The sequence below is a fragment of the Cynocephalus volans genome, chromosome 3 (assembly GCF_027409185.1).
Source record: "Cynocephalus volans isolate mCynVol1 chromosome 3, mCynVol1.pri, whole genome shotgun sequence".
Taxonomy (NCBI): Eukaryota; Metazoa; Chordata; class Mammalia; order Dermoptera; family Cynocephalidae; genus Cynocephalus; species Cynocephalus volans.
In genome coordinates, this window is record NC_084462.1 from 181,380,808 (window position 1) to 181,523,480 (window position 142,673).

A 142,673-nucleotide genomic window follows, 5' to 3' on the forward strand; every position below is an offset into this window, starting at 1 on the left:
GCACCTTGAAAGAAGGTCCCCTCACCCTTCAGTCCTGGCACAGCCTCTCCAGCTTCTGGGAAAAAGTCCTTAGAGAGCCCAGCACCCGGTGCTGACCATTCTTCTTATATATTAAGTACAGCAAACATCTTTAGAAAACTGAAAAGCAAGCATGTTTGATCAATTCATGAATCCTTGTAAGCTGATTGTTCAGGTTCCGCCAATTTCCTTCCCCTTAGGAATAATGAACACTTTTAATTCTGAGCCTATCATCCAGGGCTGCAAATCCAGAACCTGCTGTCTGTTCCTTGGCTTTGGGCCAGGTTGCAGAAGTTTGAGTCCCTTGGATGCCTGAGTGACTGCGTCTCCCAGGGTGGTGCTGACTCACGATGCAGCCAGCATGCCGTCTCTCTATCTGCCAGGTCCCTGTGGGTTTCTGAGTCTCAGATGGTGCATGGCCAATTCAGAGATCACTGACCTGCACCAAATAGATTTTTCTTTCGTTCCTTCTTCTACCTCTAAAAGATATATGAAGGGAAACCCTTAGCGTGGTGCCTAACATGAAGTGAGCACCCAGTGTTAGCTGTTGGTGGTGTGTTATTATTATTCATTGTTATTATGATTATAGCACAAATTCATCACAGTTGCTTTATTACTATTTGTTTTTTTTCTGGACATTATTTAGAACTGCCTGGGCATATCACACAAGGGTAGACTGATGGAGGGCAAGAGGATGGGGTGTTAGTCTGTCACTTCCTACATAAGCTCCTTAAAGACAAAAATTATCTGATTAGTCTCTGTGTTCCAGCAGCCCCTGGGGCATGGCACTGGGTAAATGATCAAGGAATAAGCACAGTGTATGTTTCATAGTTTTCCAGAGATGATGTGGGAGAATCAAATCATACCATCATCATTCCACCAATCAGGACTCAGCTCTGTGACTGTGCACTTTCATATTAAACAATGTCTTTGGCTCCTCTCCCTTTGCCCAGTTTAAGAAGCAAGTTCCAAGCGAACTTTCAAAGGGCAGTTAATACCCGTTAGAAGAAACTACCATCTCTTAACTGGGAACGTGGGCAGCCTGGATTCTGGCCCTTATGTCGTCTTGGTGTAGGGAGGAGGTCATGGTGGATCAGAACTAGGGGAAACCTTAGTGGCTGGCATCCCAGCCCCTGCCTTGTACGGACCCAGATGCTGACGCCCACAGAATGACAGTGCCAGTTCTGGGCTGCTAGGGGAGCATCACTGTTGTAGGGAGATGCGCTCATGTGGGCGCTCACAGCATCCTTGGGGGGAATGGTTCCGCCATTAGGAGCCAGCTCCCATCAGAGTTTGGCTTTACCTACCTTTCAGGCGTCATTCCTGGATTTACCTTACACTGCCCCTGCAGCCGGTGCTCCAGCCACAACCATCAGGCCCCTCTGCCTTTGTAAAGGCTGGTTCCTCTGCTGGGAACGTCCCCTCCAACCTCTCCGTTTCCAGCCTAGCAGTGGGACATCTGGGCACGTCCCTCATCTCCACCGCTTTGAAAAATGTTCTCAGTCCCCCTGTGTATATCTAATAACACATCTATGGTGCCTATATTTTGGCACTGAATAAATAACCATTCACTCAATGAGAGAACACAGGTTAAGTGCTTGGAACAATGCCGGGAATAAGCTAAGAGTTTAATAAATAGCCCTCGTCATTAACATCATTCGTTCACTAGATTTGGAGTTTCTCAGGCTCTGTACGGTTCTCTCCGTCCACAGCAGCGAACACGGCAGACGCAGCCCCGACCAAGTCCCCCATCTTTAGGGCTTACGGTGAGGAGACAGCCCGGCCCCGCCCCGCGCTGGGACTACAAGTCCCAGAAGGCCGCGCGGCACCGGCCCCGCCCACACGCATGCGCGACGTCTTGCGCCGGGGGCCGCGAACGGGCGCCGGTGGCTGCGGCGGCTGCGGCCGGCAGCGGGGCGGGGCCGGCGGACGGCTGCTGCCTTTAGGGCGGGGCCGGCTCCCGCTCACTTCAGTCGGCCGTGGGCTAGCGGACGGCTAGGCTTCCGGCGCCCGTTTCTCTCGCTCGCTAGCTGTCTCGCGCGCCGAGTCGCGGCCGCCTTCTCTGCGCTCCCTGCGGGTCCCGAGCGCGGCGCCATGTCGGAGCCCGGGGGCGGCGGCGGCGGCGAGGACGGCTCGGCGGGCCTGGAGGTGTCGGCCGTGCAGAACGTGGCCGACGTGTCGGTGCTGCAGAAGCACCTGCGCAAGCTGGTGCCGCTGCTGCTGGAGGATGGCGGCGAGGCGCCGGCCGCGCTCGAGGCGGCGCTGGAGGAGAAGAGCGCCCTGGAGCAGATGCGCAAGTTCCTCTCGGACCCGCAGGTCCACACGGTGCTGGTGGAGCGCTCCACCCTCAAAGGTGCGGGGCCGGGGGCGGCCTCTGGGCTCGCACACGCCCCGCGGGCAGGTTCCGTGCGGAGGGCAGGCTCGGCAGGGTCCCCGCGGGCCTGACCCCGCCGGAAGAGCCCCCGTGGCTGCAGAGGCCGGGCCGCGCCCGGGGCCTCGCTCTCGCCACACCCCCTGCCAGGGCCCCGGGGGTGCCCCCTCCCTGGTCGCGGGAAGGCAGGAGAGTGCTCCTGTCCTGCCGGCACCCTAAACAATGGGGTCGCTTTGTCTGCTCGGGCCTCTCAAGATGGCCGAGTTGGGTGGAGACAGCGTCTCCCTGGGCTGAGGCGGGCGGAGGCCGCATCCCTGTCTCCAATGTCACATGGGCTTTTCGGTTTCGATTTGTGTCCGGGCCGAGCCGGCTCCGGGAGGAATGTATCCGGGGGAGACCCTTGGAGCCGTGGGCAGCCTGGATTCTGGCCCTTAGACCGTGGCGGGTCGGAAGGGAACCTTGGCGGGCAGGCGCCACAGCCCCTGCCTTTGAGGACCCAGGGGCGGAGGCCCACAGAACAGAATGACAGGGCCAGCCCGGGCCGCCTGCCGGGCATCCCTCTAGTACGGAGATGCTCTGACGTAGGTTTCCCTCTTGGTCCTCGGAGCATCCTTGCTGAATGGGTGTATCTCTCCGTTTTACACGTGAGGAAACTGAGGCTCAGGTTAAGCGTAGACTAGACTCAACATCTCCGTTTCCAGTCTGTTGCTTGTTTTCGCTGATCAGACCTTCTGTGTATTTGTGTAATGCTTAGATAATCCTGATAACCCTGTAGTATTTGAGTCTGATTTTGTAGATTAAAAGAATAAATAAATAAGACTCAGTTTAAGCACCTAGTGTGGGGAGGAGGCAAAAGGTTTGCATATTCCAGCTGTCTCCTCAAATAGTGACCTTCCAAAAGCAAGGCTAGATTAATCCTGAGAGTCTGGAGTTTGCCTGAGGGTTTCTGGTTGATTCTTTAAAGCCACTTTGTAGTTGATGGTGAGCAAATTCGAGGACCCCATGTAGGGTGTAGTCCATTTGGGAGGATATCCAAGTAAATCTTAAAGGTAGTATACCTAGGGATTGGGGATTGTCTGAAATGTTTGCCAGCAAGTTTGTTATAATTTCAAAAAATTGTGTGGTTCTCTTGTCAGTAGGAGAACCTGTATACAATCTGCCTCACCCCCAACACATACTTGTGTTTCTGATAGTTTGTTTCGTTCAAAGGTTATTCTGACTCAAAAGACGCTTCACTGTAGCCTTGGTTTCTACCAGAGGTTGGGAGAGTGTGAAGGAATACTTTTCTTAGATCCACATGGAATATTCAAAGCAAATAAGCCATTTGAGCATATTTAGAGTATTAACGTTGTTTAAGGTTGCTCACCGTTATGTTTGGGGTTATGTATTTCTTTACAGAAATCACTAGTGTTTTTAAAAAATAAAATTTAACTCATCTACTCTTCTTTCAAAAACATACATAGTCATCGTAGAAAATTTAAAGTATACAGATAAAATTAAAATCACCTAGAATCCTTTAACCCAGATATAACCACCGTCAGCATTTTGGCATATGTCTTTCTGGACATTTTTCAATGGATACACATTGTTTTATTAAAATAAATTTTAGTCTGCATTTTTAAAGTTATTGGATTTTGAGTAGTTTGACTATTGATAATTCTGATCATATTTTTATTGTATAGTTGCATATTGAAATCAGTGATTTTTTAACCTTGGGTCACAATTCCTTTTTATGAAAAAAATTTGTAAGTTTTGTTCTTTGCTTCTAGAGTGATCATCAGTAATTCACTTTTCTCAGACATCCTAGGATTGAATTTTGCTAAAATTAAAGGGGGCACAGGGGAGGGGGGGACTGTATTTTTGTGTATGCTTCACAGTGCAAATCATCTCTGTTTTCTTTATGCGTGAATTTTCTTCCTTTCAGCAAAACGAATATCCAGACATCCAAATCTTGGCTTCGTAATGACTTGCACTTTTGAAAGTTGACTAAGAAATGAGACTTATTTAAAATTGAAATCCTACCTCATTCTTATATTTATAAAAATCACTGAGGTATTTCTAGCAATTCAACCTGTCTATAATTTATTTTTCACTTACAAAAATCTAAGATTTTAAAATTAATTCATTTATGCTATATAGTCCCGTTGGTCTTATTAGCATGCTGGCTACAGTAGGAAAATAAGTACAGACCCATGACCCTTGGTAGGAGGGCTTTCTCCTGGGTGGTTTTTATGAATTAGCATTGACATTTGTACATTTAATCGAATATGTGCATCCAGTAGTTGATGAAAGTGAAAAGGTGGACTTACATTAATAGAGAAAACAGATCTGAATTGTTTAAACTGAATAAAGACCCTCCAAAACAATGAAGTCATATAATTTATTTAATGAGTGGGGAAATTACTTTTATTTATTTTATTCCCTTCTCTTCTTTTTATGGAAAGAAGTCTCCAAACACTTGTAATTGAATATAGAAGCAATTTTATATGAAGCCATATGTATTCCTTTTCTTTTTTTTTTAAGCTGCCCCATAAAACTTTTCTTGTTGTTAAAGTACAGCATTCCTCAAAGTATAGAATAAAGGTTGTAAATTTAACAGCTCATTTTGACAGTGAAGAAGTGGAGAGTCTGTGGAAGAGGGAATGTTGTTACAGTTTTTTTTTTTTTTTTAAAGATGACCGGTAAGGGGATCTTAACCCTGGCCTTTGTGCTGTCAGCACCACGCTCTCCCAAGTGAGCTAACAGGCCATCCCTATATAGGATCCGAACCCAGGGCCTTGGTGTTCTCAGCACCACACTCCTGAGTGAGCCATGGGCTGGCCCTGCAGTTCCTCATTTTAAAAAGAGAAATATTATTTCTGTAATTCCTGGCCTATAAGAAATAACTTTCTTTGTAGTATACTTAGAAAATTGTGACCAAATAGGTGCTCATTACATCATTAAGCATTTCACAATGTTAATAATGTTTTTGTAGTGCTTTTTACTTGAAGTGCAGTTTTTGTTGTGTTCTACTCCCATGGGAGTTTGGGTGGTGTAGGTAGGGACATAATAGTTATGCTTCAGTTTGCAGCTGGTGGAACTGATGGTTCTGCGACTTGCCTGTGCTCTCTAGCTTGTTAGTGACCAGACTGCTGGGATCTGGTGCTGGGAGAGCATTGTGTGTTTAACACTCAAGTGTATAAGGCTTGGACCTTAGTCTTTATGACCAAAAATAGTGGCAGCCCTTCGGTGAATACTTACTTAGGTTCAGAATTACAGTTTTTCCTCAGGCAGGTCATTTGGGGGTTTCACCTCCTTGTTGGTGCAGAGATGGCTAGGGATGGAATATGAAAGAAAACAGCTTTTTACAGTATTCAACTTCATAGAGATATAGCAGTGTGGAAAGGCTTATGGGAAATATTTTTGTGAGTTTTTAAAAATTGGTTTTCTGAGGATTTAATTTTCTTAAAGTATGAAGAAATGTAGTAGATTGATGACTCAGAAGTATAGTCTTAATTTCTGACCTTTGCTTAGCCTCCCCATATGATTTGTAAAATGGTTAATATATTAACAAGAAGAGTTTTCTATAAAACCATCTGGCCTCGCAGCACCGGAGGAGACCATCAGCCTGGGTTCTTAGTGTTCCAAGCTGTCACACTGTACAGGCCCTAACCCTTTATAGGACAAACCAGTCTGCAGCAAAGTACATTTGAATGTGTAGCATAGCATAGTGAATGAAATTTATGTACAGCAGAGGCAAAACAGTAATCACTTCTTTTTAAAAAGTAAGGACGGATGGAATTGTTGATCAGCATCGTAGAGTATCAGGTTGGAAATAGCAGGAGGGATTTAGTCCAGCCCTTGTCTTTCATGAATGAGAAAACTAAAACCCCAGGATTTTAAGACCCAGTTGGGAAAAGGATGTTTTAAGGAGGATTCTGAAACCTAAAAACTAATCTCTCTGCAATTTCTTGGTATCCATAAAAATGGGAGTGTTTGTTTTAATCTATTTTATGTCAATTATTTCTTTAGAATTAGTACTAACTTAAAAAGTACTAAGTTTTAAGTTTCTTAGGCATTAATAACTTTTTTTTTAATCCCTTATTTCTCTTTTTTTCTGGAAAATACAAAATGAATTTCAGTTTTACGTTATGTACAAATATTATTGGGGTTTAATGTTCCCTTCATACTTCTAAAAGTGTTACAATGGAAATCTTCAGGTTGGGAAGAAAACTCAGACTTTCTCACCATGTTCTTAGCAGGGAGTGGTTGTGGCAAAGAAGTCACAGCTCCCCAGAAGGAGGACGAAAGAGTAGACATCCAGGTGACAAGAGGAAGCACCAGAGATGGGCAAGGGGAAGAACTAACAACCACATGGGGAAAAAAGGGAAGGACATGTATGGTAGTGATCAACCAAAGTAATATGGTATTATTATGTTTTGGATTTTAAAGGGGGAAGAAGATGAAAGATAAAGAGAACCAGAGATGTGTAACAAGCAGTTTGGTAGTGCATGTGGGCCAGAAGAGATGAATGGCTTCATCCGCTAGACTGAGAAGAGACTTGCTCTGCAGCTGGGAGAAGGTTGGGAGGGAAGAGGAAATGAAGGAATGACCCAGGGTCTGGTACTTTACCAGTGTGTTTTATCCCTTTTCCAACTGCCCGTTCACCAGCCTTTGTGAAAACATGTCCTGTCTACTCAGGAGAGGGCAGTATAATTCTTAAAGCAATTGAACTTGCATCTTTTTAGTATTTCATTAAACAAGACATATGCTCACCTAATTCACAATGTAATGATACAGATCACTAGTAGTTTGAAATACATTAAACTAGTCTTTCAATAGAAGTATACACAGATTAGTGCTAAATGCTATTTTGAACATCTCTAGAAATTCAGTGAACTCAGAAAACCGGAGAAGTGTCCACAAGTCATTGTAACGTGTATTAGTTGCTTGTAGCACAAGAACTCATGAGGCAGGCGCAGTACTTTCTCTACTGGTACTTTGATTCTTTGACTGTATTAACAGGCAGTACAATATTGGCCCATTATTTACAAGAGTACTTCAAAAAGTTTGTGGAAAAATAGAATTAAAAGATAATACGAATCTTTCCATGGGAAAGATTTCCAGGACCCCTCATATCAACCAGTAACTTTATCAAGTATCAGGAAACTGATTCAAACTTTACCAGAAGTGGTATTACTGGATAAAACATGCAGATTGTGTTTGTTGTATGCTTCTGAATGAAACAGGACTGATAGCCTCTTTGTTAAGAATTAATAATCAAGTGTCTTTCCTCTGAACAATTTTTTTAAAACATTTCTACAAAACTAAAATGTCAAATTATTATTTGGAAGATGTAATAATTTTTAGAGATGTAATAATTTACAAAGAGGCAAAAAGGTTAAATTATTTGATGGCAATTCATAACGCCATAAATTCTGTAACTATAAATGAAAGTCTTACATGCTCAGACTTGATTTGATCTCTGTATTTATAAGGAACATGCATAAAAAGACCAATCTAAGATATATTCTATGACTGATTAATGATGACTTCTATAAGTTATTTTGTTATCAAGAGCAGTTAGAATTTAACAAAGCAGTAGGGAATATTTAGTTGCACTCTCATCTTTTGAAGATTATGTCATTGGGTGTGCCTTCCTGAGCCGAAGCAGCATTCTACTGCATTGCAGTATTCCTAGTGCAGAACTGGAGCGTTCGCCACCCAGCCGTGACTCATCGATTGGAATGGTGCCTAGTTCCCCTAACCCCGTTTGCATTAGGAAGTGCAGACAACGTGCTTGGAGGCTGTGTCTGGACTGTATACTTTCTACGTGATTTTATTTGTATAGGTGATGTCTTTATATAGAACTCCCAGATACCAGTTAACATTTGCCACTTTTATATTGCCTTTTTTTTTTTTTTTAAACAGATGACCGGTAAGGGGATCTTAATCCTTGACTTGGTGTTATCAGCACCACACTCCCAAGTGAGCCACGGTCTGGCCCTTATATTGCCATTTTTTTCCCTGAATCATTTGACAATTGGTTATAGACATGCCCCTTTATCCCTATTTCCTGGGAAGGAAGGAGTGATTCAAATTTAATATACCATTTAGTTGTGTCAGTAATTTCCTTTGGTGATTATAAAATGTTGTTGTTATTTTCTGTATATTATTTGGGTGTTATTTTTATGACATTTTATGTAAATCATAGAACAGTATTATGGAAAATTCCGAAAATTCAAGGAAGAGATGGCCAGTTAGCTCAGTTAGTTAGAGTGGGTGCCGATAACACCAGTGTCCAGAATTTCATCCCTGTACCGGCCAGCTGCCAAAAAAAAAAAAAGAAAAAATTGAGGGAGAACTGTTTCATAATTCCACCACCTTGATGACTGTTTCAGTTTGGGGGTATTGGTATTTTTTTATATTCTTTGTGTCTATGCTTTTTGTAGATTGAAGTTTTATAGATTGCAGTTATAATGTGTGGCTGGTTTCAGGCAGTATGATTTATCTTGTAGTTTAGCCACATGTGAGCGGTTAGAAAAATCGGTTGATTTGTTTAGTTTTGTTTTTATTAGTCATTTTTAAAAAATATCTAGGAAGTACCTGTCATACTAGAATGTTCTGCCAACTACTTTTTACTTCCCTTCCTAAAATTAAACCAAAAACAATAGTTTGAAGGACTTATTGTCTTCTTGATGGATATGCTAATATTTATGCTCCTTATTGTGAATTTTGTCTCGTAAAACTAACAAAGCAAATAGCTTTTGCTCAGACCCTGTACACCCAGATTTCATAGTTTTTAGCATTTAAAGAAACTTCATTGATCACCTAATACAGTATCCATCCCCTCCTCCACCACCCATTTTACATCTCACAAATTTGAAGCCCAGAATAAAATGACAGGACTTGGTCCTAGATCTTCTGACTGTTAAGTCGGTAGCCTTTTCTGTTACATCAAGACTTAAAAGTGAAGGTGAACCATATGTTAAATAATCATGTTGAAGTAATCCGTAGATTGTAATTTTTGCTAACACAGATATTTTATACAGTATGTCATTGCAAAGATAATTTGACTAGAACATTTAGGCATGAGGTGGATTAGTGCTAGATGTAGAGGTTTGGATTATTTTCCATTTTTACAAATTTTTTGATTTTTTAATTTTGATTTTTAATTATTTAGAAATTTGGTTCACATGCATCTTGAGGCTATCTTACTATTAAATTCCAGTAAACTTTTTTAAATGCCTAAAAAGTGTCGTGCTGTGTGGAATCTAGCATGGTCCCTGTCTTCCAAGAGCTCACAGTTGGGAAGGAAGATGGCATTCATAAACTGAACCTGGAGCAGACTCTGATAAGAGCTGTGATGGAGCAGAGGGAAGTCTAGGTGAATGCCTCCCAGTGGTCCTGGGGGTGTTTCTTGACAGCAGTTTTCTCATTTAGGGTTTGCATTGGGCCTGGCCTTGGTGAATATGAGTCATGCTGTGTACTGGTGAGGAGACTGGACTGTGGAATCACAGACTTCTGAAAGAATTTTTGCTTTGTTGCTTTCCAACCAAGTGTCTGTGGGCAATTTACTTATATTATTTACCTGGAAAACAAGGACAATAATAGCCATGTCAATCCCAAGGGTTAAGTGTATGATGTATGTAAAGTGCTTAGTAAAATAGCCTGTCACATGTTAAGTGCTGAGTAAACAACTGGGCAGAATATACTTGGGGGTGGTGGTGGAAAGTGACTTCTGTGTTTGGAGCACAGGGGGATGAGACTGTGGGGATGGGGTGGCAAGAACTTGGTAATAGCCAACACCAGCCAGCACTACCACAGGCCAGGCCCTGCTCTGGTGTTTCACATGTGTCAACTTGGTTAATCTTTCCAACAACCCAGGCATGCCAGAACCACCCCATTTTACAGACAAAGAAATGGAGGTGCAGAGAAGTTAACCACTATGCCCACGATCACACAGCAAATAAGTGACCAAGTCAGTAGTCAGAAAAAATGGGTTGGAAGGGAAAAATAAGTAGCACCAAGTCAGGTTGGGGTGGGGTGAGGATAATCCTTCTCTAAGCAGTTGATAAATAAGAAATTGGAAACATTTATAAGAATTTGATTCAATGTTTATTATGATTTGTAGAGGATGTTGGTGATGAAGGAGAAGAAGAAAAAGAATTCATTTCCTATAACATCAACATAGACATTCATTATGGGGTTAAGTCCAACAGGTGAGTAGTAAGAATATGTTATTATCTCAGATTTAAATTTGTGAAAGCTAATGTAAATCTTAATTGACTCAGATGAGCACATTAAGAAAACACTCAAAAGTTTTTTGTTGTTTAAATTCTGTATCTTGTCTTTGGTTTCATGTCTTCAAATTAAGAGGATTTCCAAGTCAATAGAAATTCTAAACTATTTTTATTTTAATTGTCATAATATTCATCTTAAGTTTGAGCTATAATGTACTTAGAAGGTCTAATAATACTCTCAGATTACAGTTGGTTCTCCACATCTTCAGGTTCTGCGTTGGTGGATTCAACCAACCATGGATCCAAAATATTTTTCAAAAAATAAAAAATAACAATTCAACAATAAAAAATAATACAAATAAAAACCATATAGTATAACCCCTATTTACATGGTATTTGCATTATATTAGGTATTATAAGTAATCTAGAGATGATTTAAAGTATACAGAACAATGTTGTATAAGTTATATGCAAATACCACACCATTTTATATAAAGATCTTGAACATTTATGGCTTGGTCCTGGAACCAAGCCCTGGCAGACAATGAGGGACAACTGCATATCTGATTTTTCATTATTCCCAGTAATTAGTAAACATTCTTTTGTAAAGGTCTGATTCTTTTTAGGATAAATCCTGAAGATATCATTACTAGTTTAGATGCAAAGTATCATTAAAGTTTTTAATTGCATGTTACCAGATTTCCCACCTTCCAGAAAGGTTGTACCAATCTATACTCAAATAGACATATCCACATTTAAATATGTAAATGTTATAATTGATTCTGCATTGGTTTTTAAAAAAAATTATTTTGAGTAATTTCAGGGTTACAGCCAAGCCACATGAATAGTATGTAGACCTCCCAGATATCAGTTGTTAACATTTGCCACTTTTATATTGCCATTTTTTCTCCCGAATCATTTGACAATCGATTATAGACGACATGCTCCTTTATCCCTATTTTTTGGGAACAAGAACATTCTCGTTCATAGCCTCAGTACAATTACCAAATTCTGGAAATGTGGTATTGCTACAATATTATTCTCTAATTGCAGTAATTGTTCAGATTGTCTCAGTAATGCCCCTTATAGTAATTCTCCCCTGATCCAGAATCCAATCCAGGATCACACTTTACCTTTAGTGTCCTGTATTTCTAATCTCCTTTCGTCTGTAGCAGTACCTTAGCCTTTCTGTGTCTTTCATTACACTGACATTTTTGACAAGTACAAACCAGTGGTTTTATGGAACCTCCCTCAGTTGGGTTTGTCTGGTGTTTCTCTGTGATTAGATTCAGGTTATACATTTTTAGCAGGAATAGTATAGTGACTTTGTTCCTTCTAAATGTGTTACAACAGGAAACTTTTTAGACTAATATGAAGTATTTTGTATAACGTATTAACCTGGGAACTAGAAAATTCAAATATTATTATTTATCTTTGAGCCGTTAATTCATCCAACTTTGAGCACAGTATGGCAGTAGTTATAGAATGGTACACAAAGAAATAAAACCTGGTTCCTATTCCCAAGAAGCTTTTGTGGTCTTTGGGGAAAAGTTTGGCAGGTACACAACCAACCATGACACTTGGAAAAATACCACGGAAACATGGGGATTGGAGAGATTGCTCTGAGTAGGGAAAGCCCCGTGAAAGAGGTCATGCTGGAATTGAATTTTTAGTATTACCTCGAATTTCAGCAGATGAATATAGATTTCTTAAGCAAAAACACAAAGCACATGATATGTTTAGGGAATGGAACGTCTAGTTTAAATGGTGTCTTAGGGTGGAAGAGGGCGTGTAGCAGGAGGTGAAACTGGAAGAGTTGGTTAGGGCCAGGCTAAGGGGAGCCTGAAATACCGTCTTGTCACTTCAGCCTGTGAGTGACTTTTGTTTATTGAAGCTGACAGGTGACTTAGTGCAATAAATGAATGATACAAATTAGTATAAGATCAGATTTAAGTACATCTTGGCTTGTAACTTGCAGTTGCTAAGACAGGTTATTTTTAGGTCAAGATTATGAATTCAACCCGTATATGAGACGGGTTAACTTTGCCTGGTATCATGGTCACATGCTATAACCATAACCTTGATTCAGTAGTTCTCACATAATAAGAAAGACAAGCAACACATTTCACTATTAGGAAAGCAACAGTTTAGTCTATTCTTAATATGATTTTTAAATTAAACATTCAAATGAAATTTTTATTAGTATGCAACACAAAGAAGGCTACAGTTATTACGACTGATTAAGAATAAGACTGTCTAATTTCTTCTTTTGCTTTCTTTTTAGCTTGGCATTCATTAAACGTACTCCTGTAATTGATGCAGATAAACCAGTATCTTCTCAACTCCGAGTCCTCACACTCAGTGAAGACTCACCATATGAAACGTTGCATTCTTTCATTAGCAATGCGGTCGCTCCTTTTTTTAAATCCTATATCAGAGAGTCTGGCAAGGCAGACAGGTAAAAACCATTTTCCTTCTGTGGTTTGAATGTTGTATTTCACTTAGTGTTCACAAGATGGTGTGGAAGATGATGTAAAACTCAGGAATTAGGAGGGTAAAGCTTTCTTGGCAAATCAAAAGGATATAAATCCTTTGCATTAATAATTATGTATATTATTAATATTTGGCAGATCTGAAATAATAGAATCTCTTTGGAGACCAATAACACTGAATTTGGAGGTGTTTGTATTGTTTTAGGGATGGTGATAAAATGGCCCCTTCAGTTGAAAAAAAGATTGCAGAACTTGAAATGGGACTCCTTCACTTGCAGCAAAATATTGAAATTCCAGAGATCAGCCTGCCAATTCATCCAATTATTACAAATGTTGCAAAACAGTGCTATGAACGTGGAGAAAAGCCAAAAGTTACAGACTTTGGTGATAAGGTTGAAGACCCAACTTTTCTCAATCAATTACAATCTGGAGTTAACCGCTGGATTCGAGAAATTCAAAAAGTAAGAGCACAGTATTGAAAGTTACCATGTAAAATACATCAGTCTTTGATATATGTGGGAAAACAGATACGAGTTTTTGTCGGTGGGGTAAATTCTGTGATTTTTCTAGTGATACTTCGTCTTGGTCCTGGGAATGCTCAATGCAGGACCAGTGTTGGTCTGGGTAGAGTGGTCAGGGTACAATTTGAGATTGTTTAAATAGTAACCCTGCGAAAACATTAATCTCAGAAGTCTCATACCTTTGATTTCAAATCAAACCACTTTTAATTTACAGAGAAAGAAATCTACGTGAAATTTAAAAATTAAGTGTAATGCATGTGTTTTGTTTGGTTGGTTGGTTTTTGATGGCTGGCTGGTACAGAGATCCAAATCCTTGACCTTGATGTTTATCAACACCATCCTCTAACCAACTGAGCTAACCAGCCAGTCTGTAATGCATGTGTTTTGTTCATGATACTTTTTCTGCCTTTGTTTAAATAGTGAATACCCTTGAATGTTATTTATCTTCAAAGGTAACCAAACTTGATCGAGATCCTGCATCAGGAACTGCCTTACAGGAAATTAGCTTTTGGCTAAACTTGGAGCGTGCATTATACCGCATCCAAGAGAAACGAGAGAGTCCAGAAGTACTACTGACTCTGGACATCTTGAAACACGGCAAGCGTTTCCATGCCACCGTCAGTTTCGACACTGATACAGGTAACAACTAGAACTAATCATCTGATCAGTAAGTTATTAACCTGGCTTTTGTGAGATCTTATTCAGTAATTTAGATGAACACTAATAGATGTGTTATCTTTAACTATTTTATCTCTTGTATCTTGTCTCATCTTTCCCTCTATTCTAGGTAATGAAAATTATTTTTCACATGCATATCTTTACCTTCAGGGGTTTTGAGAACATGAGACAGTTTCTGGGCCTGTGTATAGTGAGCCCTGGGAGTTTCCCTCCTGTTTGGTTCCTTGAGTAGGCTGTACTTTTTGGTATAATATATAGTCAAGTGTGCTTTTGACAGTCCAAGCAGGAAGATGATTTAAGTTAAGCAGAAGTTATTTGCCCAAGGGGCTGTGGAAGGAGAGCTGGTCCGCACTGCTTTCTCCTCTTCTTTTTTCACCTGCGCCTTTCTCTTTTGCTCTGCCTTCCTGCCTATTCTCATAACTGGTCAAAATAAATTTAGTTTTCTGTGTGCAGAGCAGGGTGAGTGATTAGCATGTACTAGGCACACAAATGTTTGAAGGACCAGGCATTGTTAGCTGTTTCTGTACAACTCTGTGCCCACAGAGACATGTCAGAACAAGTAATTAAGGCAGCAGCAGTTGTCGTGTTCTTCTCCCTGCTCCCCAAAGAAGGTGTGGTACCAGCATTTTAAATGTTGGAGGAAATTCCAAGTAGAAACCTTCCAGTTTCTTTGATCACATTGCACACGTTACCTGGGCATTTACTAATGCTGAAATGTACACCTTGTATACCTTGTCATCATCTTTTTTTTTTTTTTTCCAAACACCTCTGTACCCTTTATTTCTTTCCTAATACTTTTTTCTATCTTACGCCAGACGAAGTCAAGAAATAGATGAGGACATGGGTGCTTCTGTGATTCCATGTCCATAATAACTCACTGACCTAACTCGAGCTGTGGGTATAAGGTTTAAATTTTAGTGTTCTCAAAGGTGATAAAATTTTAGTTTTTCTAAATTTAATTGTTGTTGTTAGAACATTTAGAGAAGGAAAGCGAGAAAAGATAAAATCTATGAGACTACCACCCACAACCTTTAGAATGTGTATGAGTTGACCCATAGTCTTAAAAAAGCAAAAATGGGACCACACTAGAACCACACTAGAATTATCCTGTTAATAACATGTTCTTTTTTCAAATATCACAGATAGTTTACATGTCACTAAATCTTTTACAACATCAAAATGTTCCACTTGTATCTTACTTTAATTGTTTTATTACTTTACATGAAAATCGTTATTTGTTTCTCTGTTAATCCAGGTCTAAAACAGGCTTTGGAAACTGTGAATGACTACAATCCTCTGATGAAAGATTTCCCGCTGAATGATTTGCTGTCTGCCACTGAGCTAGACAAAATACGGCAGGCGCTTGTGGCAATTTTTACCCATTTGAGAAAGATTCGAAACACAAAATATCCCATCCAGAGGGCACTGCGTTTGGTGGAAGCAATTTCAAGAGACTTGAGTTCTCAATTACTCAAAGTATTGGGCACTAGAAAATTGATGCATGTTGCTTATGAAGAATTTGAAAAAGTAAGTTTTAATATATTAGAAAACCCAACCTCAGGGCTTTGAGATGAAAATATGCTTTAGTAATAAGCTTGCTTTCTAAATTATATCCTAGGTTATGGTAGCATGCTTTGAAGTTTTTCAGACTTGGGATGATGAATATGAGAAACTTCAGGTGTTGTTAAGAGACATTGTCAAAAGAAAAAGGGAAGAAAATCTGAAGATGGTGTGGCGTATCAATCCTGCTCATAGGAAGCTTCAGGCTCGCCTTGATCAGATGAGAAAGTTTAGACGCCAGCACGAACAGCTGAGAGCTGTCATCGTCAGGGTCCTAAGGCCACAGGTATGATTTGCATTCTAAACATTTGTACATGCATTGTTTCAATGCTTTTTTTAAAAGAATTAACTACTTCTATTTTACCCTGAGTACTTTAGCTCCATTTTTGTCTTGGCACTATCATCTTTAAGATCTAGTGATCCTGTATTACATCGTTTCAATCCAAACCCTTAATGTTCTCCATCCACTCATCCCTTCCACCATCTTGCATGGTCTCTAGCGCCGGACATCCTGGGTTTAAGTCCTGATTCCACCATTTATTAGCTACATTACCTGAACACATTCTTTAACTTCTTTTTCTCAGTCTTCATCTACAAAATGGATAATTGCATGTGTCTGAGATTTATTAAAAGAATTAAATGACTCTTCTTTGTATATGCTGTTTTTCTCTTGTGAATTTGCCTTCTTCAATTCTTTTCTTTCTTTAAGAAACCTACTGCAACAAAACTGTATTGTCAGAAAATCTTTATAGAGCCAAGTTAAAATATACTCATAATGTTTTACTTAGCTTTGTTGAACGGTGGTTGTAAAACGTTTGAGTAAAGGTTTAAAAACCTGTTGCTGACTGTTAATTTTTGTGTGGTGCATATAACAAAATTAAAATCTTCATTTGGTAAACATTTTTTTGTTACAAATTTTTCTCTTTTAGGTCACAGCAGTTGCACAGCAGAATCAAGGAGAGGTACCTGAACCCCAAGATATGAAAGTAGCTGAGGTTCTCTTTGATGCTGCTGATGCGAACGCTATTGAGGAAGTAAACCTTGCTTACGAGAACGTCAAGGAGGTAGATGGGCTAGATGTTTCCAAAGAAGGCACAGAAGCTTGGGAGGCTGCAATGAAGAGATACGACGAGAGGATTGACAGGGTGGAGACCCGGATCACAGCTCGCCTTCGAGATCAACTTGGCACAGCCAAGAATGCTAACGAGATGTTTAGGATTTTCTCCAGGTTCAATGCACTGTTTGTCAGGCCTCATATCCGTGGAGCTATTCGTGAATACCAGACTCAGCTGATCCAGCGTGTAAAAGATGACATCGAATCTCTTCACGACAAGTTCAAGGTCCAGTATCCACAAAGTCAGGCTTGTAAGATGAGTCATGTTCGTGATTTGCCTCCTGTGTCAGGGTCTATCATCTGGGCTAAACAGATCGACAGACAGCTGACTGCCTACATGAAACGCGTGGAAGATGTCCTTGGCAAGGGCTGGGAGAATCATGTGGAAGGCCAGAAGCTGAAGCAGGATGGAGACAGCTTCCGCATGAAGCTCAACACCCAAGAAATCTTTGATGACTGGGCGAGGAAGGTGCAGCAGCGCAACCTCGGGGTCTCGGGGCGCATTTTCACCATCGAGAGCACTCGGGTTCGGGGCCGAACTGGAAACGTCCTTAAGTTAAAAGTTAACTTTCTTCCTGAGATTATCACACTTTCAAAAGAAGTCCGCAACCTCAAGTGGCTTGGTTTCCGAGTCCCACTGGCTATTGTGAACAAGGCTCATCAAGCAAACCAGCTTTACCCGTTTGCCATCTCACTGATCGAAAGTGTCCGTACCTACGAACGGACCTGTGAGAAGGTGGAGGAGCGGAACACCATTTCGCTTTTGGTAGCTGGCTTGAAAAAGGAGGTGCAGGCTTTGATCGCAGAAGGCATTGTATTGGTGTGGGAGTCCTACAAACTTGACCCATACGTACAGCGCTTAGCAGAGACTGTCTTCAACTTCCAAGAAAAGGTGTGTTCTAGTTCAGTCCTCAAGTGTCCTTAAGGACACTTGAATTACACATAGCAATAGGTAACTCAGAACGTTAGTTCTCCCATAGAAGGCACGCATGGCTCACGCAGCATAAGGCCATGTGAGCTCAGAGGGAGAAGGAGCCATTTACTGGCCATCCTGTTTGATGGGGTTTAGGCTTTAGGGAGGCCATTAAGTAACACCCTGTGTTTAGAAACCAATAGAGTGAAGGACCCAGGAGTCTGGCAGAGCTTCCTTACTAACACAGCTGAACATGGAGAACATGGCTTCAGATCTGCAGCCACAAGCACTTGCTAATGATCCACCACAGATGTAGACTTCCTTCCCAGTCTCTAGCACAGCTGGACATTTGTAGACCTCCTGGCCCAGAGGCTGCTGCTGCGAGCAGACTAGTGCCTGCACCTGGTGCACAGGCTGACCCCAAGGGCAGAGGACAGGCTGAGGGAGCACATTTACTTCCATCTTACCCATCCCATGAGCCAGGAGTAAGTAAGGGGAGAGAAGCCAATGTGTTCCATACGTTTCCTGTCCTTCTGTGAGGACTTGGGAGTGGGGAAGAGTTCTCACCCCAACAACTAGGAATAGCTATTTATGGACGAACTTCTCTGCATCAAGCATTTGTTAACTAACTGGGGAAAATGTGTATAAAAATAAAGGAATAGAGCGAGTAGGTGTTATAAATATTTAATATGCCTTCCTTCAGGTGGATGATCTGCTGATTATTGAAGAAAAAATAGACCTGGAGGTCCGTTCCTTGGAAACATGTATGTATGATCATAAGACTTTCTCAGAGATCTTGAACAGAGTCCAGAAAGCAGTGGATGACTTAAACCTGCACTCCTACTCCAATTTGCCCATCTGGGTCAACAAGCTTGATATGGAGGTAAGGGGTGGGATTTATTAGAGTTTTTCATTTTTCTACTGCTGACACAGGAGTGCACCCTGTTCAGTAAGTTTATTGGTTTGTCACTGAAAAGAATTTTTCCTTAGAAATTTTCTGTGATCACCTAATTCTTCTCCAGAATCCCATTTAACTAATGACAGCTGAACTGCAATGCTGTGTGTCAGTGCTTATGCCAATTCTAAGTTGGGAGCGTGGAGTTGTGACAGAGGAAGAGTTCCCTCATTTGCTGGCTATTTGACGATTGCCTGTTTGCCCTTCCCTGGCCCTCTCGGGATGTAGGTTACTTTCCCAGCCCTCCAGGCATCCTCTGACAATGCTGCTCCCCGCCCCCCCTCAGTTTAGAAGAAAGCCCCAGACACAAAACACTTCTTATTCCTTGTCTCGAGGACCTTGGCCCACCTCTGTAGGGTGGTGAAGTGTGTATTTGAAGCACACTTTGCAGATCCATACGACTTTGTTCACTGGTGGACTTTAGGGAGCGTATCAGCAGAACGTCTTGAGAAGGAGGATGTTTTCTAGCAGAGGTTACAGGTTACACTTGGTCAGTTCCCAAGCTGTTTGTGTTTTTTTTTCTTTCTCTCCCTTTTTTAAAATGGATCAATAAGTTGCAGTGTATCCACACACCGGGACGTGAACAGAGTGAAAGTTGACAAACCCACTCCCTTGAACGCACAGACGGTCTGAAAGTCCCTGTTTTTGTGACAGCAGCCCTCACCACATTCCCAGGACAGTTTTGTGGCCCCAGGCAGACTGTTGACAAAGGCATACAGACATTCTATTCATAAGAAATTTGCTTCATTCTAGATTAGAGAGAAGACTTTCTCCTTTACTAATTGTTAAAATGGTTTGATCTCCAAATTATACTTTTTCTAGTTTTATCTCTGAGGCTGCCAAGGAAACACTTTTGTGAATTTTCTCTTGAACAAATATCAAGACCTTAACTGCATCTGCTGCATTTGGACTAGTATCCATGTCACTGTTTTACAAGTTGGGAGGATTGGTGGTTCAGCACAAAGGTGGAGGATACAGTCTTAACAGATCAGTTACCTGAGGCTGGGAGAAAGTGACACAGTGAGACTCTTGAGAACAGAGAGATGAAGGGTGCAGTTAGCAACTTTACCTTTGACATGAAACACTTACTGTTTTCTAATTAACATGCTTTCTGAGCTTTTGGAAGAAATACCGTTCTCTGACACTTCCTTCTCTGTAGATTGAAAGAATATTGGGCGTTCGTCTACAAGCTGGCCTAAGAGCTTGGACCCAGGTTCTTCTTGGACAAGCTGAAGATAAAGCAGAAGTTGACATGGATACAGATGCTCCACAAGTTAGTCACAAGCCTGGCGGAGAGCCAAAGATCAAAGTGAGTATTTCCCGTGATGTCCTATTTGCTAGTAAGTAAAATTCTCCCCTTAAAAAGTACCTATGAGGGGCCGGCCCATGGCTCACTTGGGAGAGTGTGGTGCTGATAATACCAAGGCCTTGGGTTTGGATCCCTATATAGGGATGGCCAGTTGGCTCACTTGGGAGAGCGTGGTGCTGACAACACTAAGTCAAGGGTTAAGATCCCCTTACCGGTCGTCTTTTGAAAAAGAAAAAAAAATGTACCTATGAAAAAGTCACTTTTCAGTGAAAAGAACTGACAGACCACATCTTAACCAGGTGATGAAGATTAACATCACCAGCGATATTATGTGGGTATCTCATTACACTCTGACGTGTAATGAGAAATGCAGTTTACTTCTGCATACCCCAGATCCTTCAATCTTATTTTAATCATGAGAGAAACATACAAACCCACATTGAGAGTCAGTCTAAAAAGTACCTGATCAGTGCTCTTCCAAAGCGTCACAGTCATGAAAGACAAGGAAAAACACAAAGTTTCACAGATTGGAAGGAATTAAAGAGATGTGATAACTAAATGTAATATAGTATCAGTTAGATCCTGGGAAACCTGACTGGAGTCTGTATTTTAGTTAATAGAATCGTGTTAATGTTTATATCACTGTATCATGTAAGGTGTTAACATGAGGGAAAGCTGGCAAAAAGGTCTATGGAAACTCTGTACTTTCTTTGCAACTCTCCTGTAAGTCCAAAATAATTTCAAGAAAAGTCTTTAAAAAAGTGAAAAATAAATTTTAGAAAAAAATTTGCACTGGGAGAAAAAAATTCTACTTACCAAGCGTACGTATGCAATAAGTTATTTCAAAAACTAAGGACAATCCGCCACAAGTAAATTTCAGGCTATGGCACTAAATTATCTGCACTGTCTTAAGAAAAGTCTAAATCTAGTCCCGTGGAGGAGCGCAGCAGTGCAGCGGTCACCACACTGGGCAGCAATCTGTGTCTCCAAGCCACTCCTTTCCCACTTGTGTGGAGAAGAGCTCAGCTGGAGTTTAACAAGCTTTCTAGAGAATTCAGTAATTCCTTTCATTAGAACTATGCAAGTGGGTCCTGTCTGCTGCTGTGAGTGGTGTTATAAAGGTGTCCACCTTATAGTAATTCATAAGACATGCATTTGTCTTTTGTGTTTAACAGTGTTTGTATATCAGTGTTTATTTACCAGTAAAAAGGCCTCACAAAACAGAAGCCTGGAAGAACTGTGCAAGTAAAAACTTTGATCTGGGAGAAACAATTGGCTTTTTTTTCCTACCCAAACTTTACCTTTCCTTTTTTTTCTCTTAATGCTTGAAAAATGTTTTCATTTTTGAATATTACAGGTATTCATCCTTAGAGCATACTTTTAAAAATACTGCGTCCCAAAAAAGCAAATGGAAGTGTCTAAGTCAGTACCATTATCTAGAGGGAACTGAGTTGGAATTCTTGGTTAGCTTAAACCACTGACAGGTGGTACAGACTTACCTCAACTGGTTCAACCTGGTCAGTGCAGTGTGTGCCTGACAGCTAATGCCTGCCTCCTGTCACTGCATCGGGGGCTCTTGAGATCTGACGTCTCAAGGTCATTACATCAAGAGGTTGTCGTGTAGTCAGATCAGATGGTATGTCATTGAGCACTTGTGTGTTTGGCACCTGGGCACTGGCGGCCCCTGGAGAAGGTGAAGCAGCACTAGCCCTCTGACTTTTTATGATCTTGGGATGGAAGGTAGGGGGTGAGAGAGCACAAATCACAAACATGAAATTATATGAGACCTCATCTAATAATAAGTGACAGACTTTGTGGTTCAGACTGAAGTAGTTTGATAATTTAGAGAGAGAAGGTGTTAAGTATCAAAACCATTTTATTGAAATAGGTTGCTGAGTGAAAAATGAAACCTTTCTTTTACAGAATGTTGTTCATGAGCTCAGAATAACCAATCAGGTAATCTATTTGAATCCACCAATTGAAGAGTGCAGGTACAAGCTGTACCAGGAAATGTTTGCCTGGAAGATGGTTGTGCTGTCCCTCCCCAGGATCCAGAGTCAGAGGTACCAGGTAAGCCTTCCAGGGACTCGAAGCACACACCTCTCCTGGGCTCTGTGATGCCACTTCTCTATGGCGCCTTGTTAAATAAGCTGTTTTCAAACTCCAGCCTCCAGGTTCAACATCCTGAGGGAGAGCTAGAGGAGGCTTTGTGTGACCTGATTTTTTTTCCAAAGTTACTTGGCATTTGTAGCTTGGTTTTAGTGGTCTGTTAGAAATTCTCTCCATGAGCTTCATTGGGAATCTTAATTCCTGCTTCTCTCCCCTCCCTCCACTTTTTATTTGGGAAATTTTCAACATACACAAAAGTGTAGGGACTCATGAGCTCCCGCCATCCAGCTTTATGTATCAACATACTGCCAATTTTACTTCATTTATATTTCTTTCCCCACCCCCACCAGGTTATTTTAAAGCAAATCCCAGCTATAATTTACTCTTATTAGTATGTTTCTACAGCAAAAGGAAATGTTCAAAGACCATTTAGTTCCTGGCCTCTAGCCAATGTTACTTCTAAGTGGGACCAATGGTTTTCAAATAAAAAGATTCTACAACCTCTGCTATGGCAGACTCTTACAGAATTTAGAGATCTTATTAGGAAGTTACCTCTTTTCTTAACTTTGAACGTAAACTCAGTTCTTTTATGATTTTTTTGAGGTACTTAATTGCCAGTGACTTGCGATCTTGGCAGTGTCCAGCCCAAAACTTGACAATGTCCAGCTGATCAAACCAAGCTATGAATATTGGTTCCTGCCTCTCGAGGAGTATACGCACAATCTTAGGATCTTTCTTGTTATGTTTCTCCTGTCTTTAACTAGCTGTGTTTCTGTTTGCGTTGTTCTCTTGTTTATCTCCAAATTTAAGAAACTACAGGCAGCCCCGTCCGTGTGCATTAGATCCCCTTTCCTCTCGCTGTTGCTCAGCATTTCTTCCCTGTCTCTGAGTTGTCCTGTCAGTGCATAAACCTATGCCCCCTGCACCAATCTGGTTTCTTGCTCATCGTAAGGCAGCGCTAAGGAAGCGTTATCTGTCCTAGCATCTGCAGTGCCCCCCTCCCTCTTCTCTCAGATGCTTGCCCATCCCTCAGCCAATACCACTCCTGGCTGGTCACAGTGACTTCCACCTCCTTACCAGTGGGCTTCTCAGTCCTGGTCTTTCTGAGCTGGCTGCATGGTGGGACAGGTGCTGTCTCCCTCCTCCTTGATGCAGAGTGACTTGGCTCTTCCAGAGCACCATGCTGTCCAGGTTTTCCTCCCTCTTCACTGGCTAGTCTCCTTTATTGGTTCCTCTTTTGCTCACCCTCTGCCCAACCTCTAAATGTTCCATGCCCTCTCTACCCCCCTCATCTTCTCAGTGGTCTCATCCAGGCCATTGACTTCACATACCATCTGCGTGCTGACAGCTCTGTGCTGAGATCCCCAGTCTTCATCCTGATGCCAGGCCTGTCTGTCCCACCGCCTACTTGGCATCTCCACTTGGCTATCTGGTAGACGTATCAAATCAGACACATCTCTCCAGTCCTCCTCCCTCAAGTTTGATTTTCTGCAGTCTTTCATTCCCACCCTTCACCCGACGACTCAGGCCAGAAGTCATAGTGTCATCCTTGACTCCTGTTGTCTCTGTCCTCAGAATTTAGCCTAATCTGTTTCTTACTACATCTGCTGCTACTACCCTTTTCCAGGGTACCACCATCTCTCCCTTGGATTATTAACGTTCTCTCCTATCTGTCCTCCCTGCCCTTGCCCCCATAAAATCTGTTTTCAACACGGCAGCCAGGAGGAGTTGTAAAATCTAAGTCGATCCTAACACTGCTCTTTCGGACCCCCCCAGTGGCTTCCTGTCTCACTTAGCATGACAGCTGAAGTCCCACAGTGGCTTGCTGGGCCCCACCTCGTATGCTGCTTGTTGCTTCTCTGACTTCAGCTCCTGCTTCTCCACTCCTTGGCTGTGCTCCAGCCACACTGGACTCTTGGTGGGCCTCAGACTTTGCCAGGCAGACTCTTGCCCCAGGGCCTTTGCACTTGCTGATCTCTCTGCTCAGGATCCCTGGTAGCAGATATTCACATGGCTCGCTCCCTCCCTTCCGTCTGGTCTCTGCTCATATGCCACCTTCTTGGTGAGGCCTTTCCTGATCTCTCTGTTTAAAGTAAACATTCTCCCCCATCCTCCATTCCCTGTCCTCCTTCCTGCTCTTTCTCCATAGTATTTCTTACCACCTAACATTCTGAATATTTCACTTATTCCTTAATTGTCTCTCTCCTCCCATAGAATGTAAGTCCATGTGAGCAGGTATTTTCATCTGTCTCTTTATTGTACCTAGAATATTGCCTGGCACATCACGGACACTCAAATAGTTGAAAGAAGTGAATGACTTGTACTCTTCGGCTGTTTTTGCATTGTGCCATTAGTGATGCCACATTTTTCTAGGTTATAGTTAATCTAATGTTTCTTTTATTGGTTTGATGAGTTTCTTAACTCATATAAGGAGGCTTTCTGGTTACTTGTGGCTGGGTAAAGTGGATAACTAGGTAAAAGATGACTCTGAGATTACCATTTTCATACACACTACTTGCATTCATTTCTGGCTTTGGGTGGTTAGGTGGGCGTACATTATGAATTGACTGAAGAAGAAAAATTCTATCGGAATGCTTTAACACGGATGCCTGATGGCCCTGTTGCCCTGGAAGAGTCATATTCTGCCGTCATGGGCATCGTAACTGAGGTCGAGCAGTATGTCAAGGTAAGAAGCTCCTGATTTTGTTCACATATATTATATAGTCTAATTCCAAACATTTAGGAGTATGAGATTTGAGGAATATGGAGCTAAAGATCTTGACTCTATATAATGTCTGCTTCTTTTAAAGGAAAGAGTGAACAGTAGGACTAATCTTTTGGGAGTTTTAACTATGATTTTTGAGAACAGCAAATTTTATTCTTTTTTGATAATGAAAATTCTAAGAATCTGAAGTGAGAATTTTTTGTATTGGTGATGAAAGAACATGAACCTTTTTAATGGAATATGAAAGTAATATATGTCTACAGAATAAAAAATAAAACCGTATTACTTAACTATTTAAACGTTCTTTATCTGCAGGTTTGGCTTCAGTATCAGTGTTTATGGGATATGCAAGCTGAAAACATCTACAACAGGCTTGGGGAAGATCTCAACAAATGGCAAGCTCTCTTGGTCCAAATAAGGAAGGCCAGAGGAACATTTGACAACGCGGAAACCAAGAAAGAGTTTGGACCAGTAGTTATAGATTACGGCAAGGTGAGCTCTGCTGTCTTACTGGACAGTGTCAGGGTAGCTGTAGACGCAGCATTTCCATTTGACTGAAATTAGGTTGAAGCATAAACATGCCAGCAGGAAAGAACTGATGGTGTGTTGTGTGCTGCTTCCCCCGCAGGTGCAATCTAAGGTGAACTTGAAGTATGACTCTTGGCATAAGGAAGTTCTCAGCAAATTTGGGCAGATGCTAGGATCAAACATGACAGAATTCCATTCCCAAATCTCAAAGGTGAGGAGATAGGACTCTGCCAGTGTAACTAGTCTTCTGGTGAACCTCGGCTTCACGATAAAATACTACCCTCTCTCTGAACAGTCCCGCCAAGAGTTGGAGCAGCACTCAGTGGACACAGCCAGCACCTCCGACGCCGTGACCTTCATCACCTATGTGCAGTCTTTAAAACGGAAGATCAAACAGTTTGAGAAGCAAGTTGAGGTGAGCTCTGTGAATAAACTAGACTTCTGGTTTAATTTGGTTTTTGTAATATTTGCATTCTGAGGGAATGTTCTGACTCAACCCTTAAGGCACTATTTCTTATGGTATGGTTCACAGACATCTCTATCACAACCACCTGATGTGCTTATTAAAATACAGTGCACATATTAGCATCCTGTCAAATCTGCATTGTAAACAGCTCTGCAGGTGATTCTTCTGCACAGCAAGGTTTGAGACCCACTGTTTTTTGTCTTTTAATGTCTTTTACTTTAGTTGTTTCCAAGTCATCAAACCTGAATATTCTTTTCATGATTTGGACTCGGGTGAAGCACAGTTCCACATGCTTTTTATATCCTGTTCAGAGCCATCCACATGCATCTAGGCACAGTGGCTGGACTAGCCATGTCGGACTGTAGGGCATGCTGCCCTCAGACCACAATTTTAGGGTGGAAGGTTTTAGGTGTAAAGCAAATGTATTGATCTTATGTGTTCTGGAGCCATAGAGTGCCTTCTCTCTCGTGAGACTCTGATCAGTTTCTGTTTTCGTTATAGAAGAAGAAGTCCAATTTATTTTTTTTCTCTCCAAGCTCTATCGCAATGGTCAGCGCTTGCTGGAAAAGCAGAGGTTCCAGTTCCCGCCTTCCTGGCTTTATATTGACAACATCGAGGGAGAGTGGGGGGCCTTCAATGACATCATGCGTCGGAAGGACTCTGCTATTCAGCAGCAGGTGGCAAACCTGCAAATGAAAATCATCCAGGAGGACCGGGCTGTGGAAAGCCGCACCACCGACCTGCTGACCGACTGGGAGAAAACCAAGCCTGTCACGGTGGGGCTCTTTTGGCTGTGCTCCCGGATACTCTTAAGTCACAGCACCATTTGGTGTACTTTCTTTCAGACTTCAGAAGCCTTGCTGTGACTTAGCTTTCCAATATTGGTTTTTTTTTCCTTTTTTTAATTAAAAAAACAGTACTTGCAGATAGTAAATGTTTAAATGTGAAAGCTAACTGAGACTTCATTTTACCCAAAATTTCAGTTAGGAGGTGATTTTAAGGATTAAAGTTTTTCCGTTCTTAAATTATCCCCTTAGGCATACTCAAAAATTAGGATTTAATTTCTGGTAGACCCAGGCCAGGCTCACACTGGTGCTGCTAGTCGCACATGTTGTGGGGAGGAGAGGCGGGTTCTGTTGTTGTCGTCATCACCGTTATTAAGCCTTTCCATACTCAGAACCCACCACATGCATTTTTCTCCATTTATTCAAGTATCTGTGGAGCACCAGCTATGTCCTAGGTGGTTGTCTAAGTAGCAGGGATACAGCAGTGAATGAAAAGGATAAGACCCTACTCCCACGGAACTAGATGCCAGTGGAGAGAGATGATAATAAAAATCGAACATGAAGAACATGTACTTTGAGTCAGATTTGGATAGTGCTGCCGACAGAAGAAAATGGGAGGGTGCTGGCTGGGGTAGAAGAGGGTGTTGGTGGATACTGCTATGGCAGGTTATCTCTTGCTGGGAAGGTGACAGTGGAGGGGAGCTGGCAAGTCATGATGATGACAGAGGTGATAGGTAAGTGACAGCATGTTTGATTTACCGGGAGTGAAATTCAAACTTTCTTTTATTTAGACATACAAATAGTATAGAAAAGACAAATGGAGAGGATGTTAAAATGTTTTGAATGTTAACCTGGTTTTCTGGCTTGAGGATGTAAGTTCTCCCAATAGGCCAGGTGGCAGATTTACTCTCCCATGGTGATGTGCCTTCCTGCTCATGATGGTTTCTGTGCTGCTAGGCCCTTGCAGGTTCTACTTTGTGTTTAATTTTATACTTTTTTTTTTTTTTTTTCGGCGGTTGGGAGGTGCAGGGATCCAAACCCTTGACCTACTTTGTGTTTAGTTTTGGTTTAATGGTCCCTGCCTTAAAATGGTCTCTGCTTTCATTAATGCCGGTACTGGTAGGTTGTGAATGCTCGCTCCAGCAGGGGAGTCAGTATTAATCAACAGGCAAGTTTCTGGTGACCAAAACTTGAGTATCTGTTATTACCTAACCTTGGTGCCAGTAATGTGTTATAGTTAAATTTTTAATTCGTATTTTCCTTTGGTAGAAAACTGCGATAGTTCATGTAGTTCTCAAAAGTTATTAAAATGGAAAGATCAGTGGGATCCCTAGGCAAGAAAAAAAAATGAAAAGGAAGTGTGTAAATAGTAGTTTTGATGCCAAAGTAGAGTTCATTTCCAGTGATTTCTCATTCTTCTCTTGGGTAACCGATGTAACAACTGTATACATTGGGGAGAGGTGGCTGGCAGGCCCTAAAGCTCTAAGATTCTCTTAGATCGCTGGGAGTGTTCACTGGAGGCCCAAGTCTGTCTCGTCCTTTTCTTCCCGTCTCCCAGGGCACTAGGTGAGATGATGGCTGAATTGAGAGACACTCTACCATTCTAATATTTTTATTTACATAAACTACTAATATAAAACTTACGTTCAATACTGGGCAAACCTCATAAGTGGACATCTCATTAAATGTTCCACACATAGACCTGTTCTAGGAATTTGGAAATTTCCAGACCCATTTTAAAGCCATATAGTCAGTCCATGTCTCCGGAAACTGTCCTTCAATTCTGTGTGCTCTGCTTCCAGGGCAATCTCCGCCCAGAGGAGGCACTTCAGGCTCTCACCATATATGAAGGGAAGTTTGGCAGGCTGAAGGATGACAGAGAGAAGTGTGCAAAGGCCAAGGAGGCGCTGGAGTTGACGGACACGGGGCTTCTCAGCGGCAGTGAAGAACGCGTACAGGTATGAGCCGCTGGAGGAGCCAGGATTCCCCCTCCTCATCCTGACTCTCCTGTTAACCTGGGTCATCTCAAGCACCCTGCCAGGCTCTGAGGTGCTTTCTCTTCTCAATTTTCAATCACAGGTGGCCTTAGAAGAATTACAGGACCTCAAAGGCGTTTGGTCAGAACTTTCTAAGGTCTGGGAGCAAATTGATCAGATGAAGGAGCAACCATGGGTTTCAGTACAGCCTCGAAAGGTACATCTCTATGAAATAGATGTTTGCATACATGTCTGTAGATTAAGAATCACAGACTTTGTCGAGGAACTTTGCAAAGGAGGAACTATTATGAGCTTCCAAGAAGGCACTTAGTGTCCTCCATATTATTTACATTGTTCATCCAAACCAATGTAAAATTTCTTTTAAAACCATTTAAAAGAAATTTCACCACTTAAAAAAATGTTTGCAAACTGAATAATCATCTGTGCTTCTCTTGCCAGCTTCGACAAAATCTAGATGGCCTCTTGAACCAGCTGAAGAACTTCCCTGCCCGATTGCGGCAGTATGCGTCCTATGAGTTTGTTCAGAGACTTCTGAAGGGATACATGAAGGTCGGTGACTGGTCTCAAACAGTGAGGAACGCCCATCAGAAGGACACCTGCACAGATGACTTTGTTTACTTTCTCCACAGATAAACATGTTGGTGATTGAACTGAAATCTGAAGCACTTAAAGACCGCCACTGGAAACAGCTGATGAAAAGGCTTCATGTTAATTGGGTTGTTTCTGAGCTAACCCTTGGCCAAATCTGGGATGTTGACTTGCAGAAAAATGAAGCTATTGTCAAGGATGTACTGCTTGTGGCACAAGGAGAGATGGCTTTGGAAGAGTTTCTGAAGCAGGTAGGTAATAGGACTAGACAGTCTCTTTCATGTTGTGTTTCAGGCTATGATGTAGATTTGAGCTGTGTAAAAATAGAGCCTTGTCATTTGTGGTCCTTTTTGACCCTGTAACGCTTTGTCCCTTGTGCAACTGGTGAATGCCCACATACTAATAATGTGCCTTTTTGTGGTTTCAATTCAGATAAGAGAAGTGTGGAATACTTATGAACTAGACTTGGTTAACTATCAGAACAAGTGTCGCTTGATCCGCGGCTGGGATGATCTCTTTAACAAGGTCAAAGAGCACATCAATAGTGTCTCTGCCATGAAACTGTCTCCATATTACAAGGTACCATTGTTGGAAAAACTTTCCCTCCCTGACCAGTGTTTTTCTGCATTTTCATCATAATACCTTTTGACTGTTACTAGATGCCTTTTTTTAAATGTGAGTCAGATAAGTTGATGGGATCCTACCCTGCACTTTGTTGGTGAGTTTCAGCATAGTTCTGAGTGAAAAGTCTAGCAGTTGAGCTACGCCCTCCTGTCTCCTCACTAGGTTTTTGAAGAGGATGCACTGAGCTGGGAAGATAAGCTGAACCGGATCATGGCTCTCTTCGATGTGTGGATCGATGTGCAGAGGCGGTGGGTCTACCTGGAAGGCATCTTCACAGGCAGTGCAGACATCAAGCATCTGCTGCCAGTGGAAACCCAGCGGTTCCAGAGGTACAGCCTCCAGCTGGGGAGCCAAATGTTGACAGTGGCTGTTAACCACTCTTGACCTGGAGGCTGACCTACATTTTAATTTGATTTGTAGTATCAGCACGGAGTTTTTGGCTCTAATGAAAAAAGTATCCAAGTCTCCCCTTGTTATGGATGTACTGAACATCCAGGGGGTACAGAGGTCTCTGGAAAGATTGGCTGACCTTCTAGGAAAGATCCAGAAAGCACTGGGAGAATACCTGGAAAGAGAAAGATCATCTTTCCCCAGGTGAGATGCTTGTTTTGAGTTTTCCTGAAATAAAGTTGAATTTCAGTTATGCTAATCCATCCACTCTCCCTTCTGGGCATGTGTGTTGGTCAGTTTTGACATCAAGGATTTTGTTAGCCAATAATCCACCTAATGAATATCATTTCCCTGTCATGTATGGATCCCTGATTGTGCCCAATAATCCTTGATTTTCTACCTTGGATTTATTACGCTCCATTTAAACTATCTTCTCTCCTCCAAGGCAGCTTACATCTCTTCAGTGTTTAGCTCTGTGTTTTAAGTGGCATCTCTTCCTTTCTGAATAGTTTGCTTAGGATGAATTGAACAGGTTTTTAAGAAATGAGTGAATGAAGTAAGGTGAATGACATGAAATTCGTTAAATTCCTCTTCGAGATCTTAAATAAATGTGAATCTTTCACCAAGGACTGGAAGGAAGTTGGACGTCATGTTAATTCAGGCTGCGGATTGCCAGCCACCGGCCGTATCCACTTTCCCTTCCTGCAGTTTGGAATTTTGCCTTGAATCGCCTTACTTGCGGGTATAAAATTTTATATGCTATTTTAATTTTAGGTTCTATTTTGTGGGTGATGAAGATTTGCTTGAAATCATTGGAAACAGCAAGAATGTAGCTAAATTACAGAAGCACTTCAAGAAAATGTTTGCTGGAGTCTCGAGCATCATCCTAAATGAGGATAACTCTGTTGTCTTGGGCATTTCATCGCGAGAAGGAGAGGAGGTAGTTAGATTTATCTTTGTAACTTAGAAAACTTCTCTCACATTTTTGCACGTCTTAATTCTTAAAATTTTATTTCAGGTTATGTTTAAAACCCCTGTGTCAATTACTGAACATCCCAAAATCAACGAGTGGCTCACACTGGTAGAAAAGGAGATGAGAGTCACCCTGGCTAAACTTCTTGCTGAGTCTGTTACAGAAGTTGAAATTTTTGGTAAAGCAACTTCAATTGACCCAAATACCTACATCACTTGGATTGATAAATATCAGGTAATCTATAGAAGTGGGCAGGCTAAAGATGAATGCACTGACTGATCTTTAAAATGGTCCTTTGCGGTCCTTTTGGTGTCTTGTGTCTTTCAGGCTCAGCTTGTGGTTTTGTCAGCCCAGATAGCCTGGTCTGAAAATGTGGAGACCGCGCTAAGCAGCATTGGCGGAGGTGGCGATGCGGCACCATTGCACTCTGTGCTGAGCAACGTGGAGGTCACCCTCAACGTGTTAGCGGACTCTGTCCTCATGGAGCAGCCCCCACTGCGAAGAAGGAAGCTAGAACACTTGGTTAGTCTCATGGCCAACTCCTTCCTCACCAGTTGGGCTTTTACCCCTTCAACTGAAGCAGTTAAAGGAAATTGTACTTGAAAAAAATTTCAGTTAGTGTCGAGGAGAAGAGTAGGTGGCATATTGATATGCTCTGGGGGTGGGCATCTGTTTTTCTGTTCTTGTTGAAAGTTAATCTTAGTGGCGTGCAGGAATTACATGACTTCATGATAGAAAGATAATGATCAACCATGATCAGGGTCTCTCTCTTATTATCTCCTCTCCAAAGAGGCAGCCACAGCAGTGTGAGTGGCACAGTGAGGGCAGCTCCTGGCTCTGAGCCCTGGTGGGCAGGAAGGTGGATGCTTAGGACAGACATCAGAAAGCTGCTCTCCCATCACATTTTACACCAGTTCCAGAGTTTTTATTTAAAATGAGGTGTTTCTGTTTGTTTCTTTGTTTTTGCTGCAGCTCTTGATTCTCTGTAGTACCATCGCATGAACATTTCTGTTGTCTCTAAAGGTGGATTTGCATTTTGGAATATTTACCAAAAGCTACTGTAACTGGACCTAGAATATCAATTTAAGCCTAACAAATAATACACAAATCCAGAGAAAGCCTTTTATTACGATAAACTTTTAAAGTGGCTCTTTTTCTTCAGATTACAGAGTTGGTTCACCAGAGAGATGTTACCAGGTCCTTGATCAAAAGCAAGATTGACAACGCCAAATCTTTTGAATGGCTCAGCCAGATGCGATTTTACTTTGACCCTAAGCAAACCGATGTGTTACAGCAATTGTCAATTCAAATGGCAAATGCCAAATTTAACTATGGCTTTGAGTACCTGGGTGTTCAGGACAAGCTGGTCCAGACCCCCCTCACTGATCGCTGCTATTTGACAATGACACAAGCCTTGGAGGCCAGGCTAGGAGGGTCCCCATTCGGTAGGTCACTCCACAAGTCTGGACAGATGGAATTATATATTTAACATGATTTTTAAAGATTAAGCTAATAATTTCTTAATTATATGGTTATTACATCCTAAAATCTTAAATTTGTTTGTATTTAGTACATCTACTTTGATTTTTAAAATGAATTGCTTTTTATAATTTTCTTAAAGCTAAAGATATGTTCCCAATTAGGTAATGGACTCAAATACTCAGTTACCTTTCTTTAAATAACAGGGCCTGCTGGCACTGGGAAAACAGAGTCTGTCAAAGCTCTTGGCCATCAGCTTGGACGGTTCGTTTTAGTTTTCAACTGTGATGAAACCTTTGATTTCCAGGTGAGAAGCTTTATGGGGTCTGCCTAAAATCTAATGGCCTAAAAGGGTCAGCTGGGGAATGTCAAGCTGGCACCCCTGCCTGAGCCATCAGCCCTGCAGCTCAGTGCAGTTGATCTGGCCTTCTGAGGCCTTAGAGGGGTAGTTGTGACTCTGAACTGTTTGAGGTATCCAACATACGTGCTTTGAAGTTCACTTTGTCTTCATGTTTTTACTCTTTTAAAGTGGCAATTTTTTGAAGAAATGCTTAGTGCCTGTGTCTGGGAATAAACAAATATTATGAAAGAGGGTTGTTTTTTTTTTCCGACTGGTAAGGGGATTGCAACCCATGGCTTGGTGTCGTCCACACCACGCTCAGCCAGTGAGCACGCTGGCCATCCCTATATAGGATCCGAACCCACGGCCTCGGTGCTACCAGCGCCACACTCTCCTGAGTGAGCCACGGGGCCAGCCCTGGAAGAGGTTTTTTTCTTTTTCAACAAAAAGTAATTAACAGCTTTCTCATTGGGGTTTTATTGGCACAGGAGAAAAAAAGGTATCATATGTTATATTTGTATAATGATAATGGCTATTGTTTATGAAGTATCTATTGTGTGTAGGCACTGGGCCCCTCACCTGACAAGTGAATCTAATTTACCCTTCACACTCACCTTGGGAGGTAGATGGTATTATTCCCATTTCAAAGATGAGGAGACATTGGTTTTGAGAAGATGGGACTTGCCCAAAGTCAGAGCATCAGAGTAAGGATTTTAGCCCTGTAAAGCCAGTATTGAGGCAGGTGATGTCTTAGTCTGCTCTGGCTGCCATAATAGGATACCACAGGCTGTGTGGCTTAAAAATCAGAAATGTGTCTTCTCATGGTCCTGGAGGCTGGGAGGTCTAAGATCAAGGTGCCAGCAGGGTTCATTTTCTGTGAGGGCTCTCTCCCTGGCTTGCAGACAGCTGCTTTGTCCTTACATAGCCTTTCCTCTGAGTACATGCAGAGAGAGAGCACGCTCTGGTCTCTCTTGCTCTTAAAGGGATACCAGTCCTGTCAGAATAGGGCCTCAACTTCATGACTTCATTTAACTTCAGTTAATCTCATAGGCCCCATCTCCAAATACAGTCTCATTGGGGGTGAGGGCTTCACCATATAAATTTGCTAGAGGACATAACTCATTCCCGAACAGGTGGTTTTTAGCTTCTTTCTTTCCCTTTCAGGCAATGGGACGCATCTTTGTGGGGCTTTGCCAGGTGGGTGCATGGGGCTGCTTTGACGAGTTCAACCGCCTGGAGGAACGGATGCTGTCGGCCGTGTCCCAGCAGGTGCAGTGCATTCAGGAAGCTCTGCGTGAGCATTCCAACCCCAACTATGATAAGAGTAAGCCTTCTCTTTTTCTTTAAAAGTTACTTAGAGAACGTGGAGGGAAATTCCATTGTGAACTAATTTACTACCTCTTCAATTAGAAATAAACAAGAATTTAGCTCACAGGAGCACACTAGTGCAGGCAGTGTAGTGAGCTGTGCTTAAAGACTGAAGATGAGAGACGCAGGGTGATGCCACATCAGCAGTTAGTATTCCTCATTCTGGGACTGCAGCAGGACCCACATCCTAGAGCAACCAGAAGCATGAGCAGTCCTTCAGCTAGATAGGAGCCCCTCTCTGTGCTCCTGCCTACAGCGTTGGCCATGCACTCAGTGCTTCAGCCCAGGTGGGCCCTCAGTACTGCCCTCTTCCTCCCTGCATCACCAGAGAGCCAGCCTCCCTAGCCACCTGCTTGGCTATAGTGTTCTGCCATTTGGTTTTGAAAATGGGTCCTCTGTCACAACAGTAGTAGCTGTCCTGTAAGGCTCCTGGGCTGCTTCACTTGCCTTGTTCAACACAAAGTCCCAGACATGAGGTGGAGGCAGGGTGGGGTTCCAGAGGAAATAAACACATCAGTATTGGATAGGTGTGAACTTCTCTCTGTGAATGTGCACAGTTTAATTTTTAATGCTTCTTTTTTATTTTTAATAAGAGTAATCTGTCTTACAAAGAATTCCTCAGACCTCCTACATAAAACGAAAGGAGTGTCAGAGAAAGCAGTATCTGTGTCTGTGATTGGTGTTCTCTTACAGAATAAATACACTCTATCCCTGAGTAGTTCACAGGGTTTCGCGGGGAAGGGTTTGGTTTTATTTTTGTTGTTAATGATCCTCGGAAAAGGGAATTCTCATGATCTAAGCTGTTGACAGCAATGATTCATTTTTATTTTTTCAACTCTTGTTGGACTCATTTCTGTTCTTGAGTCGCCCTTGTGGCACTCAGTGTTGTGTTGCACAATAGAATAGTGGGGCCCTGCATCTGGTGGCTTGATATGTGCCACCTTCGTGTATGTGAAGTTTGGGAGCAGCTCTCCCTGGGCCGGGTGGCGTGCCTGGCAAGCACCTGTGGGGAGGCCAGAGAGCAGCCCCTCTAGGAAGCCTCTGCTCCAGCTTCCCAGCGGAACAGGTGCTTTGTCTGTCATTTTAGAGACGTTTTTAAATGGTTCTTTGAACATCATGAGTCTTAATGCCATCATCTAATTTTCAGCCTCTGACCCCATTACTTGTGAGCTGCTAAACAAACAAGTCAAGGTGAGCCCAGACATGGCCATCTTCATCACCATGAACCCTGGCTATGCAGGCAGGTCCAACCTTCCTGACAACTTGAAGAAGCTCTTCCGGAGCTTGGCCATGACCAAGCCTGACCGGCAGTTAATAGCCCAGGTCATGCTGTACTCACAGGGCTTCCGTACTGCCGAGGTTCTTGCCAACAAGATTGTCCCGTTCTTCAAGTGAGTAGCCTGCAGTTGTTCATGCTCAGATTTCTAGCGTATGTTAAATGTACCCATTTAACCTTAAAAGTTTTTTGAGAGAGAACCTTTTCTTTTTTAGATTATGTGATGAACAGCTCTCTTCTCAAAGCCATTATGACTTTGGTCTTCGGGCTTTGAAGAGTGTGCTGGTAAGTGCAGGCAATGTGAAGAGGGAGAGAATTCAGAAGATAAAGAGAGAGAAAGAAGAACGAGGGGAAGCCGTTGATGAGGGAGAAATTGCCGAAAATCTACCTGAACAGGAGGTTTGTACAAACATTCTTTTGGTCAGTCGAACCTCATGACTTGAGTTCACTTTGCAGTCCACATGTCCCGGGATGACTGGAGAAGACTAAGTTGAGTGAGTGAATGTGGGCGAGTGGCAGATTGCTCCATTTTGTTCCCTAAGTGTTACATGTCACGCACCTTCCAGGGCTATGGCACATGTGTGAGCCGTGCTCCTAACCCTCCTGCAGCTCAGTCCTTCCCCCACAGATTCTAATACAGAGCGTCTGTGAGACAATGGTGCCGAAGCTCGTGGCAGAAGACATCCCGCTGCTCTTTAGCCTCTTGTCAGATGTTTTCCCTGGAGTCCAGTATCACCGGGGTGAGATGACCGCCCTCCGAGAAGAACTGAAGAAAGTATGTCAGGAGATGTACTTGACATATGGTGATGGAGAAGAAGTTGGCGGAATGTGGGTTGAAAAGGTAACTCGGATTGTGCTGTTGGCTGCTTCCCTCACTGACCCTGCTGGCATTAGTGTCCAGGAATGTCAGCCACGGGCCATTAGATGAAGGTCTGTCCGTGAAGGCTGGCAAGGTGCGTAATCTGTTTTATGAAGATTTGCCCAAGGCCTGTTCGAATTTTTCTTTTGTTTAAATGTAGAGGTAGCAAAACTTACCTGAAAATTTTAATTATGTGATAAAGCTCATTCTCGGAAAATGCTGACTAAAGGCATGATTATAATGGGAATTTGTTGATGCTGGTAAAAATTCTACTTATAAGACTTTCCAGTACCATAGATTAACAATAATAACCTAAATTGCTAATGGATACACAGTTAACATTCTGAATTGGCTTCTTTTCTTTCCTTCCTCTTGTGCGATTCATTTAAGAAAAAATTTATTTATACAAGCTGTGTGGATTGAGCCCAAGAGACACTGTACTGGATTAAACACATGGCTTATCTGTTTGTTCTCTTCTTGTTTGGAGGAATCTGATGTGTCCTTGTTGAGACAGCTTGGTAGGCCTCTCCTGTCGTACTGGCTCTAGCCTTCATGACTGATTAAAGAACTCCCCACAATTTAGAATTGTTTTTTTTTTTTTTAAAGATGACCAGTAAGGGGGTCTCAACCCTTGACTTGGTGTTGTCAGCACCACGCTCACCAAATGAGCTAACTGGCCATCCCTATGTGAGACCTGAATCCATGGCCTTGGTGTTATCAGCAGCACACTCTCCCAAGTGAGCCACGGGCTGGCCTGAGAATTGTCTATTTTATTTGTGGCCTGTGTAATGTCTCTCCAGTTGAAGTCCACTACTTGCCTTTAAGAATCCATAGAACACGTTTCTTACTCGTTGTCATAAGAAGTCACGCTTGGGCCCTGCAGGTTCTCCAGCTCTATCAGATCACCCAGATCAATCATGGCCTGATGATGGTGGGGCCCTCGGGAAGCGGAAAGAGCATGGCCTGGCGTGTCCTGCTGAAGGCTTTGGAGAGACTTGAGGGTGTGGAAGGCGTGGCCCATATCATTGACCCCAAGGCCATCAGCAAAGATCATCTCTACGGAACGCTGGACCCCAACACCAGGGAATGGACAGATGGGCTTTTCACACATGTGCTGAGAAAGTACGTTCACTTTGATCAGTATTTGCATCCCAGTGAATCTGAGTACTTGTTCATGCGATAAGAGTCTATGTTATTTTTCCAATCAGAATCTGAGCAAATTAAAGGTCACTTCAGAAACTGTTATAGGGTGAGCATTCTTAATCTTAAAATCTTGATTTAGTCAACAGCTCTTTAAAAATCCTTCCAAACCAGGATCATAGACAACGTGAGAGGTGAGCTGCAGAAGCGCCAGTGGATTGTCTTTGATGGCGATGTGGATCCCGAGTGGGTCGAGAACCTGAACTCGGTGCTAGATGACAACAAGCTTCTAACTCTGCCCAACGGAGAGCGCCTCAGCCTTCCACCCAATGTAAGTGGCCTGCCTTTGTGTGTCCTAGGGTGATTTTCTGTTCTAGCCCCCCTGGAATTCATGTGCTGGCAGGGTCCCGCCTTGGAGAGCAGGGTCCATGTAGTAGCAGTCAGCCATGAAGACAGTTCTCCATAATTCTCAATTAACCCTTCTTACAATTCTTTAAGATGAGGTTGTAGTTGGGATATCTTAAGCCGTTATACATTTAGTAGGTGGAAAAATGAAGAATTTAGATCTGGAACTTTCAAGGCTGTCCCTAGGGAAGTGAGCATTGGTTACAGGTTCCTGGACACACCTCACAAGGTGAGCAAACATGGCCAGGCTGGGCTGGGTGTGCGCTCAGCCAGACCCTGTTCTGGATGCCAGGAGGACAGCAGTAAACAAGACAGACAGAACTCTGCTCTCATGGGGCTTGCTCACTGTCTGATGCAGGCGATAGACAAACAAGACCAGTAATGGTAGTGCTGAGGGAAAAAAATAAACTGGAAACATGCTGGGGAGGGGGAGGTTGAAATGTCAGAAGGCTTCCCTGAGAGGGTGGTGGCTTTAGTAGAGACTTGATGGGAGGGAGACTTGTCCTGGATCTGCTGAGCCTCCGTGCAAAGGAGCAAACAGCAAGGCAGCAGATTGGACAGTGCACCCAGTGTGCGTGGGGAGGGCAGGGGCAGTTGGCTGCAGCAGAGAATACCGGGGGAGATGTCGGGGTGAGCCCAGGAAGAAAGTGGGCCCTGGAGGTGATTGGGAGGACTTAAGCGTGGGTGCTGGGGAGTCTTTGACAGGATTGATGGAGCGTGATTTCTGTCCACAGTGGTCCTGCTGGCTGTTGTGTGGAGGACAGTTAAAGAGGGCAGGGTGGAGGCAGGGAGGCTGTGGGAGGCCGCCACAGTCCTGTAGGCACTGGTGGGGGCAGGGGGCGAGCTGGCAGTGGCGGAGGGCCCAAGGAGCGGCCGATGTGGCTGTAACTTAAAGTCTATGCTGATGGGGATCGCTGGTGGCCTAGAGGTGGGTGTGGGTGGGGAAAACAGCCAAGGCTGACACCAGGGATTTTGCCTGGCTGATGAACATGAGCCTTCGTCAGACAGGGTCAGGACCTGTGTTTATCTTCGCTCAGAGACCACACTGGACTGTCAGTGCAGGCTGAGAATGTGGGCCTGCTCCGACTAGTCTCTTGATTTGACTTGGATTCTTGACAGCTGCTTATTCAGTCAATTCTTTTTTTTTTTTTTTTTTTTTTTTTTTTTGTCGTTTTCATGACCAGCACTCAGCCAGTGAGTGCACCAGTCATTCCTATATAGGATCCGAACCCGCGGCTTATTCAGTCAATTCTGAGTGTCGTCAGGAAGAGACATAGTTCTCTTTGTTAGGCAATTAGAACTCCAAGGTTAGGGCTCTGGAGTCCAACCATGTGGTTTGAATCTCAGCCCCCCCCATTTACTAGCAGCGGGCCCTCGGCAGGATTACCTAGCCCCATCTGTAAAATGGAAGTAATAACATGCCTGCCATGTTGGGGTATGTGAGGATCGAATGCTTTCAGGCAGCAAAGCATTGGAGCAGCACCTGGCCCGTGATAAGCACCTAGCCCACGGTCACTGCTGGCATCACCTTTTGAGGCAGCTTTTGCTCCCAGGCCACCAAGGACTCTTCCATTTGTGGGAAATCTTAAACATTGAGTCTGACCTCTTCTCCATACACATTTTTCCCAGATTCTTGTGGGGAGAGAATGGTGAATATTGTAGTGGTGGGAACTGTAGATATTTTTATTTTTAAGGTGCAGAAAAATTAAATTTAAATTACCTTTTCAGTGTACATATAAATACAGGAATTTTAATATCCAAGGTTTTACCAAACCTGCATCACTGAGCCTGATTAATTCTTTCAAGGTGCGAATAATGTTTGAAGTACAGGACTTGAAATACGCAACCCTGGCCACAGTGTCGCGCTGCGGCATGGTCTGGTTTAGTGAGGATGTGTTGAGCACGGACATGATCTTCAACAACTTCCTGGCCAGGCTGCGCAGCATTCCCCTGGACGAAGGGGAGGACGAGGCACAGCGTCGGCGCAAGGGCAAAGAGGACGAGGGGGAAGAGGCTGCTTCCCCAATGCTACAGGTACAAGGGCCATATGCTCAGTGCTCCAAGTGGGACCCGTAGGAGGCATCTGAGCTCTGGGATGTTTGGATGCAGTGAGGTGACGCTGTTCTACTCCGAGAGTGTGTGGAAGTCATGGTACCATTCATAATTGGTCCGTGACTGGTCACCAGGTCAAGCCGGGCACTCGTAATCAGTGTTGTCTTATCCCAGCTTCTGAGAAAGCCCAGCTGTAGCACTGCAAAAGTCCAAAGGCATGTATGAGAAATTTTAAAGAATTCTTTTAATTATCTTACTTTTCTCTGCAAGGTGATAAAAGACTGCCCTTTTCCATGTTCAGTGGTGGAAACCAATGCTTCTGGGAAGTAGGGTTTTTGAGAACCACCAGGATAAAGGAATGAGAATTGGTCGTTGAAGCTTCACCCAAAATTATTTTTCCAAGGTCATGTGACCTCCCAGGCCTAGGTTAAAATGGATGAAGCTCTCCTGAAGTTTTGAAATGATAGTTCACGTCATTCGTTCCCTCTTCCAGATCCAAAGGGATGCAGCAACAATCATGCAGCCTTACTTCACATCCAACGGCCTGGTCACCAAGGCCCTGGAGCACGCCTTCAAACTGGAGCACATCATGGACCTGACGCGCCTGCGCTGCCTGGGCTCGCTCTTCTCCATGCTGCACCAGGCCTGCCGCAACGTAGCGCAGTACAACGCCAACCACCCCGACTTCCCCATGCAGATCGAGCAGCTGGAACGCTACATCCAGGTCAGGAGCCTCCAAAACATCGTGCCCATTGGCGTGTGTTCTCACAAGGGGCTGGGAGAGGCGCAGAGCATGTCCTTGGTCCAAGAACGCTAGGATCCACTCTCCTCAAGGTTAACTTTGCTGTGAATGTCTTTCTTTTGTTGAAATTTTATAAAAAAACAATTTTAATTCCTCTTTTAACAGCGATATCTGGTTTATGCCATACTCTGGTCCCTGTCTGGAGACAGCCGGCTGAAAATGAGGGCAGAGCTGGGTGAATATATCAGGAGAATCACCACTGTGCCTCTGCCCACGGCACCCAACATTCCCATCATTGATTATGAAGTGAGTGTGTGGACGCAATGGCCCTGTTGCTTGATTGTCGCCACGTCGCTTTAATTCATGCTCAAGCACCTGACTGTGGACTTTGACATTTTCTTTTCATTTTCAAAGGACTTTATCCTTTTAGTTTCATGTGGTAGCAAGGAATGAAGATTAGCTTGACCTGTCCATTCTTATTTTGAAACTTCTGGTTTGTGTTAAAGTAAGCAAATTTGTAGGTAAGGAGGCACATTGGCCCCAGGGTGACTCATGCTTCATCTCTGTGTAGGTGTCCATCAGTGGAGAATGGTCCCCTTGGCAGGCCAAGGTGCCTCAGATAGAAGTGGAGACGCACAAGGTGGCGGCCCCTGATGTTGTCGTGCCGACTCTGGACACAGTCCGCCACGAAGCCCTTTTGTACACTTGGCTGGCCGAACACAAACCACTGGTCTTGTGCGGCCCTCCCGGGTCTGGCAAGACCATGACGCTCTTCAGTGCCCTCCGGGCCTTGCCTGACATGGAGGTAAAGTGGCTAGCAGGTGGACAGCAGACCTTTTGGTGTTAAAATATGGAATTGGTCTTAAAATTCATTTTGTGTCTTCCCTTCCAAAGGTTGTGGGTCTTAACTTCTCAAGTGCTACTACTCCAGAGCTCCTTCTGAAGACTTTTGATCACTATTGCGAGTACAGGCGCACACCTAATGGGGTCGTTTTGGCACCTGTTCAACTTGGAAAGTGGCTGGTATTGTTCTGTGATGAAATCAACTTGCCAGATATGGATAAATATGGGACTCAGAGGGTCATATCCTTCATCAGACAGGTTTGTTTATATCCACAAGGTCCCCTTCCTCCCCAACATTTCTCTTTCATATTTTGCTCCTAACCTATTACATGCCCGTTTCCTTCAGATGGTGGAGCACGGAGGATTCTACCGAACCTCAGATCAAACATGGGTGAAACTGGAGAGAATCCAGTTTGTTGGGGCTTGTAATCCCCCCACTGATCCTGGAAGAAAGCCCCTCTCACACAGGTAACCCAGCTCCCTAGACTTCTCTGGCTTCACACACACAGCAGTTCCAGGATTGCTGTAAAATAGCCAAACAAAAATCTGGTTTTAATTATAAAGGTACTTTCTGTTTATCATATACTGCTTATCAGAGGACTCCTCGTGGGTTAAAAAGAATAAAAGCATTAGGACTGGCTGGTTGGTTAGCTCAGGTGGTTAGAGCTGGTGCGAGCTTCGATCCCTGTACCAGCCAGTGCCGAAAAAAAAGAAAAGAATAAAAGCGTTGACTTCTTGGGTAGTAATGAACTGCCCAGACCTATGTGTAGTGCTAAGATGAGGCTAAAGTAAGCCTGAAATATTTTCCCATCTTTGCTTGATTGTTTTTTTCAAGTTTTTTGCATCTGCCATGGTGTGTCAGACCCCAAGCTTGAGCAGCATGTGTGTGATTTCATTTAACTTTGACATCAGGCCTCTGTAGGTGGATTAGGAGGCAACTTCCAATCTGGGCCCAGGACAGAATGACACTCCTCTGGCACAGTGCCCCTTGCCTGGAGTCACTGATCAGTGGAGGGGCACTGAACTGGGCTGTCTCTGCACAGGTTCTTGCGTCATGTGCCTGTTGTGTATGTGGATTACCCAGGACCTGCTTCCCTGACGCAGATTTACGGCACCTTCAACCGTGCCATGCTGAGGCTCATTCCATCCCTGCGCACCTATGCAGAACCGCTCACTGCTGCCATGGTGGAGTTCTATACGATGTCACAGGTATGTGCAGCTTCTTTATTCCTGTGGGAATTGTTTTCCTCTAGTGGTTGAAGATCTCTGTCAGAAGATTGGGCTTGATTCAGAGTCTTTGCCGAGCCAGGAGACTTTCTCCAAGGCCTGTTATCAAAGTCATTCTACCCAGGTACTGCAGCCGCCAACACTTTCATGCTGATTCTTGCCAGCCTTCCTCAGCACATATACGTTTAGTACGGGAATGGGACTACACTGTGCAGTTTCCAAAAGAATACGTACATTTTAACAACGTGTCCATGTCTGTGATTATTCTTGTGCAATGTATGTATTGATTGTATATATGCCAAGTTGCTCTCAAGATAGGTGTCCAGTTATGCTCCCACCAGAGTTCTCTTTCCCTATGTTTTCTTCAACATTTAAAACATACTTATTAAAAAAATCTTTGCCTACTTGAAAAGAAGTGGTTCTCATGGTTTTGATTTGCATTTCTTAGTTATGCCTTCCCACATCTGCCCTGATGTACGGTCACGGGAGAGAAACGCCCAGTCGCTACCAAGGTGTCCATCATGCTCTTGGTGTTTTAAGAGGGCCTGCCTGTCCTAGATTGCAAATATTTTTTGCTGGTATTTAATTTGCTTTGAACTTGAAGTATTTTCAGAAGAGTTTTTGGTTTTTGGTTTTGTTTGGGTTTTTTTGTAGTTTCATTGTTTTGAACATTTAAATCTTTAAATATAATTTATTGCAACGTAAAGTAAGCAGCTTGGATCTAACCTTGTTCTGGACAATTGTCCAGTGTTTCCAACCTTATTTACTAATTTATCCTTAAATATTCCAGGGTCTAGATTCTTTATGTTTAACACAAAAATGTTTTACAGCATCTTACCTTTTATGGGGGGGGTTGTGCTGGCTGGTGTTGGAATCCAAACCCTTGACTTTGATGTTATGAGGGTGTGCTCTGACCACCTTAGCCAACCTGCCAGATCTTAGCTCTTAACTGCTCTTCTGTGTCTTAAGATACTTACATGTAACTTCCACTTTTCTCCTTTATACAGGAGAGATTCACTCAGGATACACAGCCCCACTATATCTATTCGCCCCGTGAGATGACTAGGTGGGTGAGAGGTATCTTTGAAGCACTGAGACCTCTGGAGACTCTGCCTGTTGAAGGCCTCATTCGGATTTGGGCACATGAAGCCCTCCGTCTCTTCCAAGATAGGTAAGGGAAGCCAAGGATCCAGTTAGTTACACTCTCCTCCAACTCTTGAGTTCTTACAGCCCTCCAAGTTAGGCTCTGCACAACACTGGCCTGCCCAGTGTTGGAGCCAGGCCATGCTAGTGGTAGAAGGAGCAGAAGCAGTGAGAGTGGCCTTACAGTTATCACAACCTCCCCCAGTGTAATGGGGTCACAGTGCACAGTGACTGCCCGCCGCTGTCTGGCTTCTGGTTGTCTTGAGTGAGGGACTTTAATAAACCTCTACCTGTCGAGTGGGGCCACACACGGTAGCTACCTATGAGAACCTTATCAAAGCGCGGGTTCACTGGTGAATGAAATGCCTTCGCACAACTACTAATGTGCAGCTCCATGACCACCGCTCCCCTTCCTTATCCTCGATCTTTATTCTCCTGAAAGGATTTGGTTTTCTCTCTTACCTGTTAGCCACGTGTATCAACTCTTGCCTGTAAGTTTTGAGGTTTTTCTGGTTAAGTGACTAGTACTTAAGGGAAAGAATCGCTAATGGCTGAACGGTCAGCATCAATTATGGAAGGTTTCTGAGTCACAGTAGGTCTCACAGTGAAAAGTTGAGTCTTTACCTTTTAGGGAGTCTTGAAAATTATTGCCTTTTTTTAATCAGGACCTTTTTCTTATATTCTTTATAGTTCAGTACAATCTTTGTTTTACAGTAAATTCTTGGTTTTTCTAGCTCCTACCCTATCATCTTTTATTTCTTTTCCTTATATTTTTAATTTCATGTATTTTAGAATTGCAGTCCTTCATTGTATTTTGGGTTCATTTTTAGGTAGCGAGAAGTTAAGTCTGTGTGTGTTAACTCTAAACTTCTAATGAACACTAAATCTTAAGTTACGTACTATTTTATGCAGCACCACAATTGCCTTTTGCAAATTATTTGGAGCAATCTTCTGCCCATGAACCAGGTTACTCGGAACAGAGCAGGAGGGCTGCAGAGGAGGACCAGGTGGGGGAGGACTTTTGTTTGTTTGTTACGTTAATTTCAAAGATAACAATACCCTCTGGAATTCATCTTTTTTTTCTTTTTTATTTTTTTTAATTCTTTTATTGGCTATGAATATCCATGAGATACGAAGCTGATTGTCACAACTCGTGCCCAAGAATATTAATTTTAAAGTCAATTGATAAAGAACAAATTTAACACAAAGATTAACATCCTTAATGACAAAAGAACTCTTAGAAATGACTTAGAAAAATCTGAGCAGAAACTTGGTGAAGGACGTGAGCAGATAAGTCACACACCCCAGAGAAACACTAGTGTCTAATAAGTGCATTCTGAGATGTTATTGGGGGAGGTGGGGTAGAGGAGGAAAGAGGGTGGGGCTAAGGCCCTTGGCCCCGGATCTCAGGGCCCTGGGGGCTTTGGGTTCAGGGGTCTTTTGGTTAGGGCTCCGTGGTCAGCCTGGTTGCAGACAGCAGCAGGAGGGGCTGGGTACCACGTAGCTGGGGGAAGACTTTTGATGGCAGGGCAGGTCCCCTCCCAGAATAAGTGTGACATTTCCCGAAAAGGCCCATCTACAGCAGACGTGGTCCCACAGGACAAGCTCCCTGGCCAATACTAGTCTCTGGTTTAGGTGGTTGGTAGTAGATAGTTAATAGTTACTGCCTTGGGAGAACTCAAGGATGATGGTTCCCTCCAGACTAGGAAATAATTAAGCATTTGGCAGTTGTATCTTCGGACCTGTTAACTGCGGCAGCTTCTCTTATCTCTGCTGTACAAGGAGTCTTGGAATATTGCATACTTGTAGATCACTGGTTTTCAAACCATGCTCCTTGGAGTTCTTGGGTTCCACTGAGGTACCTAACAAAGAGCTACAGTGAGAGAGGAACAAGGTAAGGCCAAATGGGGAACATGTCAGCTGTAGCTGCCTTATTTTTCTCTCTCATCTTGGGGTTCTATTGCTTTAATAAAAGTCTTTTTTGTTGTTATGTAGCTACCTTCATTCTCCCTTTTTTAATAAGAAAATTGAGCCATAATATAATTTTCATAGATTTCCCAAAATACTAAAATAAAATTTTATTTAGATTTGAATGTAGCAATAGCAGTTGTGCTTAGAAATTCAGGGTGGCTTCAGTAACTACAGTACCTGCCTTCACTAGACCTTCACCTGGTAGCCTGCACAGTCGATCATATGATCAGCTTCTCAGAGGTGCCCTCACACGTCAGGACAATCACAAGTCTCGCCTGCTGGCCTTGTGGTTTTCTTATAAGCCCTGCACCTCCAAAACTGTACACATTGCAGTTCCCTATTTCTGTTTTCCTAATGCCCCTCTAATATTTGGAGCATTTATATTAAGCAAGCTTAGAAACCGGTCATATTTTCATTTCTTAAATCAAAGTAATTAAATATTTTAGAGGAATTTTGTGTTATTGTGCTGTACTTCTGAGCATTTTTATGTTCAAAACTTTAGCCATCATGAGTTCAGATTCTTAGGTCTCTTCCATTTGTAGTAAAGGAAAACGTATGACAAAGACTGATTGCAGCCTCTGAGTGGCCTAAACCACCCACGAAACATGGTGTTTTCTCACCACAGCCTCTGTTGAGTCTAATGCATGTGCTGCTATCCTTCCAACAGACTTGTAGAGGATGAGGAGAGGCGCTGGACTGACGAGAACATCGACATGGTTGCCCTGAAGCACTTCCCTAACATAGACAAAGAGAAAGCCATGAGCCGGCCCATCTTGTACAGCAACTGGTTGTCTAAGGTAACACATTTGCATTGTTTCAGAGCTAATTCCTTTTCTTCTGTCCCTTTGGTTAGAATTATCTTCTAATCAAAATCTCTTTGTCCTGAGTGCATCATAAATGCGACTGGGTACAGCAAGGATGCACTGAGCATTTGCAGCCATTGGTCATTTAGGGCAGGAAAACCAGGAATGTGGCTGGCTGGTTGGGCATCATGTTTTTTACTTCCCTGTGATGGTTGCTACAAGAGCAGTGGATTCTCCACCAGCAGAAGGAGTTGCTCAAGCAGGTCTGTGGTGAAAGAAGTCTGCTTCGCATTTGCTTTCACTTTCCTCACACTAAAAATGGGGCAGCTGTGGGTGATTTGCGTGACAATGTTTCGTATACTAAAATGCCAAATGCAGTTGGCATTTGCAGAATAGCTGAGAGTTGTCCTTTTTCTCTGAAAAAGGTCAGAATGTTTTCCTAAGTTACATTCTCTGTGTGCATTTTATCCAGTAGACACTGGTAATACAGGATGAGCAAAAGCTTCCTATAGGGAGCTCACACTGAAATGGGGAAAGAGAGGGACAGAGGGAACAACTCGGTCTGGGGAGAGGGCTCTGATAGCGACGACCCTTGTGTTGGGGTCTGAAAAGGGTTCATCATGTCAGGGAGGGCATGGCAGACGGAGGACCTGACAGCAGCTAGAAATAGCAAGGTAGGTTTGCTCATTGTTGCTGGAACTTTCTGTGTATTCCAGACTCTAGAGAACCATCCTTTTTTATAGTGACCTATTTATAGGAAACATCTTCTCCCAGTGGCTTGTCTTTTGACTCTCTATTTAGTGTCTTTTGAAGAATAAATATTCATGAAGATTTATCATTTAAACATTCAGTCATCTCTAATTGAGTTTGTGTATGGAATGAGCTCTGGGTCCGTTTTCAGTTTTTTCCTTGTGGACATCCGTTGTCTCAGCATTGTTTATTGAATAGTCCTTTATTCTGCAGTGTCGCTCTATCTTAGTAGGTTTCCCTGTGTGCGTGGGTCTATTTTGAGGCTCTGTCTTCTTCCATTGATCCACAAGGGTACTTCAAAAAGTTCATGAAAAGATTTGTATTCTCTTTTAACTCTTATTTTTCACAAACTTTTTTGAAGTACCCTCATATATTTCACTTCTGTGCCAGAACCACATAGTCCTGATTACGATAGTAAATCTATCTGATAAGACAAGCCTTCACATCTGGTTCTTCCATATGGGGATATTGACCATTCTTGGCCCTTTCCTCTTCTGAATGAAATTTAGAATTACTTTGTCAAGTTGCACCAAGACAACCACCGCCACGCATCATTGAGATTTTGGCCGAGATTACATTGAATCTATATATCAATTTGTATAGAACTGACATTTTTATAGTAGTGTGGTTTTTTCCTCCAGGAACATGGTGTATCTCTTCATGTATTCAAGTCGTCTTTGATGTCATTCAGTGAAGTTCAGTTTTTTCTAGAAAGGTTTTTCTTGTTTTTTTGATCCATTCCTAATAGTAACTCATATTTTTGTTGCTATGTTGTAAATGGTATATTTTTTTGTTGGGTTTTTCAACAGTTTCTTCACAGTGTATGGAAATACAGTTGACTTTGGTCTGATAACTAAGGTGATTTCTTCTAAGTAATTTGGGTCTTCCCTTTTTTTCTGTAGGACTACATCCCAGTAGACCAAGAAGAGTTAAGAGATTATGTCAAAGCTAGGCTGAAAGTCTTCTATGAAGAAGAACTTGATGTTCCTCTGGTCCTGTTTAATGAAGTACTAGACCATGTGCTCAGGATTGACAGGTGGGCTTTGTGTTTTTACTTCCCACTCCTCACTTCAACTGCTCTTGATTTAGTGGCTGGGGGTGGGGAGTCACACCAGGCCTCATGCTGTCCTCCCCCCACCTCGGCCTTCTCTGCCAAGCAGCTTCCCCTTTCTCTTCTTTCTAAGCCCAGTTTAACTGTCCTAAACTTTTATTTCAAGCAAAACCTCATTCTTTCTCGCCCTACCCCTACATACCTACCATGCGTGACTATAGCCCTTTCAACCTCCTGCTAGAATTGGGCTCATCTCTCTCCTGTCATCTGAAGGTCTGGAAGGCAGGACCATTGATCTTTGCATTTCCACTGCAAATTTTTAATGTACAAATTCAAGTTAAAACATTGTGCACACAATCCTAAAAAAGTTTAGGACATGAGGGTCAACAAAAAGGGAATGAGGCATATAAGCCTTAAAACTTACCAGTTCTGATAATGTTTCAGAATATTTCGTCAGCCTCAAGGCCACTTGCTTCTGATTGGTGTTAGTGGAGCAGGAAAAACTACCCTGTCTCGTTTCGTGGCCTGGATGAACGGTTTGAGTGTGTACCAGATTAAGGTGGGTCTGGTTGGTAGCCTCCTGATCCCAGCCTTGGATTCTTTATTTGTGCACATAGCTCATTGAATGAGAATGAGCCTAACTTGCCAACTGCTTCTGTAGGTCCATAGAAAGTACACAGGGGAAGACTTTGATGAAGATCTTCGGACAGTGTTGAGACGTTCTGGATGTAAAAATGAAAAGATAGCATTTATAATGGATGAATCCAATGTGTTAGATTCTGGATTTCTGGAACGAATGAATACCCTTCTGGCCAATGGAGAGGTAATTGAGTGACATGTTGCACTGTGTTACATTACGTGGCATCGTGCAGCAAGGATGGGTAACTCATAGTGCCATGTTGCCCCCAGGTTCCAGGTCTCTTTGAAGGAGATGAGTACGCCACCTTGATGACGCAGTGTAAAGAGGGAGCACAGAAAGAGGGCTTGATGCTGGACTCCCACGAGGAGCTCTACAAGTGGTTCACCAGTCAGGTCATTCGCAACCTCCACGTCGTGTTCACCATGAACCCATCCTCAGAGGGGCTCAAGGACCGGGCAGCCACTTCGCCAGCACTCTTCAACAGGTACATTGATCTTCACTCAGCTCTGGGTCATAACAGGCAGTGTCCTTCCAAGGGGCACACCCTGCTCTTGGTAGCTGTTTTGAGATAAGAGCATCTTTTTCAGGTGTGTATTGAATTGGTTTGGTGACTGGTCCACTGAAGCACTATATCAAGTTGGCAAAGAATTCACAAGTAAAATGGACCTGGAGAAGCCAAATTATATTGTGCCTGATTACATGCCAGTTGTATATGATAAACTACCACAGCCACCGTCACATCGGGAAGCCATTGTAAACAGCTGTGTATTTGTTCATCAGACTCTTCACCAGGTGGGTTCAGTTTTGAGATTAGCATGTAAAAAGCAAGACTAACCATCAGTCTCATGTGAAACTAAATTGATATGAAAATAGATACTATTTGACACTACTGTCCCTGCAGAAGGAATAACTGCTTCTCACTGCTTTCTTGTCTCTTTGACGGCATCTCATCCTTGGCACCCACCTGTGAATTGTGGAGCCATCTAACCCTCATTGCCGCTTTCTCTTCCCACTGCCACTGTATGGGCAGTCTCATTCTCTCTTCTACAGCAGAGGTCAGCACGCTGTCTTCAGAGGGCCAGGTAGTAAATGTTTTAGGCTTTGCAGGCCGGAAGAGTCTCTGGTGGAACTACTCAGTGCTGCTGTTGGAGTGCGGAAGGCTACATAGACCATACGTAAACCAACAGGTGTGGTTGTGGCCAGTGAAACTTCATTACGGAAACATGCGGCGGCCAGGACCTGCTGGCCACAGTTTCCTGGCCCTCGCTCTAGAATAGATACAGATCATCTCCTCTTACCTGCCAGAAACACATTGTAAAGCCCACTCTGAGCTGTGGTGTCCTGTCCCTCAGTGCTTCTTCAGGCAGTCTCCATCCCTGGAATGTGGTCCGGTCCCGGTGGGCTGACCTCTGCTGCCCTTAGCCAGAGGTGACTGAGCTGTTTCTCACATAGACCTCTTCTAGCTTGCCCCCCTCTCTTGCCTGTGCTGTTCCTACTTTGGTATTCATTGAAAACAAGCAGTAAAAGGGAAAGCAGGCATAACATTTACATAGTAATTAACAGTTTGCAGAGCCTTTTCACTTCAAGTACACCTCAGAGGTTGGCATAATCACCATCCTCAGTTTAGAGAAGCTTAAGAAAAAAGCTTAGAGGTGTAAGGAAGGGGCTTCTGAGAACTCATGAGTGGTGAAGCTGAGGCCCAACTCGAATGTTCCGACTCCAGAGGGTTGGGTTTGTTCCACTGTGGCACACTGCAGTCTGACAGAGCAGAACAACTAGAGTTTTCTGAGGTTAAATTGAAGAGGACGTCCTGAAGAGCAAAAAGATTTAACTTTGCTTTCTAAAGGCGAATGCTCGGCTAGCAAAGCGAGGAGGCAGAACGATGGCCATCACGCCTCGCCACTACCTGGACTTCATTAATCATTACGCCAACCTGTTCCACGAGAAGCGGAGCGAGCTAGAGGAGCAGCAGATGCATTTGAATGTTGGCCTTAGAAAAATCAAAGAAACTGTCGACCAGGTATGTCCCGGGTGTAAGCTTCTTTGCAGGGGTGAGCTGCAGTGAAGACCCCTGTGAGTTGGTTTCTGCCTGTTTCTGTTTTCCTAGTGTGGTTTTTGTTCTTTAGGTAGAAGAACTACGTCGTGACTTGAGGATAAAGAGCCAAGAACTGGAGGTCAAGAACGCAGCAGCCAATGACAAGCTGAAAAAAATGGTAAAAGACCAACAAGAGGCCGAAAAGAAAAAGGTACTTCCTTTTATTTGGGGGAATTATGGCCTGTATGGGTGGGGCATTTTCGGTCTCTAGTGAGAGAGTAGGAAGTTTAGTTTGAGATGGGATTTAGGATTTAATGAGTTAGTGGGGTATGCGTGTTCGTGTGTGTGTTTTGGCGGAGAGAGGAGTGTTATTTAGGATTCACTCAGCAAGTTAAACAATGCTTAACCTAAGCCAGCCTTCCTTCTAGGTCATGAGTCAAGAAATCCAGGAGCAGCTGCATAAGCAGCAGGAAGTAATTGCAGACAAACAGATGAGCGTCAAAGAAGACCTCGACAAGGTGGAGCCCGCTGTCATCGAGGCCCAGAATGGTATGTGAGATCTGTCAGAGGCTTGACTTTCTAGAAGGATGCTCTCCCTCACCATTGCTGTAGAGTGCAGGTGACTGAACATTGAACGTAGTCTTTCCTCCGTGGTTCTGATCACACACATTTCCAAAAGCATCATTGGTGAACATCTGAAGCCCTTTCTAAATACCTGAGGCTGTCTTCAGCTCTTAAAGCAAAACTTCTATAGGGCTGGGGCTCCGGGGTTGGCAGGCTCGGGGGGCACAGACCCCAGGTCACAGGGGGTGCTGATCGAGGACAGGCTTACTCTGGGGTGCTCATCACCTTGGAGAACTGCCTCCTGCCCAACAACAAGCCATGCTTTACACCATCTATGTCAAGCGGGCTCAACACCAACATGGAGACTGACCTTCGTGTGGTGGGCTGCGAGCTTCTCCGGGCAGCTGGCTTGCTGCCCCGCTTGCCACAGGTGTTGTTCCAGCCATCCTTTTATTCCAAGTCCTTTGTGAAGCATTCCATGAAGCATGTGTCAGTGGCCTGTGTTTAACCTGACCTCCAAAATAGAAGAGGCACCAAGATGAATACAGGACATCATCAGTGTGTTTCATCGCCTTCAACAGCTGAGAGAGAAAAAGAAACCTGTGCCTCTAGTGCTGGATCAGGGTTATGTTAATTTATAGAACCAAATTATAAAGGCAGAAAGACACGTTCTCAGAGCACTGGGTTTCTACGTCTATGTGAAGCATCCTCACAAGATAATTGTTATGTACCTTCAGGTGTCAGAGTGTGAGCGTAACCACCCTGTTGTCCAGGCCTCATGGGTAGCCCCTGAGGGTGACTGACTTCTCTACTGTCCACGCACTTTGGTGCAGGGACAGCAGCCGTCTTCAGCCACTCTGAGGCAGGCTCCCCACCCAAGGCTGGTTCTACTGGTGGAATTACATGAATGACAGGCTTCACACCAACCTCTTATTGCAGTTCCAGCCTGAGAGCATTGCCTGTGCCTGCATTGTATCTTGCTGCTTGGAGGCTGGAGATCCTTTGCCCAGTCATCCCCACTGGTTTCTTTTGTTTGGAGCCACTGAAGAAGAAATTCAAGAAGTCTGCTTTAAAATCCTGCAGCTTTATACTCAGGAACACGTTGACCTGACACACCTGGAAATTGAAGTGGAAAAGAAGCACTCTGTGGAGGAGGCAGAGGCACAGCCGGGGTCTGTTGCCCGGGGCGTGCAGGTTCTCATCTGCCCCCAAGCTGCTAGAATCCCCCAAAGAAAGTAAAGGAAGCAAGCCTTCCCCATTCGCTGTGAAGAATGCCAAGAGGATATGAAGGGCTTGACAGCCCCAAGGATGGCTTGCCAAAAGGCAGAGAGAGTAGAAGCCGGAGCAGGAGCCATGAGCAGAGCTGCTCAAGGTCTGAGTGGCATGGCTGCTCTCAGAGCTGCATTGACTCTCCACCGCAACGGGCGCACTGTGGCTCTCCCTATGGAGGCTGTGAGGGTGGGGGTCTCTCAGAGTGTAGGGACCGTGAGACCCCACCCAGGAGCCGCGCAGGTCTTGGAACCAGAGCCCGTCCTTTTCAAAGCCAGTCACAGGAGCAGGTTGATAATTCTGGAAATTATGAGAGAAAAGTCATTACAGAATTATCCACGGAATTGAGGGGATGGCAAAGTGCTCCTCAGGCTGGCCTGGGACTCAGTGCACACCCATCCCAGTGTGGGCAGCTGGATGTAACAGCAGGTGTACATGTCCCTGCTGGTGTGATGTGGGGCTATGGACAGGTGTCTCCTCATACCCGTACCGAAGCTCAATTACATTAAGCCAAGAGATGATTTTTAGACCTTCACCCGTATTAGGTTGTACTTACCGTACATATTCTGAAGTGTTTCACAATGAGAAAATGGCCTTAATAGCCCCTTATTCTGTACCCATGTTGTAGATAAATATGTGTTTAATGCAAGTTAAAGTTGTCTATGAAAACTCAGAACTAGAATTCTGTCAGCTTAAAACTTGTATAGAGAATTCGGATTTTTAAAATGTAAAGGTATTTAGATCTGTGTTGAAAGTTGTCTGTAATTTTATCTATGCAGGCTACCAGCTCTCAAATAGAGAGGTTTCCTATATATGCATTTTATGTAGTTTAATAAATACAGTTCTGTCAACTCAGGACATTTGGAACATTAAAAAAAAAAAAAAGGACAGCAAAATCCCTATAAAGCTAGTCTACGTTTACCCTAGTGAAGCCCTTCTCATAAGAGAAAATTGACAAACAATTTCTGTCAATACATATTTTTACTTATCAATCCCTGACTTGAGTTTTTCACCAAGAAATACCATGAAGTATTCGGTGTGGCCATCTTGTGGTGATTTCTTAGAGTGTTCTGGCATGGCCACTGATTGCTAATTTCAGTGCTGATAACAGTCACTTCTCGCACTTTCTTCCATTCTTTTCATGCCTATGAGATGCTACAGAAGTAGGGCGCCCTATTGTAGTTTGCAGTTTGTGCAGTAACTAAGAGTGGCCTTAACCTGTGCCCTGTTCTTGCACAGGAGTATTTAACTTGTTTTAAGTAACCTAATTATTTGTAGTTTTCACTTTACACCACAAGATGAATTAAAATGCACCACCTAAGATATCCCATGCTCTTGGATTGGAAGAATCAACTTAGTGAAAATGTCCATACTACCCAAAGTGATATACAAATTCAATGCAATCCCCATCAAAATTCCAAAGACATTTTTCTCAGAAATGGAAAAAACTATCCAGACACTTATATGGAACAATAAAAGACCACACATAGCCAAAGCAATGCTGAGCAAAAAAAATAAAGCTGGAGGCATAACACTACCTGACTTTAAGCTATACTACAAAGCTATAATAACCAAAACAGTATGGTACTGGCATAAAAACAGACACACTGACCAATGGAATAGAATAGAGAATCCAGAAATCAACCCACACACTTACTGCCATCTGATCTTTGACAAAGGCACCAAGCCTATTCACTGGGGAAGGGACTGCCTCTTCAGCAAATGGTGCTGGGATAGCTGGATATCCATATGCAGGAGAATGAAACTAGATCCATACCTCTCACCGTATACTAAAATCAACTCAAAATGGATTAAGGATTTAAATATACACCCTGAAACAATAAAACTTCTTAAAGAAAGCATAGGAGAAACACTTCAGGAAATAGGACTGGACACACACTTCATGAATACGACCCCAAAAGCACGGGCAACCAAAGGAAAAATAAACAAATGGGATTATATCAAACTAAAAAGCTTCTGCACAGCAAAAGAAACAATTAACAGAGTTAAAAGACAACCAACAGAGTGGGAGAAAATATTTGCAAAAGATACATCTGACAAAGGATTAATATCAAGAATATATAAGGAACTCAAACAACTTTACAAGAAGAAAACAAGCAACCCAATTAAAAAATGGGCAAAAGAGCTAAGTAGGCATTTCTCTAAGGAAGATATACAAATGGCCAACAGACATATAAAAAAATGCTCAACATCACTCAGCATCCGGGAAATGCAAATCAAAACCACATTGAGATACCATCTAACCCCAGTTAGGATGGCTAAAATCCAAAAGACTCTGAACGATAAATGCTGGTGAGGTTGCGGAGAAAAAGGAACTCTCATACATTGTTGGTGGGACTGCAAAATGGTGCAGCCTCTATGGAAAATGGCATGGAGGTTCCTCAAACAATTGCAGATAGATCTACCATACGACCCAGCTATCCCACTGTTGGGAATATACCCAGAGGAATGGAAATCATCAAGTCGAAGGTATACCTGTTCGCCAGTGTTCATCACAGCACTCTTTACAATAGCCAAGAGTTGGAACCAGCCCAAATGTCCATCATCAGATGAGTGGATACGGAAAATGCGGTACATCTATACAATGGAATACTACTCAACTATAAAAACGAATGAAATACTGCCATTTGCAACAACATGGATGGACCTCGAGAGAATTATATTAAGTGAAACAAGTCAGGCACAGAAAGAGAAATACCGCATGTTCTCACTTATTGGTGGGAGCTAAAAATTAATATATAAATTCACACACACACACACACAAAACCGGGGGGGGGGGGGAAGAAGATATAACAACCACAATTACTTGAAGTTGATACGACAAGCAAACAGAAAGGACATTGTTGGGGCCGAGCCCGTGGCGCACTTGGTAGAGTGCTGCGCTGGCAGCGCGGCGACGCTCCCGCCGCGGGTTCAGATCCTATATGGGACTGACCAGTGCACTCACTGGCTGAGTGCCGGTCACGAAAAAACGACAAAAAAAAAAAAAAAAAAAGAAAGGACATTGTTGGGAGGGAGGTTTTGGTGATGGGGAGCAATAATCAGCCACAATGTATATCGAGAAAATAAAATTAAAAATAAATAAATAAATAAATTTTTTTTAAAAATCAGTAAAACACAAGGCAAATATCAAAAAAATAAATAAATAAATAAAATAAAATAAAATGCACCACCTAAGCTATAGATTTTCATTCACAGTTAGATTTAGATGAGAATTTAATTTAGTTCTCAACTACTAAGTAATGACTTTTAAAGTGTTTTACTAAAACTTCAGGTTAGAAAACTACATTTCAGTTTGTAGAAGACATTGGCACTTATTTATTTATTTTACTTTTTTTTTTTTTTTTTTTTTTTTTTTGGCAGCTGGCTTTTAGAGGGGTCAGACCCTGGACCTTGGTGTTATCAGTCACCAACTGAGCTAACCAGCCAGCCTGGCCGTTTTTTCAGAACTGTTAATTCCGCATCTCCACCCAGCCTCTCAGGCAACTTCAGAATTATAGCAGATTGAAATGTCTGTTGAAATTGTGTGAAATAAATGCACAGTTACATTAAGAATTTTTTTTAATCTTTGTGGAGATAAAGGAATTAATGAGGACTTGTGAGGCATTTTAGAGGCAATATCCTCCTAATTTTAAGGAATGTTGGCAATTTAGGCTTAATACAGTGACATTTTTGTGGTTATTTAAAAGAACGGCTACTTATGTATGCTGTTCCAGAGGGTTCAATACAGAAATTCTTATATTTCCTAGTTCTTCCGAGCAGCTCTCCTGCTCTCATTGGGCCGGAGCAGCTGCTGTGTCGGCTCGTTCTCACCACGCTGTGCTCTTGTCTTCCTCCCCTCCCGCCATGCTCTTCCACTCCTGCTGGGCTCAGCCGTGAAGTCCATCAAGAAGCAGCACCTGGTGGAGGTGAGGTCCATGGCCAACCCTCCCGCCGCTGTGAAGCTGGCACTTGAGTCCATCTGCCTGCTGCTGGGGGAAAGCACCACGGACTGGAAGCAGATCCGCTCCATCATCATGCGGGAGAACTTTATACCCACCATCGTCAACTTCTCTGCCGAGGAGATCAGGTGAGGAAGTGCAAATGCCAGGTTGTTGCCGGGAACTGAAGGAAGTTGTTCAGGTGTTGACAAGCTTCCCGTCCCCTCATGGTGCTGTGTGCGGGAGACGCTTTCCTAAGGGAGCTATTTTGTCATCTCTGGCATGTTGTGTGCCAGAAGGCAGCGTTGATGACACTAATCACACAGATGCCTTTCCAGGCCATTTCCTCTCAAGTCAGAGTTGTTCCCTGCAGTAGTTTTCTAATCCCTCAGCCCTTGCCAGCCGAATTCTCTCCCCTCCCTACAAGTAGCTGTGAGCGTCCTGAGGATGCAGCCTCTCGCTGAAGTCAGAGCAGGGGTCACCCACCTGCAGCAGCAAACCTGGCTTGGGGTTGTCTCCTGTGAGGTGAGGGGCCAGGGCTGGCAGGTCCGAGGTGCTTCCATCAGCAGCATTGTCAGTTGTCACCGAAGAACCAAGGGTCTGTCTAGCTCATCCCCATTGGTCACTGGGGCAACAAGATATGGAAGATGGCTATACTCCTTTACGTTCTGATATCATAAAAACTCTTCTCTACTTTTGTCCAAACATGCTTAGAAATGATTTCTATCTTGCAGTGATGCCATAAGGGAAAAGATGAAGAAAAACTACATGTCCAATCCAAGCTACAATTATGAAATTGTCAATCGGGCTTCCCTGGCTTGTGGGCCTATGGTGAAGTGGGCAATCGCACAGGTAATCAGCACAGCCGGAGCTCCTGTGGGAGAGGTGACCTCTTTTTCTGTCACTTTTGAGTAACTACTGTCTGTTTGCCTTCCCAGCTTAACTATGCAGACATGTTAAAGAGAGTGGAGCCCCTGCGTAATGAGCTGCAGAAGCTGGAAGATGATGCCAAGGACAATCAGCAGAAGGCCAACGAGGTGGAGCAGATGATCCGGGACCTGGAAGCCAGCATCGCCCGCTATAAGGAGGAGTACGCCGTCCTGATATCAGAGGCCCAGGCCATCAAAGCAGACCTGGCAGCTGTTGAAGCAAAAGTGAGATTAGCGTCATTAATCTGCACAGTACTCCTGCCAGCTCCTCTGCAACTCTGTCCTTCAGAGTTACTTAATGGGAGGAGCTTGTTAACCTCATTTGTTGGAAACCAAGATTAACACACTTTTACATGGACTGCACATAAGTTGGTCTCAGTGAATGAGCTCTTTAATGTCTATTAGAGTCCTGGTAACTTTTTTCCCCTAGTAAATATTAAATACTGAGTAATTACTAAGTGGTGTTAATTAGGCCAGCTGGAAGGTCTGAAGCCAGCAAATCAATCAATCCCTTTCTCATTCCCTCCCTCCCCCTGCCCCTTTCCCTCTCTCCCTCCCCCACTCTCCAGCTCCAAGCCTTTCGTTCACCCACTTTGAGGGCCTCCTCGTCAGTGTCTCCTGTCCATCTGCTGACCCTTCCACTGCTGTCACTGTCACTCACACCTGCACTCCTTTTTCAAATCTTCAGAATAGGCTCTTCAGATTTCTGCCACTGGTGTGGCTCCCCTTCAGGCCTCACCCATCTGCTCCTGCCACCTCCATGGCCCTTGCTGTCTACTCCCATCTGCTCGTGCAGATGTCTCAAAGCTGCAAGTTAACTCACTTAGGCCCTGATTAGATCTGAGACTTGCGCTGCCTTTAGTTGTATATAAGCCAGGTCTCATCTCCTTTGGAATTGTGAACAATCTGAGCATGTTTCTAGCCTACCCAAAACCCTGCACATAATGTGGATGAACAGACTTGTAATATTCGGTATAAATCCTGAAAATACTGATCCCTGAGCACCTTACTTGATTTTACTGCTAGGTAAACCGGAGCACCGCTCTTCTGAAGAGTTTGTCTGCAGAACGTGAACGATGGGAAAAAACAAGTGAAACTTTCAAAAACCAGATGTCCACCATTGCTGGGGACTGTCTCTTGTCAGCTGCGTTTATTGCTTACGCGGGTTACTTTGACCAGCAGATGCGTCAGAACTTGTTCACCACCTGGTCGCATCACTTACAGCAGGCCAACATCCAGGTAATGGGGTGTGGGGAATTCCAAAAAGCTGCACCACTTCTATGTTGAGTGATGTTTACAAAGTCTCCGCTTGAGGACAGTCCCCATCTGCAGCTTTGAAGAAGAGGAAAGATAACCGGCCTCCCTTTCAGTTCCGTACAGATATTGCAAGGACAGAGTATCTTTCCAACGCCGATGAGCGTCTTCGCTGGCAAGCCAGCTCCTTACCTGCTGATGACCTGTGCACGGAAAATGCAATCATGCTGAAACGGTTCAACAGGTATGTGCTTAGACTCCAGAAAGAGGCAGATTGGACATCTTATGTGTGGTGATCTCATTTTCATTTTTTTCAAAGCACGCTAAGAAAGGAATAGAAAGCAGGCATGGGCAACTGCTCGTCTCTGGTGCTGGGTGTGCACGAGTCTTTGTATTCTTGCATCTTGATTGTCTGAATCATTCTGTAATGAGTGTTTCTTGTAACCTTTTAAAATTGGTAGGCTGGCTGGTTAGCTCAGTTGGTTAGAGTATGGTCTTATAATTCCAAGGTCAAGGGTTCAGATGCTCATACTGACCAGCCACCAAAAAAATAAATAAATAAATAAAATTGATTGGCAATCCAGCATCTCACCATAGGTTAAAAAAATTGATTGTGGGGGCCGGCCCGTGGCTCACTCGGGAGAGTGCGGTGCTGATAACACCAAGGCCCCGGGTTCGGATCCCATATAGGGATGGCCGGTTCGCTCACTGGCTGAGCATGATGCTGACAACACCAAATCAAGGGTTAAGATCCCCTTACTGGTCATCTTTTTAAAAAAAAAAAAAAAATTGATTGTGTGTTAGGATGGACATTAAAACAGTTCCTCTGAAAATATTATAAGAACTGAAAATAGTTAGGTAGTTAAGGGGAGATTGCTACCTGTTTCTCTGTGTAAGAAGGCCAGAAAAGGCTGGCCAGTTAGCTCAGTTGGTTAGAGTGTGGTGTTGTAACACCAAAGTCAAGGCTTTGGATCTCTAAACCAGTCAGCTGCCAAGAAAAAAAAAGAGGCCAGAAAAGATATAGGGTGTGACTGAGTGGAGGTGGGTGAGGTGCTGAAATCTGAGAGGAGCCATCAGGACTGGCCCCACGTTCGAGGCGCTGCTCTCTAAGGCCTGGGCCTCTTCTGTAGCACCTCTCCAGCTTGGACACCCTGGGCTGATTTTTTTTTCTCTCTTCTTAAATGTATTCCCAGATTTCTTTTTAGCTTCACCTAAACATCTTGAAACCTTTATTGAGCCCTTGCTGTATGTGCCACTGTCCTGGGGACACAAAGACAGTGAAGACACCCCCAGGTGCCATTTGAGATTATGAGCAAACCCCTGGGTCCTGCGCCTGGACTGAGGGGGCTCAGCATCTCTTGAGGTGGTGCTGACGCAAGTATTGATCAGAGCACAGTCTGTGCACAAGGCTGGATTTGTCTAAACGAAAACAGTATATGCACTCTTTGACCTAGGAGTTCCAGCTCTAGGCGTTTATTCATCAGTAGACTGGCACATGTGAAAATGACAGATCCAAAACAAAGTATGTCCTAGCAGAAGACTGGAAATGACTCACATGCCTAGTTAGGATCCAGTTAGCAGATTACTGTACGTCTCCACAATGGGATGCCAGCTTGCCTTTGCGGGTGCAGAGCAGAGGGAGGACACGCACGTGTGTCTGTAAACGCCTAAACCCTCTCTGTAAAGATAGACCAGAAGCTGGTGACGGTACTCACCTAGGCAGGGAATTTGGTGACCAAAGACTGGGGAGAGGGTGGGGAGACAGTTCTTCTCAACCTGTTTCCTTTTATACCTTCTGAATTTTGTAGAAGCTTGTATGTATATTACCTGGGTTGGGGGGCGGGTTGTTTTTAATTGGCTAGGCCCTGGGCAAAATCCCTTTAGTCTCTTTGTGCTTCTGTTTCCTCATTTGTAAAATGGGTTCGTTAACAATACCTGTCTCAGGGTTATTGTGAGGATTAAATGAGGTAGTAATTGGACAGGGTCCCTGTCAGTTTAAGCTTTTTATAATGTGAGGTGTTGGTGCTGCTGAAGCACTGGTGTTCATACTGACTTTCTAGGAGTTTGCTGTCTAGAAGAGTAGTAAAACAGAACGGTAATTCTAACATAAAGGGCTTGGCATTTGGACAAAAGCGTGTGCAATATGTTATAAGGGAGAACATTTATCCCAGAGAGAAAATAAAGACAGAGTTCAAGACATAAGTTACCTCCTCATTACAGAAATCCTTCAGTAAGGTGATTTGATCTTAGCGCGAAGCATTTACACCACATTTATCTTGATTGGTAAAGCTGGAAACTACTCTTGAACAGTGGTACCACCCTTTCCATCTGTCTCATCAGGGACTTTGCCGAGTGTTTCCTTATGCTTTTTTTTGTTGGAGTTTTTCACCTACTCTCTGTCACCTCATCCTCAGGTACCCGCTGATCATTGACCCCTCCGGACAGGCCACAGAATTCATCATGAATGAATATAAGGACCGTAAGATCACACGGACCAGCTTCTTGGATGATGCCTTCAGAAAGAATCTGGAGAGTGCACTGAGATTTGGTAACCCCCTTCTGGTCCAGGTTTGTACTTGCATTTGAGTTCCTCAAACCCTACTTCCAAGAATGAATTCCTTTTAGGGCTGCATTTGGTTTTTTTCAAACACAGTTCACATAAAATAAAAGTAAATTACATGATATAAACACTGACAGCTTTTGCACTTTGTAAGATTTTGTTTGATTTCAGAACAAGGATAAAACTTTTAAACTTTAAAACTGTTCTATAAAAAGTAAATCCAACAAAAGCAGCATTTGCATTTAAAATTCCATTCAGAGGGTCTAGATCAGCACGGTTCACCAGAACTTTCCGCAGTGGTGGAAATATCATACAATCTTTGCTGTTCAGTATGGTAGCCACTAGCCACATGTGGCTATTGAGCACTTCCTTGTGGCTATTGTGATAAAGAACTGAATTTTTAATTTTAATTATATTTAAGTAGCCACATGTGGTCAGTAGCTACCATTTCAGACAGCATGGATCTAAACAGCTAGGTGGCTTCTGGGAGGGTGTATGCATATTTATCTGGAATAGGTGGTCAATATTAACACACCATTATTTGGGTGAAAATAAATGTAAAACCCTAACCTTTAAGTTTCACACGTGTCATGTAGGACGTGGAAAGCTACGATCCAGTTCTGAATCCAGTCCTGAACCGGGAAGTTCGGCGAACAGGGGGGAGAGTGCTGATTACCCTCGGGGACCAGGACATAGACCTGTCGCCATCATTCGTCATCTTCTTGTCCACCCGAGATCCAACAGTAAGGAATGAGACACTTCCCGTAGCAAAGTGTGGCAGTATTTGGTTTTGCAGCCGAATTAACAAAACAGACTATTCTGTTTCCTGTTTTGGCAGGTCGAGTTCCCCCCAGATCTCTGTTCTCGGGTTACTTTTGTAAACTTCACAGTCACCCGTAGCAGTTTGCAGAGCCAGTGTCTAAACGAAGTACTGAAAGCAGAAAGACCTGATGTGGATGAGAAACGTTCCGATCTTCTTAAGCTTCAAGGTATGGTTCTAGATCTCTGGCTTTGGTGGTTGGTGTGGGTTGTGAGGACTAGGATGTTCCAGATTTATGTCACACACTTCAGAGAGCTTTCTTTTTGAACGAATGTAAATATTACAGCAAATTCTGGCTGTTTTGATCATTTAAGGGGAATTCCAGCTGCGTTTACGTCAGTTAGAAAAGTCTCTGCTACAAGCTCTGAACGAGGTAAAGGGACGCATTTTGGATGATGACACAATCATAACGACTCTGGAGAACCTAAAGAGAGAGGCTGCTGAGGTCACTAGAAAAGTGGAGGAAACCGACATCGTCATGCAGGAAGTGGAGACTGTGTCCCAGCAGTACCTCCCGCTCTCCACCGCCTGCAGCAGCATTTACTTCACCATGGAGTCCCTGAAACAGGTGACCAGGGACACCCTTGGCCGCCAGGCAGAAGCTCCCAGTGCGTGTTTTCATGGTGGTGCCTGATGAATTGCCTAATGGTCATCCACTGCCTCCTTTCAGATACACTTCTTATATCAGTACTCCCTCCAGTTCTTCCTGGACATTTATCACAACGTCTTATACGAGAACCCCAACCTGAAGGGTGTCACCGATCACACACAGCGCCTCTCCATCATAACGAAGGACCTCTTCCAGGTAGAGAACAGAGCGCTCAGCTGTTTCCAAGGAGGGAGTATGTGGCAGTGTTTCCTCGGGAACAAGCAGTGTTTCCCGCTTTTGTCCCCAGGTGGCATTTAACCGAGTGGCCAGAGGCATGCTGCACCAGGACCACATCACCTTCGCCATGCTGCTGGCGAGGATCAAACTCAAGGGCACGATGGGGTAAGGCCCTGCTCTGACTCCCTGCAGTAGAATATTGTCATCATGTAGGTTGCCTACTAGCATTGTATGATGGGATGCATTCTTTTTTTCTTTTCTTTAAATCATTACTGTTATTTTTAGTTATGATGCAAATGAACACAAGAGACCCGAGCTTAACCTGTTGCAACGTTTACAGGGAGCGCACTTATGATGCCGAATTCCAGCACTTCCTGAGAGGAAAGGAGATTGTTCTGAGTGCCGGCTCAACCCCCAAAATCCAGGGCCTGACAGTGGAGCAGGCGGAGGCAGTCGTGCGGTTGAGCTGTCTTCCTGCATTTAAAGATCTGATTGCAAAGGTTCAGGCAGATGAGGTAATTGTTCTTTTAAACATTCCAGTAAAAAACGTTGGCCTCTTCCCAGGAAATCAGCAATCAGGAGTTGTGTGCTCCACGAAACCCAGTGTTAACGTTTGCACGCGCTCGGGTAGACACCAGTCCATTGCTTTCAGCCTCTATGCTCTGTCCTGTGGTGATGCTTTCACTGTTATCTCCATAGCAATTTGGCATCTGGCTGGACAGCAGCTCCCCAGAGCAGACAGTGCCCTACCTGTGGAGCGAGGAAACACCAGCAAGTGAGTCCATGGCCAGGCCCTCTGGGTTTCTTTCTGGACTGAATGTAAAATTGGGTTTTGCTGGTTGAGGGACACTTCCAAAAAATTAAAAGTTACCGATTCTGCATATAAGTATCAGTGTTAAAACTTTTCAGGAAACTGCTTAGGGAGATGGCTTCTAGGTAGGAGCTGGCTTGGAGGTCCAAGATCAAAAAATTCCTAGTTCCTGCTTCAAGTCATGCTTAAAGACCAGAAGAGAAATAGTAGGAAGGCCCTTGCTTAATGTTAAGGGGGCAATTGGCTGCATTTGTGCCATACACAGTTTTTGAGTGTGTTTGACCAGGCACTGGGCTAGCCAGGCACCGAGTGGTGGCGGAGGAGGGTCTCGGAGCTCAGTCCGCAGAGGACAGAGCACAGAAGCACTGCTACAGCAGGGTGGGCTGCCGCCATGTTCCTCTTGAGACTCTCCAGGCATGTTCAGCTATTCTGCAGTAAACAGGTTATTAGTGGAGTAATTTAAACATCAGTAAATGGCACCTTATTTTACAGATACATCAGTGTGGTAAGGTTGTCCTAGTTGTGTCCATAGGGCTCGAGGAAGACATAGCAAGAGGTGGCAGATTCTTCTGGGGCGGAGAGTACCAGAAGGGGCATTGTGGTTTCCAAGATGTGATTTGCCCTGAGTCTTGAATGCTGAGTGCTTGCCAAGCAGGTGCTCTGGGAAGAACACTCCAGGTGGGGAGGGGAGGGCGTGTTGTGCTTTCGCCAACCCCAACCTTTCGCACACCTTGTTTCAGCACCTATTGGGCAGGCCATCCACCGCCTGCTCTTGATTCAAGCTTTCCGCCCCGACCGCCTGCTGGCCATGGCCCACATGTTTGTTTCGACAAACCTTGGGGAGTCCTTCATGTCCATCATGGAGCAGCCACTCGACCTGACTCACATCGTGGGTACAGAGGTAATGCTCTGGCCTTAGCTCTGGCTTCTCTGGGTTCTGTGTCTGCCTCCCCTAATGGCATCTGGTACCTGCTGATTCCTGGCAGTGGTGTCCTTCTAAAGCCAGTCACTGTAGATTCCGAATCTGCCAGCTCCACAGTGCCCACACCTCTGGGCCCAGAGGGAACATCTCGGGCCCCACCCTCAGGGCTCTCCTTTCTCTTGACAGGACACACCGTCAACGTGTCATCTGACTTACTTCTGCCTTCCTCATTTGCAGGTGAAGCCAAACACTCCTGTCCTGATGTGCTCTGTGCCTGGTTATGATGCCAGTGGGCATGTGGAGGACCTTGCCGCCGAACAGAACACTCAGATCACCTCAATTGCAATCGGTAAGGGCACTTGATGGATTTCATGGGGGGCTGACGCAGGATTTGTGGTAGGCATTGAAGTTCAAGACTGCCCTGGCTAACACTAAGCTTCCTTGTACCAGGCTCAGCAGAAGGCTTTAACCAAGCAGACAAGGCCATAAACACCGCTGTGAAGTCAGGCAGGTAGGCCTATTTGGTTTGTTTGGTTTGGTTTTGGAGAGCTTTAGTTCCCAAGAATTCAGGCAGGAAGCCTGGGGTGTCCCTGTGGCTTTCGCTTTGTGTGTGCAGGTGGGTGATGCTGAAGAACGTGCACTTGGCTCCAGGGTGGCTGATGCAGCTGGAGAAGAAGCTGCATTCCCTGCAGCCTCACGCCTGCTTCCGACTCTTCCTCACCATGGAGATCAACCCCAAGGTGGGTGGTTGAAGAAGGTGTGAGACATTGAGGTTGAATGCTGCTGTGCCGTCTTCATGTGACGTGGGTGGCCGGGTGTGTAGTGGAGCAAATGCCTGCATCAGAACCAGAGCAGCAGCAGGAGCCACGTTCTCCTTTAGGTGCCTGTGAATCTGCTCCGCGCTGGTCGCATCTTCGTGTTTGAGCCACCGCCAGGGGTGAAGGCCAACATGCTGAGGACATTCAGCAGTATCCCTGTCTCACGGATATGCAAGGTAAAGATCACATGTTCCTGCTGTCCTTTCTCCTGTAAACCCAAAGGACACAAAGTCCCATCCCTGAATTCAGAAGCGGGTCTGTGCTTCCCAGCAAAGACATAATGCGGGATTGCGCAGGTAAGTTTACTTCTGACTGTGGACAGATCCCTTCCTGTCAACAGGTGGAAGTTACGTACATGGTGTTTGGTAAAGGTAGATGATGATTAGGTCCTAGATGAGCAGACACTCCCACAGCGAACCCAGTGTTGTGTCCCCAAGAGGATGGCAGGTGATCTCCTCTTCTCCCAAGCAGGGGCCCCCAGAGGCCTAGCAGAGCCCTCCGAAGTGCCAAGTAAAGACCGAGACGCTTGGGCAACAGGAGAGGGGGCGGATTGTGGCAAGAATTTTGCGTCAGTTCTATCTGTATTTCTTAAGTACTGTTTTATTTTGTGCCATAGTCCCCCTTTTCTGACATTTTTAGAAAATCCATCTTCTTTCTCCTATGGAATTTTCTGTTGGTTGAAAAAATTCAACAGTGTCATTGGATCACATCTTTTTTAATAGAAAGTTTGGCATACTTTCTTCCTAGCAACAGTATTCGTGTTAATTGGCTGCTTATTAAGCCTTGAAGTTCAGGGTGGTTTCGATGTTAGTTGGTGGACGGCTCTTTTTAGAGCTTTGCTTCTGGTATAGTAGCTACGCTGTTTTCTTAGAAAGAAGTGCTGCCTTCTGATGACTCTGTTCCCCTTCTAGTCTCCCAATGAGCGTGCTCGCTTGTATTTCCTGCTGGCCTGGTTCCATGCTATCATCCAAGAACGCTTACGGTATGCACCGCTGGGCTGGTCAAAGAAATACGAATTTGGAGAGTCTGACCTGCGGTCGGCCTGCGACACAGTGGACACGTGGCTGGACGACACGGCCAAGGTAAGTGTGGGCCATGCCGTGTCAGACGTGCTTGCTGAGGAGGAAGACACACGTGGAGATGTGGCAGGTCACGGTGGCAGGGTGATGGGCTCAGCTTTGGAGGAACGGGCTGACATGTTGTGGCAGACATGGGGAGTTACCTGTTAGACTTGAGGGTAGGGGAGGAAGCTGCACCTCCCACGCCGCCCGTGCCTAGCCCAGCCCTCCCTCACAGGGCAGGCAGAACGTCTCGCCAGATAAGATCCCGTGGTCCGCGCTGAAGACCTTGATGGCCCAGTCCATTTACGGCGGGCGTGTGGATAATGAGTTTGACCAGCGTCTGCTCAACACTTTCCTGGAGCGTCTGTTCACGACCAAGAGTTTTGACAGTGAGTTTAAGCTGGCGTGCAAGGTCGATGGGCATAAAGACATCCAAATGCCAGATGGAATCAGGTGCGCAGCTGCCTTCTGGGATGGAGATAGTGGTGACGTCAGGGGGCATCTGGCCTCTGCGTAGGGCGGCCCCTAACGCTGTTTCCAAATGTGCTGGTTTTCCAGGCGAGAGGAGTTTGTGCAGTGGGTGGAGCTGCTTCCTGACACGCAGACGCCCTCCTGGCTGGGCCTGCCCAACAACGCCGAGAGAGTCCTCCTCACCACCCAGGGTGGGTAGCCAGGGAACAGCGCCTGAGACCACCGGCGCTCCCTGCTGGGTTCTAGCTACTCCTGATCGCACTCCTAGGGGAGGCCAAGAACAGCATCAGCTCAAATAGGTGTCTTTTCTGCATCGCAGACTCAATTCTGGAGAAAAAGCTGGATGTTATGTAAATGAAGTCCGGAAATTGCATTTAGATTCTCATCTTACATTCAGAAATAGTTACTTTTAGGGCCAGCCTGTGGCTCACTTGAGAGGAGCGTGGTGCTGACAACATCAAGTCAAGGGTTAAGATACCCTTACCTTACCGGTCATCTTTTTTTTTAAAAAAAGTTACTTTTTTTCAAACAGTTGAAAAGCACCTAGTATTAAGTGATATTTTAAAACCATTAGTCTCTTTCCTAGAGTACATTTTTATCAGTCTTTTTTTCTTTTCACTTATGAGTTGTCCTTCAAGACTATTCAAGGACTTTGAGCCAGAACAGAGCTAAAACACCTAATCCAATGGTTCTCCAAGCCTGGCTCCCCAGACCAGCCCTGTCAGCCTCGCTTCTTAGACATGCACATTCTCAGGCCATGCCCCGGACCTGCTCAGTCAGAGTCGGGGAGGGGAGCACCCATCTGCTCTAGCAAGTCATCCTCCAGGTGACTGTGTGCACATTTGAGAACCACTGATCTAATCTAAAATTTGTTTATGGGGAAAAGCCCAGAAAAGACAAGAAATTTGCTCAGGTTCATGCAGCTAATTAGTAGGACAGTATCAACTTGTTCCGGACTTTCTCTTCGGTGCTGTGAAGAGAACTCCTGGACGCAGGGCTTGCCTTTTGACTGAGCTGGCCTCATATGGCACCTGAGACTTCGTGTGAGGAGGCAGCGTCTGCACAGAGTGCATGCTTGCCACGTGGCTTTGGGGTTCCCAGCTGAGCTGATTATTCAGGATGAGAAGTTGGGATGGTTAGCAGTTGAGTCATATGGGTCTGGTGAAGGAGGGCTCGGGGTCTGGGGCCAGGAGGTTTCCAGGAGCTTGGGTAGGTGTGTTCTCTTCTACAGTGTTTGTACTGCAGCTGGTGCTGGGTGTCGCTTGCCGTGAGCCATGACTTGGCCTCTGCAGCTGGGTCCCTGTGAATGCCCCACCCACAGCAGTGATGGTGCCTAAGGCTTTAAGAGCCTATGTAACTGGGAGCCCAGCTCTGCCTCCATGCAATCAAGCCTCCAGGAGGCAGCGCTGCTCAGGAACTGACCATTGGCACCTTCTGGGTGAGGGACAGGGCCACACCCAGGGGATGGGAGTGTCAGGAAGGCCAGCTGGCATGGGCAGAGTCCTGGCACACTGGAGGCACCTCGTGGTTCAGGGTAGCCCCAGCCGCATAGTGTTCAGAGGTGTCCCCTCCCAGGGCCCCTTGGCCCCAGAGCCCCTCTCTTACTCGTGCTCATTCATGGAGGGCACCAGAGCAGGATCAGGCTGCAGGATTCACGGTGGACTCGGGAGTCGTGAAGAAGCCTCACCCCAGTCTCTGGACTCAGGACACTGGTTCAGCTTTAAGAGTCAGGGGCTTGACCTGTCGACAGTTTTTCTTCTGTATTTGTCTCCTTACCTTTCTGGTGAGGCCATTTCCTGAACTTAGATATAGGCACCAACTCGGTAGCTTTCGGTCGCTGTAGGGATTCTATGTACACTCGTCATGTGGTCTTTACATTCATGTCCTTTCTCCTCCTTGGTCTCCTGCCCACCCGCCCTCTGTCCACCTGCCTCTGTGGGATTGTGGCCCAGGCGTGGACATGATCAGTAAAATGCTGAAGATGCAAATGCTGGAGGATGAGGATGACCTGGCGTACGCGGAGACTGAGAAGAAAACGAGGACTGACGCCACGTCTGACGGGCGCCCTGCCTGGATGCGGACGCTGCATACCACCGCGTCCAACTGGCTGCAGCTCATCCCCCAGACACTGAGTCACCTCAAGCGCACCGTAGAGAACATCAAGGTAGCCGCACAGGCGTGTGTGCTTGCGGTGGGCTCAGCCAGGTCATCTGTAGCGAGCGCATGTGAGCTGTGGTTTCCAAGCAGTCGGGGCCAGATGGGTGAGCCCTTTCTGAAGAGTCGCAGAATACTGTAGAAGGCTGCTTGTCTTCTGTGAGATAGGTAAATGGCTCTACAAGGAAGCGGCAGCAGCCCTTCCATGGAGAGTTGTTAGTGGGCAGGCAGGGCTGCAGCGGTTCTGGCTGGCTGTCACGAGGTCTGTCGTGCACTGGGGGAAGCTGCTGCTGATCAGAGACAGGCTGCCAGTTCTGGGTGCCTGAGTCTGAGTTACTTGACTGCTTCTGTTTTCTGCTGGAGAATTCTCTTCTCTTCACTGTGGCTTGATCTCTCTGAACAATTTAGGATCCTTTGTTCCGGTTCTTTGAGAGAGAAGTGAAGATGGGAGCCAAGTTACTTCAAGACGTCCGCCAGGATCTTGCTGACGTTGTCCAGGTGTGTGAAGGAAAAAAGAAGCAGACCAACTACCTGCGCACACTTATCAACGAACTGGTGAAAGGTGCGTTAGAGATTGGATTTAACATGTGGGCCTCCCGTGGGTGCCGGCAAGCTCAGCGCCAGTGTGGCCAGGCCTGTGTCAGACCCCCAGGTGCACACCGTTGCCCCTGTGTCTCCTGCTCAAAGCACTGATGTGCTCTTTAAACCACACATGGTGACTCGGCCCTGGTCAGGCCTCCCTCTGAGAGCAGCTCGGTGCTCTTACCCTCAGGGGCACATAAGGAGGCCTTAGAAATGCCTGAGAATTTGTTTTTTCAATGCTGAATCACTGAACATTGACTAAAATCTTTATGCAACTTCTGCGGTGTTTTAGGGCTTTTCCAAGACAGTACATAGGGAACATGGTGGTCCTGGTCCAGCAGGGGCTGATGGTGGGTTGGGACTGCCAAGATCAGGACTGGACCCGGACAGAGGACAAGCAGGGACAGGGCAGGCTGGGGGGCTTGAGTCAGATGTGCAGGGAGCCCCTGGGATTCTCCTACTGGCCCCAAGACCCCAAATAGCCTGGAATGCTGAGCCACTTGTGTTGTGAATTTTTAGCTGTGGTTTTACTTGATTAGGGTCTTCCAAATTCACAAGAAGTGGCACTAGAAGTGGCACTGGTCTGGGACACACTGGGCCATCTGAGTGGAGAATGATACAGAGGGGTAGGCAGCCTTTAGGGGCAGAGGTGCAGCAGGAAGAGAGGTGGCCAAGGTGCCATCAGCTTCGCGTGTGTGGGTGCAGCTTGGGGCATGGGAGCACCTGTAGGCTCGTCCCCATTTATACCAGGGGCATCATCAGAACAGACACCAAGCCCTAGGGTCTCTGCCTTGCTTGCAGGGATCTTGCCTCGGAGCTGGTCGCACTACACAGTGCCTGCCGGCATGACTGTCATCCAGTGGGTGTCCGACTTCAGCGAGAGGATCAAACAGCTGCAGAACATCTCACTGGCTGCCGCATCTGGCGGTGCCAAGGAGCTAAAGGTGGCAAAAGACATTCTTGAAAAGCAGGTGGGGGTGGGGGGTTCAGCTGTCCCAGGCTTGGGTAGAGCTGCGTGGTCCTTTGAAAGCTCTGGGGCCAAGCACAGGGCCCAAGACTAACCTGATCTCCTCCCCGGTGGGCGCTGCTTCTTCCTGCAGAACATCCATGTGTGCCTGGGTGGCCTGTTTGTGCCCGAGGCATACATCACCGCCACCAGGCAGTACGTGGCCCAGGCCAACAGCTGGTCCCTGGAGGAGCTCTGCCTGGAAGTCAATGTTACCACTTCTCAGAGTGCTGCCCTCGATGCCTGCAGCTTTGGGGTCACAGGTGAGTTGAGTCTCACAGAAAAGACTCAGACTCGGCCACTCTGGCTTGACTCTTCTCTGAAGGTCACCCTTCTGCACCCGGGCCTCCAGCTCAGCAACCTGCCTACCCACGGGTGGCTCTGGTGGTCCTAGATGATTGTTGCAAAATGAACGTGTTTCCAGTGACCAGCTGGTGACCCTCTAGAGCTGCCCAGTTTCTCAGCCTGTCAGGGCTCCATGCAGCTGTGCGTTCACCCCAGACTGGGCTCTGGCCTCTTCCTTGCAGGGTTAAAGCTCCAGGGGGCCACATGCAACAACAACAAGCTGTCGCTGTCCCACGCCATCTCGACCGCACTCCCCCTGACACAGCTGCGCTGGGTCAAGCAAACCAATGCTGAGAAGAAGGCGAATGTGGTAAGTGGCCACCCTCCTCCGGGGTCAGGGAGGTGCCCGCAGGAGTCCCATTAGCTACCGGGACGGAGTCATCTCTCCATCTCTGTACCTGAGGTTCTGCTCATAACTGGAAATCGGCTTCTCCCTATTGCCAAAGCCACTCTCTGCTGCCTCTTGGCAACAGTCTCGGTGCGCTTGCGTTTCCCTTAAGTCAGCAATAAACACCTCTGCTGTTCCTCTTTCAGGTGACCTTACCTGTCTACCTGAACTTCACCCGTGCAGACCTTATCTTCACTGTAGACTTTGAAATTGCTACAAAGGAAGATCCTCGCAGCTTCTACGAGCGTGGTGTTGCAGTCTTGTGCACAGAGTAAAACAAAACTTTTGTAGTTTCTCCTTTCTGTAATAGTAAAATCCACTATTTAACATTTATTCATTATTAGAATGTTCGGAAGAGATGAAGTCATGAAAAGAAAGTGGTTGGTTTGAGGTTGGAGGAGACTGAATGGAGTCTGATGGTTGGGAATGGTGGAAATTGGAAAGATACAAGGATATGTTTTTAGGGGGTTGATGGCATGGTTTGTTTTATGAAATAAAACACTAAGCATGACCTGGCTCCCATCTCTTCTGTCTCAGCTTTGGTCTGGGGGCACAGGAACCCCTGGGTCCTCACCCAGCAGACATCTGGCTGGGGGCCGGATTTCCCGGGGCCACTCTCAGCCTCCCTCAGGCCCCTTGCTTTTTTTTTTTTTTTTTTTCCCCTGCTTTGCAGCAGGCTGGTACAGAGTTCGAACCCTGGACCTTGGTGTCGTCAGCACGAGCTCTCACTGACCACTAATCAGCCGTACCCCCACCATTGCTTCTGTCATGAGCATTTCAAGGAGAGCAAGCCCCACTCCGGGGAGCCACAGTGCTCATGAATCAAGAGCCTGGGGACCCTTCACAGACACAGAGACAGCCGGCCCCGCTCCACAGTCACCAATTCCTGAGGCCTGACCCAAGCACCTCGTGTACTTGGCTAGAGGCCTGGACTCGGCACAGCCCCGGACTTGGCACAGCCCCGGACTTGGCACAGCCCGTCGAGGTAGAGCCCAGCGGTGTTTTCTCCTCCACAGACAAGGATGTTGATGGCCTCATCCGCTCTGCCGCCGGCCCTCTCAGCCCTGGCCTGTTCACCCCCAGAACCCCAGCACGGTGACTTTGGAGTGGCTCACACAACTCACTGCCTTTCGTGTTCACCTGCAGGGGGTAGCAGGGGTGGTCCATGTGCAAAAACTGGTTTCTGGGCTCTCGGTGTCTTTCGAGACTTCCTGGGGTCAGTTGGGAATAGGCCCAGGCTTTCTCACAGGCCACATGGGCCACCCTCGACCTGCTGAGCATGAGCAAGGATTGGTCACTAGCAGAGTAATGGTCTGAGTCCACTCTAAGTGGACACTCAGCCTCCACCCCACCCTCAGATGGCATCTGTGGAGCATCCAGGCTAGAATCAGTGCAGCCTCCCCACCGGCTCTGGAATTTCCCACAAGGGATCCCTAGGTGGCTGGATTGCAGTCCAAAATTGTTTGACTAAAATGCGGGCCCTTTTAGGTTTTTCTCTGCACCAGTAAATAAGGTTTCTTGGCATTTCTCCTATCCAAGTACTAACTAGGCCCAACCTTGCTTAGCTTCCAAGATCAGGCACAGTTGGGTGTGTTCAGGGTGGTGTGGCCGTAGACCTGGGCATTTCTGTAGCAAGAGTGGTGAGCCAAGCTGCAGGCTCTGCCCAAGAACAGCTGGGACCATGCCCGAGACGGTGAGGAGAGCCCACAAAAGACACATTCTCACCCAAGTCTAACATCTCCACCCTTTTTACGGGTGAGGGGCATGAAGTGGTGTAGTGACAGAATAAGGTTTGGGGAGCACAGAGAAGGGCTCTGTCTCAAAGCCCCAAAGGCCACCCCAGGCTGGGAAGGGAACGCAGGGCAAGCTCCCAAGATGTGGGAGTAGAGTTGACCCTTCCTGAAAGTCAATGAGCAGAAGCAGCCCCAGCCTTGGGACACACCACTGAGGGCCACCAGGGAAGGGCGCAGGTAACTCAGGTCCCGGATGGAGCCTCCCCAAGGTCAAGGTCTTCCACGTGGACACCCCGAGGAGCACCAGAGGCTTTTCCTTGCTGCCTGCAAACCTAACACTCCACCGACAACGCCCAGGTCCCAGGGTCACCTCATCCCTAGCTCTTTCCACAGGGACTGTGGGGGCACACCTGGGAGCGGCAGGCCCACCCACTTGCCCTGAGGCCAGGAGGGCCCGGCTGAAGAGTCCACCAGCCCCACCTGTCCTCACCTGGCAGAAAGGGTCAGCAGGGCTGTACCACTGAGGGGCCTGGGGGAGCCGCCCAAACAGAGCACCTCCCGAGGGGCCAGTTCATAGCCCAGGAGGCAAAGGCGGCCAGGGCTCAGGAGGCAGTGCCCCACCAGGATGAACAAGCAGCTCCTCGAGGTGGGCGATCCTTTTATTGGTGCTGGGAACAGCGTGGTCCTGGGATGTGCCAAGGGCACCAGGCTGGGAGAGGACAGGTCCACCAGGGTTAGCACCAGACTTGCTCAGCTCGTGCCAACTAGGAAGAAAGAAGCTCAGTGAACAAAGCCACAGAAAAAGCTGGCAGTCAGCTCGCTCAGGAGAGCATGGTCCTGCTAACACCAAGGGCACAGGTTCAATCCCCATACCGGTTGGCCACCGAAAAAACAAACCCCACGGAAATGGGGAAAGGGGAACAGAACCACCACCTCGTTAGCGCATTGAGACCTGATCACTCAGACAGGCGGAGCCAAAACTAACTGCTCAGAACATCTTTGCCTTGTGAATAGTATGAATGAGGAATATGAACAGGAGTGTGCTGGGAGGCGGTTTCTTAACACCACAGGAGCAGTGGGCAGGGCCGAGGGCACTTAGTGTAAAGTGTCGCTGGCTTGCCCTCACCACGGCCTGAAACCTCATCCTCGGCAAGTGCACAGAGCAGCTCCTCATCCGGTCCCGTTTGTTTTGATTGAAGTGCTCCTTGTAGAGCTCAGTCTTGTCAGCCCCGAGAGCTCAGCCCCTGTCCTGAAGTTCGCTGTGTAACAGGTAGGTTCAAAGGTTATAGCAAAGATTCAAGTAGGGAGGAAAACAAAGGACCCCATGGGCCAAGGTTTCAAAAAAATCACTAGTCTAAGGACACAAATATTTAGTAAAAGTAAAGAAATTCTCTGGTATTCAGGGGAGGTGGGGTCAGCGAGGGCCACCCAGGGCCTTCCCTGAATTGGAAACCCAGTTTTCAGCTAGGTGGTGGGGACCTGTTTATTATTTAAGACAAATAAAAAGGGCCACATTTCCTGAAGAAATTTTTCTTTATGCTTGTCAACATGAGTCCCTGGCCCCGCACGTGGCTGGCCTTAGGACTTCCTGATCTAAATCGGCTCACCTGGGATTAGGCCACATACTGCTTCTTCCTTTTATTTTTTTCAGGCTCTACAAGTAGAAGTTCCAGTTTTCTCTTGGAGAGTGAGAGTTTGGGCCCCTTGTCTCTCTCGCTCCCGAGCCTGGGTGGCGGCCGTGTCCCCCTGGCTCTGCTCAGCATGTGTCTGCCATTCTCAGAGGGCTCCCCGGTCATGAGGAGGGATTTGGCTGCCCTGGGCTCCCAGTCCTCCTCCTTGATTCTCGAGTCCTCGGGCTGCATGTCCACGTCGCTGGCCTCCAGGGGGGTGGGGTCCCAGCCAGTGGCTCTCTTGATGGGGTCTGGAGTTTTCAATGAGAAATAGTCTTCTAAATTCACTTCTTCTGGACTCTTCCACTTCAGTGCATAGGAAGCCACGTTACAGTTCATATCACCCAGAGGGCAGGTGTTGAAACTGAAGCTGGAACGACAGAGGATATCTTCTGAATCGCCATTGTAAGGATCTAAAAACTGATGACAAACATGGTTCTGAGCCCGTTAGCAATTCCAGACATGAGAAAAAGTACAACACTCAAATGCACAAATTATTTGTCCATCACTGATACTGGCAAGTTTTGCAGGCTGCCTGGCAAGTGAATTTTAAAAATGCTTTAGATCAATATTCCATAGCACCCGTGAGTCCGCCATCACAGGGGCCTAGCTTGAGCCTTGTTGTTGAAAAGCCCAAGACCCAGCACTGGGCACAGACCTGGCAGACTTTGCCCAAACCAGCCCTGCCACCAACAGTGGGCCCAAGCTCATCGCACCACTTAACATCTCCTCCAAAGACAAGGTGCTGTTTTCCTGATGAAGGACAAAGCAACCCCCTGAGTCCTGCTCCTTCCACCTGCCTGGCTCCCTGAGGGCTGTGCATGTGCACCCCTTGCTGCCAGCTGCCTGAGTCAGGGCCTGCGGGGCACGTTCTGTGCAGTCCCCCACCCCTCGCCGAGGGCTGGCTGGCCAGTGTGGCTGGAAAATAGCTAAGAAGAGAATTTAAATTCAAACGCTGTCTTCAAAGATGCCCATGGGCCATTCTAGAAGGTAACATGCCTGAGAAGCAGCGGCAAGGGATACAACCCCTCAGGGCCACTAAACTCCTGTTTCCACTATGACCACTGGCCAAAGGGGGCTTCGAGGAGCTTTCTGGATGCCCAGAAACACCCCTCTTCACCCTTACCTTTCACGCCAGAGTTTCCTAGTTCTCAGTCTTTCTTTCTTTTGCTTCCTGCATCAGCGTTCCTGACAGAGTAGCTCTAGCAGTAAAGGTTTCCAGAGAAAGCTAAGTCCCCTGGGACGATCTGGGGACGATCTGAACAGTTGGTACATCAACATCATTCCCTGAACTAAAAAGCAGGCAAGCTGCACTTTTATGGGCTTCCAATGCTATGTGGAAATGTCCCTCTAGATATGCTAAGAGGTCCCCTGGTGAAGACGGCTAAACAGTTAGGTTGATCAGTGTAATACTTCGCATGTACTAAATACATACACACCTCCAGTTATTTCACCCCTTGCTTGACACTGTGCTTTTAGTAAAACACATGCATGCAGGCACACACACATGCAGGCACGCACACGTGCACATGCAGGCACGCACACACACACATGCACACACAGGCATGCACATACACGCAGGCACACGTGCACAGGCAGGCACACACATGTGCACACACGTGCACACGCAGGCACACACACGTGCACACAGAGGCATGCACATGCAAGCACAGTGGAAAAGACACCCCAGGTTGGTCCAGAGCTGAGTTAATGCAGGGAACTCCCATGGTCATTTCTCTCAGCTGGTGAAAACCTCCCCAGAGAGCTCATTTCCTCTTTACACAGCTGTCACTGCTTTTTATTAAAAAAAAATAAAAGGAAAAATGAAAATAAACACCATAGTCTATGGGCAACTGTAATCATTTCAAATTCAGAAACTGATCAGAATTGCTGGAATTCACAAAGCCAGCCTCCTGTGATCTCACCACAGAGAAGGTAGCACCCCAGAGGCCAGGAGGCCCCAGGGACAAGACTTGGGGTGCAGGAGGAGGTGAAGTGCTCTCAGCAAATGAACACACAGCAGACAGTACAGTCGGCCCCCACATCTGTGGGTTCCACATCCTCAGACAGAAAATATTAACAATGAAAGATAATATAAATCAACAATACAGTGTAACAACTATTTACATAGTATTAGGAATTTTAAGTAATCTAGAGATGATTTAAACTATATAGGAAGATGTGTATATTATATGCAAATACAATGCCATTTATATAAGGGATTTGAACATCCTTGGATTTTGAAATCCTCGGGGGGTCATGGAATCAATCCCTGGTGGATACTGAGGGATGACTTGTAGAGGATGCATAAAGCACATGTACTTCACAGGGCCTGGTTTTCCAAAGCCTTGCAGTTTCAAATATTGACCTTACAAAAAACAGGAAATTTTCCCCAGGCTATTTAGTCTCTCTGGTTAGATAGAGAATTGTAACACAGCAAGGCTGCTGGCTCAAAGACAGACTAGTTACTGATTGATATGTAAAGATACTGGGAAGCTGTGGAGGGAGAAGGAATGTTTGCTAAAATCAAGTTTTTGTTAGTGGATCGTTTAATTACCTAATAGAATGTCATCTGACTTGTTTTTGCTGAATGTTACCAGCTTCTATTGTTAAACTTGTTAAAACTATGTCTCTTCCTGTTACTTGGTGGTCTAGAGAATAAATGCGGGAAGAGAACCCCAATTGGTGGTTAATTTCCCAAATGGAAGGAATGCCTCATGCTTCAGGGTTCTGGGATATTAACCCCTTCTGGGGCATCTCACTGCTCAGACGAGATGGGCTTTGAGTAATCTTTGGTGGCTCCGTCACCCAGGGAAAAAGAGGTGACAAATCCATGGGAGGCAAAGCAACAATGACTATACTTACAAAAGAGGTGCCAGGCTGGGGCATTGATTCACTGCATTTGACTGAATGATTTAACAGCATGTGGAACCTGCTCTTCAGTATTACTCGGTATATCTTACAACACCATGAGACCAGGTGTTAACAACATCTGAATTAATTACTGGGCTTGGTTTTAATCTTGATTGAGATTCTTTTTTTTTTTTTTTTTTGTCGTTTTTTCGTGACCAGCACTCAGCCAGTGAGTGCACCAGTCAGTCCTATATAGGATCCGAACCCGTGGGCGGGAGCATCGCCGCACTGCCAGCACAGCACTCTACCAAGTGCGCCACGGGCTCGGCCCGATTGAGATTCATTTTGAAACTAATTGCAGGCACACACACATTCTTATTTAAACAAAATTTGAAAGAGAAAAAACAATTTAAATATCAAAGTGAAGTTTTTTCTGAAACATAGTAGGGCCACTGTGCAGAAGAGTTCACACAGCAGCCCAAGACTGCCTCTCCTTACAAAGGTCTGCTGGCAAGACCCTCTGTGGGCATCTGGGAACATGGATTTGGGGAGGCCCCACCATTCCCTAACTGAGAATCTGGCTGCTGGCTCATTCTGTAACACCTCTCTCCAGATACTTTCAGCAAAGTTCATGTGATTCCTTTTGTGAATGACCTGGAAAAACCAGGCTGGGATGCTCCTTTCTATCAAGGTTGGCAGACAACAGCTTAGTATTCAGGGGACTTGGGTGCCCACAGCCTACGCCAGCAGTCCCTGCCATGCCAGACTGTCAAGGACAGTGGCCACGGCAGGATATGGGCAGACATCTCCCAGGAGACTGAGCAGAGGTGCAGGCCCCCTTGGAGGGTTTGGTTCAAGGGATTAAAATGCAAACCTGGGCAGCTGCAAAGAGGAAAAGTAGAACCAGGAATACGATGAGGAGACAGACTTAGCAGCTACATGTGCTCACTCTCACATTGAGAGGAGACAACGTGACCCATGGCTTCTACAGAGCACCCTGGCACTTGTTCTGGACCCCAAGTCAGAAGATCAGGGAAGACACTAGATCCTCTCTCCCACCACCCACCCCCTCCAGAGATGCAGGAGCCGAGGCCGAGAGAAGTCCCAGGCCTTGCTCAGGGTCCCTCGGAAGAACTCAGGTCTGGTGTTGGGTATTCTAGAATACTCCCTGCTAACCCCAGTCTCCCCAGGAGAGCAACTGTTTTATTTTGTCTTAATCAAACGACACTTAAAGCAGTGGAATGTGAACACCTTTAGTTTTTGGAAGAGAAAAAGGTTCTTTACAGGCAAGCCAAAAACCACTGAGATGAACAATTCCAGGGAGGGGGTTCCCGGCCTGCGGTCCCCCTGGACAGCTCAGGGCTGCTGCTCCCTCCACCCGTCCCCACCCTGCCCCCATGTCCACAAGGAGGAGGGGGTGGCAGCGGGACAGCACCTTGAAGCGATGGCGCGCAGTCCTCTGCCTCTGGCGGAAGCTGGCCCTGGTGCTGGCCACGCCCAACGCCACTCTGATGCAGCTGGCCCGGCTGAGCCTCGGGCCGGCCATGCTTGCCCTGCAGGCTTCTCACTTAACTGGAAAACATCAAGTTCACAGCGACAAGCACGGATCAGTGGTTGCCAGTGGGAGGGGAGGCGGCGACCACTGAGGGGCAGGAAGGAGCTTTCTGGAGCTGGTGGTGGCTCCACAGGGTGTCTGTGTGGTCAAAACCCAGAGCAAGTGCCAGGAGAGGGGGGAACCTCACTGTAACTAAGTTACACCTCAGTAAGGTCAATCTAGGGAGTTTTCCAAACATTTTTTTTAGTTGGAAGAAAACCCACAGGCAGCTGGTGGCCGCGCAGTGCAGCGCACGCATCAGTACTACAGCTTGAGGAGGCTCCTTTGCACGTGCTCCCTGCAAAGAACCTCACCTGAAAATGCCACACAAATGCATTGACACTTGAAGTCCCAGAGTGTTAGAGCTTGGAGGGGACTCGGAGGCCACCCTTCCAGTTCAGATGAGCCCCCACGCCCTTTTGTTTTTTAACTGATGAAGACATTTAAGTGCAGTCTGGGGAAACAGCTTATCCACAATGACACAAAAACTCAGAGGGCTTTTCTTAAGGGTGAGGTTGTTCACAACAAAACAAAATTTACAAAAGCCCATACACCTGAAAAAGAACAAAGAACAGCCGCTCAGATTTAAAGAAAGAAAACACTAAGAGAACCAGGGATTGCAGACCTCTGGCATCTCATGTCACTTGCTTCCGTCAAGAATCTTGTGGGACGGCAACTGCTAAACCCTGTTGGAAGGTCTGGTCATTACAAACGTGCCAACACACACCACAGGGCACAGGCTGGTCACTGATAAACCCAGGTGTTCCCGAACTGGGATCCTGGGAACCCAGTTCTGATGCCTATAAAGCAAAGGTTTGGCAAAGCAGCAAATGCTACAACCCAGACCCTGTGGCTTCTCTGTGACGTGCATAACACTCACTGCCATTGTACAGGCTGGAAAGGCTCCCGGTGAAAACCAAAATCTGCCCTTTTGGGTTTTTGTTTTGTTTTGTTTTGTTTTAAGTATTAACTGAAGTGCATACTCTCTTCAGACTTCATTAGTTGTCACCTACTGTCTTTTTTACTGTCCCAGGGTCCCATCCAGGACACCACATCACATTCAGTCACCACATCTCCTTCACCTTCTCTGGGCTGTGACAGTTTCTTACGCTCCCTTTGATTCTGATGACCTTGACACTTCGGAGGAGCACTGGCTGAGTATTTCGTAAGATATCCCTCAAACGGAACTGGACTGTTTTCCTCATGGATAAACTGGGGTTTGGGGTTTGGGGAAGACCCCAGAGGTGAAGTGCCACTTCCACACATCATGTCAAGGGCTCACACTGTCAACAGGACCTGTGGTATCAGTTGATGGGACTTCGATCACCTGCCCGAGGCAGTTTGTCCCTTTCAGGCAGACTACCTACATCAGTTCTCAGCATGGGAGATTTCTGTTCCTTTTCATTTACTCATTTATTCAATCGTTCCTTTGTATCAGTAGGAACTCACATTTTTTTCCTGCATTGGGTTCTCATCTGATACTACATTATTTTGCTCCAGCTTTGACTGGAACTTGTTCAGTTGGCTCCTGCGTCCCTTTGACACACCCAAACCTACTTAAATTTGATCTTCAAAGGAACGCACCCCTTAAGTTGCCTTAGCTCCCTCTCTAGACTGAGTCTAGATAAAAGTACCGAGAAAGTGAAATTATAGCAAGGAGAGGAGTCTGATCACCCCCGTCGTCCTCGCTTCCCCAGGCCTGCACCCTTCCCAGCTGCACTCCAGGGGCAAGGGTCAGCACAGACCCATGTTTTCTAGACCAGTTGGTTGGCACCAGGTTAGAGTTGATTATAGATACAGTACTTTGCAATCAAAAGGCATTTCATGCACATGGTTAAAAAAAAACTATTAAATGATCTACAGTAGTTTTGTGAGGTCCCCAGCCCCCACCATTAGCCGCCTGGTTGTCCTCCAGGAGTGTGCCAGGCCGAAGCGCCACACGCCAGCACCTGTGCGAACATTCCACCACTAGCACTGCGCACCGGAAGGCGGAGATCCACTTTGTAAAGGCCTTGCAAATGGATATATGACCCAAAGGGCACTTGGCTCATCCCAAAGCATCTCTGTGTGCCCTCTCAGCACTCCTCCAGGGGCAGCCACCGAACACCAGGCCCTGGAGCCACACTGGACTTCACCAGGAACTAGTCCTGCGTCAAACCTCCACCCTCACCAGTCGTGTGGTTTGGGGACATGAACAAAATGACATGGCTCAGGCTCCAACATTGTTTTTGATGCCTCGTAGGACTTCAATTAAGGGATGTGACGATGGGGAAACTGAGGCTAAGAAGGCTGGGTTTGCCCAGAGGCACAGAGTCCGGATCAGAAGCCCTCCCTAGCACTTTGCCCCCTCCCCAGCCTCCACACACCCACCCCAAGGTACCAGCCGCACCTCCGTCCCTCTCCCATCCCCCCACCGCCCCACCAGCACCCTGGAAGGTTGGAAGAGAAGCCCTTGTCATGCAGATTTACTGGATAATTCTTTGAAATCAACCCTATTATTATTGAAGTCACCTGGTTACCCACAAACCCCTGTCATTCTTCCTGGTCACTCCTGCACTTTCCTAGCCAGGGTCAACTAAGCCGAGAGGAGGCCCCACGGAGGACAGCCCCTTCCTCACCCGCACTCCCGCCCTCTCGCCTCCACCCTGTGGAAGTGGCTTTCGGGCCCCAGACTCCCATCTGGCCCTGGGGCTTAGGCCACCAGTTACCTAAGTGACAAATCCAGCCTGTGCTTTATAACCCCCTTCCCGCCCCTGCTCCTGCTTCTTGGCGTCTCTCCAGCTGCGGGGCGAGCCCGGCCACCCAGCCTGGCAGCTGATGACCCGCTGCACGCTTAGCCCGTGCAGTGTCCCGGCTCTGTCTAGAAAGGCCCCCGGGCTGGCCGGTGAGCTCAGTAGGTCGGAGCACCAAGGTCCAGGGTTCGATCCCTGGACTGGCCAACAGCCAAAAAAAAACAGATGAATTAAGTAAAAATGAAAAAGCTCCTCTTTAGAAGACGCTCACAGGGCGCGGGCGGGTGAAGAAACTGGACCCGCGGCGACCTGACAGTCCTGGGAGCTCGCTGTGAGTCTGTCCTGTTGTATGTTTGAAAATTGTCTCCTGAAAAGTTTAGAACGCTAGGCTGTCTGTCCCCACAGCCACCAAATCTCCACCTTCAGGCAAGTCCTGTCTACGAAGCTCCAACCCAGTGGACCCACTGCCCACCAGGCACCTGCCAGGCTCTGCCACCGCCCTGGTGGCCGTCACTGAGCCCCGCGCCTGGCCCCGCAGCCCGGCCCGTCCCGGGGCCCTCCCAGCCCAGGGTCATCGTGCGGCTCCAGCTGGAAACTTCACGGCACCCCGACTCCGCTCGCCTCCGAACCCCACACCTCTCTGCATCCTCGTGTGTCCGGGGTTCGGGGTTCGGCCACCCCCGCGTCCCACCTCCGTCTCCTGCCACACCCTCCTGCCCCGACCCCGCCTTGGCCCAGAGCCGCAGCCCCGCTGTCCCCGGCCACATCCGAGGCCCCATGCACTGGCGCCCACACTGGCACACACACACTGTCGCACACTTTCACATACACTCACACACACACTGTCTCACACACGCCCCCACTCACACTCTGAGACACGTGCATTCCCTCCTGGGTCATCACTCTCTGACATGCTCTGTGTCTCCCTCCTCTGTCATGGTTGTTGTCAGTCCCTTTCAACTGACTTTTGCACCATTTCTGGGGGTTTTGCTGCGTTGTCCACAGCTGTGTCCCCAAACCCAAGCACGACTCTGATCATGCAGTCAGGGCTCAATATCTATTTGCTGGATGAACGAATGCATGCAGAGTCCACAGAGACCTCTCACCTAATATGTCCCAAACCAACACGTCTTCCCCCAAAACATGCCCCTCCGGCCTCCGTCTGCAGTGTCCTGTGCAGCTAAACTGTCCCCCATCCACTAAGACCCCTGAGCCGGAAACCACAAAGATTCCGTTGGAGGCTGAAGAGCCAACTGATCTAGAACCAGACTTCCCAGGTCTGAGAACCAGGCCTGGTACCAGCTCAACTGCGTGACATCAGACGTTTAAAATAGTGTCTCCAGCCTCAGTTTCCCCATCAGTGAATTGGGGCAAATGGGTGAGGAGTCCATAATGTGACGACACTTGAAAAGGAGTCAGCTCCGGACGCCTGCTCTGCACGCTGGTTTACTATTTCGTTCACTGCTCTGACATAAACATTTCACTTAAACGTCCCACTCCCGCAAAAATCATCACCCAAGGAAATCACAAGCCTCAAAGGGCACCCAGCCCCTGGGAAATCACATTTTATATAAGAGCATCGTCTGTCCACCGGGGCAGTGGAAGCCTGCATGCCACACACAGTGTTCTCTTCTTTGATGGGAGTGTCGTGTCTCGTCCAAAATGCGGTCAGGAAGCCCTATGCAGTGGGGTGAATGGTGGCCCCCTGAAATAGGGATCCATGTCCTAATTCCCAGAACCTGTGAATGTCACCTTGTTTGGAAATTGGGTCTGTGCGGATGTCATTAAGTTGAGGATCTCAGGATGAGATTATCCTGGATTTAGGGTGAACCCTAAATCCAATGACAGGTGTTCTTAGAAGAGAAAGGCAGAGGGAGATTTGCAACACACACACACAGGAGAGAAGGGGGTGTCAGAAGGAAGGCAGAGATTGGAGAGCGATGTCCCCAAGCCAAGGAGCACGAAGGGTTGCCGGGAACCACCAGGAGCCAGGAGACGGGCGTAGAGCAGATCCTCCCGTGCAGCCTCCAGACAGATCCAACCCCGCGGACACCGGGATGTCGGGCCTTGCCAAACCTCCAGAACCGAGAAAGATTTCTGTCGTTTTAAGCCACCAGTTTGTGGTAATTGATTATGGCAGCCACAGAAAACCAATACACTGTTAGGTATAAGGAAGGGCTGGTACTCTGAGAAAACGACATCTAAAACAAATCCTGTTCCTTCCATTTGGACTTCACGAGTGCAGACCCTGGTGCTATTCACTCTGGAGGACGGGAAAGACATCGGTTTGGGCTGGAGCCATCTTTAGTCAAATACGTGAACACCAAAGATGGGCAAAAACCCAGGCTAGACACCAAATCATGCTGAATTCAGTTTCAGCCGTCAGAACTTCAGTCATTCAAAGCGACGTTATTTCCAGTACACGGAGAGCATTACCCAAGTGGCAGGGAACTCAGGGAAAAGCGGGTCGGGGGAAGTTGGGGTGCAACTGTGATGGCATATTTGTAAGGTATCATCCTTCAACGTTATATTTGAGTTTTAGTGTGCATTATAAAAGACTTAAAACATATAAAAGAACGTATATGTAGTATATTATTATACCAAAAAAGCAAAATCGGGGCCGGCCCATGGCTCACTCAGGAGAGTGTGGTGCTGACAATACCAAGTCAAGGGTTGAGATCCCCTTACTGGTCATCTACTTTATTAAAAAAAAAAAAAAAAAAAAAAAAAGCAAAATCAATCCCAGGGTTCACCTGGGAAAGTTATTTCCGTATACTGACCTCACCAGCTATCATGAAGTCATAACCTGGTAACCTGAGGTTTTTAAATGGAAATTCTAGGGACTAGCAAACCAGCTCTGGCCAGTCCTTGGTTCCACCCTTGTCCATCCCGGATCCGACTTCACACAACTGTGGCTGTTAAGCAGAAGTATGAAAAGCCCAACAGCAAAACACAAGTGGGAGACCAGATGGGTGCATCACCGGCGGTCTTCTGTTGTCTTTTGCTGGGTACAACTGCCAGACAGCAAAGGGTCAGTGTAGTAATCTGACATTTGTCACAAGTTGAACACTTGGTAAATTTTCCTAATGAAGCTTTTAAAAACTGACTTTGTAAATAGAATGTTTTAATGCATTACTAAAACACCAGATAACAGCGAAAAATTCAAAATAATAATAAAATTAAATGCCTGCCAACAAGGCAGGAAGAGGAAAATGATGGGCCAGGACCCTGCCCACACAGCCCACAGCCCCAGGGACTCAGAGTCCTGTACTCCCCGAGGGAGAGGAAGGGGGCGCAGCCCAGCCCTGAGACTTGGTTAACCTCCCGGGCCTGCACCAGCCCCTTGTCACCCTGCCCTTGCCCAGGAGGAGCAGCAGGTAGGACAAGGCAGCTCCGAACCCAGAGCCGCCTGTGAATGTCCTACCTGGAGTCTGGGAGCATCCAAGGAGTGGGGCTACCAATGCAAGGTGGAGGTAAGGTCCAGGGAGCAAGCTTCGGAGAAGAGCAGGGAGAGATGCCAGGCCAGGGAAAGGGGTTGGAGCAGATGCAAAATGGTCTTTTGACAAACAGGGGCTTAGCAAATCTACTCTCAAGACCTGGACAAAAGGAGAAAGAAGATCGGAAGCCACCTCACCCTCAACCTCCATACCATGAAAGAGCGAAGGGAAAATTGTCCAGCCTTCCCACCCCCAAAGGAAGAGGCATGGTGGGGACATCAGGATTCAGAACAGGTGACAGGTTACCTCTAAATTGACTTCCAAATTGACTTCTAGGTTGGCCTCAGGTTTAGATCAGAGCTCAATTCAATGCTGCATTTCTGCTTTAAAAAAAAATACATGATTTAAAAGTTCTCACTTAACAAAATTCACCAGCTCATCAACAGTTCTAGTTCAAGAACAGACACCCTCTCCTTACAATAAAATGCCTTCTGAAAGATTTCCCAAACTCCTTTTCCCCAACAGTGGTTTCTAAAAGGATTGGCTTGATTGAGCGTAGAGCTTGACTGTGAACCTGAGGTCCGTTCATCCCCAGGCAGCAGGGAAAGGGTCTGTCATTTCACAGGATTCTGTCGCTTTACTTCTCCACCCACTTGAAACTAAGATCTGGTTCAGATTTCAAATATCTGAGCACCATTCCCGGACCAGGCACCAAGCAGAGCCCGAAGCCCTTGAGAGTCATGTTTCCCAGGATAAGTAGACATGCGCTTCTAACCATAAACGTCCCTGGCTGTCGACACCTTCTGGGGAGGGCGTCATCACCTCCACACCCCAGCCGGGGTCGGTGCTCAGGAAATAGTTGCCCAGGTGTAATAGTCTAAGTGAAGTCAGGAGGCTGGAAATGATCCTAAGAGCTGCCCGGTTGGCTCAGCTGGTTGGAGAGCAGTGCTGACCACACCACGTCCAGGGTCCGGTCCCCGTACCGGCCAGCTCTACCCTCGTGTGGTAAGGTCCTTCAGCAAGGACATGAGGTTCTGTATTTTGCTGCACAAATCACAGGGTTTTATTTTTTTTTTCCCCCAGTATTAATTATCTAAGACTGACACTTTCATACCATATTTGGTATTATTATATTTGGGGGATTTTTTTGGCGGCTGCCCAGTATGGATACTGAGTATTACTTGGACCAGACACTTTTTTGTATAATTTTTTGTTTTGATTGGTTTTGGTGGCTGGCTGTTATGGAGATCTGAGTTCTCGACCTTGGTGTTACAACTCTGTGCTCTAAGTAACTGAGCTAACTGGTCAGCCTATCTTTTAAATATAATTATTCTGGGATGTAATGAGTTAAAAAGGAATGACAGTGGATTTTTTTTTTCTATTTTGCAATTTTTTGTCTCTGATACTATCTGAAAAAAAGGTCAAAACTTATAACTCAAGTTCAAGACAATGTTGACCAGGTTTTACAGGGACAAACGCATTTTGGATGCAGCCAATGAGAGCCTCTTTGCTTTGTTTTTCGGTGGCTGGCCGGTCCAGCCTTGACCTTGGTGTTTTGGCACTGTGCTCTAACCATCTGAGTAACCGGCCAGCCCTCCCTCTTTGCTTTAGGGGATGTCATTTTACCTTGTATTTGTGAGCCAACCTTTCCAAGGAGCCTGGGCTTTTATCGAAATCCATCAGATCACAGCACTCTACAACCAAAAAGAAGAGCAGCTGTTCAGGGCAAAGGAACTCCACAAAAATGCCCAAGCACGGGATGATGGGGATTTTTTTAATTTTAAAACAGTTTGCTCCAGAGGAAACTACTCCAGGTTAAAATAGTATTTTATTTTGGAAAAGTACTGTGTAGCTTTGTATGTAGATGCTGATTAACCCCGGGTTAATTCCCAGATGTCCTAGAATTCTCCTGTGCGTTTAAAGGGCAGGGGAGGGCACTGGCCACACTTCCCAGCAGAGGCTTCTCACTGTCAGAGCGCAAAGCAGGGCCCACCCTGGGGCCGCCCTCCCACGCTCACCCTGGGCAGAGCTGGCCCAGACCACGCCACCTGGAGTGGCTGGGGTTGCCCGCTTCCCAAGCCTTCACCCTTCGTGCCTGGGGACATGGAAGGACCCCCTAATCAGCCCCCACCTCACACCAAGGTCTCCCCACCCTGCAGGCCTGCATCCGTGAAGTGGCACCCCTGGGGCAGAGACCCCTACCTTCTCGGAGGGCTTGTGTCCTCACCCCAACAGGGCAGGTTCCCCTATCCTGGGAGGGGCATCCTCCTCTTGTGGGCAGAGACCCCCTCCAGTATCTGGGCCGCGCTGCCTCTGGTGGCGCCCTGGGGCCTCTTCTTGCCCATGGAGATCACACTCCCACCCAAGCCCCACAGCTCGCTTCCTGCGCCCACGCAGCTTTAACGAATGCCCCATGGGGACAGCAACTCCAGGGGAAAGCACCAAAGGTGGTGGCACCTCCAGGAGGCAGGTGCATGCACCTGGGTGCACCTGCAGCTCCCACCCCCGTGCCCACCTGCCCCAAGACCAGAGCTGGGCTGCAGCTTCCTCTGCTCCCAGGAAAGTAGCCCTAAGTTCAGTCTGCTGTGGCAAACTGGTACCTGAGGGGTGATTACGAGCAGGGCGTGTTGTTACTCAAGTTAGGGCCACCATGAATCTGGCTCTGGGGGTGATGCTTATTTAAAGCAGCTGAGGCCAAAGTTCAACAGTTCGGTTGCGCACGGCACAGGACTGTCACTCCACACTTACTTCCTGGACAGGATGTTCATTTTGTCCCCAGAGTGATCACCCATGAGACAAGAAGGAAAGCTGGTGTCCTGCAGTCCAGACCTGTGTGATGTCACAGGCATCCCCATGGCAACAAGTGTGCAGCTCTCGGGGCAAGTCACCCCCAACGGGGTGCATCTCAGGCAAGGGCCCTGCAAGCCCACCTGGCGCTCAGGCCCCAAGGCCTGCTGCTCCCTCTCCCTCACCACTCCCTGCGTCCTGGGCCTGTCCCCATCTACCTGCACCATGGCTTCCACTTGCTGGTTCTCCACCTGCCCATGCCCGGGCCGGTCAGCTCTGTCAGCCCCTGCAAGCCTCTTCGGATTCTTCTCTTCCAGGCCACCCTCTACCATGCGCCATTCACAGCCAGAGAGGCTTTGGAAGGACACGATTTTGCCAGGAAACCTTGGGGGATTCCCCTGTGCCCTGGGCTGATGTCCAAACCCTTTCAGGTGGCCACAGCCCCCACCCAACAGCACCTTCAGCATCCCTGCCCGGGAGCTGTCCCCGCCCCAGGGCTGCAGCCACTCCCACCTTCTCCCATTCCTGATTCAGGGAGGCACGAAGCCACCACCCCTCCAAGACACCCACAGCTCTTCCTTCTGCCCTAAAGGCTCCCTTCAGCCCCACCCCTGCCCGGGCTTTCTCACTTAACCTTTGGGGTTGGCACCTCCTCCAGGAAGCCTTCCTTGACCCTCTGCACCACCACAGGAGGCCAGAGCAGCCTGTGCAGAAGGTGTCTGTCAATTTCTATTCTGATCCCTAGACTGTCATCCTCTGAGCCTGGAGATTTTGAATCCTGAGCTCCTGACACAATGCTGGGCACAGTAACCACTCAGAAATATTTTTAGAATGAATAAGAAAAGTAATTAGCAAATTGAATTTGCCCCAAATCATGTTACCTGCTCAGTTTTTTTGTAATAACTTTTTTTTTTTTTAAAGATGACCTGTAAGGACATCTTAACCCTTGACTTGGTGGTGTCAGCACCACGCTCAGCCAGTGAATTAACCAGCCATCCCTCTAAAGGGATCCGAACCCGTGGCCTTGGTGTTATCAGCACTGCACTCTCCCAAGTGAGCCACGGGATGGCCCAGTTTTTTTGTAATAATTTTTGAAGGTAGGAAGTACGAGTCCACACACTTCGTGCTTCTTTTTGAAGACTGTTTGGCTTTTCCAGGCTCTTTGCATTTCCACATAAATTTTAGGATCAGCTTGTCAATTTCTGCCAAAAAACACCTGCTGGGATGTTAATGGGATCGTGTGACGCTGCAGGTCGGTGTGGTTGGTACTTCCAGCTTCGTGATGTTGTCATCCCGCCCGTGAACATTGGGTGTCTTTCCATTTTAGATCGTCTTTAATTTCTTTCCACAATATTTTGCAGTTTTCAGTGTACAAGTCTAGCATTTCTTTTGTTAAAGTTATTTCCAGAATTTTACTCTCTTTGATGCTATTGCAGATAGACTGTATCTTAATTTTATTTTCAGATTGTTCATTGCTAGAGTACAGAAACACAATTGACTTTTATATATTAATCTCGTATCCTGAAACCTTGCTGAACTCACTTATTAGGTTTGTTTGTTTGTTTGTTTTCATCTTTGAAATGATTTATTGTTCATTTTTGTCTTGAAAACATACGAGTTGTGAGCACAGGGCAGTTCCAGCCTGGGGCCTGCTCCCTGGTAAAGCATGTTCAGGCTGCCAGTATGGCCAGCGCGAGGACATCGGCATGTCCTTCCTGGGTAAATAGCGTGAGATTCACTGAGTAAGAGGCATTTCCTTAGGTAAGATGGGCCTGGGCTTCAGCAGCAGTCCTGGGGGCGGTGCTGGGTGGGACGGGGCAGGGTCTTTGCTGGCCCGTCAGGCCAGAGCGCTGCCCACGACTTCAGAGAGGCTGCTTGGCACCCCAGGCCCGGCCTGCTGAGGCTCCTGCAGCTTGGGCTGGGCCCCTTTCCAGGCCAGAGACTTCCCCAGTTTGGTTTTGGGCAGCAACCCATGAGCTGGGCAGTCCACGGTCTCTCTGAAGGCGCGTCACTTCTCGCACAGGTGGAACACACTGGTCACACTTGTGGGTATTTTGGCTTCAGAGAGGGGTGGAAGGTCTTGTGGGGGTTCCTCAGCTGCTGCTTCTGCTCCTTCTTGCACAGGACATCGGGGCCACCCTCCTCCTCCAGGGCCCGCTTGCTGCAGCGACCACGTTCCCCTGGCTCCTGTCCCTGGGCGCCGGCCACACGTGGGGCTGGCAGGTCAGGTGGAAGAACAGCGAGCCTCCAGCCGGCTTGTGCCTCCCACCGGCCCGCCTCCTCCTGGCACCACAGCTTCAGCTCCTGACTCACGGCAGCGATGCCCACCACGGTCTTGGCTTTGGTGCCAGAGCTCAAAAAGATGGGTGTGGACGCAGGACAGCGGGCAGGGGTGCTGGTACATGATGTCCTGGTCCTCCTCGTCCAGCTCCCACATGGCAGGGCTCCAGCCCTCGAACAGGGCACGGTTGTGCAGGCTGCCCTCTGCACTCATGACCCCCTGCACGCCTGTGGCCTGGATGCAGTGCTCCATGTCCTGCAGGCACTGGATGTTCCCGCTGGCAAACACAGGGACGGCCACAGCCTTCCACACAGCATTGATGTGCTCCCAGGACACCGTGCTCGACAGGGGCCCCTTCTGCCCTCAGTGTGCCCTTGCAGGGTCAGCAACTGGAAGCCGGTCTTCTCCAGCATCTGGGCGTACCTCTCAGTCTTGTCAGTCTCTGGGAAGACACGGATTTTGCACATGATGGGAACAGAGAGTTTCTCGCAGGCCAGCAGAATCATTATTTGGAGCGGATCCCACTCCTCTGCAGAAAGGTGCCGTAGTGACCTCTCTCGGTTATCACCTGTGGGCAGCTCAAGTTCAGGTCGACAGTATTGCAGTAGTCCTTGGCCAGGAGAGCCTCCTGGACAAACGCCTCTGGGTCATTGGCACGGAACTGCAGGAAGAGCGCCTGTCCTTGGGGCGCATTTTGCAGGACAGGTTCTCCTTCCGGTAGCTGGCATTGTGCACAAAGACCCGGGCAGGCAGCATGGGCGTGTGGCAGAACCATGCCCCGTGGTGGCAGCTCAGCAGCCTCCAGGCCAGCTCATTCTGGTCCACTGGGGCCACCACCCATGGCAGGCCCCCAGGGTATGGCTCCAGAAGTCAAAGCCCTGCACTTTAGCATTGTCTCCACACCATGAATATCCCTGCCCATGTCCTCCAGAGCCACAGCGCTGGCCAGATCCCCAGTGCTGGGTCCCCCGTGCGGGGTCCTCCGTGCCGGTCAGCCTCCTGCACACACTTGTAGTCTCACCTGCAACTGCACTGCCCCACCTGGAACACGGCCAGGCCCAGGGCACTGAGAGCTCGGCAGCGTGGGCCACGCTGGCTCCGAGGTCCCTGCCTGCTCCAGGGTCACCTCCCGCCACTAGGCTGCAGCCAGGTCCCAGGCTGCTCTCATTTATTAGTTCTAATAGGTGTGCTTGTGCGTGTATGTGTAATCCTTAGGATTTTCTATATACAATATCATGTCATCTAAAATAGAGTTTTTATTTCTTCTTGTCCAATCAGGATGCCTTTTATTTTTCTTGACTCACTGCCCCTGGCCAGAACCTCAGTACTGTGTTTAGTAGAAGTGGGCAGAATGAACACCTTTGACTTGTTCACCATTTAATTGTCATACCAAGTACCTTGAAGATGTTTGGACACAGAGGTGTACAAGGAAAAGATGAAACACTCATGATAAAATCAGGGAACTGCTTCAGAACAACCTGGAGGAAGGAGGAAGGCTGCATGGGGTGTGCATGGGTGGGACTGGCCATGACCAGTTGCCTGGCTGTTGGGGACAGTGATGGGCGCGTGAAGTTCCATACTAGTCTGTCTACTTTTGTGTACCTTGAAATTCACATAATGGAAAGTGAAAAAAGTAAAATAAAGAGCACATAGAGCCAAAAATAAAGAACTAAGGAAATAAAGAGTAGGACATTAAGGGAAATAAAAGATCCATGGAGGAATTGGAGCTCCAGGCAAGAATGCCAGAGCCTGCAGCTGCTACCCACTGGGTAGAAAGACATTTCCCCACCCAGGCCACCCCACACCCAGTCTCCCTGCTCCCTGCCCTGCAGCGCCAACAGGTCTTTAAGCTACCACTGGTGGTTGTGTCCCTTAAACTAGAACCGTTGTTTGTTTTAGACAGTACTTACTTGTGGAAGGGACCAAGCCAAATACCCTGTAGATCTGGGTTCACCGGTTGCTTGCTCATAGCGTTGGCGAACATGCTCCTCTACCCCCCATCTCCTATTAACTGGAACTACCAGAATATTTTCCTGCCCTTGGACATTTAGGGATTTTCAAATTTCCCATGCTATAATATTTTAGGGAACATTCCTGTACATTTTCTCCTAGTGCAAGTGGGCAAGACTTTCTCTAGTACGTACCAGGAAGTAGTTCAGGGTGAGTCTTCAGCTTTATTAGCTGTGCCACATTTCTCTCCAGAGCAATCGCATGGATGACTCACACCTGCACAGGGGCACGTGAGATGTCTGTTTCCCAGTCCCCAGCCAGCGTCCCCTGTGGCCGTTCTCATGCGCATTTCCTTCCAAGATCCGCAGTGCCCTGAGGTTGGGCACCTTCCCCTTCGTCTGCTGACCTTTCGAGCCAAAGAAAGAGACTGAGCCAGCAGAAGCCATAGAGTTCAGGGACTGCTTAAAGGTGGTACCAATTGGTTTTAATAAAAGAGGAAGTGCAAAATCGCCAAATTTTCTACACTTACCATGAAGGGTATTCAAATGTTAAATGTTTTCTTGGTTTTGTCTATTCAACTATCTAAAAAGTGGATAGCTGAGTTATCAAAAAAAATTTTTTTTTCATTCTGATGTGTTTTTTGTTTTTGATCTGGAATTTTAAAAAATAACAGTGCTTCTCTTTGGACCACGTTTCAAGCTCCAGGACTTCTGTGGGTCAAGTGTTGAGGCCCGAAAGTGCTTTCATACGAAGATGATATATGTTCCAAGCACACAGATAGATACACTTGGCAGACAATACGCTCAGCTCATTGGCTCTGCATAACATAATAGAATCTTTGTTCAGGTTTTGATGGTGCTATTAATACACCATGACTCACTAAAAGCCTGGCTTCCTGGAATGTTCTACCCAGGGAAGTGAAATGATGTTTCTTCCTGTGGAAGAAGAATCTGCAATCACACTTTCAAAGGTTTGAGCAGAGGTTTAGAGAAGGGAACAAAAGCTTCTTAATTATACAAAATTATTTAAACAAATTGCCATTCCCACAGGAAGGGGAAAAGTATCAACTCTATGTACCAGTTCGTCATTCAATCCACAAACATGTATTAGGCCCCTGCCATGTGCTCCAAGCTAGCAGTGAGCAAACTAGACCTACGCCTGCCTTCCTGGGCTGACAGGCAGCAGACAGGCAGGAGGGCCATTTTATGACAGCTGTGTAATGCTACAGAGAGAGCTAGAGGCCGCAAAGAAAGTGTATGCAGGGGCTCGTGTCAGGAAAAGATTTTCTGAAGATAGCAATGTGTAAACTGAGGCCAGATGATGGAAGGATTTAGCCTGGTGCAGAAGGGCATGAAGACCACCCCGGCAAGTGCTGAGGAATCCCCCCCTCATGAGACCAGCTGGGGGCAAGAGGAGTTGAAAAGGCCAGACACTTGTTTTCCTGCCTCCCTTGCAGCTGGGACACAGCCTCATGACACAGGCCCAGACAGCCACACGCTTTGAACGGGGTTGTGAATGGGGAAGCCGGTGTGGGGAAAGCCAGGGGCCACGGACAGTCCATTAAGGCCGTGGGTAGTGGAAGATGGTCCGTTCACGGCTCCACCTCTCACTTGAGCTTCAGTCTCCTCCTGTGTCCAATGGCGTTCGGATTATGACACCTTCCTCATAAGATTTTAAACTCAAACGAGATCCCGTAACAAGAATTGTCGAAGCTGGCCGGTGGGCATGTGTTGGTTCATAAACCAATCCCTTCTACTGTGGGGGGGAGGTGTGTGTGTAGTAAAATATACAGAACACAAAACTTACCATTTAGCCATTTATAAGTGTTCACTGGCAAATACATTCACATTTTGTGCAACCATCACCGTCTCCAGAACTTTTCCATCTTCCCAAACTGAAGCTCTGGACCCATTAAACAATAACTCTCCCCTCAGGGCTGGCCCGTTAGCTCAGTTGGTCAGAGGGCAGTGTTATAACACCAAGGTCAAGGGTTCAGATCCCATTACTGGCTCACCAGCCACCAAAAATAAAAATAAAAAATAAAGTGAACAGTTCAATGATTTCTAGTATATTTAGTTATCCACCCATCATCACGTCAATTTTATTTTATTTAAAAAAAAATTTTTTGGTGTTGGTTGGTACAGGGATCGAACCCTGGATCTTGGTGTTACCAGCACCACACTCCAACCAGCTGAGCTAACCGGCCATCCATACCACAATCAATTTTATTTATTTTTGTTTTGTTTTTTTGCAGATTGGCCAGTCTGGGGATCTGGACCAGAGACCTTGGTGTTACCAGCGTCACACTCTCCCAAGAGCTAACCGGCCAGCCCCTGGCATAACGTTTTCAGTTCATTCATGTCGCAGTATGAATCAGTACCTCATCCCTTTTTATGGCAATAATATAATCTGAATAATATTCCGTTGCATGGATTACCGCATTTTACCTATCCATTCATCTGCTGATGGACATTAGGTTTGTTTCCACGTTTTGGTTCTCATGAATAATGCTGCCATGACCATTTGTGTAAACGTTTTTGTGGACATACATTCTCATTTCTCTTGAGTAGATACCTAGAAGTGGAATTGCTGGGTCATAAGGTAACTCTATGTTTAACTTTTTGAGCTTTCGCCAGACTGTTTTCCAAAACAGCACCGTCCCACATTCCTACGAGCTATTTATGTGTGAGGGTTCCAATTTTGTACAGCCTTGCCAGCATTTGTTATTATCGGTCTCCCTCTACTTTTGCGTATGTTTCAGAAATCTTCAAAACAAAAAGTTAAAAAAAAATTAGAAACAGTAAGTGAAAGTGTTCGTAAACTATGATGTGCTCAGGCTAACAAGCCTATTGTCAGTACTTGGGATACATAAGTGAAAAAACAGACACATCTCTAGTTTCAAAACTCAAGACTGGTCTTCTCAGCTCTTCCCAAACCCCTTTCGTTGGAGGCAGAGCTGAGGCCAGGCAGTCCATCCACTCTTAGGCCCCAGCCCTGCCCTCTGTCACTTGTTTCTGGGGTGCACCAAGTGCAAGATACCATGCTTGCACCCTAGGTCCGGCCTCCCTTAGCCCAGATAGCCCTGTGTGTCCCCTTCCAGACTTTGTTTTTCATACCTGTAAAATGAAACAGATTAAGGGCCAGCTGGCATGAAGACAGCACAATCTCATGGAAAGACAAGGAGGAACTGACTTACCCAGTCACCTAAGTATTCCTGGTATTACAGACAGTTTTCAAGGGGTAGGCACAGGCCCCACCATTTTGAAGAGGCTGCTCCCAGCAGACCCTGGGCTACTGCCTTCCCACCAGGGGAGTTGCTGAGCAGAGTCCGATCCAGGTCTGAGGCCATGGCTGATGCTGAAGGCACACCAGTTAAGTCGTTGTCACCCTCCCGCTTTCTCTCACTCACGTGACTCATGGGTCCCTTTCCAAATCCATGGTCTCAAGCCTGGTGGTGCGCCCTTTCCTCCTCCCAGGAAAGTCGCGTCCACTTCTCTCCCTGTTGAGTCAGGCCACCTTCCGGTCAGCACCGTCCCCTCCTTCACTGAGCCTCTCCCACCTCGACCAGCCAGCAGAGCGACCCCCTTCTTGCTCTGTGCATCTTGGCCTTCGTGTCGCTGTCAGAGCTCAGTTTTGATCTGCTGGCCGTCCCCAGCGGTGCCATTGCGTCTGTGTGGCCCACCGAACTGACCGGGCTGCTTCTTAGTAGGTGTTCAAGAAAAACTTGATGACGATATGCCTGGTGGGACTCACTGAAAGTTCAGAGGACTGAAGGATGGGGACAGGGCAGACGGGGGCTGGGAAAACTTCCCGGAGCTGTAAAGTTGGGAAAGTCAGGCTGGGGACGTGCAGACCCCACTCAAGGACAAGGTATGTGGTGGACGTGGTCTGGCTAAGTCTGTGGAGGGAAAAGCTGCCAGTTACTGAGCACTTGTTACAGGCCAGGCACCCTGCCAGGACCGCCACCTAGAAAATGCCAGAGCGGCCCTTTACAGTATTATCATCTCATTTACAGAAGGACTCTGCACTTCGCAGCAAAAGGACATCCTCATTGTGCCATTTGTGTTTCATGCAACTTCTTGCCCAATAAGCTGGGCACCCATCTTCTCGGTTGTCTGGTCTACAGGGCAGGGGTAACTAGGGGATCATCAGCTCCAGATGCACAATTAAGTACTCATCTGTTTGCCATAAATGCTTGCCCAGTAACTCAGAGGGAATGCGTTTTTGGGGGGGAGGGGGGTTGGGTTTTTCTGGGGGGTTTTTGGCAGCTGGCAGGTACAGGATCTGAACTCTTGACCTCGGTGTTACTAACTGAGCTAACCAGCCAGTCCGTTTAGGCAGATAACTTATACGGAGATCCTGTTTGTTGATGCCCTCAAATGCCTTATACTTTTGATTTGAACAAAATCTAAAATATTCTTACTAGACATAGGGAAAATGAAACTTATGCTTTGCCCTTTTTGCTCAATTTCGAGTTCAACACTGTAAACTTCACTTTCTCCTAGCCAATAACACGAATCAGTAAGCAACAACACGTAGGAGAGAGAGAAAGGGCTTTGGAGATAAATTTGAATTCAAATACTAAGACTTCAATTTTAAGTAGCTCCTCGTTTAGTGTCTAAGGGGAACGTGATCACCACTTACCAAGCACTTAGTAACTACTGAGCACTAGGGGTCTAAGTCCTGCCTCTGTGCCCCACCCCACTCCCAATTAATCACTGACATATTCAATCCCCATCCATTCCCCATTTGTTTGTGCAGCTTTAGGCTCTGGATCCAAATCCTTCATGCTACCTCCTACCACCAACTTTTCTTTCTAGAATCATCCAATGTCAGGATTGAAGACTTATTTACCCATCACAATCCTCAGGCCCCAGAGAGGACCCTTAACTATTGGGTTTACTTTTTTTTTTTTTTTAAAGATGACCCATAAGGGGATATTAACCCTTGACTTGGTGTTGTCAGCACCACACTCTCGCAAGTGAGCCTCGGGCCGGCTCTGGGTTTTCTCCATTTTCTAAGGCCTATGCCCATCCTCTTCCCACCAACTCAGTAACCTACTGACCACAGCTACCAGCAACCATCTCTACATCTGGGGTACCTAAGTGTGTGGAAAAATAGAATTAAAATATGAATCTTTCCACGAACTTTTTGTAGTACCCTCATACATCTGGCCTCCGAGGCTCAATAAAGAACCAGAAACTGAAGAAAGGTTTCAGGTGGAACGGCTGTGATTTCATAAATTTTGAGACACTGTAAGGAATCAGAGGCTATGTTCAGAGAATAAGGTGTTTCACAATCATCTAAAAGCAGTTTGGGAAGCTTCTAAGCACTTGGTTTGATGTCTTCAGGATCTTGATCTGTACTTTCTTATGACAAGTCTTTTACATTTTTCCTAATTTCATGTTTTTGAGACAGCACAAATTTGTTTATGAATCTTTACTTTCCCTTTCCCTCCCTCCCTCCCCCTGCCCTTCTCTCCGTGATGAAGGACGGAAAAAAAAGGTTGGGACATGAAAATCCTCACACTTGTCTATCAGAAAATGTCACACACAGGGAAAGTTATGCATGTCTGCTCTTCCCTCTCTTCTGTGCCTACCACAATATGCTCCTCACCCACACTTCCCACTTGAGCGCACCCTTGGGAAGAGCACAGCCAGTGTTGTCTTCCTGCACTGTACCCCAAAACCCTCGGACCTGCTAGTAGGCAAGGTATGTGTACCTCATGTCTTCACATTCTGGGGCCAAAACTGTCATAAAGCCCCCCCTCCCCCAATTAAGACACTTTCATACAACTTTTTTTTTTTTTTTTTTTAACTCATCTGTATTTGTTACAACCTTTTAACCAGAATGTGACTCAGGCACTACATTTCCATTCACAAGCCTCGCTCTGAGTTACTTTTCGAACGAGCCTAGGTAGGCTTATAATTTTGTTCCTCTAAACAATACTTTTCTTTGGAAAACAAGCCCTGCGGAGAGTTCCTCGCATCAAGTTGGTCTGGTTTAATATATTTATTTCTACAGGACTACTTACTACATGCAGAATTGGTAACTACAGGGGGCGTAAAGTTTGAAAAGTAGATCCTAAAAGATGAAACAAGTCATTTTAACATTTTCTTTTAACAGCAAGGTCTATCTCAGAACACTTCAGTAACAAGATTTGGTCTATTACAGAATCTGCCTTGATAGCTAAAACACTTCAGACCACAAAGTTAACATTAAGTTACATACATCTTACAACAAACGTTAACTCAGTCTGTTAAAATAAACCAACGTGAAACTAGAAAAGCTTTACTATCTTTGCTTTAGCGCCTAAAGTATCACAGTATCACACAAGTAGAAAGAAATCTTATCTTCCCTTTAAGTAGTTATTGTCATGCCATACAGATTTTTTAAATGTTAACAAAAATAAAGAAAAAAGTCCTTGAAAATATATTATCAGCGGGAATGCAGATAAAGTACTGAACACGTGTAGAGGCCATTCTTCAGGCAGAGCTTAGTCTACTTCTTCCATGCGTGACGTGTCATCGTCCCCTTCGAGGGGCGGCATTTCTTCAGTTACAGCAGCACTGCTATCATCAGCAGTAGGATCGTCTTCATCAATACCTATTTTGAAAACAAAATCTTCATATCAGAAAGATTTCTTAAAAACAGCTAATTAGCCTAATACTACCAGTTTATACCCAACTTTCAAGACTGACCATTCCAAGGCATATGAATCTCAATTTCATTCTTTTAGCTCTTATGACTAGAATACCCCATCTATGCCTACGGAAATTTGACTTTCAAACATTTCCAAGCAGGATAAGATAACCAAATTTTATTTGAATAGCTAAAGGTTAACCACCCCTTCAAGCAGTAACGTACGTATGTTTTAAGATTCTTTTCCTTATAACATGACACAGCACAAGGCTTACCCAGACCAAGTTTGATCATCCTGTAGATCCTGTTGGCATGTGTCTGAGGATCTTCCAGACTGAAGCCAGAAGACAGGAGCGCAGTTTCGTACAGCAAGATGACCAGATCCTTCACAGACTTGTCATTCTTGTCAGCCTCTGCTTTCTGCCTTAAGGTCTCAATAATGGAATGGTCAGGGTTTATCTCCAGGTGTTTCTTTGCTGCCATGTAACCCATTGTTGAGTTGTCTCTTAAGGCTTGAGCTTTCATGATTCTTTCCATATTTGCTGTCCAGCCATATGTGCTTGTGACAATACAGCATGGGGATGTCACCAATCGGTTTGACACAACTACCTGTAATCAAAAGCATTAAGTGATAGCTTGACCTAGAAAAATTCCATTTCCAAATTTAGGTATCTAAAGACCTGTAACTATCACCAAATGCACAGGATAAAATTTCATGTCTACGTTAAAAGAACTTACAAGGAAAAAGAAGTTATGTATGGTTAAGTTTAAGGAACACTTTAGAAGTACCGATAATCCAGAAATATAGGTAGAAACACTGTATTCACATACCTTTTCAACTTTTTTCTCCAATATGTCTTTCATAATCTTGCAGAGGTTTTCAAACTTTGTTTTTTTCTCTTCCTGTTTCTTTTTTTCTTCTTCATCTTCTGGAAGTTCCAAGCCCTCTTTGGTAACTGACACTAAAGTCTTCCCCTCAAATTCCTTCAGCTGTTGAACACAGTACTCATCGATAGGCTCGATCATGTAGATCACTTCTAAGCCATGCTTCCGAAGACGTTCCACAAAGGCTGAGTTAGCTACCTGGTCCTTAGTCTCACCTGAGATATTGTAAAGATACTGTTAGACCTTTAATGGTCTAACATTAAAGCTTCAATAGCTTCATTACTTTTCTTACTATCTAGTTACATACTTAAGCACGATCTTACCACACAGATATGTCCTAGTCCACGTGAACTATCTTGCCTACATCAACAGCAGCTAATATACAATTTTTATAGCGAAGTGCCACCTGGGTAGCAAACATACCTATAGTCCCTACGAAGTTACAAGAACAAAGCAACCTGACTGCAACATTTAATGTCCATTACCTGTGATATAATAGATGTGTTTCTGGTTTTCCTTCATTCTGGTACAATAGTCTTTAAGAGAAACCATCTCATCACCAGAAGCAGATGTGTAGTATCTTAACAGCTCTGAAAGCTTCTTCCGATTCTGAGAGTCTTCGTGTATTCCAAGCTGAAACAACACATTTACTTTATACTTTTTCTGCATTAGAAAAAAATTATTTAAAATAAGGCCAGTTTGAAAATTACTAATGATCAAATGTGTTTACACCAACCTTTATATTTTTAGAGAACTGCTCATAAAATTTTTTGTAGTTCTCTTTATCTTCTGCCAGTTCAGTGAAGAGTTCTAAGCATTTTTTGACCAAATTCTTTCTGATAACTTTCAAAATTTTGCTTTGTTGCAGCATCTCACGAGAAATATTTAGAGGCAGATCCTCAGAGTCCACCACCCCTCTGATAAAATCTGAAAAATACAATGGCCAAATACACTGTCATTTCAAGAATAAAGCCGGTGATATATAAACTCAAAAAAGGAGAGATTAAGAAGAACCTGGAGGCTAGCCAGTTAGCTCCGTTAGAGAATGATGTTATAACACCAATGTTCAGATCCCCCTAACTGGCCAGATACAAAAAAATATAACCACCACCTGTGGAAGTAGTAGGGTGAATTTCTTTAACCAGTGACAGTGACTGTTCTCCCTATCTATACTTACTCAGATATTCAGGGATTAGCTCCTCACAGTTATCCATGATGAAAACTCTGCGCACATACAACTTAATGTTGTTCTTTTTCTTTCTGTTTTCAAATAGGTCGAAAGGTGCACGTCTTGGGACAAAAAGAAGAGCTCGAAATTCCAGTTGTCCTTCAACTGAAAAATGCTGTAATGAAACAGACATGCTAGTAAGCGCCAATGGACAATGCAAGCAAGTCTCACTGAAAAGCTACCTGACTTTACAGCAACACTTGCACTCACCACACAACTTAAAGGGAGAGAAGGGCTGCAGCAGCAGAGCTGGGAAAGCGGGCCATACCAAACCTCAAATTTAACAATTTAAGACTGACAACCTGCAGAGGCAGACTAGGTCTGAAGCACTCAGCAGTCACTCACCTTCACTGCCAAATGATCCTCCCAGTCATTGGTCAAGCTCTTGTAGAATTCTCCATACTCTTCGTTAGTGATGTCATCAGGATTTCTGGTCCAAATAGGCTTTGTTTTGTTAAGTTCTTCTTGATCAATGTACTTTTCTTTAATCTTCTTTTTCTTTTTCTTGTCACCATCCTTCTTTTCTTCTTCTTCTTCATCAGAACCAACATCTTCTATTTCAGGTTTGTCATCAGATTCTTTTTCTTCTTTTTCTTTTTCCTCCTCTTTTTCCTCCTTTTCTTCAGCCTCATCATCACTGACTTCTTTATCGCGTTCCTTTTCCACCTTCAAAAAGACATGAAGTCACATCACCTCTGCATTCCAGAACTACAGGACAGGCTGTGAAGCGTAGCATACTTAGATCAAAGCCTAAATTAGTCAGCAAGCCAAGAAGCATTAAGGAGCCAAAAAGCTTATTAGTATTTGACGCATTTACTACTTAACAGCCACCCTCAATACCTTTAGAAAATAGATTCCAAATAGGCTTCAGACTAGTCCAGTAAAAATCCCCAAGTTTGGGTCTTTATCAATAAACATTAAGGACTTAAAATTTAGTTCAGTCACTTCTATCTACACACAAGAATTGACTTTGCAGTTACATGGCAACTTACAAAAAGTGTAATGGGATAGCCAATAAACTGAGAATGTTTCTTCACAATCTCCTTTATTCTTCTTTCCTCCAAGTACTCAGTTTGATCTTCTTTCAGATGCAAGATAACCTTCGTTCCACGACCCATAGGTTCACCTGAAAGGAGGGGAAAAGGACTTGTCAAAATATGCAATCAATTTAACTCTCAACGCCCTACCTAGCTCCTTCCAATAAGTATATGAAATGAGATTTATCATTACTCCAGATGGAAAGGCTCCCCCAGCAGTTAAGTAACTTGCCCAAGTTAACCACAAAATTATGCCATGACACTAATAAGTCCTGACCAGCTTGTCCCTTTAACATGTTGGTCAAACAGGTTTTTAAAAAAAATTTTTTCCACAGCATTTTTAGGGGTCCAGTTCTTGCAGCAGCCCACCCTTCACCTGACTTGTCCAGTAATTTTTGTTTAGTCAGGTGCTTACCTGTATCAGTCCTAACTGTGAAGGATCCCCCTGCTGAGGACTCCCAGGCGTATTGCTCATCATCATTATGTTTGGTGATCACAGTCACTTTCTCAGCAACCAAGTACGCAGAATAAAAACCCACACCAAACTGGCCAATCATAGAGATATCTGCACCAGCCTGCAAAGCTTCCATGAATGCTTTGGTGCCTGACTTGGCGATAGTACCAAGGTTATTGATTAAGTCGGCCTTGGTCATTCCAATTCCAGTATCCACAATAGTGAGGGTTCGATCTTGTTTGTTGGGAATGAGATTAATGTGCAGCTCTTTCCCAGAATCTAGTTTACTAGGATCTGTCAAGCTTTCATATCTGATTTTATCCAGGGCCTATTAAAAAAAAATGAATAAAAATTGTCAAACACACAGCCCCCAAGGCGAACCTCATATCGAAAACAAAACCCAATTCTTGATTAATGGGAGACTTACATCTGATGAATTCGAAATAAGCTCCCTCAGAAAGATCTCTTTGTTCGAGTAGAAAGTATTGATAATCAATGACATCAACTGGGCAATTTCTGCCTGAAAGGCGAACGTCTCAACCTCTTCCTCCTCCATTGGCTGGTCTTGGGTCTGGGTTTCCTCAGGCATCTGGAAAGGACACCGTGCCAGTTTACGCATTTACCACACGTCTACAAGGGCACTAGGGACGCCATCGCGTCCTACAGATGTTGCTCGGACCGTACTTAAAACACAGGTGAAATTTAAGTAAATCAAAAAACACGAGGCCGGCCGACAAAAGGATGACCTCATTTTGAGCCGCGGCGACCACCGGGCGCGCGGGCAGCCTTAGCGAGTCCCCGCAAGGCCGTCGCCAAGGGCCCCCTCCCGGCGCGGCGGCTCCGCCTCGGCGGCCTCCTCGGCCTGCGCGCCGGGAGCTGGCGGGGACGGGGCCGGGCGGAGAGGGTCGCACACGACGCGGCGGCTCTCCTCGCGTCTGCGCCCCCAGCCCGTCGCTTCTCCGGAACACCCGCGGCCACCCCGGGGCGTCTGGCCTACTCCCCGAGGCCGGAGGAGGCCGCCGGAGGCCTCTGCAGCAGGAGCCGGGGCCGCCCGGGCCCGCGGGCTGAAAGGGATTCGGGGACTGGCCCCGGGACCCCCGCCTGAAGCCCACCCCCTCCAGAAGCCCCCAACCGCCGCCTCACCTCGGCTACGAGACCGCACAACCTCAGCGACAGAACCACACCAGGACGCTGAAGCAACTGACGCGCCGCCCCCGCGCCGCCCTTATATAGACGCGGGCCCGCCCAGCGCGCGGCGCCTTTTCCAGAAGCCTCCCGAACCTTCCGGAAGAACCCTCCCCAACCGCCGCCTCGGCCGCGCGCCCGCCTGTGCGCCTGCGCCCTGGCCGCGCCCCACCCCCCCGGACGCGCGCGGAGCCCGCGCGGGTCCCGGCCGAGCCCCGTCCCCCGCTCGCCGGGTTCAGTGCGCCTGCGCGCCCCGGAATTCTCGGGAAGGGCCCGGCGCCTTCCCAGGCCGCCCTCCGCCCCCGCTCGCCGAGCGCGCAGGTCCGCACATGCGTCTGCCAGCGCGGGATGCCATGCGCTCGTGTCTGTGGAGTGCGCAAGAACAAAATTTTAATGCTTAAAAGTGTCCGCGTATTGTGCAAGCTTCAGGTCCCTCCACAGCAGGGCCCGCCGGTGCAGCGTTTAGGGGACCTGGTCTGGGGCTCCTGGCGCCTCCCCGGGGCCTCGGAACGGTGGAGTCGGGGTTGCGCAGGCGCCGGCCCAGGACGGGGCGTGTGGAAAAGGACCGGGGCAAGGCCGACCTCTGGTTTCTGCCTTCACGGGAAGGGCGCCCCTCGGGAGGAAGGGGTCCTCTAGGCCAGGGGTGTGGCGGCGCCGTGCGTCCCGTGGGACTCCGGGAGGCCAGTTGAGAGGCGCCGGAGCCGGCAGTTGTGACGGCCGGCCGCCCCCGCTGCCCCGGGTCCCTGCCTCCCCGCGGAGGCCGGGCTTGCGGGGCTCTCGTAGCCGCCTGGCTCCGGCCCGACCTTACACCCCGCTGTGCACGGGGGAGGCTGTCACGCACACTTAAGTCACTGTGGATGCCCCAGCGCCGTTCGCAGTCCCTGGGGACTTCTTCCTGCGCTTAGTTTGCCCCAAAAGCGCATCCCTCCCACTGCACGGTCCTTCCAGCGGGGTTTTAGAGGTTGGGTGAACGAGACCAGCTACACCCACCGTGATTTAGCAAAGTCCCTCTTTTTTGCTGATTATTTTCCTTAATTTGAGGTACGGGCATCAAGGATCTAACACTGGGGTGATTAACTTGCCTTAAAAAACAATTTCTAAATGGGACTTTTAAAAGTGTCTCAGACTATGTCCGATCATAGCTGTAGGACACTTGCAGGCGCGGGGTGTCTTAGGTCCACAGCCCGGCTCCACGTTTAAGGAGATGAAGGCCCAGCGCACCCAGCACTCCTGCCCCCGTCGCGTCCCCTTCCTTCGGCGTCGTCGTCTCTAGCTCCTCCCACGGTTGACCCTCCTCCCTAGACTCACGGGGAACAATCTGGAAGCTCCTTTCGATGTAAACAAGCCTGACCGAACACTCTCCACTTCCTTGTCTCTAGGGAAATCCGGCTTTTCCAGGAGCAGGGTTTTCAAACTGGGGCTTGAGACCCCTTAGGAGTGTGTGACATCAAAGTAAAGAGACTTGACTGGCATTAGAAAGGGGGGACAGCGAATGGAAACGATGGGCCACGTGTCAAGGTGGCGGCTGTGGGGCGTGCTGTAAACATTTCACGCCTGGGTTTTCCCGCAGCCTGGGCCGGGGGAGGACTCGGGAAGGGCGAGGGGCAGCTTCCCTCTTGCTACTTTCAGGCGCGAGGTCTTGGCGGGCAAGGTGGGTGCCTCCTCCGCCCGTCTTCTTCCTGTCACCCACCAGCCACTGTCCCCGCTCTCCTCTCTTGGAGGCCCTCTTTCTTTCCACCCTGGCTTCTGCCATTGCCCAGGAAGTTTAAGATTTCTTGCAGACGAGCCGTCCAAGGCCCTTGCTCTGAAATTCTTCGTCCTCAGTTTCTGGGGCCTTCGCTTCCCCTCTCCTCCAGTGAACCGAGCCAAGGCCATTTCCGGGATCTTGTCATCACTGGGAACCAGTTTTTCAACTTTAATATCCCCCCCCCTCATTCCACAACATCCTGTCCTTCCCTCTCTCTCCCGTCTCAGTTACTAAACACAGACATTTTTGGTCTTGTTCCCGTTGATGTCTGGGTAACATCCCACGGTGTTAACCGCCATTCTTCTCCTTGAGACCTCTGCCTTGGTTGCCGCCATCAACACACCATGATTTTCCTCCCACCCCCTGGCTGTTCCTACTCTGTCTCCTCCAGACTCACAGCCCTCTCGCTGCCCTGCCACTGGAGTTCCTGGAGCTTTCGGATCCTAGGTTCCCAGAAGAACTCATCCAGCACCCTCACCTTCTAACAGTACCTACATGGTATTTGCAGGTGATTCACAGGAGAGCCCCAGCCAGGACTCTTCGAGAGCCACTTTGAGCGCCAGACCTGGCCTTATGGTATTTGCAGATAATTCACAGGAGAGCCCCAGCCAGGACTCTTCGAGAGCCACTTTGAGCGCCAGACCTGGCCTCGGAGCCCATGAGCCTGCCCCACCTACCTGGCCCTCTTCTAGGGCACCCTAGCCAGGTAACTATCCCACCACCTTCCAGACCCCCAAGCTTTCTCACAGAGGATCTGGCACTGAGTCCTGCCATTTCTGCTTCCTAAATACCCGTTAAACCATCTACTTCCCTCCTTCATCCTCCACCACACCCCTCTCCCGGTCTTTCCTGCCGTCCGCAACCATTAGCTCACCTGGACCTCCATAACCACCGGACTGCTGACTTCCCATCACTCTTAGGAGCAAGACAGCTCCTTCACCAGACCTGTGAGGTCCTGCAGGTGGCTTCACCTGCCCCTACATCCTCGGTTCCCACCGTGCTCCCTCCCTCTCTTTCTAACCCACCCCACAGGGCTGTGCACACACTGCTCCCTCTGCCTGGCCACCATTCCCTGTCTTGTCTAGTCAGCTTTTAGTGAACCATCTGCTCCCGTCTTTCCTTTGGGACCCCTTCCCACTCCACCCCCGCTGTCCTAGCAGGACAGATTCCCTGTTATAAAGAGGTTCTCAGAAATGGGTGCACCTCTCCTTCAGAGCACAAACCGTATGTGCTCACGGCTTCGTCAAGCCCACCAGTCCCTGCAATCTGCCCCTCCTACTTCCTCTTTTATCCAGCCTCCTCCTCTTCCTCCTTCTTCCACAGGGTATTTCTAATACATCACCAAGTCCTGCAGATTTAGCCTCTAGATATTTACTGAACTTGTCTTGAAGTGATCTTTCTGTAAGGGGAATCTGACCATTTTCCTCCTCCATTTGAAATTTTTAGTGTCCTTGCATTAGGCTGGGATACAAAGCACAGACTGGATCCTGTGACCTGGATTCAAATCCGAGTTCTTCCACTACCTATCTGTGTGACACGGGGCAAGTCACTTATCCTCTCTGTGCCTCCAGTTCATTATCTGTAAAAATGGCCATGAAAATGTCTTCCTCATAGAGTCTTAAATGAGCTAATTCTGTTTTTGGAAATGGCCCAGAAGAAGGCCTGGCGCACAGTAACTGATGTCTACGTGTTTCTTGAAAAATAAATAAATAAGCCCTGCTGGGATCTACCTTCACCTACCTCCACAGTGACTTATACCCCCTTACATGCCTACCAGGTATTGGGCTAGGTACTTTGGACACAGTTTCTCAGTTAATCCTCTCAACTTTGAAGAGTTGAGGTGGCTTTGGTCCCATTGTACAGATGAGAACATGGAGACTCAAGGAGAGGTAAGTCCTTGACTCAGGGAGTATCACCCAGAGTGAGGGCCTCCAGTCAGCCACACCCAGGTCTGGCTCGGAGATTTTGATATATTGTATTTTCATTCCCATTCAGTTCAAAATACTTATTAATTTCCCTTTTGATTTCTTCTTTGACCCATGGGTTATTTATAAATGCCTTACTAAGTTTCCACATATTTGGAGGTGTTCCAGATATCTTTTTGTTACTGCTTTCTAATATTTAATTTCACTTTGGTCAGAGAACATGCTTTGCATGATTTGAGTCCTTTTAAATTTATTGAGACTTATTTTATGGCCCAGAATATGATCTATCTTGGTAAATGTTCTGTATGAATAATAATTACACTGAGCGAAAGATGCCAGTTATTTATATAAAATTCTAGAAAATGCAAATTAATCTACAGTGACAGAAAGTGGATCACTGGTTGGCCTGAGGGTGGGGCAGGCAGGAGCAGGAGGGAAGGATCACAAAGGGGCATGAGGAAATTTGGGGGGGATGACTATGTTCACTATCTTGATTGCAGGGTTTTCACAGGTATACGCATATGTCAAAACATATCAAATTGTACTTTAAACATGTCACATTATTGCATGGAAACTGTACCTCCTAAAACGGTTTTTTAAAAGTTTGTGTTTAGCCAAAACCTTGGAGAAAGTTGGAGAAATGGTCAGAATGAAGTTACAATAATATAGGAAAACTCTGTGGCTCATACTTACGAAAGAAAAATCAGTTTCAAAGAAAGATGGCATCAGTTAAAGCACAGGTCTGGAGCCAGAGTGTGAGCCCCGGCCTGGCCACCCCCTGGCTCTGTGACTGTAAGCAAGTCCCTCAGCCTCTCTGTGCTTTGGTCGTCCGTGCCTGCAACAGGGATGATGTGGGAGCATGCCGTGAATTAGTCCCAGGGAAGCAGGTACTCAGAGGATGGATGTGCTGTTGTTCTCTTGATGGCGAATGGGGGCACAGGCTGACCTGCGCCGGCACACAGACCACTGAGCGGCCCCCAGCCCATTGTGATCCCACCCTGCACTTGTGCTGGGTTCACTGCTTGAGCTGGGGGGGAGGCAAGGGGGTGAAGAACTCCCTGTGTTCCTTCACCAGTAGGTGGAGCAACGTGGCGAGCCTCTGTTTTTGGCCATTGTGTTTTATCTATCTATTTTTAGGCAGCTGGCCGGTAGAGGGAACCCATGACCTTGGTGTTACCAGGCAGCGCTCTAACCAGCTGAGCTAACCGGCCAGCCCACTGTGTTTTAGAGTTGGCCTAACGTGGATTTCCACAATGCAAACCAGTTTTTCTATTGACTAACTACAAAGTGGGGAATACCCTGATACCAAAACTGTTCTTCAAAACTGGCAATTTTAATCCGTCTTTCAAGGCCCAGCTCGGGGTGGGTCACTTCTGCAGTTTGCCACACTCTGCCAGCAGAGGGGAGCGTGGCAAACGCTCCTTGCCCTCCACCGCTGCTGTTGTCAGCGCTGAGTGTGGCTGAAAAGTTGGACACTTTGAGAGGCGGAAATGGTATCTTCCTGTTCCACGAGCACGGTCGTTTCATACCTATTTACTGATAGCCCATTCCAGGCCCTGGGTGAAAGAGGAGCAAAATCGGGTCCTCACCACACAGACGTAGAAACAGCCACGAAGCCGACACCACGCAGACACGTGGGTTTATAAAGTGACGAGGGCTGGAGAGGTGAGGGGCACCAGAGGCTTCCCCAGAGCCAGGAGGGAGGTCTTAGCTGCTGGGGGAGGTGCGGAACGGCATCCAGGAGGGAACAGTGCACAAAAGCACTGAGGGTCTATGGAGAAATCTAGGAGGAGCTCCAGGAGTTAGGGAAGAGTGAGAAGCCGGAGAATTCCTTCAGTGTGATGGGGACACAGAGCCCCCTGTGGGGCAGGGTTGGCCAGGGGAGCTGAAGTAAGAAGTAAGCAGGGACCAAATTGTGTGGTACACTGGTCCAAGGGACCCAAATGCGGCACAGAGACAATAGGAGGCATTGGAGGGTCTTCCCAGGAACGCCAATGAAACCTGCGTCCACTCTGACCACGGTGTGGATGAAGGATGATTCCAAGGAGGCCCAAGGAGAGCCTGCACCCAGAGCTGGGGGTAGAGCTGGGGCAGACCTGAGGAGAGACCAAGGACAGCGAGTTAAGGTGGAAGGGAAGGAGCCCCGACGGTTCCTGGGTGGTGGGGCTGCTGTCACCACGGGGAATAGGGGACCCAGGCAGGTGGTAGCAGGTGACCGGCTCCTTGTCAACCGTGTTGGGTGGAAACATCTGTGGAGCAATGGGCATCCACATGAATGGGCGTCCAGTAAACAGGATGCTGGGAATATGAGCAGGAATGTGGAGGGAAGGATGGATTAGGAAGGAAGGGAACTGGACGGGCTTGGAGGGGCACAATGAGGGTCCCCAGGACGGCAGTCTCAGTAGAGCAGAAGAGCCTGGGTACTGGGAGGGGGAGAGATTTTCAGGACAGGAGGCCATGCCTGCAAGTGGGGTCTAGTCCTGGGGGTGTGCGGCTTCAGTGTGGCCATGGGAGAGAGGTGGTGGGGCTCTCCCTTCCTATCCTGCCTCTCCCCCAGGCCTCCCCAGCCTCTCCCTTGCGAAAGCCCCAGTCTGCACTTCCTGGCGCCTGCTCTGAGTCAGGCAGAGGACGGGTGTGCGTAAGCCCCCCAGGCAAGGCACGCAGAGCAGGGCGCATGTCAGGCAGCACCCTCAGGAGCTCACATTCCAGTGGCGGGGGGACACACAAGAAACATGGAAACAACAAAGGGGATGAGTTCAGGCAGGGTCTTGCGTCCTATCAGAACTGGCAGTCCTGGACGTGAACTCGACCTTTTCTGAAGTGCTGTCATTTCCCCTTGAACTCACCTTCAAACCTCCTGAGTCATCTTTGACTCATCCTTCAACTTCAGCCCCCACATTCTGATAACTGCCAAGTCTGGTGGATTTTTCCTTTAAAATGTTCTTTCTCTCCACTCTCCATGCTTAGGGTCCCACCCCGATCCAGGCCATCTTCAGCTGGCTCTTGCTGGATTTATCTGTTCTACCTTCCTGTTCCTGTTTTCACCTGCCCACTTCTCAGGGCTCCCAGGACACCAAGCCAGCAGTCCCTCTCTAGGCATTTGACCCCCAGGGCCCGGCTACCCAGTGCATCCACCTCTGCCTGCTCACTGCCATGACGATGACCCACATCCTCCCTGTCTGGAAACCCCCTCCTGAGCCTACCTCCTCACCTGACCTCAGTGCTCTCAGACCTGGAACGCTGCAGACACCGTGTGTCACCAAGGCCCCCCAGCTCTGCCACAACCCAGCTGAGTGCCTGGAGGTGGCCTAATGGGGCACCACTGTCACTCCTGACCAGGTGACCAGATGGTTTAAGAATATAGCAGAGAAATAGATTCAGAGAAAGAACAGACATGAAAGGGGGTCGGGGAGAGGATCAACCAAGAATAGGCACCTGTGTCGTTTTCCGGTTGTTCCCAGCCTCCCTCCTCCTCCTCCTCACCCTGCTGCTCCATTCTCTCACCCCCCATCCCCACTCCCCCCACCCCACCCCCGCCAGCCTCCACAGGCAGCAGGAAGGATCCTGCTAAATGTATGTCAGGGCCATTACCCTCAGATTCGACATCTTTTGTTCATTCATGAAACAAAATTATTGCAGCAGTTCAAGAGCTTTACAGTCTGGGCCTGATCGTCTCTCCCAGACCCTTCTCTTTTCTTTTTCTTTCTTTCTTTTTTTTTTTTAAAGATGACCGGTAAGGGGATCTTAACCCTTGACTTGGTGTTGTCAGCACCACGCTCACCCAGTGAGCAACCGGCCATCCCTATATGGGATCCGAACCCACGGCCTTGGTGTTATCAGCACCGCACTCTCCCGAGTGAGCCACGGGCCGGCCCAAGACCCTTCTCTTTTCACTCTGGGTTGTTTCCCAAGTGTGCCTGGTGCCTTGGAGCAGTCCCTCCTCTTGGAATACCCTTCTCCTCTTCTCCAAGCAAACACTGGTCTACAAGCTCAGCTCAGAAATCATATCTGGCCAAATTCACTCTAGATCCCCCTCACAGCTCTTGGCCCAAGGGGCTGAATTGAAATTGGACTTTGTCCTTCTCATCTCTTTATCCTACAGACCTATCTCAGGAGCCAGCAAAGGGCAGGTGGCCATCCCTGTGTGCAGAATGAGTAACTGAACATGTGTTTGAATCCAAGCCCTTCGGCCCAAAGGCAGCAATTAACCTTGGACGCCATCTATTGGCCAGTTAATTAGTTGTGTTTGGGGCCTCCAATTTGTGGTAATGGCTTTGATGTTTAGGAATTTAATTTTTATTTATTTCTCGTGAAAGGGAGAATTAGGAAAGTAAGAATTATGTGAGCTCCAGTCTAGATCACCATCATTAGTGTCTCACCCTGAAAAGGTAGTGGAAAGCTTCCCATCTTTAATTGAGTAGGAATGAAGCTGTCTGTGAGAGAAGAGGACACAGTTTTTTGAAATAAAGAAAGACTAGAGGGTAAAAAGTGCAAAATTTGAATTATGCTAAGGTCTTTTTTGTTTTTGTTTTGGGTGCCTGGCCTGTACAGGTATCCAGACCCTTGAGCTTGGTGTTATAACACTGCGTTCTAACAAACTGTCCTCTCCTCTTAAAAACAGAACAGTTGGCTAGTCTCTCTGTGCTTTTTATTTATTTATTTTAGGGTTCAGCTTTTTATTTAACATGTTACAAAAGAGGTTTGGTCAAAAAGACGAAAGCCCATGTTTGCATATCTGTCATCATCAGACTCAGATTCTTCTTTCTTTGCTTCTACTTTCTTCTCAGCTGGGGCTGCAGCGGGGGAGGGGGCAGGACCTCCTGCTGGTGCAGCACCAGCTGCTGGAGCAGGTTCCTCAGCCCCTACGCTGCAGATGAGACTCCCAATGTCGGCATTGGCCACGGCCTTTGCGAACGAGCCCGGCACTCAGCCTCAGCCAGTGAGTGCACTGGCCATTCCCATATAAGATCCGAACCCGCGGCGGGAGCGTCGCCGCACTCCCAGCCCCGCACTCTCCCGAGTGCGCCACCGGCTGGGCCCTACACCAGGTGTTTTAACAAGGGCATTGATCTATTTAACAAGGGTCACCTTACATTGTCCTCGTTGTCATTGTGCAGAACGAGAGCTGAATGGTGCAGGCGAGCTTGGAGGTGGAGGCCACGGTGCGCGGGAGTGCGGGGCTGGTACGGTGGCTTGGATGGTGCTAGTCGCCGGGTGAAGTGAAGGCCTCAGCTTCCTCAGAGGGACTGAGCACCTTGGTGGCAGCTGAGGAAAGGGGTTTCCAGTGCTTTGGGGGCTAATTCTCTCAGGACATGGATCTATCACCTGAGCATCTTTGGCTTCTGTGATAAATTTTTTTTTTTTTTTGACCGGTAAGGGGGTCATAACCCTTGGCTCGGTGTCGTCCTCACCACGCTCAGCCAGTGAGCTATCCCTATATAGGATCCGAACCCATGGCCTGGGCGCCACCAGTGCCGCACTCTCCCGAGTGAGTCACAGGGCCGGCCCATTCTGTGATAAATTTTAACTTTCGTTTTTCAATTATGAAATATTCCATGCACACAAAAGAATATATATCATACATATGCATAGAAAGTTTGTGGAAAAACAGAATTAAAAGACAATACAAATCTGGGTTCGGCTTCCAGTCAAGATGGCGGTGTAGGGAAAGTGAAGGTAAATGGTCAGGGTCCCTCAGATGTTCAGAATCTTGCCGAGCATTTGATGTAAATAGGCACATGCACCCAGGTATTCCTTAGTTATTGTCTAATGTAATTGCACATGTGCACCCAGGTGTCCTGGGTTATTGGACTTGAATAAAAAGGACAAGTGGCTCTGATCCACAGGGTCACCTGCAACCCGGATGTCGGCGGGGGGCAGCACAGGGAGACCACTACTGCTGCTGAAGGCTGTTGCTACAAGCTGCGGCTGCCAGTGTCCCCAGAAGGCCACCAAGTTGCTGCTGCTGAGGAAGCTGAGGACTGAGCTCGCTTTGGAATGAAACTGTCAACTCGCCAACAGCTCCCGGGATCTTTCTCATTTACCTAGCTCACGACCTGCATGTGAGTGGTCTGGTGACCCAGGCTGGCATGTGAGGTGTCTGTGACCCAATCTACAACAGGTTTGAAGGGTCTGAACCCTAGTCCGACAGGCAGAATAGACAGTCCCCAGCATCAGTTTCTCCCACAAATCAACCAATTTACAACTATTAAAAAGCAACTACGGCCAAGCTGGGGCCACTAGAGATTAGGGGAAGAGGAGGAGAGACCTATGGAGTGCATGAAGGCAGGAGAAGCCATGATTAGAGGAAGAAAAAACCATTCTGATCTTTTTGAGCTCTGACTGCTTCCAGGCTGCAGCTGGTGAGCGCATGGAGCAGGAGCTGGCAAAAGCCACAGCTGTGCCCTTCGGATGAAGTTGCTTGGAGGTGGCAGGGGAGAAGAGGGCCTTGCTAACCCTCGGGCCAGCAGGACCACTAACAAGGTTCCCCATGGACCCACGCAGGAGCGAGGAGCCGCAACAACTGAAAAAAAGGAGCCACTCAGAGGCTAGTCATTGCAAGGGACCGGCACATGGCCCACCCCATGGGAAGTGTTTGGAGCATGGGCAGTGGGGGAGATGGGCACACCAGGGGAACACTGGGGCATAGCTAGGACAGCCGATCTGCCCCCCAGTCAGCATAGGACCACTCAGAGGAGACTGGTCAGGAATACAGAACTGCAGGGGGTGCAGTTTGCTGAAAGACTAAAGCCCAGACCAGAGTTTCCACACAGCCCCAGTGTATTGGATCTCACGAGTCCCAGAAGTACCTATAAAGTCAACCATTAAAACCCGAACTGCACAAAAAGCCTTCCCTAGGGAATCAGCAGCAAGACAATTTAGCTCAACCACAGGGCTCATGTGCTAGTCTCCATAGGAAGTTCCCCTATTTTAGAAGTAAGCAAAGAACAACAAATTAGTTCCAGTGCAGACTTTAAATGGTGGGAACAGCAAATAATCCAACACAGAACTGAAAGAAAATACAAAATACCCACAGACCAGAAACTAAGTTTATATTGACTAGCATCAAACTAGTAAGTCTCATATCACCAAAGAACACCTATAAAACCCGGAAGGACTGGAAGTCCCCTGGGCTACTAAGCCAGGGAGGGGGGAGGGCTAGGGGCCTCATGCCCCTCGACACCCACAACCAGTCCCAAGGGTGGGGGGCTGAGGGCCTCAGCCATGCCCCCTGACACCTGATGACCACCAAGCCACTGCAGGAAGTGCCCCGACACATGCAACCAGCCCAGCAAAGATCGCTGAGTTGCTGCAGGAAGCGCCCCAGGCTACTGCGCTGGGGGCAGGGGCGAGGCCTTCAGCTACACCCCCCATGACATCTGCAACCCAGCCCAGCTATGATCAAGCCACTGCTGGAAGCTCTCTGGTCTCCCCCTGCAGGAATGAGGGCGGTGCCACAGACCTCAACCCTGCCTCTCCTCCTTCCTCCTTCTCCCACACTATTTCCATCTCTCTTTCCCTCCCCCCCTCCCCCAACTGCTCTGCAATATCATAGATTGTAAAAACAATATTAATAAATAAATAAACTTTTTAAAAAAGATAGTACAAATCTTTCCATGACCTTGTTTTTTGGTAGGTGGCTGGTACAGGGATCTGAACCCTTTGACCTTGGTGTTACCAGCACCATAATCTAATCAAATGAACTAACTGGCCCACCCCCATGAACTTTTTGAAGATTCCCATATAAGCTGTAAAGAGTGATAATATTAGCACCCATGTACTGGCCACCGTGTGTGTGTGTGTGTGTGTGTGTGTGTGTGTGTGTGTGTGTGTGTCTGTGTGTGTCTGTGTGTGTGTGTCTGTGTCTGTCTGTCTGTGTCTGTGTGTGTCTGTGTGTCTGTGTGTGTCTGTGTCTGTGTGTCTGTGTGTGTCTGTGTCTGTGTGTCTGTGTGTGTGTATGTGTATGTGTGTGTGTGTGTCTGTGTCTGTGTGTGTGTGTCTGTGTGTCTGTGTGTGTGTGTCTGTGTGTCTGTGTGTGTGTCTGTGTCTGTCTGTCTGTGTCTGTGTGTGTCTGTGTGTGTCTGTGTGTGTCTGTGTGTCTGTGTGTGTCTGTGTGTGTGTGTGTCTGTGTGTCTGTGTGTCTGTGTCTGTCTGTGTCTGTGTGTGTCTGTGTGTGTCTGTGTGTGTGTCTGTGTGTGTGTCTGTGTGTGTCTGTGTGTGTGTCTGTGTATACCCTTCAATGATAAGTAATAAGTGTGTTTGAACTTAAGTAAATGGTACCACATGTATTCTGTGACTTTGTTCCCCTCAACACTGTGTGTACAATCTATTCACATTGACCTGTACAGCCATAATCTGTTCTTTTTTCCTGCTATTTAATATTCTACCACTTGACCGTACTACAACTTGTTAATCCATTCTTTGGGTAAACATTTGGGTTGTTCCCAGACTTTTGATATTATAAACCGTGTTGCTGTGGATATTCTAGTAATTTTCCTATTTTCACTGGGTATTAAACTCTTCAATTTCAGCATACATAGCCAAATTGTTTTCTTCTTCTTCTTTTTTTTTTTTTTTTAAATTTTTAAAAAGATGACCGGTAAGGGGATCTTCACCCTTGACTTGGTGTTGTCAGCACCACGCTCTCCCAGTGAACTAACTGGCCATCCCTATATAGGGATCCGAACCTGTGGCCTTGGTGTTGTCAGCACCACACTCTCCTGAGTGAGCCACGGGCCAGCCCTAGCCAAATTGTTTTCAAAATGATGTAATCAACAGACACTCCCAGGAGAGATTGAGCCCCCATTGTTCCACATTGTCACTGACACTTGGTATTGCCATATTAAAATGTTTTGTCCAATCTGGTGGGTATCTCTTTGTGATTTTAATTTGCATTTCATTGATTAGTAATAATATCTTTCCATGTCTTTATATGGGTTTGAATCTTTATGTGACCTTGGAGAGATTATTTAACTTCTGTGTGTCTCAGCTTCCTCATCTGTAAAGCTCTTCTCTAGAGAAATTGACCAGCTTCAAAGACCTATAGACTCTGACATGGGGGGGCCTCCAGTGAAATGCAGGGTCCTCACCCACAAATCACTAAACTTCTCATCAGTATTTTAGGACCTCCCTTTCTTGTTCAACAAATCACTGCTTGTGGACACTGCACTGGCTGGGGGCTGTGAATACAGAGACGACTGAGGAAAGGTCAGTCACTGCTTGTCCACCTACTTCCAGCATTTGAAATGTGGTTCGCTTCTCTCTCCTGCTGCTCTTTCCCCTCTCACTCTTTTATTTTGTGGTTGCATGGGATATACATATACAATCTTTATGTGTTAGTGGGCCCCAGAAGGAGCAGAGATTAATACGAAGGTTGTACCCACTGTGTCTAACCAGAGGCCAGAGTGACACTCTAAGGCACCGAGTGGGACACTGCCCCTCCATTGCTTAACCCCTTCTGAGGTTCATTTTGACCTCAGGGTCAAGTGTAAACTCCTCAGCACAGCCTGCCTGGGCCCTCCTATGTTTCCCGCTCATCTGCCACTGCCACTTTGCTAAGATCCGGTCACTCCAAACCCTGCCTGCCCCTCTCACCCATGTTCCTTCATGCTTTTGCTTGTTTTCCTCTGTGAGTGGATGCTCAAGGCATGGTTTGCAAGCCACCTCTTCTGGGAGACCAGGGAATTGTACTGTCTTTCTCCTCTTTTCTACCACAGTGCTGTTTCATACACATGCCACAGTCCTGTACTGCGATGATTTGTCACATGCACTTCAGGGAGGGACCTGGGACCTTTGTGGGCATTGCTTGGGTCCATAGTGGGCCCCTCAGGAGATGTCAGTGCAAATGAACAGGTAGTCAGGGAATAAACAGTAATGACATTGTTTTACTGTTCCGTGACCCTCACCAGGGGTTGGCTGCTTGGCTTGTTAGCTTTAGTTAGACATGTTTAGGATAGTCATTTTAAACTTTAGTCCACTTACCGTTAGCCTAAATAATATAAACAGTTGCTGATCCCCAGAGCCCTCTTTCCCTGTGCCTTGGCTCCAAATGAAGTCCAGTGATGTAATACCACAGCATGCAGGGACCTGGAAGGACTGTTTCCAGACATACACAACTATCTGACACCCAAGGAACACTAGGGCCTTTTGTTGGTACCAGTGAACAAGTGCCCTACCAGGAACACAAACACAATCTTCTGGACTTCCAAACCAAACAGAGATAGGAAATAATTGTTGGTGAAAGGTAAGGAAGATCTTTGCAGGGAGGCACAGGATGAACAAGCACCTGCCCCAAGCAGGCATGACCTGGCTTCCTTAGACTTTCCCTGTAACCATCAAATGGATTAAAATATCTGGCATGTTCTCTTCTTACTTGGAAAGTCGACTTGGGAAATAGAATGAGGATCCAAAAGACGGACAGAGCTAGACGTGAGGGAGCTGGAGTTTTTAAAGGACATATGGGCGGGCTAATCCCCCAACTACAGTGGTGCTTCCATTGGTGGTCAGTGCATTCTCGGACTGGGCTAGAGGGGCTGCAGCAAAAGCTGGAACTTGGTTCTTATTTTTTCAGGTTCTGTGCAGACCTCTGTTTTGATGATGCAACCAACTGCAGGAGAGCTGTACTGAAAGGTCTGTAGCTCTGGTTGGATTCCAGAGTTAGTTAATTTCTCCTCGGGGGGAAAATTCAATCAAGGGAAAAGTCACCCCTCGGAAGCCCCTTAGGAAGGTGTCTCACTGGGGCCTGACAGATTGTCTCCTTGCGTGTGGAATAGATTTTCCTCCAGCCTGGTGTGAGTCTTCTCTGAGCACCAGGTAGGGTGGTTAATTTGATTTTGGGGGCCAAGTTGTGTGAAAAACAAGGCTCTTCACTCATTGGAATCACATGAGGGCATGGCTGATAATGACCTCTTTTCTTGCCACCCCCCCAAGGCATATGGGCACAGAGGTGGACACAATTCCTGGACTAGTTAAACAGCTGTGTGTGTGTGTGTAAATCAGTAAGCTAAGTGTGTTAATGATGTGAGTCCCCTGTTGTATTAGTCTGTTTCTGTTGCTTATAACAGAATGCCTAAAACCGAGTAATTTACAAAGAAATGAAATTTGTTTCTTACTGTTTTGGAGGCTGGGGAGTCTCTGGTCCAAGCGACACATCTGGTGAGGGTCTTCTCCTACAGCAACTTAGGGTATCACAGCGAGAATGAACTGAGCAAGGGAGAGCTAAGCTTCTCACTTGCTCTCCTTTTAAAGCCATCAGAAATGTGCCCAGGCTTCCGGTCAAGATAGCGGAATAGATGGTCACCAGCATCACTCTCTCCCACAAATCAACCAATTTACAACTATAAAAAAGCAACAACAGCCAAGCTGGGGCTGCTAGAGCTCAGCAGTAGAAGAGGAGAGACCTACAGAGTGCATGAAGGTGGGAGAAGACACGATGAGAGAAAGAAAAAACCACTCTGACCATTGTGAGCCCCAGCTGTGTCCAGGCTGGAGCTGTTGACTGCACAAAGCAGGAGCCGGCAAAAGCCACAGCTGTGCCCTTCAGGTGGAGTTGCTTGGAGGCAGCAGGGGAGAGGAGGGCCTTGGAGGCCTCCAGGCCAGCAAGACCACTAATAAGATTCCAGTGGACCCACATAGGACCGAGGAGCCACGACATCTGAAAAAAAAGGAGCCACTCAGAGGCCAGTGAGTCATTGCAAGGGACCAGAGCAAGGCCTGTCCCATGGAAAGTGTTTGGAGCATGGGTGATGGGGGAGATGGGCCCATCTGGGGAACACTAGGGCACAGCAAGGACAGCTAATCTGCCCCCAATCAGCATAGGACCACTCAGAGGAGACTGGTCAGGAATATAGAATTGCATGGAGTGCAGTTTGATGAAAGACTCAGGCCCAGGTCAGAGTTTCTACACAACCCAGGTGCACTGGATTGCACCTGGGTACAATCCAGAAGTACCTATAAAGCCAACTATTAAACCCTGAGCTACAAGAAAAGCCTTCCCTAGGGAAACAGCTGCAAAGCAGCACTTTAGCTAGACCACACAGCTCAATTACTGGTCCCCACAGGAAGTTCTCCCATTTTAGAAGTAAGCAAAGGACAACAAATTAGTTCCAGTGCAGAGTTTAAGTGGTGGAAACAGCAAATAATCCAACACAGAACTGAAAGAAAAAACAAAGTACCTGCAACCAGAGACAAAGTTTGATATTAACTAGTAAAGGTCTCATTTCACCAAAGAACACCTATAACACCTAGGACTGGAAGTCCCCTGGGCTACCAAGCTAGAAAGGCGGGAGTTCCAGGGACCTCAGCAATGCCCTCTGGTACCCACAACCAGCCCAGCAGCGACCACTGAGCCACTGCAGGAAGCACCCTGGGCTCTCCTGACCAGGGGCGGTGGGGGACCTAGGGCCTCAGCCACACACACCCCCCGCTGACATCCACAGCCAGCCCAGTGGTAACCACCGAGCCACTGCAAGATGTGCCCTGGGCCCTCCTGAGCCAGGGCAGTTGAGGGCTGAGGGCCTCGGCCAGGATCCCCCGACGCACGCAACCAATACATGAAATTTTGGGGGACACATTTAACCTATAGCACCTGTAAATCATAAACTTCTATACTATGTATTGAAGCACCCAGAACCAAAAAGCCTGGGCTCATGTTTAGCTTATGCTGCTTACTTGCCTTGTGAGAATTTGTCCTCATCGGTTGAATGAGAATAATATTCCCATTACTTACTACTTTCTTCTTCCTATGATTATTTTAGGGATTAAATTAGATGAGATATGGGAAATGCCTGCCACATAATAAGCACTCAAGAAATGGGAGTTAGTTGTCAATTGTTAACATGCTACCCTTAGTGTGGTCTGAGATCCAACACAGTCTCATAAACCGCACAGTTACAAACAACCTCTTAGAAGGGGCTAATGCTTCTGATTACGAATGAAGTTGTTATTGTGAACTAAGCCACTGTAACAACAGGGGCTTTCCAGAAAAAAACAAAAAGCCACCTGGAACAGGAAATGGAGCCTACCTGGGACTAGGAGAAGAAGGGATGGCCTTTGCTCTGGGGGTCCAAGGAGGGATTCCTGGGCAAGGGGTAGCTCTTGACACAGCAAGTGGCAGTGGGTCACACCTTGGGGAAAAGGATGGCATGTGCACAGGCACAAACAGCTGTTCTTTAGGGCCCAAGGGAGATTTATGGGGTGAGAGTGGGCCCCAGGCTGAGCATGACCACAGATGGAGAATGGACCCCAGTGGAGTGGTGTCTTTGCCACGCCCTGATGAATCACTGTTCACGGAGAGCAGTTAGGACAGAGCCTCACTCAGCAGCCCTGAACTCTTCTAGTGTCTGCAATGTGCCACCCTTCTGTCCCACTTTGGCAGTAGCATTTGTAAGTGGAGCCTACCTGCCCTCCAATTTCACAGACTATTAGGGTTTCAGCGGCAGAGGAAATGAGAGCTGTGGGGACAGCAACCTGGAGGGTGGAGACACCACCAGCATGGTGGATGGCTGCGGTTTCTGTTGCCCAGTGTTTGTTCCTGCCTTTTGTCATGGTGTCAGTACCTTTGTTTCTCCGGGGCATGCTCCTTACCCATCCTAACCTAGTGACTCTGGTGCGGTGACCAATCTTAGTACCTCACCCTCCAACAGAGTGGGCACCTGGCTCAGCAGGGCCAATCACAGTACTGGCCATGGAAAAGATCAGACTGAAATTGGACCAATCAGAGTCCTTCCCTGGGACTTTCCTAACTAGAATTGGCAGGGAAGAGCTTTCCTTCCTCTTCAGATTCAGGTTATAATGACATAAACCTGGAGCTGTTGAAGCCATAAGTTTGGTGTCATGGGGAATGAAAACACTGGGGACAGAGGATCAGAGATAAGAGATGAACGGTGAGATGCTTTCAAGATCCAGTGGCATGGAAGCCAGCCTCCTCCCCCTGCATCTCCTGTGCTTTGGCTCATGGCACACCATGTAAGATTCCTTCTGCATTCCTAGGAATGTGTTGTTGGGTGGGGGACATCAAAAGAAGAACTAATTTCCTTTCATTAGTAGAGCTCAGAGTCTAACAAACTGAAGAGATGGAACCTTATTTGCTAGTGAGGCAGGACTCCTGGGTCATATAAGAAAAGAACCTAATTAATGAATGTTAAATGCTATTTACATTTAGTGGCAGACACTCTTGGTTGTTTAATCGGTCATTTCTGACGGCCTCTCCATTGACACTTCCCACTGTGAAGGCTGAAAAGCTGAGCACTGTGCTTGCTTTCTCAGCCTCTAAAGCAGTTAGAGGGGCCCATGTAACCCACTCCTGGGCAGTAAGATGTAAACAGGAGTCTGTTACTGGTGGGAGTAGGGGTGTTTGGGGAGTCGTTTAATAGTTTAATATGTTTTCCTTTATTATGAGTTGCCTCAAATAATTTTTGGAAGTTGGCGGACGTATAAAAATATATGAAAGGGCCGAGCCCGTGGCGCACTTGGTAGAGTGCTGCGCTGGCAGCGCTGCGACGCTCCCGCCGCGGGTTCGGATCCTATATAGGACTGACCGGTGTACTCACTGGCTGAGTGCTGGTCACGAAAAAACGACAAAAAAAAAAAAAAAATATATATATATATATATATGAAAAAGTTAAATAAAGTATTTTTATTATAAAAATGTCTAGTCTCTTTTCTTTCTGGATAAAAAATACTTAAGAAAGTGTTTTAGTCCATTTTGTGTTGCTTATAACAAAATACTTGGAACTGGGTAATTTATAAAGAAAACAAAATTTATTGCTAACAGTATCTGAGGCTGGGAAGTCCAAAGTCCATCTGGTAGGGCTGACCGTGACCCAGGGGTCTCACATTGCAAGATGGTGGAAGCAGAGAGTGCAGAGAGAGAGAGAGCAAGACAGACTCTCTTCTTTTAAAGCTCTCAGAACCACATCCCTGATCACCATTTTTAATCCATTCACTACCATGCAGTCCTACAAGCCAATCACCTCTTCCAGTCTCCACCTTTCAATTACCATAAGAGGATTTCCCACCCTCACAGTAGGGGCTAAGTTTCTAAAACATAAAGCTTGGAAAACACAATTCAAATGAGTTTGGGGAGGGACATAATTCAATCTACTACAGAAAGTATTTCATGGCTGGTCAGTCAGCTCAGTTGATTAGGAGAGTGTGTTATAACACCAAGGAAAGGGTTCAGATCCTTGTATCGGCCAGCCACACACACACACACACACACACACACACACACACACACACACACACACACACACACACACACACAAATTTCAAACATTCCAAAATAATTTATAAGTAGATGAAAGAATAGAGAATAGGCATTGCTAACGCCTGATGTTCCTTCAGAGAGGCAAGAGGTTTCATTCAACCCTCATTCAACAAACACTAATCTAGTTTACAATGTGCCAGGGACTTTGAGAGGTCTGGGGATTCAAAGATCCCGGAGACCCAGTTCCTGGTCTTGGAGCTCACTGTTGTGAAGACAAACACAGGAACAGGTAGGTCATGGTATAACCTGACATAAGTGCAATGATAAAAATAGGTCCAGGGTGTTGTGGGGGCACAGTGAGGACCAGGGAAGGCTTCCTGCTGGCAACTGACACCTGTGCTGTGTCGTAAGGAACTGCCTGGGTTGGTGGAGGAAGGGTAGGCCGGATGGAGTAGACTGTGCATGCAAAGCATAAAGGTGAGAAGCAGTGTGGTGAGTGTCAGATGTGGCTACAGCACAGCGGGGAGGCACAGAGCTGTGCAGGAAGAGGGCCCGCCAAGGAAGCAGAGCCCACACCTGGAAGGCCTGGGATTGCCAGTGGGGAGCATGATCTCTATCCCATGGGAGGCAACAGGGAGCAGGGGAGGCCATTCATTCTGAGATTCGTGTTTTAGGTAGATCTTGGTGGCTGGATGGAGTTTGGATTTGAGGGTCACAAGCCTGGACACAGGAAGACAATTATAAAGCTGTTGCAATGGTCCAGGCAGAGGAGGGGAGAGTTCCGTAAATGTGGGTGCCTGGCAGTGTAATTAACTTATGTTTTCGTTTGTGTGTCGTCACTGGCAGAGCCTGGCTTCTCCAGATCTTTGTTCACAAACAGACCTCTCAGTTCATGAGTCTTGACCTCTGAGAGCATCTGCCCACAAAACTATTCATTTGCTCCTGGAAGTGTGTCACTATTTTCATAGCAATGGGCAGCAAAATCCATTTTTGATGAAAGTATTTTATTAGCTCTTGACTTTCAGTGAGCAGGAAAGAGCCTTCATTTAATCAAGAACCTTTTGTTCTGTCAGCTAATATCAAGGAGGGAGCTTCTTTAAAAAGAAATCCTGATTACACAATCATGAATAATCATGATGAAGATGAAAAGAGGGAAATAGTAGTGGAAACCAGTGTGCCAGCCCGAGCTCCCTGTTGAGCTAATTTTTTGAGAGGATTTTCAAAATACAGATGAAGAAACCATAACCACAGAAGGCTCCTGAAGAAAGACAAAATCCTGAAAAATAACTGTCAGGAGGACTGTTTTGTGGTTCACCAGAAATTCTAAAGGAAACAAAAAAGGTCTTTAAAGATATTCTTAGGGCAAGAAGAACAAAGAAAGGCTAGATCTGCTGCTTAGGGGAGGACACAGAGTGGTACTGAGAAAAAGCAGAAATATTCAGCTCTGCAGACAGAAGAGTTGCTGTCATACACAACGATGCCAGCAAAGCATATGCCCCGTTTCTCCTGATATCCTGACCCCTGTAAGAGGACCTGGGAGTCTGGATGCAGTGGTGCTCCAACCCAGGCCTGCTACACAGTCTGGGGATTCCGTTCACCACTTTTCCTCAGTTAGAACCTTGTTTCCTAGGTCCCATGTCTTGCTCTTTCTTGGTTTAGCCCTGGTTTTGCAGAAGCATATTCTCTGCAAGCACATAGGGAGCACAGCAAGCACTGGCAAGGACTCTGGTGGGTGTGCCAGCTGGTGCAGAATACGTGAACCCCCTGACCCAGCAATCCTGCTCCTGAGCACATACCCAAGGGAAATTCCCACGTGGGTCCATAAGGGACATGCATGAGGATGTTCTTTCTTTTTTTTTTTTTTTTTAAAAGATGACCGGTAAGGGGATCTTAACCCTTGACTTGGTGTTGTCAGCACCACGCTCAGCCAGTGAGCGAACCGGCCATCCGTACATGGGATCCGAACCCGGGGCCTTGGTGTTATCAGCACCGCACTCTCCCGAGTGAGCCACGGGCTGGCCCATGAGGATGTTCTTTCTAATATTGTTTGTGTGTATATAAAGGCTTCTGATTTCTGTAACTTTATACCCTGTCAATTCACTGAATTCTTACTAATAGCAGTTTTTCAGTTGATTCTCTTAGGTTTACAAATAGTAAAAGTTTTACCTTCTCTTTTCTAATTTTTATACATCTAATTTCTAACTCCTGTCTGATTGCTTTGGCTAATACCTTCCGTGCAATGTTAAATGGTAGTGGAGACAGTGGACATTCTTGTCTTGGGCTGACTTTTGTAGCGGTGTGTGCATTGAATTTCATTTTTAAAAAATTTTTATTATACGATTGAATTTATTTTTTTCTTTTTTTGTGGCTGGCCAGTATGGGGATCCAAACCCTTGACCTTGGTGTTATAATACCATATTTTTAACTTTTTAATTGAGGTATAATTTACATAAAGTGCTAAATCATATGTGTAGAACTTGATAAAGTTTTAGATAGGCATGCAACCCGATCAAGATATAGAATTTCCAGTACCACAGAAGGCTCCCCATGTCTTGGCCCAATCAATATCTCCCTCAAAGATAACCACTAACATTCTCACACCGTTAATAAATAACTCAATAAATCAGTCAAATGAATCATTTGTTTTAACTGTTTTTGAACTTCATTTAAATGAAATTATACAATATGTACTTTTGTGTCTGGCTACTTCCATTCAACATTATATCTGTGGAATTCATTCATGTTGTTGTATGTAGTGGTATTTATTTTTCATTGCTGTCTAGTATTCCACAGAAATGTATGAATATACCACATCTATTTATTCTACTGCTGATAGACATTTGGGTTGTTTTGAGTTTTTGGCTATAGTATTACATTTATTTATTTATTTGGTCTGGCTGGTACAGGGATTCGAACCTGTGAGCTTGGTGTTACAAGGCTTTGCTCTAACCAACTGAACTAACCAGCCAGGCTTCCATATTTGGCTATAAAAAATAAAGCTGTTCTAAACATTCTCATATACATTTTTTTAATGAGCACAGTATTTATTTCAGTTGAGTATGTACCCAGAAGTGGGATTGCTAGGTCACAGGTAGATGCATGTTTTAGCTAATACATGTGCTTAGTTTTAGTAGATATTGCTACTTTTACAAAGTGGTTGTACCATTTAACATTTTTAGTTGCTCCATCTCCTCACCAATGCTTGGTTTTTCAATCCTTTTGATTTTAGTCAGTCCGGTGGGAGTATAAGGGTATCACTGTGGTTTTAATCTGTATTTTCCTGATCAGTAATGACATTGAGCACCTTTTCATATGATTACTGGCTATTTGAATGTTATCTTTTGTGAAGTGTCTGTTTAAGTGTTTTGCCCATTCAAAAAATTGGGTTGTCTTTTTCCTGTTGATTTGTTCTGTGCATTTAAAATTTTCATAAATAATATAAAACTATATTCTAAAAAGTTTACATCAATTTACATTCCCACCAAAATTTATGAAGATGCTAGTTTTGCCACACACTCCAATGTTCAATATTATCAAACTTTTTATTGTTTGCCAATATGACAAGGGTCAAATGGTATTTCATTATTATCATATTTATAACTTTTTAAAATTGTGAAATGACTCATAGCTATATACATACATAAAAAAGAAGATATGTAAAATATATATGTAGTTTTAACAATAAGAATAAAACCAATACCAGTGTACCCAACACTCAGGCTAAGAAAGAGAATATTACCAGATCTTAGAAGCTCCCCGATGGGCCTCTTCCTGAGGTAGCTACCGCCATGTTTTCTGTGTCATCCTTCTGGATGAGTTAGGATGGGGGATAAAGTGCTGTATCGAAGATATCCAGCATTGCATTAAGAAATGAAGAAGTTTCCTTCACTCTCACATGCCAGTCCAGTGTGAACAGTCTAGGTTGGTGGGACAGCTCTTGCTCTTACTCTGTATGGTCATCCAAGGAACCTGATTCCTTACATCTTTGTTTTCCATGGTCTCATTGGCACTTCACTATCTGTGTGGTTCAACCTCTGTCTTTGCCTTTCTGGGCATGGCACAGGCAAGCTAAGTACTTATAAGAATCTAGTCCAGGATAACGAGGGCACTCTATTCTTGGGCAAAACAGGATTACAACAGTAGTGGGAATGGTAGTGACTGCTCCAATCTGAACGGGTTGCCATTTACATCTGATGCAGAGCTCTTATCCTAGGACGTCTTTTCACCGTCTTCCTAGGGTTTACTTTGCCTCTTCCCCAGCATTAGATCTCCTATTTCTTGTATCCCTTGCCTTTTTTTTTTTTTTTTTTTTTATATTCTCTTGTTTTGGTATAGCATATCCTCTTGTAGCTTCTTGAGAAAGTGTGCATGGACTATAAACTGTTTGAGACTTTGCATGTTCAAAAATGTCTTTATTCTAAACTCATACTTGATTGATATATTGCATTGCTTTAGTCATGTGCTGGAAGAAATTCTTCCTCAGAATTTTTTCTTTTTTTTTTTTTTAAAGATGACTGGTAAGGGGATCTTAACCCTTGACTTGGTGTTGTCAGCACCATGCTCACCCAAGTGAGCGAACCGGCCATCCCTATATTGGATCCAAACCCGTGGCCTTGGTGTTATCAGCACCACACTCTCCCAAGTGAGCCACAGGCCAGCCCTTCCTCAGAATTTTAAAGCCATTTTTCCATTGTACTTTTTTTTATTTTTAATTTTTTTTTTTACATTCTAGGATGTTTTTGTAGGGCAGTTGGGAGGGAGGGGGAGAGGGGAAAGAGGAAAGAAATGAGATGGGAGGAGGGGCAGGATTGAGGCCTGTGGCACCCCCCTCATTCCCACAGGGGAGACCGGAGGGCTTCAGTGGTGGCTTGGTCATTGCAAGGCTGGGTGCAGATGTCACGGAGTGTGGCAAAAGCCCTTGCCCCCCACCACCCCAGCTCGGGAACCCAGGGCCCTTCTTGCTGAGGCTTGGTGGTCATCACTGGGCTGGTTGCAGGTGTCAGGAGGGTGTGGCTGAGGCCCTCAGCCCCCCACCACCCTGGCTTGGGATAGCCCAGGGTGCTTCCTGTGGCAGCTCAGTGGTCATCACTGCAATGGTTGCGTGTGTTGGAGAGGCATGGCTGAGGCCCCTGGCCCTCTCCCCTTTCTGGCTTGGTAGCCCAGGGGACTTCCAATCCTTCTAGGTGTTATAGGTGTTCTTTGGTGAAATGAAACCTTTACTAGTTAATATCAAACACTGACTCTGGTAGTGGGTACTTTGTTTTTTCTTTCAGTTCTGTGTTGGATTACATGCTGTTCCCACCACTTAAACTCTGTGTTGGAACTAATCTGTTGTTCTTTACTTACTTCTAAAACAGGGAAACTTCCTGTGGGGATCAGCACTTGAGCTGTGTAGTTGAGCTAAACTGCTGCTTTGCTGCTGATTCCCTAGGGAAGGCTTTTTGTGCAGCTCAGGTTTTAATGGTTGACTTTATAGGTACTTCTGGGTCTAGTGAAATCCAGTGCACCCAGGTTGTGTAGAAACTCTGGTCTGGGCCTGAGTCTTTACATCAAACTGCATCCCATGCAATTCTATATTCCTGACCAGTCTCCTCTGAGTGGTCCTATGCTGATTGGGGGGCAGATCAGCTGTCCTTGCTGTGCCCCAGTGTTCCCCAGGTGGGCCTGTCTCCCTCACCGCCTGCACTCCAAACCCTTTCGACAGGATGGGCTGTGCTCCAGTCCCTTGTGATGACTCACTGGCCTCTGAGTGGCTCCTCGGTCCTATGCAGGTCCACAGGAACCCTATTAGTGGTCTTGCTGGCCTGGGGGCCACCAAGGCCCTCTTCTCCCCTGCGACCTCCAAGCAACTTCATCCTAAGGGCACAGCTGTGGCTTTTGCCAGCTTCTGCTCCTCCATTGTTCTTTTTCAATAAATTTTTATTGAGAACCTAATACACGCTTGGCACTGCCTCTAAGCACTTCGGATCCATCGATGAACAACAGGACAAAGATACATAGAGACAAAGTTAAAGAGCTTATATTCTAGCTTATGTTCTGGCATTTGGTGTTGCTGTTTACAAGTCTGAAGCATTCTGATTTCTGAGCCTTTTTATGTGACTTCTCTTTGGAAGCTTGTAGGATCCTCTCTATTCCAAGTGTTCTAAAATTTCACAATGATGTATCTTGCTATGGATCTATTTTTATCCATTTTGCTGGGCACTTGGTGAGCTTATGCACTCATTAAACTCATGTCCTCCAGTTCTGGAAATTTTTCTTGAATATTTTGTGGATTATTTCCTCCTCCAGCATTTGGATATTGGACCTCTTAGGGTAGTCCTCTACTCTCTTTCATTCTCCTACGATTCTTCTTTTGGGGAGATTACCTCAACTTTCTTTTCCAATTCTTCTAGTGTTTTTATTTCTGCTATCACGTTTGTAATACTCAAGAGGTTTGTTTTTTTTTTCTGAAGTTTCTTACAAGAATGTCAGTCTGTTCTTCCATGGATGCAACATCTACTTAATTTGAGATTAACATTTGCTTTAAAATTTTCATCTCCTTGCATAGCCTGTTTTCTTCAATGCTTTCTGTTGTTGTTGTTCACTAGTTTGATCTCTAAAACTCACATTTAGAGGCTTTTCTCAGATGTATAATAATCCTTGGTCGTCTGCTTATGAATTGAGGACTAACGGCTGGCCAGGTAACTCACTTGGTTAGAGCATGGTGCTGGTAACACCCCAGGTTAAGGGTTGATCCCCTTTTGGGCCGGCCACCAAAACAAAGAAAAAAAAAGGGAAGGACTAGAAAAAATAGCTGTTTGAAGATCTGAGCACATAGTTTGCAGGGTTTTCAGACCTTGGGATTCACTGCAGGATAATCTGCATGGGCAATTTGTTGGGGAACTTCTTAAACCTGTATCTTGGGAATTGTCAGATTCTCCAGAAAAGAATCTTCTAAAATTTCTCCATGGAGAGTAATGTTTTGTGTGCCTGTGTTCTGGGAGCCTTGTGGGAAGAAAAGGCTGGGGATCCCAGAATTCAGTAATCACACGCTCACTTAATCCCCATTTTCAAGAGACTATTCATGCCTTAACTTGGCCTAGTATCCCATGTACAGAAAACACTTTGTTCTGCCTTTTCCAAAGAATAAATCTTCAGACTTCTGCTAGGATAGAAAGAGTCTAGGAATCTAGATTTGCAAGGACATAGGTAGGATAAATTCCAAGAAGTTAGCCTGATGGATTGGAGCGTACATACATTTTAGATTTTTATTGGTTATTGCCAGACTGTTCTCTATTGAGCTGGAACTGATTTACACCACCAGCAGCAATATGAAAGTATCTGTTTCCTCATACCTTGCACACACAGTTATCTAACTTTTTCACTGTGAAAATATATGTTATTTCAATTTGTATTTTTCTTAAGTTTGAGATTGAGCATCTTTTCATGGTTGAGAGATGTAGTGGATTGAATTATATCCCCCCGCAAACTCACAGGAGCTTGAATTGTGTCCCCCAAGTTTTATGTATTAGAAACTTAGCCCCCACTGTGACTGTTCAGAGGGTGGGAAATCCTATTATGGTAATCGAAAGGTGGAGCCTTGAAGAGGTGATTGGATCATAGGACCACGCAGTAGTGAACAGCTTAAAAATGGTGGGCAGGGGCGTGGTTCTGAGGGCTTTAAAAGAAGAGGAGAGTCTGCCTTTTCTCCCTCTCTGCTCTCTCTCTGATGGTGGACATCTTGCAATGTGAGACCCCTGAGTCACTGACACCACCACCAGATGGACTTTGGACTTCCCAGCCTCAGAAACTGTAAGCAATAAATGTCATTTTTCTTTATAAATCACCCAGTTCTGTGTATTCTGTTATGAGCAACACAAATGGATTAATACGAGACATTTGTGTTTCTGTTTTTTTCCTAAGGGTTTGCTCATTTCCTTTGCCCATTACATTGTTACTCTTTCTTTTGTTGATTTCTAGGAGTGCTTTATTATTTTTTCCAGTTTGTTTTTTTTTGTTGTTGTTGTTGTTGTTGTTGTTGATTTTGCTTATAATGGTTTATCAGACAGAAAAACTTTTTTTGTGTGTGTGTGTGATTGGCAGGTACAGGAATCAAACCCTGGGCCTTGACATGATTAGCACCAGGCTCTAACCAACTGTGCTAACCAGCCAGCCCTGAAAAACACTTTTTAATGTGGCCAAATTTCTTCTATGGCTTACAAGTTTTGTGCCATATTTAGAAAGACCTTCCACATTCTGAGATTAAAAATGTCTCCCCTCATTACTTTTATTACATTTTGTTTTTTTATATTTTAATTTTTCATCCACTTTCCCAGATGGCTACCCAGTTATCCTAATCCTATTTATTGAACATTCGTCTTTTGCCTACAGACTTTAAATAACATTTAAAAAATCACATACAAAACCTTTATTCGTATTTGAGTTTATTTCTGGGTTTCTTATTCTCTTCTGCTGATCTGTTTATTCATGTGCCTGTGCCACACTATATTATTTTTGTCATATATTTTAATAGTTGATAGAGCTGATTCTTCTGCCTCCCCATTTATCCTTCATTTTAGAATTTTCTTGACTTTTTGCTTTTTTTACTTTTTTCCACTTGAACTTTGAAGTCATCTTTTCTAGCTTTTAATGTTATGGAATAACATTAAATTTACAGATTAATTTAGGAAGAACTAATATCCTTTATGATGATGAGTCTTTTTACTAAAGAATATGGTTTATCTTTCCATGTATTCAGTTGTTCTTCTCAGTCCTTCTGTAATATTTAAATTTTTTTACCATAAAGATTCTGAACAGTTCTTATTAAGTATATTCTTAGGTATTTTATCTTATTCCTAGCTATTGTAAACAGAGCCTTCCATCATATCTGCTAACTGGTTGTGGCTTGTACATATAAAATATATTGACTTCTGTAATTTTTTTTTATTGAAAAAATTGTAATTCATTATATATTTGTGGGGTACAGAGTTGAATATCAATACCTGTGTACAATGTATGATCAAATCAGGATAATTAGCATTGAAGAAAGAACTTTTTAAGCTAGCCGTAGTAACGCCATTTTGCAAGGCACAAAACATTACCCTGGTTAAAAGTCCCTAGCATAGGAAAAGTACAGCCTGAGGTTGAGACCAGATAACGAACAGGATATCTGTGGTTATGCACCTGGGCCCCGGCCCGAGGCAAAGGGCGGATAGTTCCCAGAAATAGACAAGTCAGTTAAAGTTTCAAGAGTGCCCCTCAGCTGTTTCAAGGACTCCCACCAGTTTCCAGGGTGCCCCTCAGCTGTTTCAAGGACTCCCACCAGTTTCCAGGGTGCCCCTCAGATGTTTCAAGGACTCCCAACAGTTTCCAGGGTGCCCCTCAGATGTTTCAAGGACTCCCAACAGTTTCCAGGGTGCCCCTCAGCTGTTTCAAGGACTCCCACATAACCGAAGCTCACCCCAGGCCTTATTTGAACTGACCAATTAAACTCGCTTCTCGCTTCTGTACCCGCGCTTATTTGAACTGACCAATTAAACTCGCTTCTCGCTTCTGTACCCGCGCTTTTTGCTATAAAAAGGACCCAGGAGCTTCACTCGGCGCGCCAGTCTTCCAAAAGACTGTGTCGCCCGGGTACCCGTGTGTTCAAATAAACCTCTTGCTGTTTGCATCCGTCTTCGTGGTCTCGCTGTTCCTTGGGAGGGTCTCCCTGAACTGACTGACTACCCACTTTGGGAGTCTTTCATTTGGGGGCTCGTCCGGGATCGGAGACCCCCACCCAGGGACCACCGACCCACCAACGGGAGGTAAGCTGGCCAGCAGTCGTTCTGTGTCTCGTTTCTGTGTCTCGTTTCTGTGTCTAATCCTGTGACTCTGACTGTCTTTCTGAGTGCGCGCATTTTGGTTTCAGTTTGTTCCGGGTTAGTCGCTCTGGGAGCGAAGTGCGGGTAGCGAACAGACGTGTTCGGGGGCTCGCCACCCGGCAATCCTGGGAGACGTCCCAGGATCAGGGGAGGACCAGGGACGCCTGGTGGACCCCTTGGCAGAGGATTATTGTGTTTTGGTCTCACCGCGTCTCGGGAGGCGCGCTCTGCCATCGGACTCTTTCTTCTATTTCTACGGCACTCGGTCTCGTCGCCGTTTCTGGTTTCTTTTTGTCTTAGTTGTGATAGGTCTTTGCGTCGTCGTTCCCCTATTGGAAATTTTCGAGATGGGGCAAGGTGCCCTTACGCCTCTCTCCCTTACTCTAGATCATTGGAAAGATGTCAAAGCCAGGGCTCACAATCTGTCCATGGAGATCAAAAAAGGAAAATGGCAGACTTTCTGTTCGTCTGAGTGGCCCACATTCGGCGTAGGTTGGCCGCCAGAGGGAACCTTTGACCTTTCTGTCATTTTTGCAGTTAAAAAGATTGTTTTTCAGGAGACCGGAGGACACCCGGACCAGGTTGCCTATGTCGTGGTATGGCAAGACCTCGCCCAGAATCCCCCTCCCTGGGTGCCACCCTCCAGCAAAGTCGCTGTTGTTTCGGGATCAGAAAATACTCAAAGGCCACCTACAAGGAAGCCTTCCGCCCCTCCCCAACCCCCCGTCCTCCCGACACCAGATGACCTATTTTCTCTCTCTGAACCCCCACCTTACCCGGCGGCTCCGCTGCCCCCTCTGGCCCCTCAGGGAAACAGATCGGCACCAGGCCGAGCGCCCGGTGATCCTAGCCCTGAGGGACCGGCTGCGGGGACTAGGAGCCGCCAACCTCGCAGTCCGAGAGACGGCTCCGGTCCTGACTCCACCGTAGCTTTGCCCCTCCGAGCCATAGGGCCCCCAGCTGAGCCAAATGGCTTGGTCCCTTTGCAGTATTGGCCTTTTTCCTCAGCAGATCTTTACAATTGGAAGTCTAACCATCCTTCTTTTTCTGAAAAACCAGCAGGTCTCACGGGACTTCTTGAGTCCCTTATGTTCTCTCACCAGCCCACTTGGGACGATTGCCAACAGCTACTCCAGATCCTCTTCACCACTGAAGAGCGAGAAAGGATTCTTCTGGAGGCCCGCAAGAACGTTCTCGGGGATAACGGGGCCCCTACACAACTCGAGAACCTCATTAATGAGGCTTTCCCCCTCAATCGACCTCAATGGGATTACAACACGGCCGAAGGTAGGGAGCGTCTTCTGGTCTACCGCCGGACTCTAGTGGCAGGTCTCAAAGGGGCAGCCCGGCGCCCCACCAATTTGGCCAAGGTAAGAGAGGTCTTGCAGGGACCGGCAGAACCCCCTTCGGTTTTCTTAGAACGCCTAATGGAGGCCTATAGAAGGTACACTCCGTTTGAACCCTCTTCTGAGGGGCAGCAGGCTGCGGTCACAATGGCCTTCATCGGCCAGTCAGCCCCAGACATTAAAAAAAGGTTACAAAGACTAGAGGGGCTCCAAGACCTTTCCTTACAAGACTTAGTAAAGGAGGCAGAAAAGGTGTACCACAAGAGAGAAACAGAAGAAGAAAGACAGGAAAGAGAAAAAAAAGAGACAGAAGAGAGAGAGAGGCGGCGTGATAAACGCCAAGAAAAAAATTTAACTAGGATTTTGGCCGCAGTGGTAGGTGAAAGAGGGTCTAGAGATAGGCAGACAGGGAACCTGAGCAACCGGGCAAAGAAAACACCTAGGGATGGAAGACCCCCTCTAGACAAAGACCAATGCGCGTACTGTAAAGAGAAGGGTCACTGGGCAAGAGAATGTCCCCGGAAAAAGAACATCAGAGAAGCCAAGGTTCTATCCCTAGATGACTAGGGGAGTCGGGGTTCGGACCCCCTCCCCGAACCTAGGGTAACATTGACAGTGGAGGGGACCCCCATCGAGTTTCTGGTCGATACCGGGGCTGAACATTCGGTGCTGACCCAACCCATGGGGAAGGTAGGGTCCAGGCGGACAGTCGTAGTAGGAGCGACCGGCAGCAAAGTCTACCCCTGGACCACTCAGAGACTTTTAAGGGTCGGACATAGGCAAGTGACCCATTCCTTTTTGGTCATACCTGAGTGCCCTGCTCCTCTGTTGGGCCGGGACATCCTGACCAAACTAAAGGCTCAAATCCAGTTTTCCACAGAGGGCCCACAAGTAACATGGGGAGATCACTCTACCATGTGCCTGGTCCTAAACCTAGAAGAAGAATACCGGCTGTATGAAAAGCCGGCCTCTCCCTCCATCGACCCATCCTGGCTCCAACTTTTTCCCACCGTATGGGCAGAAAAGACAGGTATGGGACTGGCCAATAACGTCCCACCAGTAGTAGTAGAGCTGAAATCAGGTGCCTCACCGGTGGCCGTCCGACAGTATCCAATGACTAAAGAAGCCCGGGAAGGCATCAGACCCCACATCCAAAGGTTCTTAGACCTAGGGGTCTTAGTGCCCTGCCAATCGCCCTGGAACACCCCTCTGCTACCAGTAAAAAAGCCAGGGACCAATGACTATCGGCCAGTCCAAGACTTGAGAGAAATTAACAAAAGGGTGCAAGACATTCATCCCACGGTCCCAAATCCATACAGCCTCCTGAGTTCCCTTCCGCCTAGTCACACTTGGTACTCAGTCCTGGATCTCAAGGATGCCTTTTTTTGCCTCAGACTACACCCCAACAGCCAGCCACTGTTCGCGTTCGAGTGGAGAGACCCAGAAAAAGGTAACACAGGTCAGCTGACCTGGACACGGCTGCCACAGGGGTTCAAAAATTCTCCCACTCTCTTCGACGAGGCCCTCCACCGAGATTTAGCTCCTTTTAGGGCTCTCAACCCCCAGGTCATATTACTCCAATATGTGGACGACCTCCTAGTGGCAGCTCCCACATATGAAGGCTGCAAAAGAGGGACACAAAAGCTCTTGCAGGAACTGAGTAAGTTGGGGTACCGGGTATCAGCTAAAAAGGCCCAGTTATGCCAGAAAGAGGTCACCTATTTGGGGTACCTGCTCAAAGGGGGAAAAAGATGGCTGACCCCGGCCCGGAAAGCTACAGTTATGAAGATCCCTACTCCCACAACCCCCAGGCAGGTCCGCGAATTTCTGGGTACTGCCGGATTCTGCAGGCTCTGGATTCCTGGGTTTGCTTCCCTGGCTGCACCCTTGTACCCCCTGACAAGGGAAAACATTCCTTTTACCTGGACTGAGGAGCATCAAAAGGCTTTTGACCACATAAAAAAAGCCTTGCTGTCTGCCCCCGCCTTGGCTCTCCCAGACCTCACCAAATCATTTACTCTGTACGTAGATGAAAGAGCCGGTGTAGCCCGAGGAGTGCTTACTCAGACCCTAGGACCATGGCGACGGCCAGTAGCTTATCTATCAAAAAAACTGGATCCAGTGGCCAGTGGGTGGCCAACCTGCCTAAAAGCGGTTGCTGCAGTGGCACTCCTCCTCAAAGACGCTGATAAGTTAACCTTGGGGCAAAATGTGACTGTGATTGCTTCCCACAGCCTCGAAAGTATCGTGCGGCAGCCCCCCAATCGGTGGATGACCAATGCCAGAATGACTCATTACCAGAGTTTGCTGCTAAACGAAAGAATATCTTTCGCGCCCCCTGCTGTCCTGAACCCAGCTACCCTACTACCAGTCGAGTCAGAATCCACCCCAGTACACCAATGCTCAGAAATCCTTGCTGAAGAAGCTGGGACTCGACGGGACCTGAAGGACCAGCCATTGCCCGGAGTGCCTGCCTGGTATACAGACGGTAGCAGCTTCATTGCGGAAGGTAAGAAGAAAGCAGGGGCCGCCATCGTAGATGGCAAACGGACGGTATGGGCAAGCAGCCTGCCAGAAGGGACATCAGCCCAGAAGGCCGAGCTAATAGCCTTGACGCAGGCATTACGCCTAGCCGAAGGAAAAAACATCAACATCTACACGGACAGCAGGTATGCTTTTGCCACTGCTCACATTCATGGGGCAATATATAAACAGAGGGGACTGCTCACTTCTGCTGGAAAAGACATTAAAAATAAACAAGAAATTCTGGCTCTGCTAGAGGCCATTTACCTCCCTAAGCAGGTCGCCATTATCCACTGCCCAGGCCACCAGAGAGGAAATAACCCTGTGGCGGCCGGGAACCGGAGGGCCGACGAGGCTGCAAAACAAGCCGCCCTGTCGGTCAAGGTGCTAACAAAAACTACAAAGCTTCAAGAGCCAATCGAGCCTGCTCAAGCTAGGACCAAGCCAAGAGAGCTCACTCCTGACCAGGGAAAAGAATTCATTCAGCGGTTACATCAGCTAACACACTTAGGACCAGAAAAGCTCCTTCAACTGGCAAGCCGCACCAGCCTCTCCATCCCGAACCTCCGGTCCACTGTTCAAGAAGTCGCCAATCGGTGTCCAGCTTGCGCCATGACTAATGCGGCTACCACCTACCGAGAGACCGGAAAAAGACAACGGGGAGATCGACCCGGCGTATACTGGGAAGTAGACTTTACAGAGGTAAAGCCTGGCCGGTATAGAAACAAGTATCTGCTAGTATTTGTAGATACTTTCTCTGGATGGGTAGAAGCTTTTCCTACCAAAACGGAAACGGCCCTGACTGTATGTAAAAAGATACTAGAAGAAATCCTGCCCCGTTTCGGGATCCCTAAGGTGATCGGGTCAGATAATGGCCCAGCCTTTGTTGCTCAGGTAAGCCAGGGACTAGCCACACAACTGGGGATAAATTGGAAATTACATTGTGCGTATAGGCCCCAGAGCTCAGGTCAAGTAGAGAGAATGAATAGAACCATCAAAGAGACCTTAACTAAATTGGCCTTAGAGACCGGTGGAAAAGACTGGGTGGCCCTCCTTCCCTTAGCGCTGTTCAGAGCCAGGAATACCCCTGGCCAGTTCGGTCTAACTCCCTATGAAATCCTCTACGGGGGACCCCCCCCATACTTGAGTTGGGAGAAACACTGGGTCCCGATGATAATTTTCTCCCTGTCTTATTTACCCACTTAAAGGCTCTAGAAGTTGTGAAGACCCAGATTTGGGACCAGATCAAAGAGACATATCAGCCCGGTACCATAGCTGTCCCCCACCCGTTCCAGGTCGGAGACCGAGTGCTGGTCAGACGCCATCGACCCAGCAACCTTGAGCCTCGGTGGAAAGGCCCGTATCTGGTATTGCTGACCACCCCGACCGCAGTAAAAGTTGATGGCATCGCTGCCTGGGTCCATGCTTCCCATCTCAAGCCTGCACCACCCCCGGCACCAAACGAGACCTGGGAGCTGGAAAGGACTGATCATCCTCTTAAGCTGCGTATTCGGCGGCGGAAAAATGAGTCCACCGGGTAAGAACCCCCACCGGCCTGTGATCCTCACCTGGAAGGTACTGTCCCAAACTGGAGAAGTTGTCTGGACCAAACAGGCTACCCAGCCGCCTTGGACTTGGTGGCCCGATCTTAAACCTGATGTATGTGCCCTGGCGGCGGGTATTGAGACCTGGGATATCCCGGGATACATAGCATCGGGCTAGGCCCAGATCAGACCCCCTGATTCAGACTACACAAAAGCTTATAATCAGATCACCTGGGGGGTCCCAGGGTGCAGCTATCCCCGAGCTAGAAACAGGCTTGCCGCTTCCCCCTTCTACGTGTGCCCCCGGGATGGCCGGACCCTTTCAGAAGCTAGAAGGTGCGGAGGGCTGGAATCCCTATATTGCAAAGAATGGGGTTGTGAAACCACGGGGACAGTCTACTGGGGACCTAGTTCCTCATGGGACCTCATAACTGTAGAACGTAACGATAGCAGTAAAAACTGTGACAACACCGGCTGGTGTAACCCCCTTAAAATAAAATTCACAGAGAAAGGAAAAAATTCCAGAGATTGGGCACAAGGAAGAACCTGGGGACTAAGGTTCTATTTGACGGGAAACGATCCAGGTGTACTGTTCACCATTCGCCTAGATATCACCAATATGCCAACTGTGGCAGTGGGCCCCGACCCCGTCCTTGCAGAACAGGGACCTCCTAGCAACAAGCTGTACCCAATGACTAGCAGGCAACCCCCCGCGGCACAAAGGAGCACTGCTACACAGAGCCTCCTATCACCAGGCACTCTACCCCCCACCACGGGTGACAGGCTCTTTGGTCTTGTACAGGGGGCCTTCCTAGCTCTAAATGCCACCAACCCGAACGCCACAGAGCATTGCTGGCTCTGTCTGGCCATAAGCCCCCCCTACTATGAAGGAATAGCCTTTTTGGGAGAGGCCAATTATACCAGCGCCGAGAGTTGCCGTTGGGGGACCCAGGGAAAGCTTACTCTCACAGAGGTCACAGGACAAGGGTTATGTATAGGAACAATACCTTCTACCCATCAACATCTTTGCAACCAGACCCTATCCATCAATTCCTCCGGGGACCATCAGTACCTTCTCCCCTCCAACCATAGCTGGTGGGCTTGCAGCACCGGTCTCACCCCTTGCGTTTCCCTCTCAGTTTTTAATCAGTCTAAGGATTTCTGTGTCCAGGTTCAGCTGATTCCTCGCATCTATTACCATCCTGAAGAAACTTTGTTGCAGGCCTATGACAACCCTCATCCCAGGTTTAAGAGAGAACCTCTCACACTTACCCTAGCTGTCCTACTGGGAATTGTGGCAGGTATAGGTACCGGCTCGGCTGCTCTGATTAAAGGACCTATAGACCTCCAGCGGGGCCTAACCGAGCTCCAGACTGCCATGGACACTGACCTCCGGGCCCTCCAGGATTCAGTCAGCAAGTTAGAGGACTCATTGACTTCTCTATCTGAGGTAGTACTCCAAAATAGGCGAGGCCTTGACTTACTGTTTTTAAGAGAGGGAGGCCTCTGCGCGGCCCTCAGAGAGGAGTGCTGTTTTTATGTAGACCATTCAGGTGTGATACGAGACACCATGGCCAAACTCAAACAAAGACTAGATAAAAGACAGTTAGAGCGCCAAAAAGATCAAAACTGGTTTGAAGGTTGGTTCAATAGCTCCCCTTGGTTCACTACCCTACTATCAACCATCGCCGGGCCCCTAGTACTCCTTCTTCTGTTGCTCATTCTGGGGCCCTGTGTCATCAACAGGTTAGTCCAATTCATCAATGATAGAATAAGTACAATTAAAGTCCTGGTTCTTAGACAAAAATATCAGACTATAGATAATGAAAATAACTTTTAACTCCGCTCTAAGATTAGAGCTATCCACAAAAGAAATGGGGGAATGAAGAAAGAACTTTTTAAGCTAGCCGTAGTAACGCCATTTTGCAAGGCACAAAACATTACCCTGGTTAAAAGTCCCTAGCATAGGAAAAGTACAGCCTGAGGTTGAGACCAGATAACGAACAGGATATCTGTGGTTATGCACCTGGGCCCCGGCCCGAGGCAAAGGGCGGATAGTTCCCAGAAATAGACAAGTCAGTTAAAGTTTCAAGAGTGCCCCTCAGCTGTTTCAAGGACTCCCACCAGTTTCCAGGGTGCCCCTCAGCTGTTTCAAGGACTCCCACCAGTTTCCAGGGTGCCCCTCAGATGTTTCAAGGACTCCCAACAGTTTCCAGGGTGCCCCTCAGATGTTTCAAGGACTCCCAACAGTTTCCAGGGTGCCCCTCAGCTGTTTCAAGGACTCCCACATAACCGAAGCTCACCCCAGGCCTTATTTGAACTGACCAATTAAACTCGCTTCTCGCTTCTGTACCCGCGCTTATTTGAACTGACCAATTAAACTCGCTTCTCGCTTCTGTACCCGCGCTTTTTGCTATAAAAAGGACCCAGGAGCTTCACTCGGCGCGCCAGTCTTCCAAAAGACTGTGTCGCCCGGGTACCCGTGTGTTCAAATAAACCTCTTGCTGTTTGCATCCGTCTTCGTGGTCTCGCTGTTCCTTGGGAGGGTCTCCCTGAACTGACTGACTACCCACTTTGGGAGTCTTTCAGCATATTCATCATTACCAAACATAAGCATTTCTTTGTGTTGAGGACATTTGATCTCTCTACTAGCCTTTTTTTTTTTTTGTATTTTTTGGCAGCTGGCAGGTTATGGGGATCTGAACCCATGACCTTTGGGTTATAAGGCTGTTTTCCAGCCATTTGATAATATGTAACAAATTAATGTTAATTATAAATGTTCTTAATATTAATTAAGAATAATGCTTCAGTGAAAATCCTCATACTCATAATTTTTACACATTTGTGAGGGTAAAGTCCTAAAATTTGAGTTGTTGACTTAAATCACATAACTACAATAAATATTTTGACAGTGATTGTCAAATTGCCCTCCACATAAACGATAGCAATTTACATTCCCACCAGTGGGGAATAAAAGTGCCTGTTTCTTAATACTTTTGCCAACACTAAAATATGTACCAATGCTATTATCAATTTTATATTGATAGTTGGTATCTTCCAAAGTGATAGTAAAAATAACTGTTTTAATTTGCATTTCTTTGATTACTAGAAACGTTAAGCATCTTGGAGTGCAGAATTCTTTCTAGACATGACAGGAAATTCAAAAGTCATAAACAAAAAAGTATAATGAATGTAACTTTTGTGAATTACTTGCTTATGTCGTTAGTCTATTTATTTCCATTGGTTATTTTTCCTTTCTGATTGATTGAAAGAAGAATTTTTATTATTAGAGATGTTATCCTCTTGCCATATGTGTTACAAATATTTTTTCCATTCGTTGTCTATCTTGTTAAATGCTGTTTTGTACTAAGTGAGATATAAAATAAAAATATACTCTTGGCTTCTGAGTTTGGGGCTATGTTTAGAAAAGCCTTTCCCATTTCAAAATTACAAATATATTTATTCAATTAGTTTCTTTTTGGAATCTTATGGTTAATTTTTATATTTAAATCTTTGATCCATCTGGAGTTTATTTTGGAATGAGGAGGGAAGTAGGGATCCACATTTATTATAAATGGCTAACTGGTTGTTCCAATACCTTTTATTAAATTAATCCTGTCATATCTATCATATGTCCATTTCTGCTGGAGTCTAATTCTGTACTCTATCCTATTCCACTGGAGGTTTTATAATACATATTAATATCTGGGAGGCAAGTCACCCCCCCGTTACTCCTCTTTTTCAGAATTTTTCACAGTGATTCTTACATATTTATTTTTCCAAATTAAACAAGAATAATTTTGACAAGTTCTAAAGGAAATTATGTTGATTTAGATTTGGGGTCTGGCTGGTTAGCTTAGTTGGTTAGATTGTAGTGTTATAACACG

The 142,673-nt window shown here is 46.5% G+C and overlaps 2 protein-coding genes and 2 pseudogenes across 2 annotated transcripts; 2 read left to right on the plus strand and 2 right to left on the minus strand.

Annotated features, from left to right (window-relative positions):
* Nucleotides 1-1,898: 1,898 nt before the first annotated feature.
* On the plus strand, nt 1,899-72,694 carry DYNC1H1 (dynein cytoplasmic 1 heavy chain 1). The gene is made up of 78 exons (XM_063090530.1): nt 1,899-2,371; nt 10,503-10,590; nt 12,896-13,069; nt 13,309-13,564; nt 14,077-14,263; nt 15,558-15,829; nt 15,921-16,148; nt 16,792-17,868; nt 18,593-18,772; nt 20,004-20,153; nt 22,077-22,223; nt 24,808-24,948; nt 25,303-25,479; nt 25,616-25,726; nt 25,811-25,930; nt 26,518-26,757; nt 28,569-28,724; nt 28,846-28,959; nt 29,202-29,312; nt 29,393-29,602; nt 29,784-29,930; nt 30,138-30,304; nt 30,396-30,569; nt 31,140-31,305; nt 31,384-31,572; nt 31,666-31,860; nt 32,501-32,783; nt 33,024-33,124; nt 34,322-34,481; nt 35,673-35,916; nt 36,017-36,200; nt 36,430-36,642; nt 37,544-37,782; nt 37,975-38,131; nt 40,012-40,239; nt 40,751-40,981; nt 41,165-41,305; nt 41,571-41,804; nt 41,894-42,100; nt 42,189-42,310; nt 42,886-43,051; nt 44,077-44,240; nt 46,851-46,980; nt 48,639-48,772; nt 49,232-49,346; nt 49,449-49,610; nt 49,697-49,911; nt 50,015-50,219; nt 51,274-51,447; nt 51,554-51,673; nt 51,891-52,011; nt 57,190-57,385; nt 57,971-58,088; nt 58,175-58,390; nt 59,192-59,404; nt 59,536-59,663; nt 61,834-61,987; nt 62,576-62,722; nt 62,818-62,968; nt 63,114-63,367; nt 63,470-63,604; nt 63,696-63,790; nt 63,966-64,140; nt 64,325-64,400; nt 65,177-65,337; nt 65,596-65,707; nt 65,809-65,869; nt 65,975-66,098; nt 66,239-66,352; nt 67,088-67,258; nt 67,473-67,690; nt 67,796-67,899; nt 69,661-69,872; nt 70,271-70,424; nt 71,246-71,388; nt 71,545-71,713; nt 71,978-72,105; nt 72,330-72,694. The coding sequence occupies exons 1-78, from the start codon at nt 2,113-2,115 to the stop codon at nt 72,456-72,458; spliced, it is 13,944 nt and encodes a 4,647-aa protein (XP_062946600.1). The 5' UTR covers nt 1,899-2,112; the 3' UTR covers nt 72,459-72,694.
* Nucleotides 52,050-53,314, plus strand: LOC134371775 (cyclin-L2-like; annotated as a pseudogene).
* An 18,132-nt stretch (nt 72,695-90,826) lies between the features above and the next one.
* On the minus strand, nt 90,827-93,254 carry LOC134372813 (tRNA-dihydrouridine(16/17) synthase [NAD(P)(+)]-like; annotated as a pseudogene).
* A 5,963-nt stretch (nt 93,255-99,217) lies between these two features.
* On the minus strand, nt 99,218-104,712 carry HSP90AA1 (heat shock protein 90 alpha family class A member 1). The gene is made up of 11 exons (XM_063089329.1): nt 104,610-104,712; nt 103,894-104,055; nt 103,428-103,794; nt 102,968-103,101; nt 102,321-102,641; nt 101,925-102,090; nt 101,484-101,674; nt 101,233-101,380; nt 100,694-100,962; nt 100,138-100,471; nt 99,218-99,826 (listed from the first exon to the last, which is right to left on the minus strand). The coding sequence occupies exons 2-11, from the start codon at nt 104,053-104,055 to the stop codon at nt 99,717-99,719; spliced, it is 2,202 nt and encodes a 733-aa protein (XP_062945399.1). The 5' UTR covers nt 104,610-104,712; the 3' UTR covers nt 99,218-99,716.
* Between the last annotated feature and the right edge of the window lie 37,961 nt (nt 104,713-142,673).

Coding starts and splice junctions, on each gene's coding strand:
- DYNC1H1 (XM_063090530.1), top strand. CDS start 2,113: ATGTCGGAGCCCGGGGGCGGCGGCGGCGGCGAGGACGGCTCGGCGGGC. Junction 30,305..30,395: donor GAAACCCAGCGGTTCCAGAG/GTACAGCCTCCA, acceptor TTTGATTTGTAG/TATCAGCACGGAGTTTTTGG. Junction 64,401..65,176: donor GAGCGAGGAAACACCAGCAA/GTGAGTCCATGG, acceptor ACCTTGTTTCAG/CACCTATTGGGCAGGCCATC.
- HSP90AA1 (XM_063089329.1), bottom strand. CDS start 104,055: ATGCCTGAGGAAACCCAGACCCAAGACCAGCCAATGGAGGAGGAAGAG. Junction 103,102..103,427: donor CACAGTTAGGACTGATACAG/GTAAGCACCTGA, acceptor CCCTCCTTTCAG/GTGAACCTATGGGTCGTGGA. Junction 99,827..100,137: donor GATGATCAAACTTGGTCTGG/GTAAGCCTTGTG, acceptor TTTTCAAAATAG/GTATTGATGAAGACGATCCT.